The sequence below is a fragment of the Nannobrachium achirus genome (genome assembly GCF_963921795.1).
Source record: "Nannobrachium achirus genome assembly, chromosome: 18".
Lineage (NCBI taxonomy): Eukaryota > Metazoa > Chordata > Actinopteri > Myctophiformes > Myctophidae > Nannobrachium > Nannobrachium achirus.
The window spans coordinates 18,949,902-19,094,080 of record NC_137825.1 but is presented as its reverse complement, the minus strand read 5'-3'; the positions used below and the strand labels follow the sequence as shown (position 1 = coordinate 19,094,080).

Here is a 144,179-nt window from a genome sequence, read left to right as displayed (position 1 = left end):
CGGCTTTCTAGGATCTCCTTTTAGTTGACCTTGTACCAGTGATTTGTACCGTCATGAAACTGTACTTTTTTCTATTGCAAACTTCTAATAAATTCTTCAATCAATCAATCAATATGTTGTTAAATATGGTATGGTACAGCCCGAGTTTGGTGTGTGTGTGTGTGTGTGTGTGTGTGTGTGTGTGTGTGTGTGTGTGTGTGTGTGTGTGTGTGTGTGTGTGTGTGTGTGTGTGTGTGTGTGTGTGTGTGTGTGTGTGTGTGTGTGTGTGTGTGTGTGTGTGTGTGTGTGTGTGTGTGTGTGTGTGTGTGTGTGTGATATTCAGCAAAGATTGTCAGGATCTGGACTTGAACTTGGCTACTTCGGAGCCAGCAGCTATATTCCTATATTCTGATAGCAATCATTGCTACAGGCCAGGTGATCTTTGGGAATAAAACAATACTTAAATACACAAGTGTATTTAAGTAGGCCTGCTACTATGTTCTATCAGTCTGTCTTTCAATGTTATATGAGATACACAAAGTGGTTCCTGTGTAAATAAGCCGTAAGGCTTACTAGGATCTCCTTTTAGTTGACCTTGTACAGTGATTTGTGCTGTCATGAGACTGTACTTTTTTCTATTGCAAACTGCTAATTAACTCTTCCATCAATCAATGTCTGTCCTCATGTTACAATACCACCACCTAGTGGTAAATTGCCACAGCACACCTAAAACAATATACAGAGAGACAGGTCTGGAAACATCAGTGACCCTTTAAAAATGAGAAAGAAATAATAAACCTTTAATTGATCTCATCAGACCCTCATCAACAAGGCAAACGTTGAGCTTATAATACAGTCATGTATTGAAGCACTTACATGTGTACAAACATTGACACAGGGGAGGGTGATCACTGGCACACTGGCATAAGGGTTTCAAATAATGTTTTTTAAATGTAGCCATAGTCAACCAAATTACGCAGCCACAAATCTGTATGCTATGCAAATTACATCCTATTCCTGCACACAATTCTCCATTAATTCAAACTCTGAACTCTGACTGGAGAGGGAGTCTGCAGAGATAGGAGGGTCATTGATCATAACAATGTCCTGATGTGAATGAAAATATTTCAAAAGGTGAAAACAACTTGGAAATTATATTTCGATGTGTTGTCAACATTAAACATAATGTTGATGTGGCACACTGACTATCAATAAAAACATGGCACTTCATGTCAAAAAGGTTGACAACCCCTGCCTTAACCTTTCACTTGTTACAGTACTTTCCCCCACATTCTTACATTTTTGTAAACAACATTGGTACATGCAATACATTTTGACAGTTGAGTCACATTGAACTGTCGTTCTAGAGTAGGAGGTAATATAATAAAGTGAATATACAGTAATGATACTTCAAAAAAAGAAATGGGCTACTAAAGGGTGGCAAGAACAGTTAATACTTAAAGGGCCTACACCATGAATTTTCATTTTTCCAATTTTTATGTATTTTCTTGGTGTCCCACCAGCAACTTCTATCCTCACAAAGTCCTATTTCTGACCATTGTGTCTTTCTCAGTTTATGGGCAGATCTATGTTAGCATATCTCAGAACGGTCCTGATTGTGAAATGTCAGATTTGTGATGTCACAAGGCCTGAGAAGGAGGCAGGAGGAGCTGGGAGAGGGTTGGGGAGGGGTGGGCAGGCCTGAGAAGGAGGCAGGAGGAGCTGGGAGAGGTTTGGGGAGGGGTGGGCAGGCCTGCTGAGCAGGAGGTGGGGAGGAGTGTGGGGCCAAATCTGGCTCAATAGCGCAGTCCTCCCACTCAGGACAAGGTGGTACTGCAGCTGAAAATGCTCTGAAAGCCAGGCAGAAATGACAGGGGCTCTGTATTCAGGAGTGGTAATTTAGCCTCAAACCTTTTCAAAAACGTTTTTGGGACACAAACAGTGTTATATAAATTATTTTTAAATGCATGGTGTAGGACCTTTAAGCTTAAGCCCTATTTATAAAGTACTGAAAATAGCTAATCTACAAGCAAGCAAGATTGTGAGCTTTTTGATCTTGAATAATAATACAAAATATATACATTTTGAAAAGTTTTGAAAATGTTCATCTGTAATATAAAGCAGATATGACTTACTTGACTTGACATACATGAATAACTTGTCCTTTTCTGTGTGACAAAAGTGTGGTACCGAGTTCTGAACCTCATTCGGTACACAATTATGTTTATAGCTGTATGTTTAGAGACAATCATGTTTCTGATTATTACCATATTAACAGTGCAATTCACACATGAAATAGAAGCAAATAAAATATATTTGCTTCTATTTATAATGGGGTTTTAATGCAAACCCCATTATACCTGTTGTCATAGGATCCATTTTGACCATCTGTTTGCGTGTGTTCATTTATGCCCATATATGGAGATATCTGTCTGTCTACGTCCATTTTATGCCCATATATGGAGATCTCTGTAGGACCCGTTTTGACCATCTGTTTGCCTGTGTCCATTTATGCTCATATATGGAGATATCTGTATCTGTCTATCTGCATCCATTTTATGCCAATATATATGGAGATCTCTGTAGGACACGTATTGACCATCTGTTTGCCTGTGTCCATTTATGCTCATATATGGAGATATCTGTATCTGTCTATCTGCATCCATTTTATGCCCATATATGGAGATATCTGTATCTGTCTATCTGCATCCATTTTATGCCCATATATGGAGATCTCTGTATATGTTTGTCTGTGTCCCTTTATTCCCATTATGGAGATCTCTGTGCGTCGGGTCGGGTCGAGGCCCGGCACTGCACTCCGCGGCGGGGAACGCGCGTGCCGAATCTGAAGCCGGTGGGACGAACGGTTCTCGAGATACGCAGATTTCATACAGACATACTCACAGAGATTTGTCGCATTTATAGATAGATAACAGTCAGTAGCACACGTTTTTGCTATGTTTTTAGTTTATTTTTTGGGGTTAATAGTCGTAATAGTCCACATACCATAACAAGCATGCATGGACATATGATTTTCAAGAAGGAAAGTTAAACTGTGCTTCTAAACTGTGTCATCTGTATCACATACATTGTATGTGTGTGAGATGTTGTTTGCATTTGAGATGTTGTTTGCACCTCACATGCTAGTTTCATGTAGTAGATGAAGAGGCAAACCCAGCTGGATGCCATCTTGATCCAGAACACATACAAGTTCCCTTCCCCAACATTCCCTATCCTATAGTTCTCATAGTGGAACCAGTTGGTGATGGTCATCATGCCATAGAGAGATCCCAGGAAGAACATGAAGTGGAAGTAAGAGTAGCTGTAAATGGGATCCCAATTAGGCTCCAACAGATCTGCTAAACTGCTCCTAGAGGAAGAGGACAAACTGGAGTAGAGCACAGAGACGATCAGGATAACAATTTCCACAAGGATCTCAATGTTCTCGTTGATCTCTGAGCTGGAGTTGAACGGAAACGCACACACGTTCACGCTGGTCCCTTCTCCTTTGGGTTTGTTGAAGAAGGCCGAGAAGGTCAGATACATTACATAGACACTGATCACTCCCGCCTGCAACGGACCCAAGGTGGTTTGCCGTTTCTGGATGAGGCGGTAGATGGTGAAGATCCACCCAGCCATGCAGAGGATGGTGTTGAGTCCCAGGAACACTTTGTTCTGGAGACATTGCTCAGGGAGGGTGTAGAACACAGCCATGAACACGACAGCTCCCACGGCAATGTGCAATAACAAAAATGTCACAAACACATAAGCTGCCTTCCACCACTGGGAGCCCCCATCAACTCTAGAACTCCAGTTTGAGTCCCACCCATGAGCGAACTTCACCAGCAATGTGATATGGATGATCAGGAACAAACAGCCACCCACAAATCCAACGTAGCGCCACACTTCCATGAATGTTCCCTCACTGGGGAAGATGAAGCCTTTAGTGCAGCACGACACCAAGAACGCCACCAGGGCAATGACCTTCCAAAGCCAGCAACCATTGTGGAGAGCAGCCTGGCATCCTTCTCTGCTGTTGTTTCCGAGGGTAAAGATGCAGAAGAACAGGAAGAAACAGGCCATCCCAAAACACAGCTTGTACACAGCAGAGTATCCAACCAGAGCCTTACAGTTTTCTTTCTTCGCAGAAAGCTGATCACACATTTCACTGTAGTTGGGAATCTCTTTCATGGCAGGTTGTGCGGTTGGGGACATCATGACCACGCAGACAACGGTGACCACCAGGAAGTAGAGAGCGTACCAGAGACGAATGACTATGGACTGTATCTTTGGAAATTCTGATGGTTTTGTGTAACAAGACCACCAACAAAAAACCATGGCCAAGGAGCAACAAAAATCAACAAAACCCATGTTAGTGTGTTACTTGGTTCCAAACCCGATATCTTGCTTCTTCTTCTGTTTTGGGAAAAGTCTTAAAAAAGAAGAAATAAACCATTACAGAACCAATCCATCTGTCAAATATAAGCATAAAAAATCTGTTTCCTTGAATTTGTCCCCATATTAATTTACCAGCCCTATAATGGAACCAAAACATTATTGATAGTACAATGGGGCAGTCCCCTCTTAAAAGTATCATTTACCAATTATGAGTAATGAATTAATGCAATGCTGTCATGATAATATGTGACGACTGTTCTTTCTGGCACTCCGTACAAAAAGAAAAAGTATTCTAAATGAGGATATAATAATTTTGCAATGTGGGTATTCCTCGACTTAATCTTTAAATTAAGATTTATAAATATGGGAAGATAACACAGGTAGACAGCATTTCTCTTTTAATTATTATTACTACTACATTTTTGCATGTCAGCTCAGAAGCAACAGTTTCAACTTTTATAATGTTCAGCCACTGACTTGCTAGGCTAAGTAATATATCACGCTTTAAAGGTCACGCTTAATTGGTATTGTTACACAGCTTGGTTTTGAATGCTTAATTCTGATTGCTCAATGGCAGCTAAATTAGTCTTCTTAATGCACTTACATCATTTTAAAATCAGTTAAATATTTTTTGTAATATTGTCATAGATGTCATCCTCTCATATAGATTAGTTAAATTAAATTGTATTCATTACAATGAGTTCTGGATGGCAGCATTAACATGCAAATAAATAGGCATAATGCTGAGAATTGACACAAATATCCCATTGATGGGCAGCAATACTGTATGCATTGATTTATAAGATCATACCTGGCAAAGTCCCAGCTTGAAAAACGCTTGTGCATGAATGTGCCAATGTTTTTATCTGCAGTATAGAGTCATGCAAGACCACATCCTGTATCACAGAGCAATCACACCGCAGTTATGATTTCCTACACTTTTGCACTGGTAGAACGTGTGTGAGAGAAGTTAGCACATAATGCATTTTGTAAATAATATTTTTATAGTGATACATTACACAAGTTGGGAAACATGGTTGAAATAAAACCTATGTAGGCCTACGTTCTTAAATATGGTACAATATGATGCAGCCCAAGTTGTGTGTGTGTGTGTGTGTGTGTGTGTGTGTGTGTGTGTGTGTGTGTGTGTGTGTGTGTGTGTGTGTGTGTGTGTGTGTGTGTGTGTGTGTGTGTGTGTGTGTGTGTGTGTGTGTGTGTGTGTGTGTGTGTGTGTGTGTGTGTGTGTGTGTGTGTGTGTGTGTGTGTGTGTGCATATAGTGAGTTGTGTGTACATACATATCCTCCTCTCCATATATGGAGATCCAGGTGATGATAGTCAGCATCACAGTGATGTCAGAGCATCACAGTGATGTCAGAACAGGTCAGCTATAGACATTGAGGCGTTACGGACAGACTGACGGACAGGATATGCCAGTTTTCATTGTAAACTGCGACCTACGGTCACAATAAATACTTGGGCTGTACCATATTTAAGAACATAGGCCTACAAAATATATATTATTTCAACAGTGTTTACTAACATGGGCTAACATGTGCTTGTATTCAAATATATGACTATGAAAATATTATTTCCAAAATGCATAACTTCCTCTCGCTCATTAATGCAGACAATTTATGTGAAACAGTAACCAGAACTGGACACTAGAGATGATCTACATGAGAGAGAGGATGAGACTCAATGACAAATGTAAGATGTGTAATATACTAAAAGCAGATAGGTACAATATACAGTACATGTCTAAGATACAATATCAAATATACACAGACAATAAAAATAAATGTAGGCAAAAATGGTTCTTCTTGTGTAAACATTTGCAGTCACTATGAAAAGCAGCAATTGTACATTCAGTCATTTGTTCAGGTGAGAGAAAACACTTTGGCACTACCAGTGCCAAAGTGTAGGAAATCATAACTGAAAGTGTGAGCGTATTTTCACTAAAACGAAACTTAAATCATGGTGACTGGGCTACTTATAGGTGCCAGCAGTCGATATTCTAATAATAGCAATCATTGCCACATGCCAGGTGATTTGGGGGAATAAAACAATACTTAAATACATAGGTGAAGTTAGTGATTGATAACGTAATGTTAAGTTAACTTTGTTCAGTTGGAAAGCCCATCTAAATCTTGAAAAGCAATGAGTAGTCACCATGATTTTAGTTTCGTTTTAGTGAAAATATGCTCACACTTTCAGATTTCCTACACTTTGGCACTGGTAGAAAGTGTCACTGTCAATACAAAAGACTGAATGTGCATCTGCTGCTATTCATAGAGGCTGCAAATGTTTGTATACACTTGCACAAGATTTTAGTTTCGTTTTAGTGAAAATATGCTCACACTTTCAGATTTCCTACACTTTGGCACTGGTAGAAAGTGTCACTGTCAATACAAAAGACTGAATGTACATCTGCTGCTATTCATAGAGGCTGCAAATGCTTGTATACACTTGCACAAGAACCATTTCCGAGTGCCGTGCTGCGAGCTTCTGCTATTTTTGAAAAATCGCGAAGAGAATATTTCAAATCCAATGTTTCTACATCAGTGGTGCTCAAACTTTTTCATGTGAAGGACCCCCAAAATGATATGTATTTGTCCACGGAGGCACGGACCCCCATCTCAAAATATTTAGTTCCAGGGAAGGACCCCCAGAAGCAAAATTTGTGTTACAAATGTTTGCTTAAAAAGTACACAAGTTCAAAGATTTGCAGTTTGCATTTCAAAAATAGCAGATCTACAAGCTTGCAGCGTGGCACTCGGTGCTGCGCCGTGAGCTTGTAGATCTGCTATTTTTCAATAACTAAAGTATAAAATAATTAAGGCCCCTACACCTTGGGCCCTAGTAACTCAGTCCCACTTGTCCCCCTCCCTTGTGACACCCCTGCTTTCAGTATATCTCAGATACCAGAACCTTATGGGGGTGGTCGGTTGGGTGGTGTCATAGCATGGTACAAGTACCACCACCTGGTGGTGAATTGTCACCATCACACCTAAAACATTTAATTGAGCTCATCAGACCCTCATCAACAGGGCAAACATTGAGCTTAACACAGACATTTATTGAGGCACTTGCAAATGTCATGGAATGTATAACATATTAATATTTAACTTGTTATGGTATTCTTTTCCACATTCTTACATTATGTTGTACATCTTCAGTCCATTCTGATAGTTGATACACAATAGTATATAGCGGTTATACAGTAATTATACTTTTTTTAATACTTTATTGCAGGTTCATACAATACATATCACTCACTCAAGTTTTCTTCACTTTAATTCATCCTGCATTTTTTAAATACACAGACAGAAATTAATACAAAAAATAATAATACAAAATAATACTTCACATCTGTTCAGAGGCTTAAAAATCAAGTTTCTGATTATAACTACTAGCCCTTACCCGTTCAAAGATATGAGCTCCGAAATGATGTGCAGTGTGTGGATTATGGGATGTGCACTGTGCACACAGTATATGAGGGATGGAAAGTAACTTTAACTGGTGCTTGCATGCTAATATGTAGGAGCATCAATGTAAGAAATACCCGTTCCATTGACAACATCTGTAACAGGGCCAGAACCCCCCCCCCCCCCCCCGTTTGTGTGTGTTTGTGTGGGTTTGTGTGTGATTGTGCATGGCCTGAACAACAGCGCCCCTCCCTTAACATGTGTGGTCACAAAAGGTACTGTAGGCTAAATAGATATAGATACACCATAAAAATGCTATTATACAGCATACGATTTGTGAAAGTGACAAACGGGCTTCACAGTTATGTCAGGTGTGTTCATATGCTTATGGTGATGCGATTTCAGATCAATTGCTCCAGCCACTGAGGAGAAACGCTGAGACAGACAGACAGACACTCAGACATTCCGAAAATTATATGTTAGATATACAGTGCAATTCACACACATGAGAAAATAAGCAAATAAACACATCCCGTTTATTCCAATAATAGAGTCGGTAGCAAAGCAACGGTTTTCTTTCTTTTTCTTTCTTTTTTTGTAGAGTCCATATAACAAGGCATGCATGGACATATGATTTTCAAGAATGTAAATTAAAGTGTGCGTGGGGTCATCTCTCTCTCAATTCAATTCAGTTCAAAGCAAGGGCTTTATTGGCATGTGAAAATATGTTTGCTTTTGGCATGCGAAAATATGTTTGCATTGCCAAAGCAGAAGTGTACACAATACAATATACAGAATGAATACCAGTACAGTCGCCGGAATGAAACTCGCCGGGAAACGGGGGGTGCGTTCGGAATTGCACACCGCGTGGGGCAACGGTGCGCTTTTTCAGTCTGAACTCTGAAGGTAAACTTTCTGAAAAGCAGTTGCTAACCTAATGTTGCTATTGATGTTTATAAACTAGGGTAAATTATGGTGATAGTCTTAATCTCACAGTATCACAAATGTTAATGCTAGAAACAACAAACATGTAGGACAAACAATCACAGTATGCCTTCTTCAGTATCAACATGAATTAAAATTCTAATATTCTATTATAATTTACCCTAGTTTATAAACATCAATAGCAACATTAGGTTAGCAACTACTGCTTTTCAGAAAGTTTACCTTCAGAGTTCAGACTGAAAAAACGCACCGTTGCCCCACCGGTGCGCATTTCCGAACGCACCCCCCGTTTCCCGGCGAGCTTCATTCCGGCGACTCTACCAGTTACCTACAGGAATACAGAATTAATACAATCAAAACAAAATGTACAATTAAAGGGAGTAAAACAGTTTTTTAATGTATCAAGGTTAATCAATGCAGACACTGCAGGGATAGACACATTACTAGTATAGTCTTTAAGGTGGTTGTGTTCCATTTCATGTGCTCCTCATGGCGGCTCCACAGGGAGGCATTGGGGGGCAATGCCCACCCAGACTTTGTGCCCCCCCCCCCCCCCCCCCCCTAGTCCAGATTGGCCAGTAGTACCCTACCCCACCATTATTTTAAAGTTAGGTGTTAATTATATATGTTATTTATTTGTTCTTTGTGATTATTATGAGGATACATTTTCAAATTAATTAATAGTTTATTGAAAATGCAATTTGTTTTGATGTCTATTCCTGTGTTGTTGTTGTTGTGCATGCAGCACGGGAAATTCAAATCTTTTCAGTGAGAAAACTTGTAATGGACATTACTAGTTTGGCTCAAAACGCCACAAAAATCGGATTGCTATATGCGCAGGTGTGTTGAAAAATATTAAAGTGCCCCCTTTGGAAAATTGAAGGCCCCCCCGCTGATTATTCCCTGGAGCCGCCACTATTACGGAATCCTGCTAGTAGTTCCATGAAGTAGATGAAGAGGCAACCCCAGCTGGTTGCCATGTTGATCCAGAACACAGACCAGCTCTCTTTATTATGCTTCTCATAGTGGAACCAGTTGGTGATGGTCATCATGGCATGGAGAGATCCCAGGAAGAACGTGAAGTGGAAGTAAGAGTAGTTGTAAATGGGATTGTAATCTTCATCATTGGCATCGTTTTGTGATTCACCATCCGAAGGCCTCTTCAGGAAGCGGCGGAGCTGCTTCAACTTAGTGGAAGAGGATAAACAGGTGTAGAGCAGAGAGCCGAGCAGGATAACAAGTTCCACGCTGCCGCTCTTCCAGGAGTTATTGTTGGTCTCTGAGCTGGTTGGTCTCTGAGCTGGTTGGTCTCCTTCTCCCTTGGGTTTGTTGGAGATGGCTCTGAAGGTCAGATACATGACATACACACTGATCACTCCCACCTGCAACATACAGACAGGGAAGGTTCGCCGTTCCTGGATGAAGGTAATGATACACACAGCCGTGCAGAGAATGGTGTTGAGTCCCAGGAACACTTTGTTTAGGAGATATGGATCAGGGAGTGGCAGAGAGCTTATGGCTGTGTAGAACAGAGCCATGAACACGACAGCTCCCACGGCAATGCAGAATAACAAAAATGTCACAAACACATAAGCTGCCTTCCGACACAGGGATTCCTTAGAACTCCAGTTTGAGTCCCACTCTTGAGCGAACTTCACCAGCAACGTGATCTGGATGATCAGGAACAAACAGCTACCCACGGTTCCAACGTAGCCCCACACTTCCATAAACTTTTCCTCATCGGCGAGGAAGAAGCCTCCAGTGCAGCACGCCCCCAGAGCAATTAACTTCCAAAACCAGAACCCATTGTGGAGAGCAGCTCTGCATCCTTTGCGGCTGTTGTTCCCGAGAGTGACGATGCAGAAGAACAGGAAGAAACAGGCCATCCCAAAACACAGCGCGTACACAACATAGTATTTTTCCATAGTATTTGGGGACCACATGATGACCCCGCAGCCAAAGGTGATCACCAGGAAGTAGGTAGCATAAATTAAACGAATGACTATCGACCATATCTTGGTTGTTGTTGTGCAACAACAACAGTCTCTTTCTTCTGTTGTTCTTGGTGGGCAACAACAACAGCAGCAAAGCAGCCATTTGCACAAACCGCAACACATGATGCTGTGTCACTTGGTTCAACAACAGACTGAATGTTCTTGCTTCTTCTTCTGTTTTGGGCAGAAACATAAGAAATAAAGCATTACAGAACCAATCCAACATCCAGTGTCAAAATATATATTTTTCTTTTTTTTGGTAGCAGCGAGCACGCTTTGCCTCTTCTATTGGTATCCTATTTTTACAACAAGTCATTTTCTATTTGGAAAGAATATATGGTATAATAATGTATTATTGTTTGTATGACTTGATAGTTTTTTGTCCCTGTCAAATAAGCTTAAATAAATATATTTATATGTATTGTAACGTTTAGCAGACTGAGTGGGGCAGATCGCCTCCAGCAGACAAGACAAGCAACCCGCAACGCCAAGAGAGCTTGGCATAGCACGTTACGGTCTCTTGCAGGGTCACTCACTATACTGTATATCGTCGTTGTCGGGTGGAAGCCTTGTATGTCCAAAACCGTTTGTTTTGTATTTATCATTTAAAAATGAACTAAACTAGTGAAAACAGCCGATCTACAACGCCTCGCACCGCGAGGCGTTGTAGATCTACTTTTTGACTAGATCTACTTTTTGACTAGATCTACTTTTTGACTACTTTTGTGCGACGGCCTTGTCTGATGAAGCAGGGCGTTACTTTTGAACATTACACTTTGAAACTTGGAGATAGGAGTTTTCTGCCTGACAGTGACGATATATACATATATATATATATGGACTGTCGCATAACTCACCATTATGTTAATCACAGTTCATTATTTTTTAATTAATTTGTCCTGCCCGTAGTTTAGGACAGTGGTTCTCAACAGTATTGTTATCTCAATTTATTTTGGGAGGTCCCCAGATGATTATCTTAATGTAACATTGTTTTCTCACTCTCACAACAGTAAACAAAGCAACATACCATATAAGTGTATACAGGGTATCTGCACATTTCTAAAGTGACAATTTAATTACTTTTAATTATTCTAAAGTGACAATTTAATTACTTTTAATTATTTTATTAATACCTCTAAAATTATTTTAATCAACAAACTATACTTTATAAAGGGTCAAACATTGGCAACAATATCCCTGGCTGAATTTAGTTTAGTTTTATTTTGTAGAATCCTGTATCCTGTATTTAAGTTAGAGTAAATCATTTTTGTTGACATGCACTAGTAATATTGTCATATAGATATCATCCTCTAGTCTATCATACAGATCAGTTAAAATAACGCCTATATAGCCTATATTCTTTACGAGTTCTGATTTGCAGCATTACCAATAGTGCTCAGAATCGACACAAATATCCCATTGATGGGCAACACATATGCATTTATAAGATCATACCTTGGAAAGGTCCCGGCTCGAAAAACGCTTCAGGATGAATGCGCCGACAGACTGAATGTTCTTGCTTCTTCTTCTGTTTTGGGCAGAAACATAAGAAATAAAGCATTACAGAACCAATCCAACATCCAGTGTCAAAATATAGTTTTTTCTTTTTTTTGGTAGCAGCGAGCACGCTTTGCCTCTTCTATTGGTATCCTATTTTTACAACAAGTCATTTTCTATTTGGAAAGAATATATGGTATAATAATGTATTATTGTTTGTATGACTTGATAGTTTTTTGTCCCTGTCAAATAAGCTTAAATAAATATATTTATATGTATTGTAACGTTTAGCAGACTGAGTGGGGCAGATCGCCTCCAGCAGACAAGACAAGCAACCCGCAACGCCAAGAGAGCTTGGCATAGCACGTTACGGTCTCTTGCAGGGTCACTCACTATACTGTATATCGTCGTTGTCGGGTGGAAGCCTTGTATGTCCAAAACCGTTTGTTTTGTATTTATCATTTAAAAATGAACTAAACTAGTGAAAACAGCCGATCTACAACGCCTCGCACCGCGAGGCGTTGTAGATCTACTTTTTGACTAGATCTACTTTTTGACTAGATCTACTTTTTGACTACTTTTGTGCGACGGCCTTGTCTGATGAAGCAGGGCGTTACTTTTGAACATTACACTTTGAAACTTGGAGATAGGAGTTTTCTGCCTGACAGTGACGATATATACATATATATATATATGGACTGTCGCATAACTCACCATTATGTTAATCACAGTTCATTATTTTTTAATTAATTTGTCCTGCCCGTAGTTTAGGACAGTGGTTCTCAACAGTATTGTTATCTCAATTTATTTTGGGAGGTCCCCAGATGATTATCTTAATGTAACATTGTTTTCTCACTCTCACAACAGTAAACAAAGCAACATACCATATAAGTGTATACAGGGTATCTGCACATTTCTAAAGTGACAATTTAATTACTTTTAATTATTTTATTAATACCTCTAAAATTATTTTAATCAACAAACTATACTTTATAAAGGGTCAAACATTGGCAACAATATCCCTGGCTGAATTTAGTTTAGTTTTATTTTGTAGAATCCTGTATCCTGTATTTAAGTTAGAGTAAATCATTTTTGTTGACATGCACTAGTAATATTGTCATATAGATATCATCCTCTAGTCTATCATACAGATCAGTTAAAATAACGCCTATATAGCCTATATTCTTTACGAGTTCTGATTTGCAGCATTACCAATAGTGCTCAGAATCGACACAAATATCCCATTGATGGGCAACACATATGCATTTATAAGATCATACCTTGGAAAGGTCCCGGCTCGAAAAACGCTTCAGGATGAATGCGCCGATGTTTTTAAGTGCAGAGTAGACGTGTCATGCAAGACCACATCCTGTATAGACGAATCCACAGAGCTCTGCTGTGTAGGCAATCATTGCTGAGGTGTCGACCGGCACCGCTTCACACTGCAGTTATGATTGCTGACACCAGTGGTTCTCAAACCTTTTCATGTCAAGGACCCCAACGGGGCTGCTCACGGGGAATTCCCAGGGACCACCGACTCCTGGTGCTCCAGAACGGATGCCAAAGTCGTGGCGCCCCCAGTGGAGGACCCCCTCCACTGCAGCTCACATAAAATGCCGTAACTCGGGCTAGGAGTGTCCGGGAGAGCCGGGGCCGGTACCTATTCGTCGCGGAGACCCCACCCCTCATTTCTCACATGGCCCTCTTCTAGCGCCACCATGAGGCCGATTCTTGCAAAACACATTTTTGGACACTGCTCCTACAGATTTTGCCCTAACATCACACAAATCGGTACACACTATGTCTACACTCATGTCATCAACATGGATCTGTCCCATATAGCGCCACCATCAGGCCGATTTTTTCAAACACATTTTTGGACACTGCTCTTACAGATTTTGCCCTAAAATCACGCAAATCGGTACACAGTATGTCTACACTCATCTCATCAATATGGATGTCCCATATAGCGCCACCATCAGGCAGATTTTTTGAACCACATTTTTGGACACTGCTCCTACACATTTTGCCCTAAAATCACGCTGCGACCTGACGGTCGCTTATCTCCCGATTAGGGAGTCTTACTGGTAAAATAAATGTTAATTTAACTCTGAATGTACAAATGGAACCAATTTGTATACTCTCTGAGTTAAATGCAGTTCCCAACTGTCATTTAGCTGGGTACCCCCTGGACCCCACTTTGAGAACCAATGGCCTACACGGCAGCGCTCTTTGGATTTGTCTATAGAATGAGCTAGTGGTGATCTGAAAAGCTAATTGCAGAATTAACTCATTGACCATGAAGTCTGAAGCAGTTTTTGTTTACAATCAATTCATTGCTCTCTATTCTAACTTTGAATGATCGTTTTACAGAATTCCATATTGTAAGTAACTGTCTCCATGTACAAAAGTCATATTGAACAGCAACCCTGCCCCCTGGCCCATCATCATGGTTGGCCCCACCCCTCAACTGCACTCACACATCACACCTGAACTCATTGACTAATCAGTGGCCAGGTGTGTATAAATACTGCCTGTGCCCTCACTCTGTTGTCAACAGCCCAAGAGAAAACACCTTCAGAGCCCTGTCTGGCCTAAGCCTGGTCATGCGTCAATGATGTGAGTTTGTTGCTATTGATGTTTTGCCTTGTAATGTAGTTGTTGCTAATGATGTTGCCATAATGACTGTTGCCGTGTAGTTGCCATAATGATTGTTGCCTTGTAGTTGTGCATGTTTCCTATGTCACCTAATTGTTTTATATTAATGTGATACTATTTGTTACTTTACTTTGTACTTATTTCTTACTTTACTTTGTACTTATGTATCCTTTTTCTGTTCTAGAAATAAAACCATGACCATAAAATAACATCCTGGTGGTCCTCCTCCTCTTCACACTCTGACCGGTGTCTCCATGGCAGTGCTTAATCCCTTTAAACCTGATCCTCCTCTTCACTCTTATCGGTGAACCATGGCAGTGTTGAAACCAGTCCCCCAGTTAAAGCTTTCTTTCACTCCATCCATACCCATAGTCCACATATTGCTTGAACTTAGTCCTTCCATATTTCTCAGTCAGGAGATGAATAGATGTATTGTTCCCTTGTGGAAATCAGTAGTCATAGCAGCACTGCAGTAAAGATGAAATAAAAGTAAAGGGTAAAGTACAGCATAAACAGAACACTATAGTACAGTAGGTTAATAATAGAATATAAGACATAATAGTTTATAGTGTGCCCTGGGGGACAACGTTCAACTAACTACAGTATAGGGTTAAATGCTTGTATTAGCCTACCTAATGACCTAATCGTCTGGCTGTCTGCCAGGCCCGATTCTAGGATCAAACTTAGGGGGGGCTCAGCCTCAGCCAATGGTATGGAGAAAAGCCTATATATGCCCCCTCTGTCCATCTCCAGCAAACTTGAAGCACATTCAAGTGCTGAAGTGTCTGGCAGCTTTGCTGGAGAGTAGACAGATGGTCATTAACGCCCTGCTTCCACTTTCCTCCCCAGCCTGCATATGCAGGACAGGTCCGCGAAGGGGAGAAGCTACCAAAGACCTGCACACATGAACCAGAGGATGGACAGCTGGGAGCTGCACGAGACTGGAGGCTAGTTGACCTGGAGGAGAGACTCTTCAATTGGACCCTTATGGGTATGTAACTCAGTGACGGGTCCAATTTCGTTCCACTTGTACTCAAGAGTTAAATTAATATTGATTTTACAATATAAATTTGGGTCTCAGAGATGGAAAAAACATTAAATGTGGGTCTGTAGCCTTAATGCATGTCAAACTGGATGTCCTTGAAATTAAAATACTGAGAATCACTGTAAAAATCTTATGTGGGGGTTCCTGGCATATCTTTTCAAATGGGGGTCTGCGGGCTAATATGTGTCAATTTGGGGGACTTGAGCCACTGCCCTTTTATCCCTCTGTAGAAAGTGCCATCTCCAGACCATGAATGCAGTTACTATGGTGAAATAAATGCAAATAAATGCCCTCTTTCCATGCCACACCTGAAGGCAGCATTCAAGACAATCGTCTTGTCCAAACTCTCCCGAATTTGAGTGCAGCACCTTACACTGTATGTTGAAAGAATAGCCCTCTCTGTGTAGAAATCTCCAGTATTGACTTGATTATGCTTAGTTTACTGTGGTATCAAGCACCGAAAATAGCCTACCTTCAATATTTTTCTCCCCAAAGCCCTTTTAGAAATGTCAGCCCCTGCCTCTCTAACATTCTCTGCACGTCCCTGACAACATAAGTCCAAGACGACCAGGGGTGGACTGGGCATCTGGCATACCATGTGGCATACCATGTATAGTTGGCCCCCAGAAAACGATGGTTTAGTGATGAAAAGTGATGAGTCTTCACTTTTCACAGTTTTGTGGGCGTTTTCTGGGGCCATTTGGAGCCCAAGGAATGTTTTTTTGTGTGTGCAAAACAAATGCTTGCAATGGATTCAGCATCATGACAAACCCCTAGTTATACCCCTCACATCCTACTTAAATACCCAGAAAAAAAAGGTTTTTCTGGGTATTTTCCTCCTGTATAGAAAGTCGATGGGAGCCCAACCTGATTTGGCCGCTGTGGCGACCCCCAAGGTCGCCAACTCGGGCGCCCTAGCTAAATCATTAGAGCATGCCCTGGGCTACATCTGTGCAAAAGTTGGCGCTTTTAGACTGATTAGCACGAAAAAACCCTAAGGCCTCCGACTATAAGCCATTTTTATTTCAAGGTCCCCCAGTTTGACATGCATTAGCCCATTTTATATAGTAAAATCAATGTTAATTTAACTCTGAGAATGCACATAACCATAAGGGTCCATTTGGTCAACTATCATTTAACTGGGAACCCCTGGGGGTCCCCGGACTGTTTATGTTACTTCCCTTTACCGAAAGCTAATGTGCTTACAGTATAGCACCTCCCTTTAGCAGAAGCCAATGTTGACCAAATATGCTTACAGTATAGCACCTCTCTTTAGCAAAAGCTAATGTTGACCAAAAGTGCTTACAGTATAGCACCTCAGAGCGTGCCACAGGGTGTGATCGTGAAAATTATACTTATTAGTGGCCTAGGTGCAAGACAAGCAAAACAGGAAAAGGAATAGAGTCTGCACATTGGTGATGCTGAAAAAGCTCTGCTATGTTTGTATTGCTTTGTCAACGTTTCGGCCTATTCAGACCTTCATCAGGACATATTGGAATGGGCAGACACACATATGTTTATATAGCTTTAAATAGCTCACCCCAGTAGGGTCACAGCAGTCAACTCAACTCATCTATCGGCTGGCTTTGCATAAAGTTATTCTCCCAGAGAGTACAGATAGAAGAGAAAAGCACTCTTCTTTCCTGAGTCTCAGCTTTCCTGCTGAGTCCATAACATCTGACAATTCAGTGCATTTGTTTTCTTTGGCACTGACTCCCCCGTCATTTGTGCAACACATACTAGGGGCATTGCTCAAACACCTGCCCCATTTCCTTTATTGGAGAAATTGGCCCTTTTCAAGCCGAGTATCTAACACTCTTAATAACACAAGAAGGAAGTAGACACATTTATGAGACAAATGTGGTTGTGAAGTCTGGTTTAGAATTGAGGACAAATAAAGAACATTGTTTGTTGTAAATAAATGAAAGGCTACTCAAATACTACTCATCTCTGAGGAGAAAGGTCTGGCGACGCTGTGGAGGTACGAGTTTTCTAGGTTGAAAATCTAGCTGGCCCAATGGGGATGGGGATGATCCAGTATGAACCAATCGAGTTCGAGAAAAATGGCTGCACTGAGAGGACTTTCAGACTGAATAATGGAGTGAAAGTCAGGCTGCGTGACTGTGTCAGGCTGTGGCTATAATAGGCCAGGCACGTTTTGGGGGGAACCGGCTGAGGGGGTCATGCACGTGCACGCCATAGACTGTAGAAAAATATGGACGATGCGAAGCCATTGGTTTCTATGCAGCGCAAATGGCCCTTTTCTACCCCTTGGAATGGGTGTCGCCATATAGAATTGTAAAGGCATCAGAGATCCTATTGGCTGCCAACGGTCACATGCAACCGCAGGGATACATGGGAGAATGTGGTCGGAGCCTCCTGAAATACAGCACACGAAGAAGAACACAGCCGGCTGGTATCAGTTTAGTTGGCCACGCCCCCCCACAACTTTATCATTTATTTTAAAATAAATTGGACCACATTTCGACAAAACAAATATGATGGTGATTGAAAGGCAATTGTTAACTAGCGATAGGAACCATACAGTATTCATGAAAATGTTAATTAAGGTTAGAAAACGAAAGGGGAAAATGAATGTGATCCAATGGAGAACAATTCTTTTTGCGATCGGCCGGGGGGGGAAACAGCGCAACTAGCGGCCAAACATAGGAAGTCATTTTAAATCGGCAGAACTATGCCCCTGGTGCACGCATGCGGTTTATTTTTACTTGCCCAAGCAGAGCGCGCAAGTTCTGCGTTCGGCTGCATATGTACGTAGGTAAGGTAGGAAAGTACTGTAGCTGTGTGTGTTTAAGCCCGTAGCTGCATCGGCAGTGGTGATGCCAGTGGTGAGCGCACCTCATGGCGCGCTCTGCATGGCCTACTTGTGCGCAAGGAGCAAGTTGGCACCTCGACAGAGTGCAGTTCTAGTTTCTATTGAATTAATTCTTATTTTTGCATTCAAAATGTTAAGTCGGGTCTCTTTGGTGATTTCATGTTGGCCACGTTTGCACCTCCAGCCAGTCAGTTCTGTTCATAACTCATCATTTGTTTTGGTCACAGGCAGAGTTTTAGCAGGCAGCTGTTCACAGGCCATTGTGTCTGTCCCTCTACCGTCCGGGGCCAGAGCACACACTCAATGCAGTGGTTCCCGTAGATCATGTGTTAACCCCATATTAAATGGAGCATGGCAACGGGCAATGGCAGAGTGCTCCATTGATAAGGCGCCGGTGTAATAGGCTTGTGAGAACTCTGCAGGCGTGTATGCAATGTGCATAGAGTTGCACATTGCATACAGAGTTACTGGGGGTCCTCCAAATCTTTGTGTGATAGAAACCTTTTTCTCTCTAACCACTTGAACCCTAGTGTCAACTTTAGTCAAAAATAGCAGATCTACAAGCTCACAACGTCTCACACTGCAAGGCGTTGTGAGCTTGTAGATCGGCTATTTTCGGCAAAGAGGTTTGGGAAAAAAGAGAAGACAGAGTGAAAGGTCAAGTTTATAAAGTATTGATGGTTCAAGTGGTTAAATATCTGAAAACACAAATTGACATGAATCCACTGATGATTGTGCTGTTAAAGAATGAAACTATATGGAATCATTAAAAAATTGTGTGTGTGTCCCTTCATCTTCATCTTCTCTCAACTAGGGGTCCTTGGCCTGAAAACATATTAGACCCCTGCACTAAAACATATTTAAAGGAGCATTCAGTGTGTGTGTGTGTGTGTGTGTGTGTGTGTGTGTGTGTGTGTGTGTGTGTGTGTGTGTGTGTGTGTGTGTGTGTGTGTGTGTGTGTGTGTGTGTGTGTGTGTGTGTGTGTGTGTGTGTGTGTGTGTGTGTGTGTGTGTGTGTGTGTGTGTGTGTGTGTGTGTGTGTGTGTGTGTGTGTGTGTGTGTGTGTGTGTGTGTGTGTGTGTGTGTGTGTGTGTGTGTGTGTGTGTGTGTGCACCACTGTTCTACAAAGCAGGCAAATTAAATAAACATAAATGTGACTCACACCGTTGATGTTACCTCACATGCTTTAAATGGTCCTCATGTTAACTCATTCTACAAAAGAACACCCCAGTCCACTGCATGCTGCAGAGATGGCAGATGCAGCGTAGTCATTTGGGGTGCTAGATGATGGCAATTGCCTCCCCCTAGCGTTTGCATAAAAAAAAAAAAAAAAATCAGGCATTTATGAACAGAATATAAGCAAATAAAATGTTGATGACATTCCCGGTTTATTTCAAGAACAGAAATCACTTTCACACTCAGACAGCAACCAATGCGATCACAGAAAGGGAAAACATAGGTACTGTTTTGTGGATGTTGTAACATCAAGTGTGACCTGCATGATACATACCTGACACACACGCATGCACACATGTACTGTACGCATGCACACATGCACGCACGCACGCACGCACACGCACACGCACACACATCAATGTATGTGAAAGCTATTGTGACAGGAATTTTTATGTTTAGAGTATGGATGGAGGTTCAAGGTTCTGCTTGTGTACTGGTAAGAGTAAAACCTCGTTTTGTTCAGCTTCATTCAGAAAATACTGCAGCATAAACAGCAGTTTAGGTAAAGGACAGTTCAGGTATAACATGTGCTATGTTGCTCTACTATATTTCCCTATGTCCTAAATAAAATAGCCTCCACTGAGGCCCACTATCCTCAAGGCGCTTGGGCAAAGGTCTTCAACAGGGGGTCCGGGACCCCTCAGTGTTAATGCAGGGGGTCCTCCAAATCCTTGTGTGGATAGAAACGTATTTTCTCCTTTTTTATATTAACCACTTGAACCCTAGGGTCCAAATTCTGAGAACTTTAGCCAAAAATAGCAGATCTACAAGCTCACAACGCCTTGCGCTGCGAGGCGTTGTGAGCTTGTATATCGGCTATTTTCGGCAAAGAGGTTTGGTGTAGAGGGGGAAAAGAGCAGACTAAGTACAGAGTGAAAGGCAAAGTTATTAAGTATTAACGGTTCAAGTGGTTAAATATCTGAAAACACAAATTTACATGAATCCAAAATACCGGTACACTGATGATTGTGCTGTCACACAAAGAAACTTGGCCTATATGGAATCTATGAAATGGTTGTGGGGGTCCCTGCTTCATCTCTCTCTGAACTAAGGGGTCCTCGGCCTGAAAACGTTAAAGACCCCTGCGTTTGGGTTATTTTCGTGTAGTAGATGAAGAGGCAAACCCAGCAGGATATCATCTTGATCCAGAACACAGACAAGCTCCCTTCCCCAACGTTCTCTATCTTATAGTCCTCATAGTGGAACCAGTTGGTGATGGTCATCATGACATAGAGGGATCCCAGGAAGAACATAAAGTGGAAGTAAGAGTAGCTGTAAATGGGATCGCTGTCTCTCGTCGTCTCTCTGTTAACGTCATCGTTTTCACTGTGGGAAATGTGATCTGTTCCACTGTCCCATGGCCCCATCAGACTTGCTAAACTACTGTTAGTGGAAGATGTCAAACTGGAGTACAACACCGAGCCGATCAGGATGACAATTGCGATGGCGATCACAAAGTTCTTGTTGGTCTGTGAACTGGAGTCTACCTGGAATGCACACACGTTCACGTTGGTCACGTTCACGTTGGTCCCTTGCTCATTGGGTTTGTTGTAGAAGGCTGAGAAGGTCAGATACATGACGTACACACTGATCACTCCCGCCTGCAACAGCCAGACAGGGAAGGTGGTTTGCCGTTTCTGGACGAAGCGGTAGACGGCAAGGATCCACACAGCCACGCAGAGAATGGTGTTGAGTCCCAGGAACACTTTGTTTTGGAGACATGGCTCAGGGAGGGTGTAGAACACAGCCAAGAACACGACAGCTCCCAGGGAAATGCAGAAGAACACAAATGTCACAAACACATAAGCTGCCTTCCACCACAGGGACGTCGGGGAGCCCTCCTCAACTCTAGAACTCCAGTTTGAGTCCCACCCGTGGGCGAACTTCACCAGCAACATGATCTGGATGATCAGGAATAAACAGCTACCCATGGTTCCAACGTAGCGCCACACTTCCATAAAGGTTTTCTCATTGGGGAGGAAGAAGCCTCCAGTGCAGCACAACGCCAGACCAATGAACTTCCAAAACCAGAAACCATTGTGGAGACCAGCTCTGCATCCTTTGCTGCTGTTGTTCCCGAGGGTGACGATGCAGAAGAACAGGAAGAAACAGGCCATCCCAAAACACACCTTGTACACAGCAGAGTATCCAACCAGAGTCTTGCAGCTCTCTCCTGCAGAAAGCTTCTTGCACAAATGAATGTATTCAGGAATCTCTTTCATGGCAGTTTGCGCTGTCGGGGACATCATAGCCACGCAGACGACAGTGACCATCAGGAAGTACAGAGCGTACATGAAACGAATTAAAATAGACTGTGAATTACTATAGATCTTTGTGGGTGGTGTTCTCCAGCAACAACAACAAAGCAGCCACTTGTCACAAGCCATGATGCTGTTACTTGGTTCCAAACCAGACTGAATATTTGTCTTGCTTCTTCTTCTGTTTTGGGGCGAAATCTAAAAAAAAGAAGAAGAAAGAAACCATTGCAGAACCAATCCAACGTCTTTAGGATGTTTCTTCATATTGGGGTGGCCATGATGATTGGCGTAGCTTTCTCAGAAACTGTTCTTGCAACTACCTTGCATTTTGTTGTTGTCGGGTGGAAACCTTATATGTCCTCTTTTTTTTTATTATTACGATTTTAAAATAGTGAAACTAGCTGACCTACAAGCTCAAAACGCATCACATCACATTAATGGGATAAAGACATTTTGATGATGAACATCAACTTGTTATGTCTGTCATTGTTATTTATTGTCCTGTATGTGTGTAACATTTATGCCTCTTGGCAAGTCCACACACATAAAAGAGACTCTAGTCTCAATGTGTTTTTTACTGGTTAAAATAAAGGTTAATCAAAATAAAACTACAGTATATCATGAATTCCAGCAGATCTACAGTACAAGCTCACCATGTGTCACAATACAACACGTTGTGAGCTTGCAGATCAGCCATTATCACTGAAGATATTTTCTGGAGAGCGAAGAAAGGAGGGGCCCTAGTATTGGCCCCTGGGGGAAACCAGTGGACGAAGTAGCCTATCAGTGTTGTAGTGGTTGACAAATGCCATACAACTAGTTAAGGCCTGCAGAGAATTCCACACAGTTCTTCAGTCTGTTCACTAACAATATAGTGGACTGTGTCAAACACAACACAACAGAGCAAAGATCATTGTTTGTATTTAAGTAGATAGATACTGTCATGAGAACAGTCTCAGTACTGCATATCATTTGCATTAATAAGGTGTGTTCTTTTTTTTATCTACTTAAACCATATATACTTAGTTCAAACCATATACTTAATTCATTAATAAGGTGTTTTTATCTACTTGACTACTAAATACGGTGAAAGTGTGGGAACGACTGGTAAAAAAAACCATAAACAAACAGCCAAAATAAGCAACTACACTTCAAGTCAATCAAGCCCAAAGTCACTTATTATAAGCAGTGTGTGTCAGTAAGAGTAAATCAACTATAATTATTTTTCAATATATCTCAATATATATGTATATGAACAGCTCTAGGAGTCTTACCTGTGTTTCTGTTCTGCAGTCAAAGAAGATCTGAAGTCTGAAGTGTGTCAGTGCAGGTATGCAACTGACCAGAGTCAACCTGTCCATAAAAGGAAAGACATCGTCAGAGAAAGCTAGTGATTGGCCAAGACATTGCTACAATGCAGATGCTGTTCATCTTGGTCACTCGTTTTCATGTTTTTGTTACGATTGACGCAAAGTCGTCAAAGTCGTCCACTTGACTCCTTATATATCCAACACACACACACACACACACACACACACACACACACACACACACACACACACACACACACACACACACACACACAGGTGTTAGGCAGTTCAAGGGCTTGTGTTGTGTCTGTCTTTCCCATGTTGCTGGTTCCCTGTGTGTGTATGTGTGTGTGTGTGTGTGCGTGTGTGTGCGCGCGCGTGCGTGCAGACCTTCACATTCTCTGTGTTATGCTGTGCTTGTGTGTGCGTGCGTGCATCAGTCACAGTAAATCCACTATAATTATTTTCAATGTATCTCAATAAACATTGGACAGCAATGGAAGTCTTACCTGTGTGTTTGTGCTTCAGTCTAGAAGAAGTCTCTGAAGTGTCTCTCAGTGCAGGCATGCGACCAGTGTGAACTCATCTTCATAGCTATCACTCACAGGACTTCACTGCTTGGATTAGAACAGGGGCCTGTGTGTCAGTGGACCACAGGCCCCTGTCCACTGTCCACCCAACAGAGACCATATGTATTTTTGTCAATGTAAACCTAAAAATGTCAATCGATTTGAAAGATAATAATATGCCTGTTCATAACTTTTTTAAGATATCGAGGGAAACACAGCTTGGTTGAATGCGCAATAATGATTACTCAATTATGGCTAAATGTGTGGATTTTAGTTTTTGCAGAAGCAATTGAATATTTTTACATGAGAGAGAGAGAGAGAGAGAGAGAGAGATTATGTCAAATTATCTAATTCTTTATTAAGTAACCGTGTAAAGAAGCAGGACATGATCATGAACTGGTCATTATTATTATTATGTATTACAATTCCAATTGCGTTGCTGTACCAATGAAGATTGGCCAATAACTGCTCTGTGCTCATCACCAGTGGCCAAGCAAAGGGGAACCTTTTCATGTTCTTTACATAAATTAAGGACAAGCTACAGGAAGTGCAGGTGATTGTGTAACTGCTTATTTTAACAATCTCTGTGAAATCAATGTTGTCACAGTTCCTCGGACGTACACATGTTGCAAGGTATGACATAGTTTAATGGGTGGATAGAAAATGGGTGGCATTCCCCTTTAAGCCCTATTGTACAGTGTGTGTCGGCCAGAGTAGTACAAGAGAAGAGTAGCGTCACGCGTTGATCTCACCGCATAGCGGAAGTTGCGTCGCTGGAGCCTGCTGACATTCCTAACAAATGTCTGCTGCTCTTAAGTCCTGTCCACCTCCATTGTAACCAAAGCATTTTCACTCGCTGGTAAGTAGACTAAATCACGTCTTTCCCCCCCTTTTAACGCATTCACAGGCCTCTCCAAGTTAGGCAACATTATTATTTCACGTAATCGGCTCTAGTTAATGTTTCTCGTAAGAATATTTACTTTATTGACTTTAAAACAGACTTAAATTAACTTGGAGAGGCCTGTGAATGCGTTAAAAGGGGAAAGAATATGGGATTTAGTCCGGTTACAATGGAGGTGGACGGGGCTGAAGAGCAGCAGACATTTGTTAGGAATATCACCAGACTCCAGTAGGCTAAATAGTGACGTCACATACGCTTTCCACGCTTACAATGGGAGTCGACGTAAGAGTCAGAACTCTCTCTTCTAGGACACTGGTGTCGGCTATTCAACAACCTTGACCTGATCGCGAACTGATGTTCTACTCTTATGAGGGTCACTGGCACAAAATATTTTCAAATGGGGGGAACCTTCTGACTGTCACATACTGCTGTAGACACACTGCTGTATCTCCTTGACTCAAATACATCAGAGAAAGGCCAAGTGTGGACAAGAACGGATGCATGCACACCACACAGACAAACTTAAATTATCTATCAATTATAAATGGTATGGAATTCAGCTCCCGTGGATTCCTCGCGACTCGCGTCAGAGCAACCACACTTGCATTTTCCTAGAATTTCACCTTTCTAGTTGCCTACTGTATGTCCTCAGCACCTGTTTCGAATGATTTCAGTGCATTGAATGAGAAATTATCAAGTGTTTTCAAGTGTTTGAATGGTCTGGTATCTCGGATACTCAATTCTGGGTATCCCGGTATCTCACAGTGGACGGTTGATCAAAACAATGAAACAGTGGCTTGATTAGTAGTGAAATGTCGACATCTAGTGGTCAACCTCAGAGGTACACAATAACAAAAACTGAGCTGAATTCCAGCATCGAACTAGATGCCATGGATTCTCTGTTCCCCGGTGTAACGCTCCACGCCACAGACCCCGACGGAGCGGTGCGGTATTGGGCGCCGATGACCCCCGTGAGTCGCCACCGAACTGAGCTGAATTCCAGCATCGAACTAGATGCCATGGATTCTCTGTTCCCCGGTGTAACGCTCCACGCCACAGACCCCGACGGAGCGGTGCGGTATTGGGCGCCGATGACCCCCGTGAGTCGCCACCGAGGCGAGCGCTAGCGAGCCGAGTTGCCGCGACGAGCGGTGGGAACGGCGACCAATCCCACTCAGCCGTTATGGACAGAATAGTAAATATTCAGTCCCTCACTATCCACGTCTACCCCACTGCACGTCTCCAGCACTATCCACGTCAAAGATAAATGCACAAAAAAGGAGTCACATCATCCGTTCATTAGCTCAGTCAGTAGAGCACGGATGCAACAAACCCACGGCTTGGGTTCGATTCCCGTGAGGGGAATATAATATTCGAGGCGACAGATATCGGCGCATGCGTACATCAAAGTGCACAGAAACAGGATACCCTGTGGATACCCCGTGGATACCCTGTGGATTCAAACGTCTGATAAATGGTGAAAAAGTCCGATTGAATGCGAAGAGAGCAGTCGAAGCTGGTGTCCTCAGTCTGTCAGCATGCGTGTTACCTTCATTAAATAATTTCTGCCGAAGTCAAAAGGTTAGCCTCATAGCACAATTGCCTAAGTCAATGTTTAATGTAACAAGCATTCTGATTGGCTTAAGATGTAGGAAATAAAGCACATTGAAACAGCAGGAGAGTGGAGTTAGGCAGAAATGTCAGTTTGGCCCAAAAGTTAAGTAGACAATTATGAGGCTAACGACAATAAACAATTGCAATAGTGATTTTACATTTTTTATTTGGCATATTGTAGAATAAATTATGTAGGACCTCAAGCTGGTCCTACACCACACAGTGACAGCAGATCTTTGCGTTGATTACATTCAAATGTATAGTTTTTAAATAACTGACATTGCTATGCTGCTGCTGCTATGTCTTGGTGGGGCCTCGACCCATGACGGACTTCTTAGTGTTTTTCTCAGGTCTCAGCAGGATGATATAACACTTTAGTCCAAACAGTGCAACCAATATACCAAAACTAGACGCTAAAATAGCAAACACCTCCACCACGTCTGCATATTTGCCCGGAGAGCTGATATAGGCCGGGACGAAGGCTATCCACACGGCACAGAAGATCAACATGTAATACAGTATCTGGCTTAAAGTCCTGTTCGCAATTTGGTGTTAGGGGAGTTTCTCACCTGAACTGAGTCAGTGGGTCCCTAGACATGAAAAATCACCGAGGTGCTCGTCCGCCATAGTGCCACGAATGGCGCAATGGCCAAATCAAATATGGCTGCCATCGGCTATGATGAAAATCCAACTTTTCTGTTTCTGGGTGTATATGCACATGTAATACCTCTATTTGGACTAATTATGGTGTGGGGAATTCATTTCTGATATTGTTTTGACCATTTTGGGTGATTTGGACCTCAAAAGGTCATGGTCAAGGTCATTTTGCTATTCCGAAGACCGTGGGCCATAACTTGGCCATTGTTAGGAGTAAAAACAGGTGCAGTAGGTCTAAATCAACTAATGCTGACATCTATAATTCATTTCTGACATTGTTTTGACCATTAAGGATCATCTTGTCTTTGAAATATCAAAGTCAATGCCATTTTTCAAAAACGATTTTGTTCATTACTTGCACTTTTATAGTATTTTTTGAAAGTTTGTTACTATTTTATAGTAAGCTTGTTTTGTTTATAACAAAAAACATACTAGTGAGAAATACAACAAGTAAACATCCACATTTAACTTTAAATGGGGGTTTTAAATGGGTGTTTAAATTAGCAAATAAGACTATTTACGAATAAAAGTGACAAATAAAATTACACAACAAAATTAAATAACAATTTCCCTCAAAGTGCACCATATTGTGATTGTGTGCATGCACGTTAGTATGAGGTGTTTTTACAGGATGGATTTGTCATTGTTCCATGGCAAAATATGATGCACAGAACTCCATCAGTGTCGAGTGTCTTGCTCCAGACATGGCAGGAGTGTACTAAAGTCAAAGTGCTCCTTCCATCCATCAGAGCTTGACATTGACTTTTTGAGGCAGTTTCCCATTCACTTGTCCGGGGACAAAAGTCACTTGTCCGGATAAAAATGTCATACATTGAAATAATAACAAAAGGATGGCTAATGACCCCCCTTGCTCTCTCCACTCATGGGCACTTGTCCCGGACAACAGGACAAGCCTTTATGTCATGCCCTGTTCCATGTTCCATTGGTTCTAGTCTTTCCTTGGCTGTTGCAAGCAGGTGGCAAGAAATGCGCTAGAAAGGTGCCTTGTTGGTCTCAGCAGTTGTACTTCTCTGCTACCAATACTGTGTCTTGTTCTGTCAAGGTCTTTGCCTCTCCAAAGTTTGTTAGATATTGTACTACAGGTCAGAAGCCATAACTACATGTTTAATCCTCACCTGGCCCATGCAGTCATCTCCTGTCTCCAAGGCATATGTGCCTTGATCACTGTCTTGGCTAGTGGTGCTCCAAGATGAGACTGCTTGATGCAGTGGAAGTGAGTCTCACCAGTGCCATTACTGCTGCCAGATCTCCTTCATCCCCAGTGGGGATATGGGGTGTAGTATAGCAGTAATGTAAAGGAGACAACAACTCTCTGGGGTCCGCTCATAGTTCCGACATCCCATTATTCTGACCATTAGGTTAGTGAAGGTTAGGGATAGGCTTAGTTATAATGGAGGCTGTACATGCACCAGGTGTCAGCCTCCTCAATCCTATTCAAGATGTCTGGGATCTCTTCTCCACTAGCGACATCATCAACAGAGACAACAGAGCTGATAATGGTAAATGGACTGCACTTAGAGTATATAGCGCTCTTCTCCAAAGCGCTGTACAATGTATTTCACATTCGCCCATTAACGCACACATTCACACATACATTCACACCATGAAACCATGCAAGGTGCTCATCGGGAGCAGTTAGGGGTTCAGTGTCTTGCTTAAGGACACTTAAGCAAAAACAAATAAGCAGGAGGAGCCAGAAATCGACCCTGGAACCTTCAGATTCCAAGGCAGTCATTCTACCTACATCGCCACAAGCTTGAATGGACACCATATTCCGAACACACAGCTGGAGAGCTGTTTGTTCTCCTCAGACACCCAGAATTTGTAAAGTTGATGAGGGATGGGTGCGCCTGTCGACTCTGTTATCTCTGATGATGATGAGTGGCTCCCTGCAAAAGGGGCTGGAGGTGAAGAGATCCCAAAGATTGAACTAGATTGAGGAGGCTGTCACCAAGCTGCTGGTACATGTGGAGTCAACTGGCCCTATTATAACCAAACCTACCCATAACCCTAACCTAATGGAGGGAATAATGGGTCGCCAGGATTATTATGAGTGGACCCCAGAGAGTTGTCGTAGTGATACTTCCAAGCACTGGGGATTAAGTAGATCTGGTAGCAGTATGGCACTAGGTGTGCAGCGGCACATGCTTCTACAGCATCAAGCAGTCTCTCATCTTGGAGCACCACTAGCCAAGACAGTGATCAGGGGACATATGCCTTGGAAACTGGAGATGACTGCATGGGCCAGGTGGGGACTAAGCATGCAGCTATGGCTTCTGACCGAATACAATATCTAACAAACTTTGGAGAGGCAAAGACCTTGACAGAACAAGACACAGCATTGGTAGCAGAGAAGTACAACTGCTGAGGCACAAGCCAACAAGGCACCTTTCTAGTGCATGTCTTGCCACCTGCTTGCAACAGCCAAGGAACCTGAGGAAAGACTAGAACCAATGGAACATGGATGGATGCAAGGAACACTTCGACTCTCGACGATATGGCTGCCTTGCTGATGGATATCGGTGCATCATATTTTGCCATGGAACAATGGCAAATACATCCTGTAAAAACACATCATACTAACTTGGATGCACACAATCACAATATGGTGCACTTTGAGGGAAATTGTTATTTAATTTTGTGTGTGCTTTTGTTGTGTAATTTTATTTGTCGCTTTTATTCGTAAATAGTCTTATTTGCTCATTTAAACACCCATTTAAAACCCCCCTTTAAAGTTAAATGTGGATGTTTACTTGTTGTATTTCTCACTAGTATGTCTTTTGTTATAAAAAAACAAACTTACTATAAAATAGTAACAAACTTACAAAAAATACTATAAAGTGAACAAAATCGTTTTTGAAAAATGGCATTGACATTGATATTTCAAAGACAAGATGATCCTTAATGGTCAAAACAATGTCAGAAATGAATTATACATGTCAGCATTAGTTGATTTAGACCTACTGCACCTGTTTTTACTCCTAACAATGGCCAAGTTATGGCCCACGGTCTTCGGAATAGCAAAATGACCTTGACCATGACCTTTTGAGGTCCAAATCACCCAAAATGGTCAAAACAATATCAGAAATGAATTCCCCACACCACAATTAGTCCAAATAGAGGTATTACATGTGCATATACACTCAGAAACAGAAAAGTTGGATTTTCATCATAGCCGATGGCAGCCATATTTGATTTGGCCATTGCGCCATTCGTGGCACTATGGCGGACGAGCACCTCGGTGATTTTTCATGTCTAGGGACCCACTGACTCAGTTCAGGTGAGAAACTCCCCTAACACCAAATTGCGAACAGGACTTTAAGTCAGATACTGTATTAATGCTGAACGTGATCAACTTGGCTTCGTTGAAGTTGTCCGGAAGATTCCTGGCCATGAAAGCCAGGAAGAAGCTCAGGAGTGCCAGTAAACCGATATAACCCAGCAACACCGCGAAACCAACTCTTGATCCCACCGCACACTCGTAGACTATCTTATCACTGAGGTATTGTGTGTTCTTATGAGGAGTTGGTGAGGCGGACACGAGCCAGGCGACGCAGACGATTGCCTGAATGAAAGTCAGAGCCAGAACCGTTCCTCTCTGCTGCATCGCACCGAACCACTTCATGATGTCTGCACTCCCCGGCTTGGAGGCCTTGAACACGGCCAACACCACCTAGCAAGGGGAACATAAGAAAATCTGCTAAGTAAATCGTTAAGAAGTTTCTTCACCAATGTGTTTCTAAAGGTGTGTAATAATATGTACTAAAAGGTTGAAATTCAACTCCCGGGGGAAACCTCATAAAAGAAATGATTTGTGTTTGTGTCCCATTACTATACAGAAAAAAAAATACAAAAAAATAAATATGCTTTAAGTAGCATGTGAGGGGTCAAACTAGGGTTTTTTCATGATGCTGAATCCATTGCAAGCATTTGTTTTGCACTAAAAAACATTCCGTGGGCTACAAATGGCCCCTACAAAACGGTGAAAAGTGATGATTCATCACTAAACCATCATTTTGTGGGTCTGTTTTTAGCCCACGGAATGTTTTTCATGCAAAACAAATGCTTGCAATGGATTCAGCATCATGGAAAACCCCCTAGTTTGACCCCTCACATGCTACTTAAAGCATATTTATTTTTTGTATTTTTTTCCTGTATAGTAAAGTTAATGGGACACAAACACAAATCAGTTTTTTATGAGGTTTCCCCCGGGAGTTGAATTTCAACCTTTTAGTGCATATTATTACACACCTTTAGAAGCACATTGGTGAAGACATTTCTTGGTAACGAATTACTTCGCAGATTGGTCAAATATAGGGATGGGTATCGTTCACCTTTGAATCGATACGATACCTTGTTCGATACCTGGGAATCGATACGATACCCTTTTCGATACCATGTTCGATACTTTTTAGTTAAGTTTAACTTCAACACGGAAAGAGTGGTGACTCGCTGCAGAGCAGAGGTGATGATGATGATCACAGAGTGTGGCGGAGCAGAGAGTTTAGACGTTGGATAATCATCATAATAATAAACATTATAGGCTATTGTCGGCTATTTTCCACAGTAACGAGTGTCATTAAACTCTCAGTAGCCCAACTGGTACAGATGCGATCGGCCAGGGGTGCGTTCCAGAGTATCAAAACAAGGTATCGTTCATTTTTATGTGAACCGATATCCGATAGTATCGACGTCATGCGATCGATACCATTAAAAGTATCGCAGACGATACCCATCCCTATAGTCAAATATCTTATAAAATCCCCTTACTAACCATAGTCTTTACCAGGATACTGGAAACACACATCACGAAGCTGATGCCAAACGCTGCGTGTCTCAGCTGGCAGGTCCACATCCTGGGACGTCCAATGAACAGAAGAGAACACAAAAAACACATTTTGAGGGACACCAGGATGAGGAAGCTGAGTTCTGAGTTGTTGGCGCGCACCATGGGCGTGTCCCGGTGATAGATGAAGACTCCCAGGACGACGGCACAGGTAAGCGTGCCCAGCAACGAGATGGTCGTCAAGGAGATGCCCAGGGCCTCGTGGTAGGAGAGGAACTCCACGCTCTTAGGGACGCAGCGGTCACGCCGGGGACTGGACCAGAAGTCCTCTGGACAAGTGGTGCACTCTGTCGAGTCTTAACAACAGAGGGCAAGATTAAATGGACAGACAAGCACAGTATCATCCTAAAGAAAACCTACTGTGCGACTTTGTTACCACATAATGTGAACCTACCAGTCTCATTGCTGATCTCTCCCTCAGAGCAAGCAATGCAGTCAAAGCAGCAGACAGGTTCCCCTTTCCTTCTGGCCAGACGGGTTCCAGGGGAACAGCTCTCGCTGCACACTGACCGAGGAGGCTACAGAGGAAAGAAACAATGATCAATTTCAGTCCAAACCAGAGGGAGAAAAAAGCTAATCTCAGAGATAATAGTTTATATTCATCATTGTCTCAACATTAGCTATAGAAAGTCAAAGTGACCTTTGAGGATTCAAAGTTCCAGAAGATTCTGTCTTCATCGAGGATGAGTTCTTCACCTGCGGAGGCAGACTTCTTGACCACGCCTACATTGTGAAGCTTTGTGCTCCCATCTGGGAGCCACTCCCAGTTCATGACATCATAGATTGGTAGCGCATCACCATGCTCATCAAATGACACTTGATCACCGAATGATGTGCTGAAGTTGATTCTTTCCATGTAATACATAAGCTAGAAATGGCGATGCAATGTCAAAAAGAGCAAGATACTTAATAAAAAATAAACGTTAAGGCTTTTCCACACTGTCTGAGTTTTCTGCATGTTTCCTCTTGCATGCTCCGAAATTGCAGATGAGTGGCTGCGATGATAAGTAATTTGTTTTTTAATTGAACCTGGTTGATTCCTGTGTCTTCTGATGTACGTATTAAAAACTGATTGACCAATAGACAAATAGCATTCAGTCTCAGTCAAAGCACACCAAATGCCATAAGGAAAATAGATGATCTCACAACTAATCACAATGCAATGTGAAAGCTTCTGTGTTACTGCCATTAATACATTTATTGCGATATATCACTATAATAAAAGTAATAATACCCTTAAAATCCAATTACAGTATGTACATTTTCATGTTTTTTTAATAACAACATATTTACATTCACTGTCATCCTAAATTATAATAAAAATTAGAAACATTAACACGTAAATTGTGAATTCATATCACACCTGCCATGGCTGTATTCTATGCAAAGTGGCACAGCTGTGTCCAATGAAAGGCCCTCTTCCTGGCACACACTGCAACATGTCATGGATGGCGTGGGCCAGAGCATACACAGCCTTGTATATATTATACTCTATCCTGAGGTCAGACACATCCAGCAGGGTAGTTTCTGCTGTTCCTAGGTCCTCCTGTCCAGTGCACAACCCCCCACCAGCATCCATCCATTCTGACGGAAGGGGAGCAAATTTACACTGAAATGTGTGCTCCCAAAACTGCCTCACCTGAAGAAACACAACAGAGACTGAAGGTCATAAATTGGCCTTTAAGCATGACACAATGCCAAGTGAATTTTTGACCAAAAAAAATGACAATTTGACACATACATACCATGTTATTTTTATGTCTGTAGTCAGGGTTATTGTCAGGATGTATTTTTAACAAGAAATCCTTGAGACCTGGCATTTCTCCACGCCGCACGGCAATGCCCAGGGCTCCTCTCAGGTAGGGCATGAAGCGAGGAATCTGGAGTACCGTGGCGTATGTCCAGTATGCACAGGCAACCCACTGCAGGCTGGTCACATCCTGCTTCACTACCTGTTAAATGTTAAATGTGTTGAGATATTTCAATATGACAATGAGTTATGGCAGTGAGATGTCAATGTCTATGGCTAGTACTGCGATCAAAGGAAAAAGAGAAAAAATAATAGTGTGAAAGATCTAAGCATTTAAATTGATTAACAAATCAATTTTCCAATTAGCATTGGAATTGCATTGGAATTGCTTGCAATTACTGTACATTTCAACCTATTTTTGAGCGGTGCTCCTGGAAGGAGCTAAGCTCCAACATCTGGCTTTGTCCGGGCTCTGAAGCGTGGCCTACATCAGGCCTACAACTGGCCTACATCTTGGCAAAAAGTGCTCAAAGTTCTGAAGCATGGCCTACATCTGGCCTACATCTTGGTGTAGCCCCCACAGTTAGTACCAGCCATGAACCAGCGACAACAGCCCTGCTAATCGGGCTCAGCCCTATTACCACGACTGGTTGTGCGTTGGACTGGCGAGTGGGAGTCCCAGGCTCAATCCCCGCTTCCGCTTATCACTACAATCTGGCGTTGTCGGCAGGATGAGGAGTGTGATATCCTCGCGTGAGGGACAGGTTCACGTCGTGTGCAGCGGTCCGCGGTGTGAAATGTGAAGCCGGAGGGCGCGCTCCAAAGGTCAGGGGGGTGATTGTAGCGGGAGGCTCTCTCCATTCCGACATGTTGCCTCTCTGAAATTGACTTCTTATTGTCGGAGTGGCGATACTCCCATGGGGGTTCGGTTTAGGGTTAGGGTTAGAGATAGGGTTAGTGCCGGAATGGAGACATGTCGGAAAGGAGACATGTGGGAGTGGAGAGATGCACTCGATTGTAGCCCCCACAGTTAGTACCAGCCATGAACCAGCGAAAACAGCCCTGCTAATCGGGCTCAGCCCTATTAGCACGACTGGTTGTGCGTTGGACTGGCGAGTTCAATCCCCGCTTCCGCGTATCACTACATTGGCACAAAGTTTGTTGTACGCCCCGGGTCACATTGGCCAAGCTTCGTGGGACGCTTAATGAAATGAACTATCACCGCTCACTTCGTGTGAGTTTTAGATTTATTTTCACTTCAATATAACTTCAGAATCAGATGTCCTTTCAATTACAAATCCCAAATGAACCTGAATCATCGTGATCCAAACCTCTTCCAGGAGATTAACCATATTGAAGGCATATACGAATACAAGGACCACACGGGCCGTGGACGTCTTCATCACGGTGACGATCCTCCGGATCTCAGCTGGGTCGTTCCTCTCCAGTTCGTACGGCAGAGCCTCGGCGTACGCTAGGCAGCCCAGGCCGGACCGGGCCAGGTCGGACCGGAAGATTTGGGCGGAGTTGCGACCCTCCTCGTTGTCCATGAACAGCAGTCCTGCCCAGGTCCACCCGAACCGCTGCATGATCTGGAGCATCGCTTGCCCCTGATTGGCCGAAAAGAATGGATCCAGGCTCCAGCAGTAATAGACAACATTGGTGGGAAAAGTAGGCTACTCCCGTTTTTTACTTGAATAAAAGTATCAATACTACAATGCAGAAATACTCTGTTACATACAAGTCTGGTATTCAGAATTTACTAAAAAAAATAGTCTTCCAGTTCATGTTTTGAAAAATGTATAAAATAATTTGAAAATAGCAGATCTACAAGCTTCACAGGTCGCATCGTACTTCATACGATTATGTATTAGTTTAAATAATCAGAATGTAATTGAAATGTGTAAAATTTAAAATTATAAGTGCTTAGAAATAAACTTCAAAATCACAACAACTCCAAAACTTAAGTCATGATACAGTAGGTATATCCTATGTACAGTATATCACGTTTAAATAAAACAATACACAAATCTCTGAAGTCTCTCTGGGAGAATGAAACATACAGAATGTGCATTTCATTTAAAGAAAGAAAATGAATCTAAATAAAATATTACTGTAGTTCTAGATAAACAATTTCCACTATCTTTGCACAGCACCATTGTGCGACAAAGGCTTAAGTGGTTAATCAGACTAAATTATTTTATATATATATTAAAAACACACTTATTGGTTATTTAATTATTCAAAAAAGTAATCGATAGAATAGCCTAATCACTAAGAAAACAATCAACAGTTGCAGCTCTACTTGCTGCCAACACATCTAGTCATCTGCCAATACATTTCATTTAGTCACCTGGAAGGCGTCGTTGGGGACTGTTCTGAAGGACGGGAACTGGTCGCGGTTACTCAGACAGTTGCAGGTGGCACCGTAACTGACCTGCCAGATGGCACAAAACATCTGTAATAATACACCACATACTGTAACTGACATGCCAGTGGCACAACACATATATCAGGGTTCCCCAATAGGCGGTCCGCAGGCCATTTGCGGCCCACGGGGGGCTACTGTCTGGCCCACACCAACCCCAGTAATAATGGTGGTATAAGAGCAGCAACAACACTAGTCTATCGTCGTTGTCAGGTGGAAATCTCGTATCTCCAAATTTGTACATTCTTTCGCAAATCATACAAGGCCGTTGCACAAAAGTAGTGAAAACAGCAGATCTACAAGCACACAGCGCCTCGCGGTGCGAGGCGTTGTGTGCTTGTAGATCGGCTGTTTTCACTAGTTTAAATAATTTTTAAAATGATAAATGCAAAACGACATACAAGATTTTCACCCGACAACGACGATATCTGAACTGTCGCAGTCGCTGGAGTAGCGGGAACGCCGCCGTCGCCCCCTGCAATGTTGTGGCACTCGGCTTGGTACCCTAGACATAATTCGGCCCTTGGGGTAATCTAAGTGGGGAACCCTAGCCTGATTTCAGACTCTACGCTGGTGCTTGAGCAGTTCACTCAGAGAGTGGGCGGGTCTATTGGCTGGAGCCAGGCTTGGGGAACCCTGACATATACAAACAAAATATATAAAATAGGTGAGGGTAATGGAGGGCTCAGACTTACCAGGGGCACTCTGTACAAACCTAATATTCTAGAGATGTGAATAGAACTCGACGAGGCTGCTGGGCCCACAATGCCGAGCACTGGAGGTGAGCCGACGCAGTTCTCGTCATTCAGCTGAAAGCTCTCTTCTCTCCCGACCAGGGACATTGCTGCACGCACGCGTCCAAACTGGGCACAGCTGTCATACAGACTGTATCCCAGAGTCACGTTGGGCAGTAGGCTGCTGTCTCTGTTGATCTCAGTGATTGCAAAGGCCATGACCTGGGAGAACCGGAACCATTCAACCCAAAATCTAACACAGAAAACGTTACCGTTTACCTTTGTAGACATAATATCAGTAATGTAACATCAACTAATCACACTATTTTGTCGCTGTTGGGCGGAATCCTGGTACCTCTTCTCTATATTTCAACATTTTATGTTTTTTCTTTCCTTTCTTATTTTAGTAAATGACTGCCCATCTTTATTGTACAACAAGATATACTGAAAAAAGCCAACCTACGAGCTCACATTGATTGGCTTTTTTCACAACATTTGAAAAAGTTTGAAGGTGAAAGTGGTTTAAGTGTGTCTGTGGGTTTTACAAATATTTAACTAATGAAAGGTATAATAAGAAATAAATAATAACTACACTGCATTGGAACATTGTTTTTCCATTTCCTGAAAAATAACTGTTTTGTGCATACAAAGGTTTCCACCCGACAGCATCAGAACAAGGTCCTTGTTCTCGTGCTTGCTGTAGTATTGTGTGACGCTCACCCTTTGCACGGGGGCTCCTGTGGCTTGGAGGTGAAGGTGACCTCGGGGGCGACAGGGATGAGGTGAATGGGAATAATGCCGCCCAGAACAAAGTCCCCGGCCTTGTACATTCTGTTGAGATTAAACTGTGCCTGTAACTCACAAGAAGAGGTAGATGAGGAGGAAGACAAAGGAGGGAAAGAAGAGGACAATATCAAGTACAGGTACACGTACGAGAGCTTGTGTGTGTCTTGAGAAGCCTTCATGACTGACTGTTCCTGTCGGTCTAACCCCCCCTCTTCCCCAAACCCGTTGTCCAGTTGCTACATTTTATATGCAGTGCTGCTGTGTCATCATCCTCTGTGCCACCTTGTTGTGGCATTACGTAATCTGTCACGCCATGCACCCATCTGGGCAGAGGCAGAAGTAAGGGGCAGGGCTTGGCATACGTTCAACAATCCTTTCATATGAAAGTAATGTTGGGTGTGTAACTGTGATGGTGTGTCAATTGCACTAACCTAGGGTTTAACTATCTGACCATGGTTAACTACGGTCTGTGTCTCACCAGTGGTCACTATCACTAGGTCACCAGGTCTATAGTGGCAACGATTTGCAGGTCATGACATGCACACAACATCAGCACAAATGCACATCATGGCATGCACACACACACACACACACACACACACACACACACACACACACACATACACAAACATGTAAAGAAACAGGCATACCGTTACAGGCCTGCACTATATAGTTTGATTCAAGCCACAATATATTTTCATACCAGTGTCCCTGTATGACAGACTCATTTGATTTTTGACTCAATTCTCTGCAAACTTCACTCGTGAGAAAAGAGACTCTGCAAACTTCACTCGTGAGAAAAGAGACATAGGGCCCTATTTTCGTCCATGCCTTACCCATTATTTTTGAGTGTACAAACTGAACCAAATAAGGTCGAGTATAGCTCCATTGTTACCTTCATAAAGATAAGGCTGAATAGCTGAATTATAACCATCAATTAGTTGAGTTGTATAGCTTCTATTTACACGTTTTGTTTGCTATTTTACTTGCTTTGACATTTTTAATACATTCAAAAGCGAATAGGCCTACTCCAGTACTTGGAGTCCAGGAGTAAAAAGTATACAAAATTGGTCACGCCAGTAAATATGGCTGAGGTGTGTAGGAAAACAAGTATGAAGCCTAAGGGATCTTCACCTCACTAGTGAGCCCTGCTCCCATATGACATTCCCTTGGCCGAGCACTGTCACCTGACTGGAAACCCCACAAACACACAAACATGTTTTTAATTAATCCAGGCCCAATTAATTAAGAGACACGTCAACAGGTAATTTAATTGTCACTAGGTTTAAAAAACTGTGCAATAACAATAATTAAATATCACATGGATCAGTGCCTTGGCAAATCAGCCACAATAGTTTTCTTTGCTTTGCTTTTGTCAAAAGTGCAAGATTACTAGTACTACCCTTCTGCAGATGACTGATTCCCTACCATTATCTGAATCAGATTCAGCTTTATTGTCACCTCACAGGTTTACGGGTGTAAAGAAGTTCCCGTGTACCCCTGAATTATATATAATATTACCCCTGTTTGTGCCTACTGCAATCTCACACTCTGACTTTGTCCATCATTTGCATTACCACCAATCTGGTGCCATTCTTGAGAGTGTGTCGGGACCTGCTTGCAGGTTTCCAATCACCTGCTTGCAGGTTTCTAATCAACATGTTACTACTTTCAACTTGAGGTTATGATCAGGGATTACAGAGGGTGTCAGTGATCCCTGATGACATCAGTAGGACTAAGTCTGTGCTAGTCAGTGTGACGTAAATATATGGAGATCTATGTACGTTTGTATATGTCCTTGTCTGTCCTTGAATGTGCATGCACAATTTCACCAAAATTGCACGCTGTGTTCATGATTTGAGGCGTTTTGTTCAAAACAGAGCAATCCTGCAAACTTTGGAAGCCAATCTTGGCCATTCAGGATGGAATATGGAAATCGGACAGATCCATGTTGATCACATGACTGTGGAGATAGGCCTACTGTCTACCAATTTACTGTCAAAGTACTGTCAAAAAATGAGTTTAGCCAAAATCGGCCTCATGGTGCTAGAACAGGCCATGTGAAAAATGTAGGGCAGAGGTTCTGACCGACGGACAGGCCAGGGTGCAAAATATAGGCCTTCGGTCTGGAGGAGAGTGGAGACAATAAAAGTTAGAAACATAAATAGAGGCTTTGCACTTCCTGCTTGGCCCCTAAAAAAGGTGTAGCCTAGGCCTACTTCTTCCACCACTGCTCTAGTAGTGGTTCTTTTCATGCCCTGGCGTGGCCCCCCAAAACCAAAAGAATCACATTTTAACTGGGGACCCCCCTCCCTGATATGCACTTGGAATGTAGGAGTTGAGGTCAGATAACAAACAGAAGACATTTTTTCGTTTGACCCGTTTTTTGTAGTAGGCCTATATTTTCTTGATTACGTTTGATGCAGGCCTAATGGTCATTTTCTTTTCTTTCTTTTAATAGGAACTAAAATGACTTAAAAGTCCTTAAATTGTCACTTCACCCACAGGTTGAGAAAAACTGCTCTAGGTTCCTCCAGCAGAGGGCAGAAGCCAACAGTAGACCACCAAGCCCTGGGCTCTTTGTTGCGCATGCGCGAAACACGTTGACCCGGACGTGTCTCGTCGTGGTGTTGTCATTCTGTTCCTTCAGGATCAAAGATCGCACACTGTCTTCTCAGTGTTAGTACAAAGATGTCTCGTAAACGAGTAAAAACGTGCCAAATAGAGTCCGTCAGGTTGACGGTAACTGAACAACTGACGTCGGTGGGAAAGGAGATATTGTGCGTGTTGGAGAAACAAAGTGGTGGTGATTTGTCGCGGCTGAACGTTGTCAGAGTGTTTGTGTTGGAGCGCCTCACTGCGGCCGCGGAGCTCATCTGCAGCCTCTTCCAGAGAGAGATGGAGGAGCTGCACACACAACTGAAGAAACTACACACTGTCAAACTACACACTGCAGGTTGGTTCAAAACACTGTAGCAAGGGGGCAGACCTCCATTCAGAAACACCCCCACTTAGAAACACTCCCATTCAGAAAGACCCCCACTGAGGTTAGGGTTAAGGTTAGGTTTAGGTGACACCTCCATTTAGAATAGTGGAAGTCAATCTTATGAATGGAATGGAGATGTGTAACTGTAGCAAGTCATCCCTTTTTTGTTAGTAGCAAAAGTGATGACTCCATATGAGGTTATCATGTGAGCTATCAAAGTAATAGCTCTGGTCCATCGCGTCACCACCAGAGCAAGTAGCTGAACAGAGTACAGCATCTTGCAAAGAGCCTGCTGTACAAGATACACTACACCTCCAAGATACCCATGTTATGTACCTGACAAACTACTTCCTAAAGGTCAAGGATGGTCATGTGCACGATCACAACACCAGAGGCAGCTCCACTCCAATCATGTTCAACCTAGATTTAACACTATAAAAGGCTCTAATTCGTTCTCCAGCTATACCACCAACATGTGGAACGCCCTTCCGCAAGCCTTAAAGGAGTGCAAATCCCTAGCCTCCTTCAAAATTGGTATGAAAAGTTAAGTCACCTTCAGTCGGCTGCTACTTGAGACTTGTAAATAGACTAAGCCCCCATGTCCCCCCCCTTTTTTCTCCCCTTTTTCTGCTTTTGTAATTGATGTTATCCTATGTAAAGTTCTAGCCGCAAATTGCAACACTATATTTTTTTATAAAAGGATGAATCTAGGGTTGCAATACCTCCCATAGGGATCCAATGCATCAAAACAGTTTTTTGCTATCTGATTGTATTAAACGACTTCAAACTCACCAATATTGTGGCTCTATGGAAAGCTTGGAATTTACTCTTGCTATCTGCAAAGTGTTTGTTTCTGAAAAATCCACCGTGGAATTGTTATGATTATATTTTCTGTCAAGAAATTCAGTTCGGGTGATTATTTTTTCTAAGTGCTGGAGTTTGGAAGCGCTCGTGGGAAGTCACTCAGCAGTCCTGTGTACCAGCAGTTCTGTCACATAGCCTAATGCAGGAGGCAGCGGGACGTGGTGTTATAGAAGATGAGCGCTTCAAGACTTAGAAAAAAAACATGGCTGCTCGGATTTTATTGACAGAAAATAAATCATAACAATTCCACGGTGGAATTTTCAGAAACAAACACTTTGCAGATAGCAAGAGTAAATTCCAAGCTTTCCATAGAGCCACAATATTGGTGAGTTTGAAGTCGTTTAATACAATCAGATAGCAAAAAACTGTTTTCATGCATTGGATCCCTATGGGAGGTATTGCAACCCTAGATTCATCCGAGTATAAAAAAATCTAGTGTTGCAATTTGCGGCTAGTAAAGTTCTATGTTCTATCCGTCTGCCTTTCAATGTTATATGAGATATATACTGGTTCCTGTGTAAATAAGCCGTAAAGTTTACTAGGATCTCCTTTTAGTTTACCTGGCTTGTACCAGTAATTTGTACTGTTATGAAACTGTACTTTTTTTTCCTATTGTAAACTGCTAATAAACTCTTCAATCAATCAATCACTTTTTCTTGTAAGTAGCAAAAGTGATGACTGCATATGAGGTTATAGGATATACTGCATGTAAAAAAGGAGTCCTGTATTCCAATGCACCCTAACAGGGGGTCTACCAAATCTTTGTGTGACAGGATATAATAGCGTCCTTATTCTGAGGGGAACATAAGACTTAAACAAAACAACGCCTAAATAATGTATGCTGGCAAATTTAGCTGGGGGACCCCTGGGAATCCCCTCATGGACCCCTGGGGGTCCCCAGACCCCACTGAGAGCTTTGCTATGTCTGCTTTAAGTGACGTTGGGCTTGTTTTTCTGTAAAGTTGATTGTAAATTCTGGCAGTTGCGTTCCTTTCCTTCTAAAGTGTAGTTGCTTATTGTAATTATTTAATTTTTAAGCTATTGAAGAATAGCAGATCTACAAGCTCGATTGTATATCTGTTCTTTTTTTATAGTTAAAGCATAAAAGAATGGTTAAAGTGGTTCAAGTCTAACGCGTTCCAGGACGCGTTCTTAATGTTTTTTATTTATTTATTTTTATGTCGTTTAAACCAGTGGTTCTAAAACACTTTCATGGCAAGGACCACAGATTAATGTGTTAAGGATGAAGGGTGTCCACCGTGCCACTAGCCTGGTTTAGGCTGCTCCGGTGCATCTCAGGACTTGTATATGTGGAAGGATGGCACTGGAGCAAACATGGACTATTTAAGCCTTTTTATTCTTTACAGTGTGCAGGCAAGAGTGACAACATTTCGATGTCAATATATCTTCTTCAGGTCATGTAGATGTATTGACATCGAAACGTTGTCACTCTTGCCTGCACCCAGTAAAGCAAGGGTCTTCAACAGGGGGTCCGGAGACCGGGACGCCTAGGGGGACCTCAGAGTTACAGCAGGGGGTCCTCCAAATCTTTGTGTGATAGAAACTTGTTTTCTCCTTTTTTATATTAACCACTTGAACCCTACCCTGAGAACTTTAGACAAAAGTAGCAGATCTATCGGTTATTTTCGGCAAAGAGCTTTGGTGTAGAGGAGGAAAAGAGCAGACTAAGTACAGAGTGAAAGGTCAAGATTATATGTATTGACGGTTCAAGTGGTCAAATATCTGAAAACACACATTAGCATGAATCCACAATACACTGATGATCATGCTGTCAAACAATGGAATCTGTGAACAGGTTGTGGGGAGTCCCTGCTTCATCTCTCTCTCAACTAAGGGGCCCTTGGCCTGAAATCATTGAAGACTCCAGCTGTAAGGAATAAAAAGTTTTAAATAGTCTGTGTTTGCTCCAGTGCCTTCCTTCCCCACAGATTAATAATGTGTATTTGTCTGCGGATTCTCCAAGGCAGCCTTGCTAACCATTCTCTGTGAGTTTCATGTAAAAGCAGTTCATGAGTTATTTAGCCAGCAGTTTCAACATAAGAAGAGATGATGTTAAAAACAAACAAAAAAGGAATATTGGGAGAATCAATTTTATTGAAGTAGAAAACACTGTGCTGATGTAACTCCTCTCTCCTCCTCTAGATGTCCCACTTCTCCCTCTGTGTAAAGAGCAGGCTTCCCCTGAACAGCAGGAGGTCCAGAAGGAACTGAAGGCAGGAAGACATCAAGGTATTACTGTAATAGTTTGGGCTGTAGTGATGCGCGGGCCGACCCAGTGCCCGCGGCACTGGGTGTTTCAGACTCAATAGGCGGGCTGCGGGCGGGCGGGTTATCGCCACTCTCATTTGCAAAAAATAAATAAGAATAATCACCTGTTCTTAATAAGAGTAGGCCTATAAGAATAAGAATACAACGGTTTGAATACGAGCGAGCGAGTTTTAAAATGCGCCAGAGAGGAGCAAGGTTTCTCCTCCGCTCCTTGGTGCGAGGACCGTCCCAATTCCGCTCCTGTTGGGGCTGCGAACCCCATTTTGCCAACATTTGCGCTAGCTGACACTATCAGACACAACGTGAGCACAGCAGAGAAGAATGCACAAACAATTCAGTGCGTGTCGCTGATCAGGATTTCACTTAAATGTCTCTGGCATCCACTCAAGTCCGTTTAATACTTTGTGTCTGCTAAAGCTATATAACCAGCCAGTCAACGGATACAAGACTGATTTTTTGACTGAATGAACCAACAACGCTCACCTCGAGTCGCTCCCATCTCTCCAATCTGGTGATTAATCAATAACCAACAGGTTTTATTATTGTCCGTCTTTTGCTGTCTGTTTAAAGTGCAAGGCGCTGTATAAATATGATTGACATAAAACCTGAAACGCCATTCTTACCCCGACAAATGCCCCCGCGATTTAGAGAGAATGAACGTCTTTGAATGAATGTCTTTTAGGCTAAACCCCAATTTGAACAACACGTTTGTTTATTTAGCCCATGACAATATTGTGCTACTGTAAACCTTTCCGTAAAGTGACTTTAGGTACTTAGAAGAGCCGTATATAAAGATGAGCTAATGTGGAGATGCATCTTTTTTTTAAATGCGGGTTGCGGGGCGGGTGGATTCGTTGATTTGTATATTGTTCTGTGGCGCGGGCGGGCGGGTTACGTTCCGTGCGGGTTGTGGGCCGTGCGGGTTATGAAAAAAACCTGACCCGCGCATCACTACTGGGCTGGTTATCCACTTGAACTAAGAATAGGATGTATTTGTCTGTATATAATCATACAGGGGTGAGATGACGGTGTAGCTATGTGGAGTGGCGCTCCACTACCTTTGAAGGTGCACGCACGGCCGCATCACTAAAGGAATCCACAGCACACCATATATATATCAGCTTTATTTAGGCTGTATGACAGCGGGCGCCCCCTCAAGTGTGTGGGAGCCTTAAGTGTCCTATAAGGAGGGATGGGACGATAATCGTTATTTTATTTTTTATTTTTTTAAATGAAGTGCCATGTTTTCGTTTTCTAGATAGTCAGTTTGCCATGTCAATTTTAATGACACCCCATCATTGTTAGTCTAATGATCATTTCTCCTCAACTCCCTTCCCAGTCAAAGTTCAGAGTTTTAATGAATGTAGAGTTATGTGCAGGATGTAATTTGCTAAGTAGTTTTCTACGTTTACAAAATTGTTTGATTAAAAAAAAGAAAAATCCTCTCTCTCACCATTCTGCCAGTGTTCACCTTCCCCTCTGTGCCAATGTTGCCACCCGTGCCTAAGGTTGCCTACCCCTGGTCTATCGTGATAAAAAACACTCACAATAATCGTATCCTGGAGATTTAAATTCATTGTGAAATTATCCTCTGTCATGCACTGGGATCAATTCACAGTTTATTTGCCAAGCTGCATATCTGGTACCATTTAAACCCTATATAATTGGTAAAACAGACCTAGAAATAAATTACTTGATACAGCCCCAGAATAACGGATGTTGGGGATATTTTGATTACAGCGAATCTTGTAAATCGGATTTGTTTTGTCACAATAATCATGACATGACATTTGAAGTGTTCCAGGGGCTCAATTAGTTACTTATCATCAAAATCCAGTTTAATCACTTAACCTGATACGCATCGGCTATTTGAAAATGGCACATCTACAAGCTCACAGCGTGTCACAATCGTTGTGAGCATGTAGATCCGCTGTTGTCGAATAATAACCCTAACCTCAGCAAACCCTAAACCTAAACCTAACCCTAACCCTTAGTCTGATAAATGGGCTGTAGGAATATTGAACCACTGGATTATGGAACACACATCATGCCATGCCACGTGTCTCCTCGTTTCTCCAGCTCTTTAATACAAATTAAATACATTTTCAGGTGGGTTTCCAATTTTATCCGATCAAGATAGTGAACCAGTTTATCAAATTCTATCTAGAATCTTCCAATCCCAATTATGTTGTTTCATCACTTCCATTTTCAATTCTTTTCTCTCCACTAATCTGTCCTTAATACATTTTCTGTTTACTAAAGAGCTGGAGAGACATGGAGACCCCTGTTACTGAACAACACTCTATACCAATGATTACTATGGGATGCTAGATCAGGGTTTCTCAAAGTGGTTGCCGTGGCAACCTATGGTGCTGTGACGCAAGTCCAAGGGTGACGCAGAATACTTTGATCATATTTGAAATGTATCAATGTCACTTCAGTTTAACCACTTAAACTCTATATACTCAAGGTTCATTCATACTCCAGAGAAGGTGAAGAGCAGTTAACCGCGGTGTAGTTTTCTAAAGTCCGAAAACTACAATATTATGTCATTAGCCACGGTGAAGAGCGCTTCACCGTAAACCCAGAGACATCTCCCTGCTTTTACTTTTGAACTTCACCCCATCACCTAAAAAGTGAGGAGCTACTCATTTCACCCTAGTTCAAATGAGCCTTCAGTAAGATGGACCACCAAGGTTCAAGGTTTGTTTATTTAGTGTCCTCGAAGGGCAAATTGTGTTGCAGCGGCATAGACATCAGTACCTCAAACAATACAATAAAGATAAAAACAGCAAATACAGAACACATGTAGCAGACAGATACCTGAAAGTAAAATAAGTGCATTGACCATAAAGTGCATGCGTTAAAGTGCCATGCAATAAAGTGCACATTGTCCGTGAAAGTGCATCTACTTATAGGAAAGACCAATAAAGTCCACATGAGGAGTAGGTTATCTCCTGGACCTACCCAGAGCAGCATTCAGTGTGCAGATAGACCAAATATTTGTGCCTGTTTGTTGTGGCACAAGCGGCCCGCAAACGATGGCCAGATGGAAGGAGTTCATATTCTTTATTTAATGGGTGAGCAGCATCGTAACGGATCGACAGAGCTTTGTTGAGCACCTGTCTGTTGAAAATCTGTCCTAAGCTGTTCATCTGTGTGCCAGATACTTTAGAGGCAACCTTTACAATCCTCCCAAGGGAATTCTTTGACACAAAGATTACCATACCAACAAATAATCGAAAAAGAAATGACAGACTCGATATATGCATTGTAGAACAGTTTCATCAGAGTTTTGTCAACATTGAATTTAGCCAGTTCCCTCAAACAGTATAGGCGTCGCTGACCTTTTTTATTCCAGAAAGAAAGAATTACCTACGTCATCCCACAAGGGAAATTCTGTTTTTCAGCTTAACCCAGCGCTGCCCAGAAGGAGCGCAAGGGGGAGGGGAGCAGTAATAGCTGGAGCGGGGAATCGTACCTGCGACCTCTGGGACCTCCGGAGTCCTAGGTATGGACACTAACCACTCAGCTATCACTGCTAGCTATCACCAAACCCCCTTAACAAAAATTGCAGATCTACATGCTCACAGCGCGTTACAATGTGAGAATAGGGATGCTGAGGTTCAAGTGGTTAGTGTGAGGTTCCTCACACTATGCCTCAGGTACGTACCGTGTCCCCTCCCGGAGTGACCTTGTAGAACTGGTCCTCACGCCTGAATGGTGTCAATGACGCTCTGAGGCAATCCCTCAGTGCTCCGAGTCGGCCTCTCACAGGCCAAACCCACAGGGCCAAGTGCTCTGGCTGGGGATAGAATATTTGCCCCCATTTTGTGTCTTTTTGTGACGCAAATAGTTCGATTTGGGGTCGGCCAAAATGTTCGCAAATCCGATTCGCTATCCCAGGATACAGGGACCTGTCCCCTGGATAACAAATCCGCCCCCTGCAGTACTGCGATTAGGTCCAAGTAATTTACAAGGAAAGGTTCTCAACGTGGAGTCCAAAAGACCCCTGGCCATCCTGCCGTCGTGGGTGGGTAGCGCCCCAACGGGTCAGGCTGGCATCTGTCCTCTGGACACAATATTGTCCCTATAATCACACCTTCCGACAGGAAAACCGGGTCTATCAATGAGTGTCCTGACTGAACCATCATTTTTCTCCTCCTAGACCTCCACTACCTTTGTGAAGAGATGTCCCCGGAACAGCAGGAGAGAAGCCCCAGTCTGGTCCAGGAGGAACCAGACTCTCCACAGGTTAAAGAGGAACAGGTGGAAGAGCTCCTTCTAAGACCAGAGGAAGCTTATGGGTCAGCGTTGACGTCACCAACAGTGAAAAGTGAAGATGATGATGGTGATGAAAATAAAGAGGAATACCATCCAGCCGGCACCTCCGCTGAGCACATGAAAACACAAGCTTATATAAAGTACTGGGGAGCATCACAACCACCTGGAGATGATGATGAAGACAGTGACGATGAGTGGGAGGAGACCAGGGAAGCTCAGTCAGTCAGCCAGGACCTGGAATCGTCAAAAAAACAAACGCCACCCAAGACTCGTACAGGGGAAAAACCCTTTAGTTGTGAGATTTGTGGCAAAGGCTGTAATTACAGGTGTGAGCTGAAGAAACACATGAGCACGCACACGGGGGAAAAACCCTTTAATTGCACCATTTGCGGCAAAGGTTGCAATTACATGTGTGACTTGAAAAAACACATGAGGACGCATACTGGGGAAAAGGCCTTTATTTGTACAGTTTGTGGCAAAGGCTGTAGTTACATGTGTGACCTGAAAAACCACATGAGGACTCATACAGGGGAAAAACCCTTTAGCTGTACGGTTTGCGGCAATAGCTTTAGTGTAAAAACTAACCTGAGTCAGCATATGAGGATTCATACGGGTGACAAAACCTTCACTTGTTCAATATGTTCCAAAGTTTTCGTTCAAATGTCTAATCTGAAAAGACACATGAGGACTCATACTGGAGAAAACCCCTTTAGTTGCACAGATCCTTTAGTTTACAGTTTATGGCAACAGCTTTAGTGTAAAAAACTAATCTGAGTCACCGTATTGTCACTGTCGGGTGGAAACGGGTGTCCAAAGCTGTTACATTTAACAACTGCCAGGTATTAATTCCAGGGTTTTTCAGGGTTTTTATCTTATTTTCGCCGGCAACAGGAACGCACTATGTAGCCAGGATGTAAACAAAAAAGCACATGGCCAGGCAGACAATCGTCTTTTCTTTAAAAGATAGATAACCAGTAAGACTCCCTAATCGGGAGATAAGCGACCGTTGGTCGCTTATCTCCATATATGTTTGTGTCCAAATATGTTTGTGTCCAAATATGGGGCTTTAGTGAGATTTGTCGGTTATCTCCATATATGGAGATGTGTTGGTTATCTCCATATCTGGAGATTCAACCTTCAACGATTTTGACATCTTGTTACTAATCTGTCGGTAGATAATGCCGGTCTTATATAAGGGTCATTTGTGTACGGTGTGATGTCATACTGATGTCAGCAGTGTGATGTCATACTGATGCGGAGATATGAGCAGGGCAAAGGTGTGACGTGTGGCGTGTGACCGACGGACGGACGGACGGCCGGTGGAGGTTTTGATACTAAACTGCGACCTAACGGTCGCAATAATCATATCTGCAATTATGCGTTCTTTAGTTAGGATGCGTAGAAAACGCAATCTGCGAACTGAATCTGAAATAAATGCATATTTCCAAATCCAATAACCTGGAAGTAAATGGGGCGAAACGTTTTTGGGATGACGTCATTTAAAAATGTAACATTTCCCAAATATGGAGATGACTGACATCATGGATGTCTGACGTCATAGACCACATTAGACTGACACAGTATGTCCATTTATGGACATTTCAAGATATGGGATTAATATTGATGACATCTGGGATGTCCATTTATGGGCATAAAAGACAGTCGGGACAAGGAAAAGGGCATACAGAAATAACATTCTGTTGTTTTTAATTTTTGAAATGCATATGGCAATATGGTACCATACTTAAGGTAAAGGTACAGTAACAGTAACGCAATTGTCTCATCCTTTTCAGGATATTTTGACTGGAATAAAATGTTGCCTCATATTCGTGCCAATACAGTAATTTTCCCCATTGATTTAAATGGGGAAAATTCAAAAGGTTAAAAAGATGACAAACAGTTCAATTTACATATCTGTGTTGTTAGCATGTAGAAGCGTATTTGTGTTACTTCTGCACAAATAAGTATGAAATAGGATATTCATTTATGAAAAACATAAAAGCGTGAAATATGGAGATGCAAGGTTTTCTGCCGGTCAGTGACGATATGTGGATTCATGCCGGTAAATCAACCATTTATTTTTTGTACAGTTTGTGAAGTTTCTGTTCGGTTTTAGCAAATGTTTTGCTAAAATCTAAACATTTTCATTTCAAAGACCCCCAAAATGTGTTTGGCCATGGACCCCCATCTCAAAATATTTTGTTCCACAGACCCCCAGAAGCACGGATTTAAGTTAAAAATGTTCGCTTTAATAGAATATATATTGTATATTCAAACATTTGCACAAATTTCCATGATTTTTTAAAAATAGCAGATCTACAAGCTCGTAGCACGGCACAAAGTGACACGCTATGAGCTTGAATATCAATGGGAATGGAGTGGTTTGCTGCAAAGAAAAAAAACAGCTCTAGTATAATGCTTCATGCCAACGCATTCCCGTTGACATGCATTGGCAGATACGTCCTCATAGGTAAAATGAGGACCTGAATAAAAGTGTGGTGTGACCGTGCCCTAAGTCAGGGGTCTTCAACGTTTTCAGGCCAAGGATCCCTTAGTTGAGAGAGAGAGATGAAGCAGGGACCCCCACAACCTTGTCATAGATATAGATTCCATATAGTTTAATCATTTGACAGCATAAATATTGTTTTTTGGATTCATGTCAGTTTGTGTTTTCAAATATTTAACAACTTGAACCGTCAATACTTAATAAACTTGACCTTTCACTCTGTACTTAGTCTGCTGTTTTTACCCTCTACACCAAACCTCTTTGCCGAAAATAGCCGAGCTACAAGCTCACAACGCGTTGCTCTGCGAGGCGTTGTGAGCTTGTAGATCTGATATTTTTGGCTAAAGTTATCTGAATATGGACACTAGGGTTCAAGTGGTTAATATTAAAAAGGAGAAAAACGTTTCTATCACTCAAAGATTTGGAGGCCCCCCTGTAGTAACTCTGGGGACCCCCTAGGGGTCCTGGACCCCCTGTTGAAGACCCCTGCCCTAAGTGGTTAAAATGTAATGACACAGATGCTTTCCCTGTTTAAATGGGTTAAAACGGCATCAGTCGCTTAGTATTCAGTCACTTTTTGGTGTTGATCAAGTATTATAGATTGTATTCAAAACGAGGAGACGGTCCTCACCAGTTATTAATATAGTTTTAAAATATTATTTAGTATTCGTTTTATTTAGTTTTTCAGTTTGGTGTTTGATTTCCATTTAGTTTTACAGGTGCATAAGTAGCTTTAGTGTAAGGAATTGAGTAGTTTTTAGCTTAGTTTTCATTTAACTTAAATTTAGTTTTAGTTCTTCAGGTATTATTAGGTAAAGCTTGATTCATAGAAGCTGACACAACGTAGGATGAAAATGCATGGCATCACATACTGTATGGTGTGGGAGAACTGAAATATAATATAAATATATTTGACATCCAAATTCTATTTAATTTTAGTTGGTTTCAGTTTGTTTGTTCTGCATTACTTAGTTTGTTTTCATTTAGTATTATATTTTTATTTATTTTGTTCTTTAGATTTCATTTTAGTTCAAATATGATTTTGTTCCACTTTTAGTTTTCGTATTACGTTTTAGTTCATTACACTCCGATGTTGATCATGTTCACCATTATTCGTCCCACAGGGTAACAAGTAAGCTGTCGTTTCAACTGGCCTTCAGTCGTGGAATAAATACTTTCACTTTCCAAGTGAAAGTTGCAGGGCAACCAGACTCTAGTACTCGTCTGACTTTATTCCATCTTCCATTGCCTCCTAAATAAACGTTCTTTTGCCGTGCTACTCCTCCCACATTTTTGGTGGCACGCACTTGCGATCCATGTCAAATCAACCGGCTTCAGCGGGACACGCATGCGTGCATTTTGCTAAGAGATACGTTTTACAGTTTAATTTATATAAATGTATTTGTGAATTAATTTTCTCTATTGACATTAATTAAAAATGAAACTTTTCCCAAATATGGAGATGGCTGACATCATAGATGTCTGACATCATAAACCACATGAGACTGACGCAGTATGGGCTTTCCAAGATATGGGCTTAATATTGATGACATCAGGGATCTCCATATATGAAGTTACATTGGGTTTGTATAGGATGATAAAATGAATACCAAATATCTAAATGTTGAATCAAGCAACTTAAAAGACAATAAAATGTTTGTTTTTTTTGTTTTGTTTTTAAGTGAAATATCCCTTTAATGTGGCAGTAAGAGAGTTAAGTTAAAGTATCAATAATGCAAATGTATAAACACTGTTACAAGTAAAATTCTGTCAATCAAAGTTTACTTGAGTGAAAGAACAAAGGTATAATGTATGAAAATCTTTTGAAAATAGCCAAAGTTTAAATAGGGCTAGAAGTGTTTATTTTAATAATAATCAAAATCTACTAAGCAACTAGTAACAAAGATTTTACTTCTACTCCACTACATCTCAGAGAAAAATAATATTTGTTTCTGAGATGTAGTGGAATACTCCAGTAAAGTAAAAGTATCTCAAAATGGTACTTAAGGACAGTACTTGAGTAAATGTACTGGTTACTTTCCACCACTGCTGGCCTTACTTGAATAAATCTACTTCCCTGTTGTCCCTGTTTTTTAGTCACTGGTCTGTAATTTTTTGAGAGAATGGAAACTTTGACATTTCTTCTACCAATGGTTTTTCCGTGATGACTGTACTCACAATAAAGGTTTTAAAAGGTATGCTGTGTTTATTAAGTAATAATACAATTTGTTTTTTGTTGAAATATACAAAATATGCAGCTCAAAGTGCTTTACGCACTTAAATGATAAAATAAAATAAAAATTTGAAAGTGATCATCCGAGCACAGGTCTCCGCCAGGTCAGGTTGGTTATTGTGAGCCAGTAATATTCGGAATTCACCAATCAGGATGGAATATAAAATCAATTTTGCTTTTTTTATGTTAAAGTTGAGAGCCATGATCTTTGTTTCATGTATTAGCCACACAATGTAGACTGGCCGACACCGCTTGATCAGCTGTTTTTGTATTCTGCCCATTATTGTTGCCATTTGTAGTTTGTATTATCTGTGCTGGCTGACTGCAAGACCCTTGTTACTGACTGCAGTTTCTAGCTCCATTTAATGACTGATGATCTGGTCAGTGAAATGATTAGTTGAATTCACCTTTTAAGTTTGTTTAAAATGTTATTATTCATCCCTAGCTGTTTGACAATTACCTTTACTAATGTCTGTTTTTCTCCCCTCTCTTCCCACAGCACAGCACCACTGCCATGGCTGCTGTTCAATAGCCACTTAATCTGTGTGAAAACGAACAAGCACTCTCATACACCTGCCACCTGCAAGCTCAGACTGAGTGTCTCCTGTTGCAGCTCTATTGGTCTGGTCGTCAGACCTTTGACTGCCGGGCCTCTGTCACAACAAACGGGGTTTGATTTGTAATTCACCCATTTTCAACTTTAATCTTCATATAATTGGTCCTCACTAATGCCTATTATAAGACCTACAATTTATGTCTGTTCAGTCTATTAAGACAGGTCAGAAACATGCCTGCCAATGACATCATCAGTAAGTGTCCTAACTTTCCAGAAAGAGAAAGGCTGTAGTTCCTGATATTTTTGAATCCACATCGATGATGTCAGGTAGGCAGGTTTTTTACACTGTCCACTGCCCCCCTCTGACAGTGTACTCCGAGTATAGAAATGGATGGTACAATTTTATAATGATCATTAGTGAGGAGGGAGGGACCAATATATGAAGATAACCTTGAAATGGGTAAACTGCCTATAAGCCCCACATACAGTAGTCTACAACAAATAGCCCATCTCTAAACTCTGCTTTTTGAGCTTTTGTAGCTATTTACCAGACATCCCCTCACCTCACTCAATTGTGTGTGTTGTTGTCCTATAATTAAATCATTGTACGATTATTAGATTAGTTTCTTTTTAATGTTCCATTTCCTTTCACATGTTTATTGTATTGTTATACTTTTATTAGTTGAATTTCTTCATAGAAAGCACTTGGTAAATGCAGTTCTAAAAAGCACAACATGAGCACATTATTTCCTGTGGAAAAAGTGCTTTGCAACAGACCTTAATTTAATCTGGGTAACTCCGAGGTTTGTAATTGATGTTTCCTTTTGCTTCTGACCCAAATGAACCAAGCTGTGTTGAGTGTTGACATTTCCTCTTGCGAAATGTTGCCAACAACGAGCACGTACACTGCCATTTAATAATAACATTTTTGTTTTAGAAGTGACTGTATCTTGAAATTACATTATGGTTTATTCACCACATACTTTATTTATATTAAATATACCGTAAATATGTTCATGTGAACACAACACACATACACACACACACACACACACACACACACACATGCACGCATGCATGCTTACGTGCATGATTGGACTAATATGCTCCATGAACCACAGAGGATTTGGCTGTGTGTGCCCTATCTCCTTTAGTCTCCAGCAGCCATGTTTAATGCACTACACTTTACTTTAGGATTAAAACCTATTATTTTCTGTTTAATCTCACTATTATGCTACTAAATACTTTTGTTTAATGTTTGCCCTGTGGTGTTCTTTTGTTGCATGGCCATGAGCCAGACAAGTGTGATAAGACAGTATGCACACTATAACGTGCACGTCGTGTGCTGTGCACTACACACCACAGCACCCCACGGCGAACCAATAAATGGGTGTGGTCAAAGCTGTTAAAAGGTGCATGTCATAACCTCATCCACTCACACACTCATTCATTGCTGCCGTCTTTGTACACACATCCATCGTGACAGGTGAGTTAAAACGCCTTAACCTTATTCTCTTTTGGGTTGAAATAGCACAATATACAGTAACACTGGTGTGATTTTATCATTGACCTGAGTTGTTGCGCAGTAACCCTGTGAAATACAGATGGACCGCAAGTGACCTCTACTATAACGGTGACAACACATCTGTACAGAATGTCCTCTGTTTTGTTCTTTGCAGATTTCCTGCAGTCAGAGCACCGTAATCTCCCCGGATATGAGGAAGGAAGTCAAAAGACGAATGACCCCTTGAATTTCCTGAATTGTATCATAGCCTACAGTATAATTAATATGTTTTTCTAAGAGACGTCACAACAAGAAATCAGTCCCTCTTCACTGCTTGGTCAGAATGACTCCAGATCACAGTGATATCTTTAGCAACACCACCAGCACACCGGCCCACAATACTTCTGGGGGCCATGGCGGCTGCCCGCCGGTCGGCATCCAACTCGAGGGCCTGCTCCTGCCTCCCATCCTCAGCATCGACGTCATACTCGGGCTCCTGGGAAACGTTGTGGCCTTCTGGATCTTCTGCTGGAGGCTGAAGGCGTGGAACCCCAACAACCTGTTCCTCTTCCAGCTGGTCATCGCCGACTTCCTGGTCCTGGTCAGCCTGCCACTGAGGATCGATGCCTTGCTCAGGGGCCACTGGGTGTTCGGGGACGTGCTGTGTCGCTTGAACCTGTTCCTGATGTTCACCAACCGCTCGGCCAGCATCGGACTCATGACCGTGGTGGCGGTGTACCGATACTTCAAGGTGGGTTCGAGCACTTGTTCTCAAGTCCAGGACCCCTAGGGTAGAGGAGTTTGGATTGTAGAATTATAACCACGGGTGAATCCTAGCATCCCTATTCTGGGACAAAAGTTTGGTGAAAGAAGAAAATAGTACCTACAAGTTCTTAACGTGTTGTATTGCAACGCAGTGTGAGCTTGTAGATCGGCTATTTGGAGATTTGGTGTCAGGGACGGAGAAATACTGGCAGACCTAGTATAGAGCCCTGGGAGACTCCAGTGAATAGGATTTTTAACCATTTAAATGTTTTTTTTTTTTTTTTTATTAATTTTTATTTGCTTTTATAAAAGACAATACAAGACGAACAAGACAACATACACCAGACTGGAGAGCATAGTAGAAACGAGAGTGGTAACCTATCATACAAAAATAAATACAATGGTATTATTTAAAACACTTGGAACAGTTAGGCATCTATAGTCCTACTTGAAATAGTGAACAATAATATATAACCATATGTAATACAATAATTATATGAATTATACTAATGTATATATAACCATGTATACATATATAATATATACATTGTAAACCATAACAATATGTATTATAGCCCACAGAGATTGTAACACATAATATATATCATAGCCACACAGAGATGTACACCATAACATTATATTAATGTATATACAACCATATATATATATATATTGTAAACTATAATATTATATATCATAGCCCACAGAGCTGTACAACATAACATACGGTATGGCAACTTGGGTATAGGAGATGTACAACCTACAGTATGGCTACTAGATGTCATGGGCAGTCATAATCATAAAGAGTCAAGATGACCCGTAATAGGACCCCAGATATATTCAAATGTTACAAGACTGTCCTGTCTGTGGCATCGCAGCCTCTCCAAATGTATCAATGATACAAACTCATTAAGCCATTTAGAGAAACTTGGAATGACAGCGGTCTTCCACTCGGTTAGAATGATTCGTTTCGCAATAAGTGTACCAAGCATAAGAGTCTGCTGTACCGCATACGGAAGAGCGAGAGAGGCATCGGAGCAACCAAACAGGACAGTCAGTGCGTCAGGTTCGATGTGAGTGCGATATACATTGCTGTACCATGCAAAAATACTTTTCCAGAATGGAACAATCCTTGGGCACGACCAGAACGTGTGTCCCAGCGTGCCCTTGGAAATGTTGCATCTGTCACAAGTGTCAGAGACAGTTGGATACATTTTGTTCATTTTACCATTTAAATGTTAAGTTAAAAGATTGACGATTTACAATCTCACAATGCGTTGAATCACAAAGTGTAAGTTATTTTCAAAAGCTTAATTATTTTGTCCTACAATATACAGTACTGTAATGACATAGGCCCAATCTGAGTTCCCAGAGGTTCTTTTTTTCGCCACTAGGGGGGCGAAAAGAAACATAGGCCTACCCAAAATTGGGACACCAGGATTAAAGTGGTTATGTTCTATTATTCAAATTAAGTGTTCATACTGTCATTGTACTGCACAGAAGAACTGAACAGTGCTTGAAATGAAATATAGACCAGATAAAATTTGTTTATGAAACCATCACTGCAAGGATGATGTTCAAGACATAATAGTTTGCAGCTGTCATGATGAGATTACACATTTATTGCCCATTTGATTAATAAAGTAAATAAAATTGTCTTATTGTTACGAACGGAAGTTAGTCATAATGCAGATTTATGATGGGGCATGATGGACACTTGGACAGGTTAATTATTGTTTTCTGTTGCTGAGAGTGTTGTCTGTCCAAAGTGCTGTAAAACAAACAGCCTAGTAGTGTATCACCGTATGAGCCTGTGTCAGTGAAATGGTGAAATGGCTTCAAATGTAAATTGGTCTCTCATGGCTATGCATGGCTCTGATAAGGTATATAGGATGCTGGCCTGGCATGCAAATATATCTGATCATGCGAATGCTTGAACTGTACACAACACATACTGTAACAGGCACAGCAGCTATTTCACACTTGAGGGTGCAATCACACCAAACTTCAATTCTGCATAATGCTTTCAATGGGAATGGAGCGATTTGTTGGCATTCGCATTGGCAGAATCCGGCGCACATAGGTAGAATTAAAGTTCGGTGTGACAACGTTAACATTCTAAAATGGTTTAGTTTATTTCCTGTTGCTTGTGGCTATGAGTGGCTGACAGGAAATCAACTTGGGCCCAAACTGTTACCTAGCAACGTAAGTCTACTGAAAATGTTAGGTACAGGTAAAATACAGGGGGGAAAAAACATGTACAGTAGAACCTACACATTAGCCATTAGATTATCACATCAAACCTTTGCCCACCACATTACTGCAGTGATTCAGAAACTGAATAACACCATTGAAACTCTTAGTTCCTTGTATTACTCTTGCTTTGACTCCATACAGCCTTTCTCCAAATGGAGCTGTGACACATTCTCCTGCATGCTGATGATTGAACGATCAATCTGACATTGCTTCCATTAAGTAATTCAAGGGGGAGGGATGGAATTTTCCCTAACCAATCACTAGGTTTCAACACACCTAGTTCTCTAGGAAAAGCTGTGCAGCATGATTACATACATTACTGAAATATGAGGCACATTCCAAGTGTGGGACAATGCAAGTACCTGGATCCAGTCAGTGAATGACCATCCTCAGTTCTGCTCAATTAAAAATGATATAGTGAAAGAGGTTGTGTACTGCTAGCCACTGTGTATAGAGTCTAAACAGGGACAGATTAAGACCTGTAGAGGCCCCCGGGGTCAAATTAATGCAAACTTAGTAGTACAGTTGTAGGGCATTTGTGGGTCAAGAAAGCATGTGGATAACTGTTTACAAGATTTACAGTCTAAAATGGCTTTATAGGAGTGCCGAGGTTACTGGCCATATAGGATGGGCTTGTATAGCATAAGCCTTGTATAGCAGGCCAAGGGTTATGTATACTGCAGTAACCTACAGTATACATTTTAGTAAATAATGGCTCAATAGGGCCCCTGGGCATGGGTTAGCTGACCAGCTCTATAATCCGTCCGAATCCAAGATTCTAAACATAAAATGACGATTTTCTACATGTTCCTGTACCTCCAGGTGGTTCACCCTCATCACCGCTTCAACCGTATGACCATGAGGCAGGCTGCGTGGGTCACCGTCGTCGTGTGGCTCCTTGTGATCGGCCCTCGGGTCCCCATGCTGGCCTACAGCCACATCAAGGTCAGAGGCTCCGGGACTCAATGCTTCTTCTTCACATCATACAAAGAAGCCTCCCCCGCCATCCTGTTCCTGGTGGGGATGCACCGCATCCTGTCTGTGTTCGAGTTCTTCATCCCGCTGGCGCTGCTGCTGTTCTGCTCCGCCCGCATCTCCTGCATCCTGCGCCAGAGGACCATGATCAAGGCGCAGAACGTGCGCCGGGCCATGCACATCTGCGCCGTCATCGTGGCCGTGTTCGTCGTCTGCTTCCTGCCGGGGACGGTGACCACGGTGGGGCTGTGGGTCATCAGCGCCCACCGGCCGTGGGACTGTGTGTCGTTCTACACCTTCACCCAGCTCACCATCGCCTCTTTCGGGCTGACCTTCCTCAACTCGGCCCTGGATCCTATCATCTACTGCTTCTCCAGCACCATGTTCCGTAAGGCGCTGGTCGACTCGCTACCCAGGGCGCTGCGCTGCTGGTGCACGAGCGCAGAAGGGGAGAGCAAATCGGGAGGGCAGACGGGGGGAACCGTGTCTGGGAGTCAGAGCAACGCACCGACTGAACTGGCACCCATGAAAGAGGACAGCCAGGGGAAGTGAAGTTTTATACTGTGTCACCCATGCTTATGTTTGAAATACTGCAGTGGCTTCTCAGACATGAAGGGACTCCCAGTTTGGTTTGCATTAGGCCTCGGACCCCAATAACTCTGAGTGTGTTCCATTTATACACTCAGAGTTACAGACCTGTAAGGGTCCATTTGGTTCCTATCCTATCAATAATTGGACGCCCTGGAACCCCTTCTATGACCCCTGAGGGTCCCCAGACCCCACTTAGAGAAGCACTGAAATACTATTTACAGGCTTTCAGTTAGGGTAAGGTAAGTGATTTCATTTAGGCCTAATTCAAATAACAAAATAGGTCTGTTCTGAAACGTCTTTTTTCTCACAGGGGATAGGGTGGAAATCCTTATATGGACCAAACGCTAAAGTAACTAGTACCATCAGAACATACAGACCCATTGTTATTTGAATTAAATGCAATCACTTACCCTACCTTTAAGCTAAGCTTGTCCAAAAATATAACTCAGAAAAAGAAGATAGCGGGGGCGCTACTGTATCCCTCAAACCACCGGTGCTCATGTAAGGGAATACAATGAGCAAAAGAGGACAAAAAGAATATATAACTCATTTTGAACAGTGTAACACAGTGCCTGCAGTTAGAAATAGGTGCTCAGTGCTTACGGTGTAAAGCACGGTACAGGCCTACAGGCTGGATGGATATTTGAAGCCCACGAGTGAACATATCAGCAAGTAGTATGGGATGTAGTCTTCACTAGGACACACATGGCGTTTGTTACAATGTTATAGCTCTATCAGATTTTCTGTCATTGAATTATCAATGTAATCGGCAAAGTGATTGTGAATTGCTTGCTTGTATCCATTGCATTTGTGTCACCAGTAAAACAGATTGCACAGCCCCACATGTATTTATTGAAATGTGCTGGGTAGTGGACAGGCATAAGAACTAAAAGCTCTCCTTGAATGATTGTCAGATAATGGTTTTCTGCATTTGATGAGCACAAGAGTAAGTTACTGACTTAGGCCAAGTGTGAGACTGTCAGTAGTTTTATGTGAGGTTATAGTTGTATCTATCATTATATTGCTCTAAATTGCATTACTGCTTGAGTTTGAAATGGGATCGGATGGCTCACTGTTCTCAATGTTTTGAATCTTACATCATACTACATGATAACATTTAACAATCCAAAGAGCTTGTAAATCATGAGAATTCAACGACCTCCTGCTTCCAAAGGCATAATATAAAATAGGTTGCAATACTGTCTGTCAAAAGCACACAGTTGTTAAAATGACAAGAAATGTTAAAGTCAATGAATCCACTTAACGTTTTGCCAACACAAAATGATTGTTTATTCATGCAGTAAAGTAGAATAAAATACATGGGCCTACTGTACAGTCATGTTTTGCAATAGAGTAGAATAAAATAAATAGGCCTACTGTATATGCAATAGGGTAGAATAAAACATAGGCCTACAGTACAGTTATGCAATAGAGTAGAATAAAATACATAGGCCTACTGTACAGTATATGCAATAGAGTAGAATAAAATAAAGGCCTACTATACAGTATATGAGTAGAACACAATTCATAGGCCTACTGTACAGTATGTTTGTATACCCATGTAACCTGCTTTGACAACAGGGACCAATGCCTGAAACATGCTCGATGCAAGTAACGGCTCAAACTACACAATATCGGTTTCAAGCGTTGTTGCGTTCTGGAATGAGTCACCTTGAAATCATAATGTGCGACACTAGCATGTTGTGAAACAGGGAACAGAATTCGTTTGTCTTATTGGGGTTGTGTCATTTTCTGCATTGCTTTTATAAAGTTGCACAGTGGCTCTCAAAGTGGGGTCAATGGGTCGACATGAAAATGTTTGAGAGCCTCTGATATAGCACCGACTATTGGGTGTCAAATGTAATTCTGTGCGTTTTCTCAGCATGTTCACCCGTTTGTGCCGACTGGCCGAGGCATTGTCAGTGTCACCAGCTTTTACATAATTGCCGCCGAGTATGTATGCATCTATGTACCAGGCTTAATATAAAGAACAGACACCACTATACTGCATGGAAGCTCTCAAATGTGTTAACAGAGGCATCAATACTAAGCAATTGTGGGGGCCATTTCTCACCTAAAATAATAACATAAATAGTACAACAAAAATGTTTAAGTTAATATTTTCCCCCACTGCATGGTAGTTTCCAAATAATGTCAACCATTTCAAATTATATACAAAAATGAAAAAGAGGTAGGATTCTCAGTTCTTGGGGAAATAAATAAAATAAAATAGGGTGCTGGAACACAAAACTCAAAATATAGAAACATAATGTCCGCACAAAGTATATAACAATCTCCCATGCTTTACTGAACAAACAAATTCACCCATCCAGGGCTTCATTGTGTTCAAACATGAAATGGAAATATTACTAATATTACTTTTCCTTTACAAACCCCACAAAGTTGCAAATTGAGCCTCTCCCCCCTTCAAATAAATTCATATTGGCCAGCCCTACCACAAAGTCAGTGTTTAGTGCGAGTGCAGGGCTACAGGTAGAAGAGGTAGTCATCCAGGTGGAAGCTAGGCTGCCTGTGGATGCTCTGACCCACCAGGAAAGCCAGCTTGTGAGCATATTGGCAGGGAGCCGGAACTCTGATGATCCCCTGAAAAAAAAGAAAGCACAAAGTAGGGAAAAATTACATGTTAGTAACATTATCCCAATTTTCTTTTCATTGTCCAAGTGAGATATTTTCCCCACAGACCATAATTTCTTGTCATCTGTCAGGAATGAAGAATACTTTTCCAGAAATTAATTAATTTCCATACTCCATTACCTATATGCGTGAACTACTACTGTAATTACCAGGGTATAGATATTGGGAAATGTTAGAAAAAGTATGTGCCGACCATTATAGTCAGGCCCGGCTTTAGAGGCACCAAATGCCTGGCCCGACTTAGTGCAAGTAGTGGCAATACTATACATGGGATGCTAAAAAGGGTGCTGAAATGTGTGCAGCACCCCTTACCCCACAAAAAGCTTCCTCAGCACCCCACAGCCAAAGATGTCTGTAAACATTGTGGTCCAATTTAAAAAAAAATATATAGAACTTTGAGCATTTTACTGGCACTTACCTGCCAGTTGTAGTACATGTGGCAGAGTTTGTAGGTCAGTCGCTGCACGTGGTCAGGCTTCAGTCCGCTGGTGTCGTACACCACGTTGTAGTGGGTAGGGGAGACACTTCCCAGGCGAACGGACTGGCTCACAATGTAGAAGTCGTACCTGGAGTAAAAAAGTATTGTTTAAGGCAGGGGTTTTGGGGCTGTGACCCCCAAAATAAACATTTGAATTGGGGACCCCCACCCTGACAAGCACCTGAAATTGTAGGCATTACATTTAATGTGACTCGGTTCCACAGATAAATATTTTGAAAATAGCAGATCTACATGCTCACAACGCCTCGCAACGCAAGGCGTTGTGAGCATGCAGATCGGCTATTTTCACAATGTTCGCCTCTGGCTTACTTAATATTTGACAGTTTGGCCAGTTTGGTATTAAAACGGTCTTCAAAGTCCTTAAATTGTCACTTTATGAATGTGCAGATACCCTGTATTCACTTATACTGTGTGTTGGTTTGTTTACCACCAGTGAGAAAATAAATTACATTAAGCTAATCTGGGGACCCCACTTGGGGTCCTGACCCCAATTTTGAGAACCACTGGTTTAAGGTTTTGAGATGGAGGAGATACAACTAGACAATGGTATTATGTTGATGTCTTAACATTAAAGACTTACCACTCGGGCCTGGTTACATCGGTATCAACAACAGTTCCAGGGGGAGGGTTGGTCAACTTGCCATTCATGTAGGTAAAGAACCTCGAGCATATACGCTTCTTTACCACGACCACAGTGAACTTGGGCCTAGAACAGATGACATGGTAGATGGAAACCAGTAACGTATAGTGTAAAAGCGATAGGCTTATGTACTCCACTCTATGCTATGAGGGCTGCTGGGTTCTGATTAAAGTATTCTGCGGCACCCCTGGACTTGCGTCCTGGCACCCTAGGGTGCAATGGGTCCCACTTAGAGAACCAATGCCCTAGGGTGCCACGGCACCACTTTGGGAACCACTGGAATAGAGGCAAAACAAACAATAATCTTCTAGAAAACACTTGATCTGAAAAATGTATGTTAGGTTCTTACATGTAGTCGATCCCCATGGACTTGATCGATTCAATCATCTGGGGAACCTCAAAATCAACCACAGTGGACAGCATGCCATCTCCCACTCCATCTCTGTACACTACGATGCGGGCAGGCAGCTGGTTATTGAACTTGTAGTAGTCTTTTAGTGCACCTGAAAAACACATTCCATTTAAGAGATGCTAGTCTGAATTGAATGGATGCACATGAAGTGAGACTTCAATGTGAACACTTAAATTAACTGAACTTACCAACAAAGGCCATTTTCAATCCATCCATGAGTTCCTGTCCTCGGTCCTGCAGAACACACTTGGAATACCACCTATTAAAGCACAGACAATTGAACATTTTAGGACAAGAACACCAACAGGTTGTTTATTCATACTGTAGGTAAACAGAACATGCATACATGGGAGCCAACATTTAACATACTTTGACCGCAACTAGTAAAATGATGGGCTCACATTATAAAAAACTGAACTAGATGTCAATATTGAACAACTGCACAGCCCTAAATTGTTATCGCTTCACTTCAGTTTTCTCAAACTACATTAGCTCCACCCGCAAGTTGGCTTCTGTGACAGTGATTTGTCAACACATACTGACAAGGTCACCGCCTCTGTGAGTCCAGGGGAAGAAGACTGAGGGGCAAACTCAACTACCAGTTGAAACAGGTGTTCAGACTACACATACATGGCTTACTAACCTGGTCATGCCCTGGTTCAGACTGGCCACCAGAGCACCGATGGACCTCTTTCCAGCAGTGGTGTCATGGTAGCAGTCGATTCCCAAAACCATCAGCTGTTTGAGCTGCAAAAACGGGGAGGAATTGTCAAGTCATGTCAACATTTTAAGAATGCAAAAACAGGGAGGAGTTGTCAAGTCGTGTCAAGTCAATTTTAAGAATGTAACTTGTGAACTTTAACAATCCCAAGATGTACAGGTGTAGAAAAGCTTTGAGTTAAATTATTCAAGAAACCTACAAATATGCATTTGAAAATCAAGGAATGCAACCATTTAATTTTGCCATATTTTGTTATGCAGAATGTCATTGTAGAAAGAATATCAAACTTGGCTTCTCATTTTCTGGTCATGAAGTACTTTTACCATTTCAAGGCTTGACCACCAAAACATGCAGAACTGTGGTACTTTGGATTGTGTGATGGGGGACTAACCGGGATGTCGACCGTCCACAGCTCCCCTCCCATCTTGCAGGCCATCTGCAGCACAATCTTAGTGGCAATGGTCACAAGGGCTTGTTGCCGGCCAAGGGTGCGGGACAACACACACTGACTGGGGGTAGGGCAGTCCACACAGAGGTACTTCTTCACACTGTCGTATTTGTCCTTCTTAATGCTGGGGAGAACCACAACCACCTATGAGAATAGACCAAATAACAGTTCCATGAGTATTGGGTGTGCATCATTCCTTTACGATGCAAACAGTATCAGCTGGCGGGGACCTATAACTTGAGTGATTTTGATCAGTCATAATCTGCCATCGTCTACTGGAATGCAACTTTCAGAATGAATCACGTACTAACTTTCAGGAAACTCAGAGGTCCTCTGGTAATATACATGGTAATACTCGTCCCATTTTTTCTTGTGTCCTAATAAATATATGCATCGGCAGCAACAAGTTTTCGGCTATACTCTTTTTTAATTATAATACTCGTCCAATGTCAGACATCACAGTAAATTACTAGTTTTCTTTTGATGCACATCTGCAGTGCATCATACATTTCTGCAGTGGGGGCAAAATAATTCCAGTCCATTTTTTCTTTTGGTCACTTACCATCTGGGTGTCCTGCATAACATTGTTCTGCAGGGCTCTGAGGAGACACTCCTGCCGGTCCTCATAAGCCACCCTTTATAAAAAGGAAACATTACGGTTTAAACAAATAAATAGCTTTTACTGTTTTTACGTAGGTTTTACTATGCTTGCCCATGTGCCAAGTGTGTATTTAATGTGTTTATTCCAAAAGCATTTTAGAAGCATTCAAATGTCTGCTTAAAGACACTAAGGGATCTAAGTTTGTGGAGATCAAAGCTCTCAGCATTTGCTTCAACCCATTATCCTCATGGCTTAAATCTTTTATGACTGCATTGAAGTCTTCACACCACAAGGTGTCAGTAATACTGTACATTGCCATTTAAGTGAATGTTACTCGGGCGAATCAAGCTGGTAAAGCCACTACGAATAAGATAATGATGATGATTGAGATGAAGCCCTCACAAGTTAATTTTTTTTACACTTCAGAGTTATATACAGATTTAGTACAAGTAATAGAATATAAATGCATTTATTTTACACCTTTGATTCTGCAAATAAGTACTGAATTCATTTTATAAAAAATGATTAATACTTAGATATTCCTCTGTTAAATGTGTTCGTCCATTAAAGGGCTTTTTTTTGCACTCTGGGATTAGCATTTCTCCAAAATGATAGTCACTATATTGGAGCCCATCCTAATATGTAGTATCTACTATAAGTACACATTTGACAAATAAAAATGTGTCCCAAATAGTTTTTACTTTTCCCATGTTTATTGCAGGATCCATTTAGCCTAGTGAGCCCAATCTACAGTATCTGTATTAAAAATAACCCAAAACACAGTAAGTCTTTTAAACCATGTTGTTTTAACATGTGATACATTACTTATTGGTTGATATGAATTATGCATTTATTTAGAGGAATGTATCGTTTGGAATCGATTGGAATGCCAGTTTTCAGGACAGATACCACCAGTGTTAAGTAATAAACTTCAACATCAGTAACTCACACGGTGGGCCTGTCGACCTTGATGCCTAAAGGACCAGAGACCATGTTGATGGTCTGTACAAGGGACTGGGCTTCCTGGATGTTGCGACTCGTGTAGAACACTATCCACTTCTGCAGTGGAGGCGCTTTGATGATGGGCATGCCTTTCATCTCCCTGGACCAGTCAGCTGCCATGGGGTTGTAATCATACTAAAATAAAGAAAAAGGAAGCAAGTTTGACCCAACTGCATCAACACCATTCTGCACAGAGTTCTAACAGGTACTACAAAAGAGGACCTCGTTTGAGTTCCAGGTTCTATACAAGAGGACCTCTTGATTGATTACTGTCGCTCAACACTTATGGCTCCAGATTAATAAATATAATTTCCAGCTGGGGAAACTATTATTTTCCCAAAAGTACCTTTTCCCCCCAAATTATTATCTGTATTCTTTCAGACTTGCACACACATTAACTGACCAAAACTGGGAGCAATTTTAGTTCCTTCCTTACCGACCGGGAACCCTGGAAAATCCTCTCGGATTGAAGAACTCTGCCCTTCAAGCTCAGGAGCTCCTTATCGAAGCAGAGACCCCAGGTGCTTAGCTCTGCCTGGACCTCAGGGTTCCTAAAAAGCAGGATTTGTTTGCAAGATCAAAACTCAGCCCACAGTTCTGTCAAATCTTTGGTTCTATGTTCTATGAAGAGTAAATTTGTAATTCATTTGGAATTTAATTTCCCACATAACGGCACCATCTTTGTCCTACATGCACGCTTGTTCCAGGATTGCACACCAACAAGCTTTGTACACATCTGCCTACTGCCATAGTTTAAGAAACACAGGATAAGTTGTTGATTTCCTTTGTGCAGGTACATACTCATTAATTTGGTTGACAAACTGGTTGAGGCGACACTCTCTCTGCTCAGGGTTCAGTCGGGTCTTACTGGACAAGTCCTTCATTATGCTGAAGTCCGCACGCATTTTGTCAGTCAGACCTGTGGGTATGTAATAGCATTTTTTTTATGTATATATATTTTTGAGTACTTCCATCTCTACAGGATACTAGAAAATGGGGGCCTGGGCGGTTCACATAGGCTCTGATGCCTGACAAATGTGTCGCGGGTTCGACTTCCGAACCCGACGACCTTTGCTGCGTGTTACTCCCCATCTCTCTATACCCATTTCCTGGAGTGTAACGGAGTGTAAAGTAAAGAAAAAGTCGTTTCCTAAAAGCAATGAAGGAGCCCGTACCTGTGAGGTAGCAGAGTTCTGGGACCAGCATGGCTGGCCCAGGGGGAGGCGCCCCAGCAGGACCCCTCTTCTTCAGATTACTGACCAGCAGTGCCTGGTCAGCACAGAGGATGTCCAGGCCATATTGCTAAAGAAATATATAAATGATTAGTAAACTGTAGACCTATAGTTTGGGGCATTTCATTATAGGTGAAACTTTCTTTCAAAAGATTTGATGAAATTACATCATTCCCCATTAAGATCTTTTGATCGAAGACATTCAAGGTTTATTTCACCAACGTGCAGATATATTCTTTTCCTTTTAATAGCTTTCTGTCCATTTTAATATCAAGTATTTCCACTTCCCTGTACAACTAAAGCAATACATGCGTTCCCAGCAGGAAAACCTACAGTCTTGTAGTAGTCCTTGAAGGAGACGTCAGTATCTGCCCTGGTGAACGTGTTGGTTGGACAGTGATCCCAGGCAATGTCATCGATCTTATACGTTTTGTTGTTATATCTGAGGAAAGCATCAAAAAGGAAAAGTTTGGGGGGGTTCTGGCAAAATACACACCTTACAATGCAAGCTTCAGATTTAATCTCCCAAACGTCTCTCTCGCACTCCCCTGTAGGGCTGTGCAATTAACTGAAAATACACATCTTTTGAATAATGGTTCATTAATTGGAATCGCCCAGCCCTACTCCACTGTAATGTCAAATCTTTCTGCACCTCAAGTCATAGCACTTCTGACCTTGCAGGCTTATGCAAAGGCTAAAATGTAATTAGATTGCATGTTATGTAAACAGATGCCAGGTTCATTTGTAGCCCTGGCATCCTATAGTGTGTATAGTATGTACAGATTAAAGATTTGTGATTATTCAACTGTTAAACTGATGATGGGTTCTTGGTTTACCAACAACATAATATGACCCTTTCTATACATTCGATATATGCCCCGTGCCGTCCTTGCTTCTTGTACTGTAAATCAATCTGGATAAAGAGCGTCTGCTAAATGCCTAAATTATAAATTCAATCTTCTTTACAGTATTACTTCGTTAGGACGATGAGGCCGATCAACTCCTTCGTGCAGGCCTCTCGGAAGTACTGCACTGGACACTGCTGCCTCAGGTTGGTCATGAAGTCGAGCACCGTCTCGCTCCTCAGCACCTTATGACTCACATCAGCACACATCATAATGCCAGACTCGTACTGCAGGATGGTGGATTGGTAGCCTGGCCAGATCGTCAATCTTTGGAGAGAAAGACAGTCTATTAACTTGGGTATTGCCTACAACTTCAGGACATGTATTGTGATGCAGGTTGATTTTGAAAAATGACCATGTCCTACTACACTTTAATTTCAAGTCCATAGAGATCTCTAAAGTAAAATGCAATATTAGGTTTCTAATCCCAGGGTTCTTCTTAATAAATCCCAATTATGTTTAAACTCAAAATGGCCTTTTCTCTGGCCTTTAGTATTTTGTTACAATGTGGCAACAAGCTCATGTCAGAGTCTCAGACATGTCACTATATGTGATGTTTATTTTTCAAAACTGCATCACAGCATTTCCTACCGTATTGTTACAGAAGCATCCATCGATAGATTTATTTTTAGCATAGGTCTACCATTAACAGCATTGCACCTCCTCATCTTATCTTATAGTAAGTTACTTTGTTTGCCATTTGTGAAAGCAGTTGCACAAAATGTGATGCTAATCAACAAGGCAATCTTTTCTTTTGGGGAGGATCTATTCTACAGGTACTAGTGAGCAGCAGGGGTCATGCCATGCTGGCTTGTGGTAGACATTATTTTGTCAAATTTAAAATTTTGCTATGGATGGATACAAAATGAGTGGACAATGTTATGCCAAATAGCTGCGTTAGATATTTCAATTTTTTTACTTGAACGTTAATGGAGTTTCAATTTGTGCTGGCTTGGCAACGGACGAGGCCTCACTCCCAGGCAGCTCAACAGTCTTGGAACCTGTCAGGTGAGCGAGATGCATGCCATACATACCTGTGTTGTGGGATGCTGAGTGGATCATTGGGATTGTAATAGTGCCGTCCAATCTGCTGCATGTTCAGCATTCTCAGGATCCTAACAAATTGAAGAATCATCAAGTTCAATTTGGAAAAGGAGACTGAAGTAATAATTTGAATGTTTGAAGGTTATAATAGTAAAGCACAGTTTTGTCGACATTCGGTTCACAGATGTTTCACCAAACACCCTGCTTCACATTGATACTCACATTTTACACTAGAAATACTGTTCCTTCGAAACAGTGTGGGCTCGCTTCCACCCAAAAAAATAATAGTAAAAGGTGTCAAGGTCCCAGGCAATGCTCTCTTTCATTTTACTGACGGGCCGGCCTGTTCGAAGTGGAGCGGTGAATCTGAGCAGCTATACCCTGTGTGTATGTACTGTACTGTACCTTACTGTACCTTACTGTACTGTACTGTACCCTACCTTACTGTACTTTACCTTACTGTACTGTACCTTACTGTGCTGTACAGTACTGTACCTTACTGTACTTCGCTGTACTCTACTGTACCTTACTGTACTGTACCTTACTGTACTGTACTCTACTGCACTTTACTGCACTTTACTGTACTTTACTGTACACTACTGTACCTTACTGTACTGTACTGAGCCCACAATAATATACAATGAACAGTTAGGGGTTAAGTGTCTTGCTCAAGGGCACTTAACTCTTTGAGTGCCAGCGCCCTCTAGGGGCCAAAGAATGCCAGCGCATCTCTCATAGGCGAGCGCTTTAGCTTCCAGGACTTCACCTTCCAGGACCTGACGTGCTCACGTTCATGCACGGCATGGAAATGTCCCGGATGAAGATGCTAACAGAATGGCTATTCCCATTTTGTCATCTAAAAGATCATTTTTGGGCGATTTCGCCGTAAATAAACCTTGCGCCGCTTTCCTAAAACACAAAAAAGAGATATAAGCCTTTAAAGATGCGGTCTTTCATTTCATTGCGTTCGCAAATTACGGCCGGCCGGGAGGTTGTTAGCTTTCGGCTAGTAGCTAGAAAAATCAGGCCAGGCTTCAGAAGGCCTCTTATCATTTTATTCATTTAATTAAATAAAGCCGAACTACTTCGGGATCGGCACACTCGTGTACTCATCGGAAGCGGCGCCGAACATCGGGTGAACATTGGGGAGCTCAAAAATGTATTTTAAACCATTTTTAATGGAATATATCGTCGGACAGAGTAGAACGGCTAGCTGGCTAGCGGCTAGCGAGCCAGGACCACCCACGACTCTACAAGCAGCTCGGGGTAAGTGAATTAATAAAAAAAAGATTGTATTGGATTGAAATAAAGCCGAACTAGTTCGGGATCGGCACCAGATGAGTTAAAGTGTATTGAGTGAGCCAGACTGACTGGAGAATTGAACCTTCCAGACACAAGCATGTTCCTTTAAACTTTAGGCCTGTGATCTTGTTCTTTGTGCTCAGTTCAGTTAAGATTTATTTTTCAGCACTTTTGGACATGATTACAAGTACATGTCTGTGTTATCAGTGCATCTAGAGCAAGGCATGATTTCAAAGTAAAGAGAAAAGTCCAAGGCACAGGTTGTTAAGTCCAAATTTGGCATAAAGTGACCATTTTGTGTTAAAAATATGATGTCCTGTTTTAACTTATTATGCTAACAAGTGTGTTGTCTTATGTGCTCTGCAGCATAAAGAACAGTAGCCTATATTATGAAGTGTGGAAGTCAAACCACCTCTCCAAACTGTATCAAACCCAGCATATATGTAATACATTTTATTCTTCGTCATGAGGCAAATCTAAATACCCATTGTGACATTGCCCTGCATTTGAACTTTGAAGTGTAGGACAAACCTTTTAAATATGATGTTGTAAAACTGCAGGCACGCTGGTGAGGTTGGCGGCAGCTCATTTGTCAGTGTAACCGTTATTTGGACCTTCTCTCCATGCCGGGTTTCACTGTACAGCATCGTCTCCTAAACACCAGCGAAGACATAAGCAGGGCTACATGATCGATGGGATTCCATTCCATAATCTAAAAAACTGCAAGTTTGTTTTGAAAAGAAGTACCTTGTTGTGAAGTCTACGAGGCAGGAAGAGGATGGCCCCATCGAAGCAGCGTGCCTTGCCTAGTGTCTCATTATGCTGAAAGAGAAGGGCAGTACGCAGGCGTCTTGACTCCATCGGAGGCTTGTAGTCCACATGGTACTGATAGAGCGCCCACTGGGGGCGGGATATGATCCGCAAGAAGTTGGCTTTCAATATAATGTTGGGGCCAGTAGAACCTGGGAAAGTAGGTGGTAGATACAAATGGGGAAAAAAAATGTTTGCATCAAGGCATATTTTGTCCGTTTGCAGTGTGGACTGTATTGGACGTCTCATACTGTGAAGACACAGCAAACAATGGGAAGGTCTGATCTTTTCAAATGTCCACAAAATAGAACAAATATAAAGCCTTCGAGTCACCCTTAACCACATGAAGCCTTGCATAATCTATTCCTGGCATGTCATAATAGGCCACCAGCTTGTTTATTAGAATATACATTTGTACATGTCATAGTAAACATTGTCATAATATACAGACCAGACTTTGACTCTCTGACATGCACCATGGCCTGTCTGGTGTTTATTCCTGTGTCGGAATAATCACGCCGGCGTCCTCTTTCACCAATCTTCATGTTCTGGAAGCCGCCTGAGATCTGCAGTATGTCCTCTACAGGGATAAACCGAAAAGAAAAAAAAAAGAAAAAAAAAATAGAAGTTCCAAATGACTTGCACATTACAACTAGGATACAATCATCACAATCTACTGCTGGTAGGATATGGGGGTCAGTAAACCTGACAATATTAATTCTGTTACGGTAGGCTTTTAAGTGGCCTTTTGTTGGTTAAAATTAAGTGTTGAATGGCTATATATTATATAACTCAATCTGCCTGATGACATTTAAGAATCACAAAAGCTGTGACAAGCAGCTGAAACACCACATGAATAGCAAGTCTAGAAGCATATTGTTGCTGTTTGGCAATACCTTGTATCAGTCTTCATATTTGAAAGGTAAAGTGTTTTGCACCTTGTGGAGATACAGCTCCTGGGGAAGATCTTTGCCTTCCTCTGCCAACCAGGTCATTCCCAACAGCTGGATGACTAGCTGCTGTTACAGCTTCCTGAGCCACGGGCAGGGGGCATGGCTTCAAAAAACAAAGTGCAAACAATTTTACAATTTGGTCTGCTTAGCCACAAAGTGCAACTCTAGATTTTTTTCAAACAAATCTGTGAATGCACTGATAACACAAATCTAGATGTTGAATCTAGATCTGCCATGTTATGAGCTACCTTCTGTCAATAGGATCCATGCAGGTGATTATTTTTGTTGTATTCAAATTTGGAAGCACTCATTGGAAATCACTCGGTCCTGCGTACCACCCGTTTCTAAATTGCACATGTTGGAGGCAGCAGGACGTTGTGGTGCGAAAACGAGCGATTCCAAACTATGACTATGAGAAAAATAACCACCTGCACAGAATTTGACAGAGATAGCTTAAGTTAACATGTCTACGGTGGATTTTTATTTGACACTTTGCAGACAGAAAGGATTATTCAAGCTTTCAGTACAGCTGCAAAGGTGTGTCAAGCAATGAGGTTGCAACTGAACATATTAAAAAAGTTGCAGCATTCGAATACTTTGTGCCAGCATTTCAAAAATAGCAGATCTACAAGCGCACAACACATTACATGTTGTGAGCTTGAATCTGCCATTATCCAAATAGCCCACTGCCCAAAACTAAAATAGGACTTATGTGTGTAAACTTATCAAACTTTTGCAGGAACCCAAACAGGTGAACCTGACAAATGTCTGGGGACATCTCTGGTTATAATTCAAGCAATCTGGTAACTCAACTGAGATGGTGTGTTAAACTGCAATGACCTTACCAGTCCAGGACATGCAGGCTCCAACCCACGTAGTGAGCGTCCTCTTGCCAACGCTCTTGCACGTCCACACATTTTCACGATTTAATTCTGCACACACACACACACACACACACACACACACACACACACACACACACACACACACACACACACACACACACACACACACACACACACACACACACACACACACACACACACACACACACACACACACACACACACACACACACACACACACACACACACACACACACACACACACACACACACACACACACACACACACACACACACACCTTCATTTATGACTAATAAAATATTCAATCAATGTATCTTTGGGTCTGCACCCAACTACACCCGAATTTATATTTGTCAGCAAAATCTAACAATTACACTTCCTGAATTGAGGTGCAAGGTCTATGCACTTAACTTTACTAGTGACAAATGATAGTCATTCTTGAAAAGAAAAAGAAGATACTTACATTTAATTATGACTAAAACTAAGTAAAGTTATCTGTCCATGTGTTCCATTTAAAAGGCACCTAGGAGACAGCTTGGAGGTCACTCCAAGGTGAAACCAAATGGCTTAATTAATGGATAAAACACATCATGCCTACCATGAAATATTATATATAGGCCTATATACACATTAACAAGACATTATGTAATAAGACATTATGTAAGACATGTGTAATAATAAGACATTATTAAACTTGAGCATATCATTTTCTTTAGGCCCACGCCCACCTTTTCACATTATGGAGAGAGAGAGAGAGAGAAAAAAAAAAGGAAATTTAACAATTAGGTGCCCACTGGGCCACTGCCCACACTTCTCAAAGTGAGTCATCTTGGCATGGAATTTTAAGATCCATACAGATACAGCTTGGATATGTACTTACCAGACTTTATTTGCAGTTTGCAGGTAGAGTGCAAGTTACACTTGGTGGCACACAGCCGCACTGTCACCAGAGTGACCAAACTTTCCACTTTGGAGGAAAGGTGTGAATGAATGGCACGCCTCTTTATCATTGCAGCTGCATTCAATTCAATTCAAAGGAGCTTTATTGGCATGAGAAAACGTATACATACATTGCCAAAGCATGCGTCAAAAATAAAATAAAAACAGTTGAAAAGGGGCCAGTTGGAGGGGGTACGTACATCATTGTGCAAACAGAGCTATGTACTACTTATTATAACTTTAATATAGCTATATGTCGCATTGTGTCATATAAGCTATAAAGTATAAAGCTTTTGGAACAAATAGCAACATTGTTTTTCCTCAATACAATTTAGATACCGGTAGTACAGTAGGCCTATAAGAAAAAATAAATAAAGACTCAGATGTAAAATGCATTTTAAAGTAGCAGCTCTGTTTCATACTGTATGTGCATTCATTGCCAGTGGTGTAAAGTAGGCATATATTTGAGTAATTTGTACTACTTGAGTACCTATTTCCAATATGATTCCACTACACCTCAGAGGGAAATATTGTAGACCTACTTTTACTCCACTGTTACATTTGTTTGAAAACCTTTTATTATTATTACAACACGTAACAACTTCAGCCCTACTAACTCTTGTAGAGTTCTTTTTATTTTTTTCCCTAACGTCTTCAAAATAAAAGACCTCTACAAGAGTTATGATTTATGGCTAGCCAAATGGGCGGGGTTTGTATGTGCGAGGTTGTTGCTCGACGTTACGTCATATCGCAGCGACTCATTGTATATTAACGGCCATAACTGCAGAGTGGCGGGTTGAAAACATTTTCTGTCATTTTTCCTCTTTCTTTTCTTCACCATAACTTATGAAAACGTTTCAAACCGACTTCAGACGAGTCAATAGTACTACCATTACCACCTACTTCTACACAGAACATGGACGAGGAGGATTCTGTCGACATTCCATCGACTTCTAAATCTAACGAGAGCGCGGAAGAGGATGATGATCCTGTCAACATTCCATCTACTTATGAATCTAAAGAGACAATGGAAGAAGAAGGGGATTCTGACAGCAACATTCCATCTACTCCTATGCAAGAAGTGGACACGGAGGCGTCCATTGCCGACCCGCAGCAGCAGTGCAGCAACTGCAGAGCGGAGCTGAAATACGACGAGGTCCACGGAAACGTCAACAGGGTGAAAATATCGACGCTCGTCGACGCGGCGACAGCGAAGATACTGTTCCCGCTCCTGTCGCCGTCGGACTTCATATGCGTGGAGTGCGTTCAGATGGTCAGGGAGAAAACCACGCTGAAAGACCGCGGGCCGCGTACGTTGCCAGGTCTGCCAGGTCTGTACCCCCTCCAAATGTATTATGTTGTTGTTGTTGGATGTATGTCAAAAACCAGGGGTGTCGCACCAAATTCTGGGCCCTGCCTGGGTACAAGGATTCACTCACTGCGGGCCCCCCATGAATGTTCTTCTCATAGTGGGGGAGCCAATCAAGTGATTCTGCTGGTTGTAATTTTGGAATGATAATTGTTGAAGACATGTATATCTTCATTCTTGGGGTTCTCACAATGCCAAAAAAACATGTCTTCATTTTTTATTTTTGGGTTTAGCATGTGTAATTAGCATAATTAGCCAATTAATTGCCAAAACGGGAAATGGCAATAACTTTGCTTCTAGGTAACTTATAAAGGTGATCTAAAAGTCTAAGTCCATGTTTGTGAGGTCCAGAAATTCATATGTTACCATTGTGAAGTCATACAACCTTTCATAATTAGCATAATCATCTTAAATTATGCAAAAACGAGTTGAAAATCAGGAAATCGTTTAATTTTTCACATTTAGCTGACTTTGGAGAGATAGTCTGAGACTCTTATTGACTAATTGAGTATGTTTAATCCAGAAATTCCTATCCTGATGTAAGTAAATGCAACCTTTTGTCATTAGTACCTTTTGTCATTAGTATAATCTGCATACATGATTTATTAATTAGTCTGAAAGTAAGAAATTACCTGTTTCTTTTTCTGTTAGGATATCCATAGATTAATTCTTGTCATAATTAGTCAAGCAACTGTGCTTCAGCTGTGAGGGATCACAGCTGATAAAGCTAATCATAGTTATTGAAAACACCTGAATGATGCTGCTTGGACACATCACAATCGCATCATGAAGGTCACTGGAGGCTTTGTGGGCATTACTCAGAATGCTAGTGCTAGGGAAAGGTTCTTCTCTGGTCGCACCAGAGCTGAGTAGACTTGCTGAAGAAGCATGCCAGATGGCTGGCACACAAACAGCTACACAAAAGGAGCACCATGACTTGTCCATTGCTGTCTGGACAAGGCAGGAAAAGAATGTACTTCGATTGAAGCATGTGATCAAGTCATCTTTGAATCCTCTAACATGGCAAAGACCTACCCAATATCATCACAAAAGTTGTGATGCCACCCCACGTGGAGAAGATGTATGCAGCCAAGACGAAATTGGCCAGCAGAACTATGTTGCTTTTGTGAAAGCGCGCATTAACAAAAATGAAGTCAGTGTCTGGGCCAGAATGAAAAAGGTTCAACTGAAGATGTGGAAGAGTGCAGGAAAAGTTGTGAAACACAAGCTCGCTGACCAGGTGGTGGAATTGAAGGATGACAGGTCATTGTTTGCTCGAATGCTGATTGTTGCTCGATCACGGTTAGAGATCAACCTCAAAGAAGCCATTGGCCAGCACAAGTTCACTGCCAAACCACATGCTCTCTTCACAGTGACTGGTGAGCTTCGGCCCTGCACAGACAAGAGCAAGCTCATGACCATTCTCGAGAACCACATTGCCCACGTGGTTCACGCATGGGCTACATGTGGGATAACTGGGCATGGGATGGAAGTGGGATTGCCCACGTAGTTCCCGCAAGGGCTACATGTGGGAATGCAGAATGAGAAGAGGACTGGTGACGTTGGTGTTGATCAGCAACCACAGAGTGCTGCCACTGACAGTTGTCCCCTGCCATCTAAGTGTCATAGATGGAATGGCATTGGTAGAGGCAATGGGAAAGCCATCATGGATCAAGATATGTTCCCAGTGGGCTGACCACTTCATAGCCATACTGGACAGGAAGACCAAAGAACATAGTGAGACCCATGTAGTATTTGACCGCTATGATATTGCATCTTCACTGAAGGAGGCCACGTGTATGCGCGCCAGGGTGGCAAGCCCCCTACCACTTATCATGTGGAAGACAACACACCGATAGGGAAGGTGTCTGAAAAACAGTTCTTGTCAGGTATCCACACCAAAGATGAGCTGACTATCTTGCTAAGAAAGCCCTCCAACACTTCCAGGGGAAACCCAACATTTTCATAATCACGTCAAGGCAAGATGTCCACTCAAACTATATCGATGTAAAACATCTCCACAGCTCACAGGAAGAGGCTGACACAAGGATAATCCTGCACAGCCTGGATGCTGTCCAAAGAGGGGCAACACAGCTCTACATTGAGTCCCCAGACACTGATGTCTTTGTTCTTGCAATCCAACGGTACAATCAGCTGTGCAAGGACACCTATTTCATCTCCGGTGTGGGAAACAAAAAACGTATCATCTCACTGGAGCCAGTAGTGCAGGCACTGGGTGAAACGAAGACTTCAGTCTTACCAGGGTTCCATGCCTTCACTGGAGCTGACCAGACAGGCCATTTTGCTGGAAAAGGAAAGTTAACCTGTTGGCAAGCCCTAAACCAGTGTCATGTGGAGGTGGTATCTGCATTTGCTACTCTAGGTACTTCAAAAAAGCTCAGTTCTGACACAGAAAAAAAGATTGAAGCATTTGTTTGCCAGCTGTACGAGCCCGGTACAAATCTTGTGGATGTTGGTGAACTCAGGTGGAGGTTATTCACAAAGAAACAATTATAAGCAGAGAAGCTGCCACCTACACAAAGAGCATTACATCAAGCCATTGCCTGTGCCCATTACCAGGCAATGGTATGGTATCAGGACCACGTACCTAACCCACAGATGCCACCAGCAACTGAATATGGATGGGAGGCTGAGGGAGATCATCTGGTGCCAGTCACAACACGGGATCCCCCAGCTCCAGCCACCATTACTCAACTGATCAAATGTGGCTGCAAGAAATCCCAGTGCATGTCACATTGTTCTTGTCGATCTCAAAATTTGAACTGCTCCGAGATGTGCATGTGTGGGGAAGATGAAGAGGTGTGTTGTAATGTAAGCAAGGCACAACTGTTGGGGATTGACGATGACGTCGACGACGAAGATGGAGACCCTTCTATTTAAATGTGTTTACAGAACTTTCTGTACATATTAGTATAAACGATCTGATAATTCTGTGACCATTTCTCATATTGTTCTTTATTTTATATGGGGGATATATAAAGAAATATAGCTTTCTGGTTTCGGTGTGATTATTACATAATTATTACACAGACAAAAGGTTGCATGATTCATGTATAGGATAATAATAATTCCTGGACTTGTAAACATACATCTTAGAGTCTGTGAGAAGCTTTCAAAGTTGACTAAAATAAAGAAATGCAGAAATTTGCTCATTTTCACCTCGTTTTGCGTAATGTATGCTAATTATGCTAATTAGGAAAGGTTGTATGACTTCACAATGGTAACAGATGAGTTTCAGGACCTCACAAACATGGACTTAGACTCTAAGATCACTTATAAGTTACCTAGAAGCAAAGTTATTGCCATTTACTGTTTTTGGCAATTAATTGGCTAATTATGCTAATTACACACGCTAAACCCAAAAAGAAAAATTGAAGACATGTTTTTTTGGCATTGTGAGAACCCCAAGAATGAAGATATACATGTCTCCAACAATTATCATTCCAAAATTACAAAAATTGATAGGCTCCTCTACTATCAGGGGGACGGAGGGCTGAGGGGGTTTAACCCTTTAGACTGGGAAGTGGGAACCCATTCTTTTGTGCTATAACTATTGAAAAATAGCAGATATACAAGCTCACGGCTGCGAGCTTGTAGATCTGTTATTTTTGAAAAATCGTAGAAAAAGTCTTTGAATATTTAAAATCTTTTTTTGAAAAACCTATGTTTCTATGTCAGTGGTGCTCACATCTTTTCATGATGTGAAGGACCCCCAAAATGATATGTATTTGGCCACGGACCCCCATCTCAAAATATTTAGTTCCAGGGCAGGGACCCTCCCCCAGAAGCCAAATTTAAGCTACAAATGTTCGCTTAAAAATACATAGGCTATATTCAAAGATTTGCACACATTTTCACGACTTTTCAAAAATAGCAGATCTACAAGCTCGCAGCCGCGCTGTGAGCTTGTAAATCTGCTATTTTTCAATAGTTAAAGTATGAAATAATTAAGCCCCCTCCACCTTGGGCCCTAGTAGTAACTCAGTCCCCCCTTGTGACGCCCCTGTCGAAAACCGTTGGTTTTGTATTTATCATTTTTAAAATGATTTAAAATACTATTAAATAAAGTTTTGTGGGACACTTTTGTATGATGAAGTAGGGCTTTAATTAAAAAAAAAACATACACATTTGAAACTTGGAGATATGAGGTTTCTGCCTGAGAAAGGATGACATGTTCCCCATTTTCAACAGTTTTTAATGTAAATGTATGTTTTCTCATTCCAATAATACTTCTTTGAATTACATTGACAGATCCAGCAGAGCCTGCTCCTAAAGTGAACGTGGAGGGTTCTGCCGACTCGCCATCTCCTAAACAGAACGTGGGTTCTGCCAACATATCAGAGGCTAAACGATGGGGCGGTGCTGCCAACATTCCACTTCTTAAAAATGCTTCCACGCAGGGCACTGTGCGCTACGTGATTATTCCTAATCCGAAGCTGCCTTCTGTACCTGTTTCTGCGAAGAATGTGCGGGGTTCTGTCAGCACACCACCAAACACGAAGGGGCCTGTACGGTATGTTCTTGTTCCAAGACAGCTTGCTTCTGCGACTACTTCCAGTCAGAAGAGCACCTCATCTACTTCTGCAAAGAACAAGCACTACGTTGTTCTTCGGGGGCTGCCTTCTACTTCTGCCGAGAAAAGCACACATGTGTGTGTGACCGTCAATGCACCACCTCCTTCTGCACAGAAGAGCACGGCTGGAACAGCACCTACTACTTCTAAAGAGGATGTGGAAGAGGGTTCTGTCGAGATGTCACCTGCTACTCCTGAGCAGGGCACGGAGGAGGGCACTGCCAACACGCCACCTGCTCCTGAACAGGAGTTGGTGGAGGGTTCTGCGGGACGCTGCAGTAACTGCAACGCGGTGATCCGAGCAGACAAGACAAAGAAACACCTCAACAGAAGATCCATAAAATCGTTCTGTTACGATAAGAATACTGCGGAAAAGGTGTTCCCTCATCTGTCGCCGTCAGACTTCATATGCATGGCGTGCGTTCTGATGTTGAAATCAAGAACGAAGAGAAGAGGTGGAAAGCGCATATGGTTTGATCCTGACTCTGATGCACCTGCGTCCAAACGGAAAAGCATAGGGACAGATGAGTCAACTGATGACAATACCAACATGATCTCAGGTTGTTATTATTGTTTGTTCATATTGTTGTTGTTATTGAATGCAAAATAATGTAGGTGATTATTTTTTAGTTTTCAATTATTTAAAAAACAAATGAAAATAGTAGATCCACAAGCTCACACCTGTGATTTGGTATGAGCTTGCATGGATTGGCTTTTATTTTAATTACTACTAAATATATTTGAGCTGAAGTGTTTTTTTAAACTTTGATCATTAGACCAGATCTGCAGTAAAACAGCCATTTCTTCCATACATCACAGGGTGTCCGTCCACATCAAGTGTGCAACATCCACAATTCTATGTACAAGTAGTACAAGAACCACCTCCAGAAGAAGTGCAACCACCACAAGCTCCGGCCTCACCTCCACCGCCTTCGAAGAGGGAGAGCGTAGCTTCACAACTACAAAATGCGATCAAGTATTTGCAACATCGAAGCTATCGACAGGCACTGAGACAGCTGGTGCAAATCGCATCTGTTAAAAATGCTTTCATGCAAGTTGCTCATGAACTCATTGAAAGAGAGGTAAGGCAAACTACTCTCATCACCTTAGATATGGGAGGAATTTGAGCTTGCCTCTGATTGTGACATTGTCTTTTGGCCTTTTCAAACCAAGAGTTTATAAGAGTATCAACTTTACAGGGCAGCCTACTTACTGACCATCTCTCAGGCTCCCACTAATGCTTTGTATGTTCTTATAATCTTAAAATAATAAAAGTCTAACTTTATATAAGGCATTATGGCTTTGATTTCCTGAGCGCCTCCCTGTGGAACACGTCGCCATTACTGTGGTTTTAACTAGGGATGTCCCGATACCACTTTTTTACTGACCAAGTACGAGTACTTCATTTTGAGTACTTGCCGATACCGAGTACCGATACGAGTACAATTAATAATACAAAATGTCTTTAAATTACGTTTTTTTTTATCAGATGTTCCTCACTTTCTGGCTGTATATAACACATTAAATTGCATTGCTTTCCCAGAACATGGCACAACTGCCACACATTTCACTTTTTTTACAGGTTTAGCCCATGGAAATTCCTGTACTGTGCATGATCTTCTAGATCTGCTATGCTCAAACATTTTGTATTTTTACTTTTGATACTTTAAGAGAGAGAGAGAAAGGCGAAGTGGCAGAACACACAGGGTACTCGGGCGCTTTGTGAGCAGTATCTGACGAGTACCGATACCGCAAAATAGGCCGGTATCGGGGCGAGTACCGATACCACGAGTACCGATACCGCATCCCTAGTTTTAACAACCCTACGTACAACCAGGAAACCAATACAAAACACACATGACTTCCAGAGGCTGTATGCTAACATTAGGAGTGAGTAGCTAACTAAAAGTTTCCAAAACCCATGCTCAAATGGTAATGCTAACTGTGTGACCTAGAGACCAAGAAATGCCAAATCCTTTTCATGATGGATTTAAAAGCAAAAAAAAAAAGAAGTCAAGTTTTAGCAGCCATGCAAATGTAAAAATTCAAAATGTCATATTAAGCTGTATGAATATTAAAGATGTGTTGATGGAGCCGGAACTGGTCTGGAGGTACCTACTCTAGTACTCAAGGCTCATAACATAAGCTGCCTGACAGCATCTGCGAGTTTGAGTCCCTTTCCCGACAGTCTGCTGCATGTGAATGTGATTTTCTTTCTTCTTTCTTTTTTTTCCTTCTTTTTACAGCGTAGAATCTTGGTCAGAGACCAGGAGGGACCCTACACGAAGCAAGTCACTCCTGAAAACATGTCCACGTTTTGTTGGGAGGAGGCAAATGCATGGGTCGAGGAAAAAGCCCCTGTTACCATGAAGTGCCTGCGATCAATGTTCCCATTGGCACAGAACATCCATTCAAAACATCTAGTCCGAAATCGTTCAAAAGAAGAGCAGAGGTGTGTAACGCTCTTAATATTCATTCAGACAGGCAATATTCATTTGACAGTCATCTACCTATTTAGTTTGATCCATTAGATTTAAAGGGGGATGAAAGCCAAGGCTGATGTTGTAGTTTGATTTCCAGTTCAGGTGGCAGGCTGCATAATAATGTTTTAGTATGTGTAAGTAACAACGCTGCTGATTATTAAATTAATAATGGATGTGTTAGATTTTGGTTTGTCAATGAGCATTGACAATGCTGTTGACTACTGTCTATTATTAATTATAACTTTTATCAGCTGTAACAACGTTGCCTATTAGCCATGTTTTTAATCTACTGTAATGTTTTACCTGAACTATTTGAGAGCTGATATGCTACTTGAAAGTTATTTGCCAGGCTGTGACAATTCTCTATAAACTATTTTTCTCAGAGTTTTCATTAGAATTGGCATTTATTTACAGAAATGTTTCTCTAATGGCAATTGGTTCCAGGAGTCTGTGCAGTGATTGTAGCGTTGTGAATTTGTTTACAGTAATAGAAATTGTGTGCTTTGATATAGGTAACTGGTCAATATCATGTTATTTATTCCTCTGCTGTTGTTGTAATCATTGTTGTGTAATATATTCCAGTCATAATAGTTAATAAAATGCTGCCTTAATGCACTTGCCAGAAAAGCAGTAGTAACATCACCAGCAAGGTTTAATCGTGGTTGCTCCCTAGTGGCGGAGATAGGAATTTATTTCACAGTTTGCTACAAAGCAAGGACTATGACCATGCATGTTACTGTATTATATTATAAAGCAAAAGGTCAATTGTGTTTCACTTCCACTGTAAAAGTAGTTCTAATAGCATCAGTGCCGATGAAAAGAACTTGAAGCTATCTATATATTTTAATATTGTCGTTTAGGTCAATGACTGAAGAGGAAGCTCAACGGCTGGTGGATAAGAGGGTTGCAATGGTCATGTCTATTGCGTTACACACTAACCTCAAAAGACATGCATTTGTCCAGTCTGCAATTGGTGTTGAGATGTGGAGGGAAGGTTGTCCTCCCAAGATGTTCACCATCATGAATACCCTCGGCATCTCCCAAAGCAGAATGATTGCAAAGGGAAATGTAGAGAGAATCCAAGTCGACCACGATAAAGAGGTTAAGCTGTGGAAAGGAGAGATTGAGGTGAGCATGATGGACCATAGAGATTACTTGCTTTGTGTTTTACTTATATTGTCATGTTATGTATTCAGTGTGTTGGGTATTGTTTTCATTCAACACATGTCCATTCCTCTTTGTTGCTTCTTAGAAAGAACTACAGCTACGAAAGAAGTGTAATGCTGTTAAGACAAAAAATGCTAACCCATCATATTCTCTCACTTGGGACTGTGTTAAGGTATTACCAAAAAGACAAACATATTCGTTTTTTGTTTATTAGAATACATTTGGTTAATACACAACGGTTTCCCCCTAGCAATCAAACCTCATGTCTTCTTATAACAGATAACAGCCCATGCAAAGCAGGAACGTATAGAACAAGGAAAAAAGCCAGCGATTTGGGCATTTCGCTTTGCCCATCTGAACCGCATAAATTTCCCCCTACGGGGGCCTCGGATAAAGGCAGTTGAGGTGTCACCAGCCAGGATCCTCCCATCCAAACAGGTACACACATCCTTTTGTAGATAACTATAAATCAACATGTTTGTACACAGACAAATGTGTCCGTGGAAAAGACTTGGCCTTGTACGTGGCAAATATTAGATTGATTATAAGAATGTGTACAGTATGACACTGATTTACTATGACACTATGACACATTAGGAGTCCACTAATACTAGTAGTTCTCAAACGTGTTCAAATCGACCCTACCTTTCCATTTGTACACTTGTGAGACCTGTTAAGGTCATTCTAGCTCTTTTTGTTTCTGGTAATTGTGGGCTCGCCTGGAAGGCGAGCACACGTATGTTATCTTCATTATTTATAGTCAGTCAGTCAGTATCTCCTCAAAACTTTGGCGCGATTCATCTCTTAAACGCTTACACCTTTCAACACCATTCAAATTTTTATGTGTTCAGCTTACTGAGGACACGTGTGCTTGTACTTTTGGTTTTGAAATGTTTTGTAGTATAAATATAAAAAAATAAAAATGTTTAACTTTAAGCACCCAATGCATTTCCAATGGGTTTAGTAGAGTGGAGAGAAGGATAATAGACCCATGTTTATGTTAAGGCGCTGTGGCTGCAGTGTTCACACTTCAGATATGCTATCTATATCATTGCGTTCACACAGGTCTGCTCTCTGATTTGATCCAAATGTCTAAGCTGTGTGATGTATAAAACTATAGTTATAGTTAAAACTATAAATAAATGTCCCTCTCCACTCTACTGATTACACAGCTGTGATCAAGAATCAAGTCCGGGCGATGGGATGTAAATCCCATAGCCATATATCCTAGAGCCCGCAGGGACAGTCAGCCATATTAGTGGTTGTTGTTGGTTGTCAGGGAGATATCAAAACCAATGCATTTCCAAGTCAGATCCACAAACACAATAAAAGCCATGCTCCACTCCTCAGTCTGGAGTGGCCACATAGAAGAACGCCTTGGTTATAGACATAGTGGAGGACAGATGTGATCTGGGATTGTTAGCCTACAGTATATGCACTCAATATACTCCACTACAGTTGGAGTCCATTTGACAGTTGCTGGTTCCCAAACACAGAATCAAAAATGTAGATCTAGAACACATAGAATATGTACAGTACAGTAAGGTTCAGTAGAGTACAGTAAAAGTACAGTAAGGTTCAGTAGAGTACAGTAAAGTACAGTAAGGTACAGAAAGGTACAGTACAGAAAGGTACAGTAGAGTACAGTACAGTAAGGTACAGTAAAGTACAATACAGTACAGTAAGGTACAGTAGAGTACAGTAAAGTACAATAAAGTACAGTAAAGTAGAATAAAGTACAGTAAGGTACAGTGGAGTACAGTAAAGTACAGTAGAGTACAGTAAAGTACAGTATAGTAAGGTACAGTAGAGTACAGTACAGTAAGGTACAGTACGGTACAGTAGAGTACAGTATAGTATAGTACAGTAAGGTACAGTACAGTAAGGTACAGTAGAGTACAGTAAGGTACAGTAGAGTACAGTAAAGTACAGTAAGTTACAGTAGAATACAGTAAAGTACAGTACAGTACAGTAGAGTACAGTAAAGTACAGTAAGTTACAGTACAGTACAGTACAGTACAGTAAGGTGCAGTACAGTATAGTAAGGTACAGTACAATACTGTAAGGTACTGTACCTTACAGTACCTTAAAGTATCCTATTTGTTGGGTTGGAATCGAGCCCACACTGTTTCGAAGGAACAGTATTTCTAGTTTAAAATTGAACTTTGACAAAAAAATATATATATTTAAAAAAGAAATGACGATGATCTCTGACATGACCACCAGCACATGGTGACAATAAAACAGCTCAATATATATTTATTTTCTTTTTTGTTCTAGACATACGAGGCACTGCGGCAACAGATGAAGATAATTGTGATGCGCATAATCGTTGACAACCTCACAGCGCTCAAAGGACTGAGAAGAGAAGTTGTAAGGCACATTCCCCATATATACTCCCAGCAGATGAAGAAGAAGAGCACTGTTGTAAGTCGGCACGTACAACTGTAAAACAACCTAACTTAATCAGAAACACTATATATGAGCCACCCTCAAGCACAGAATTTCGATGGCAATCCAGTCTGTATTTTTGGTTTTGGTTTGAAATATGGGTTTACATTTGTGTGGAGACAGTGTTGTTATATATATTAATAATAGATTTGTATCCTCAAAAATCATTATTCGGTTATTCTGGCCCATCCCTATAAGAGCCCCACCACTATCGAGGCTAAAGATAGTGACATTCCACTGATTAAGAACTATGCCTTAAATGTCCTTTATGCCCCTGTTGTTCTTTTACAGGTCAATCTCGGTGCAATCCCTGTGAACTCGAGCACAACAGAAGCAGTTGCTGACATAATGGGCGGCTTCAGTGAATATGTGCCAACACACTTGGGGAAACCCCACCAAGTGTTGTACTGTGGAGATGGCCTCAACACCGACAAAGTGGAGCCCAGCCGTAGAGCCGCGCCCGATGGCTCAACAGCTGAAGAACAGACGCTGGAAGGGCTTGTGGAAGCCCCGTCAGAGTTTCACAAGGAATCCCTGTGTTACCAGGTGACTTACTAAGGGTGTGCTGTAAACGCAAGTTCACGCAACCCTAACCCACACATACATGTTTCAGTTGTATAAATGTTAGAAGATGTACCGACAACATTTTTTCCTTCCCAATACCTACAGACCTCCAGAGCGCTGCCGTGTAGCACATAGGTGGCCCTTGACTCCAAACACATCCTAACAATCTGTAACTTAAAAAAAGATCTTAGACAGTGGTTCTCAAAGTGGCGTCCAGGGACTCACAGGGCTTATTGTGTCTAAAAATACATATTTAGCCACTTTGCCCCTGTGCGTACGCATGCCCCACATTTTAGCACGGTGAATGCAATAAAACAATAGAACGAAGCAAATGAAAACATTTTAACACTCACTTTTTCTTTTCTCTAATTACAAGAAAAAATATGATCCCTTGTTGTAAAAAAAACAAAGTTGTCCTTTAATTGGCAAAAAACTACTAAATTGGGAACAAAGAAAGGGTCTACTACTACTCTGAGAAAACAAAACTAAAAGTCTAATGTTCTGCTATGTTTGTCACAGGACTTGATGAAAATGCTGTTCAGTCAGGAGAGTGTGACGGCACGAGGGTCTCTGTCCCACATCAGAAAGCTGTTTTCATTTAAGAGATTTCTCAACCCCATCAAACTAAAATTCCAGCATGTCTGGGATTTGGATTTCATCACGGTAATATCTTGAGTTGTTGTGCATTGCTTTAATTTTCCTCAAATTCATATTATGTTTCAATGCCTGTTCTGTAATACACATCACCTGAGCCAAAAACAAATGTAATTTTTTTTTTGTTTCCTGCAAAGTTTGCCACTACTGCTTTCATCACATTATACGCGGCTACCGAGTGGAACCTTGACACTGTTGATCAGCAGCCTTCAGACTTCCCCACAGACACTGAGGCCCAAATTGAGTGGGTAAGTGGACTCTCACAGAGACTGGTGGACTTGGTTTGGATGCCACCAGCTCAAGAAGACATCGATACTGCTGCTGCCACTGCAAGTCGGTCTGAAGTAAAGAAGAATGAAGTCTGTTTCTGTGGAAAAGGTATGCAAATATATGAGCATGCTTTTAGTTATTAAGACCGTCTTCCTTCATTGACCTGTGTCCACGAAACGTTTGATGCTGATCTGGCCAGTGGTTTGAGAGATTAGTCATGCAAAACATTAACAAACTCACACACACACACACACACACACACACTTACAGTAGCTCAGTCTTTGTTGTCTTTGAACACCTTTTTATGCCTTATTTATAGTACCTTAAATTGCTTTTGTGAATGTAATTTGCTACATAAATAACTCTGCCTTGCCATATATTTCATGAAGTGTAAAATATTTGAGGGATTTTATATTCAAATTAAATCTGTGTCTACTTTATTATTCTAGAAACGGAGGCAGGTGAACCATTAGTCCAGTGCTGCAGCAACCTGTGTGAAGGTGTGTGGTTCCATGAAGGTTGTGCACCGATGGACACAACAACCGAAGAGAACGTCACTCAGGATTGGTTCTGCAGCCCAGCTTGTCAAGGAGATGGCACCTACATATACTGTTACTGTAAAGAGCAACGAGGTGGACAGATGGTGCAGTGTGCACTCATGGACCAGTGCAGAAGACATGAGTGGTACCACAAGGACTGCCTGAGTCCGTCAGAACGAGGCAATGCTGAGCAATGTAAGAATTCACCCATGAACACACCAACATCATCCATCTATTACCTATGTCAGGGGTCTTCAACTTTTTCAGGCCAAGGACCCCTTAGTTGAGAGAGATGAAGCAGGGACCCCCACAACCTTTTCATAGTTTCCATAATAGTTTCATTGTTTGACAGCACAATCATCAGTGTATTTTGGATTCATGTCAATTTGTGTTTTCACTTTTCAGAAACGTATTTAACCACTTGAACCGTTAATACTTAATAAACTTGACATTCTTTTTCCCCTCTACACCAAACCTCTTTGCGGAAAATAGCCGGCTAAAGGATTGAAGTGGTTAATATAAAAAAGGAGAAGATAGTTTCTATCACACAAAGATTTGGAGGACCCTGTGTAGTAACTCTGGTGACCCCCTGTTGAAGACCCCTGACCTATGTTGTATAGTCTTGTTTTACTAGACTCTAGTTTTACTAATCTGTGATTACTTGAACATCTGTGACCTCATTTGTTTTACAGTTTTTATGACTTTCATGAATTAAAAAGTTATAGAAAATATAATGAATTAAATAAAATAAAATATTAAAGTAATATTAAAGTTGAAACCTTTGGATTATAAGATGGGCACTCTACCTACTGAGCCGCTGCTGCCCCATATAGTATATGAAGTGTACTAAACCTAGGCTGCAACTCGAATTACCTGACGCAAATGATCTGATTATGAACATCAGTGGAGGGAAAAGGTGTGAATTAAGAGTTGCATCGTTTAATTTAGCACTTTACAGCATAAGCTACTATGTCATAAACAAGAGGTTGCACTGGTGACTGAGGCACTTGAACTTGGTAACTTCTGGAGACTGAGTTGAACATGTAGTTAAATTACTTGACCACAAAAATGATAACCAGTTAAATCTAACAAATACAGTATATAACTGGAAATATAATACAATGTGACTAATGTTAAATCTTGTTTCTTTCCCCATTACAGCTACATGGTACTGCTCAGAGATGTGCTTCATTGCATCCGATGCACACGACCATGTACTCAACTACACCAAGGCTCTTGTGTGGGAGGGGCTTTATAACATGGCAAGACGAGATGCTGTCAGAGAGGGTGATGGAGAAGCCATGACAGACTTCTGGAAAATGGACATGGTTCTGTTCTGGGCTAGAAAACACCTCAAGGATTTCACCACCTGCCATCGATTGCTGACCGGTAGGATTTTTGCTACGGGCATTCTGTCACTGGTTATCAAGTCCAACTTGCGCGTATATTGAAATATACAAATCATCATGGTATCACCACAGCCAAAAATGTATTTACGGGTAGATAACCTTGGCTGCATTGGAGCAGTATTATTTATTAACCTTATTTCTGGAAAACAGCACACTTATGATATTGTTATTGACCATTAGAAATATATTTGTTTGTTCTAGTTATCCACAGTTAGACAAACTAGACATAGCTTATGTGCTGGACACTGTTTTTTTGTGTAGATATCCATAGCCCAGAAATACAGCTGAAAACGATTGTTTACAAACATTCTGATCTGGTCTATAGGGATTGAAGGATTCTACCCAGAGTACCTAAGACAAGACATGAAGTGGAACCGTGTGGCAAACCTTGAAGGAAAGCCCGGAGGCAACATTGGCTTGGACTTAGTCAGTGAATTCATGAATCATGAAACCAAAGGTCTGTTACTGAACTCATATTTTACTTAATTATTTCAGTTTTGTAATGTATTGGGTGACAACATAGTTCATATCTGAGGAGGTTTCTATTGTTAGAAAACATCTAGTCCAGAATGAAAATAAAGAGTAAATAGAAGCAATAAAAGTAGAATACATTTTCTTAATTTCACGGGGGCCACCCTTAAGACCAGCTTGACAGCCCTTTGACCTTTATTTGACAACATCTGTTATAAGCTGTAATTCTGTATTTGTAGATTCCTTGGGACATGTGAAAGGCATGTACCACAATGGCAAAATGGAGCTCTGTACCAAGATGGCAGGGATGCTTGGAAATGACGTGGATCGGCTTTTCATCACCGGAACTGGCCGCACCCTCTGGCCCACAGTTACTCTGTCATCGCAGTCCTGCATGAAGAAAAGAGTAAAAGCTGACATCGCTAAGTTTGTGGTCGAGTACAAGAAGGACCATCTCTTCAGGTACATTCCTGGGAGAGCACATGAGGGCTTTGAGAAGTTCACTTACCAGCCGAAAATCAAAACTCCCAAGAAGATGGGGAAGATGATGAGGAAACTGGCTCAGGACATGGACCTAGAATCATGAGAGATCGTCCCATCCAAACACAAATAAGTGCCGCTATTCACCTTGCATTTAGCGTTGGGGAGTGTATTAATACTTATGTTAAGTCAAGTTTATTTGTATAGCACAATTTCATACAATGTAAGCTCAATTTGCTTCATATTAAAAGACGGAAAAAGAAAATGATTGCGTGTATTTGACTCATATAAAGTGCTTCAGCTCCACTAGCAGCTCTATGGATGGCTACTGTAGGTCCCTCTGTCCATGTCCATTCACCACTTTCTTCCCCCAAAATAACATAGCTGGGGGGAAAACATGTCCCCTGTGGTATTTCCTCTAGTACCGCCCTTTTGGAAAGTAAAACGTTATGCACACATTGCCTTGCAATATCCCTGGAACATATTAGTGAATGAGTCTGAAAGTGTTCTTTAATGAGGCCCACTTAGAGCATCAGTATAATAATTATGCATTTTGCCTTTAGATTTAGGAGGTTAAGCCATCTTTGAAACTGTTGACAGTGTGGGCAATATGAAATCCATAATTTCCTGTGATTTCCAGTAAAGGTGGCTGCTGGTCTTGAAAGCACTTGGGGGAACAGCTGCTAAATATTTAGCTATTTCTCACTTAACTACCGTAGGCCTACCTGCAGTTATTATTTATTGTCAATAGATCAATAAAAACATGGATGCACTGTCCTGATCAGCAAAACGAGTACAGTGGTTCTCAAAACCTTTGATGTCAAGGACCCGCAAATAATAAAAATAATAATAAAAAAACATTTGGCCTACATTTGCCTATTTGAAAATATTTTGATCCAGGGACCCCATACAAGATTTGTGTTGTTCAAATGTTTCACAAATATTAAAAAGAAAATGTATGTTTTGAATCAAATAGCCTATGAATATAGGCTTAAACTAGTTAAATTGATTTAATGCTATATTGAGTAATTTAGCAGGCTGGAGCTGGACCATTTGCTGAGTCATGTAAAGTCACTGTTTTATTTGTCAAAGGGACCTCAATTTAAACATGCCCAAAAGCTCTCTTCTGGTCTTTATCCTAGTTGACCGTTGTATCATGTGAATTGCACTGTCCTGTACCATTTCCTATGCAAACTTCAAATAAAGTATTCACTCAATCCATGAATAGTCTGTTAGATGGGTGCTCCGTTGTATGTAGTAATGGTGCCACCTTGTGGGTAAAATAAGACAAACTCAACTTGCATTTACTTGATTGTTCATTGAAAGGTCTCTGACCTGGAGATTCTTCACGTTGTCTTATTTTATTTACCTGAAACTTTTATTTTACATTGGGCTTGCTTGACATAATTATGCATTTCAACAATATTTGGGCTCCAGGTTGCTTCCCTGTAGTCCAGGCAAACTAGCTCATTTTGGACCCAAAACAGAAAGTAATTGTAAAAGTTTTTTTTTCTTCACAGACCTTTTCTATAAGGTCTCCAGAACAACATACTAAAAGTCCTAAGAAATCCCAGTTGCGGAAATATGTTTAATTGACATTAATCCAAGACTTACTATACACTACACTATAAAGGCAAAAATGACTCCCAAAAAATCTGCTTTAAGTGGGATGTGAGGGGTCAAACTAGGGGTTATTAATTATTCTGAATCCATTGCAAGCATTTGTTTTGCATGAAAAACATTCCTTGGGCCAAAAACGGACCCCAAAAGGCTGTGAAAATTGATGACTCATCACTAAACCATCGTATTGTGGGGTCATTTCTTGCCCAATGAATGTTTTTCATGCCAAACAAATGCTTGCAATGGATTCAGAATAATTAATAACCCCTAGTTTGACCCCTCACATCCCACTTAAAGCAGATTTTTTGGGAGTCATTTTTGCCTTTATAGTGTAGTGTATAGTAAGTCTTGGATTAATGTCAATTAAACATATTTCCGCAACTGGGATTTCTTAGGACTTTTAGTATGTTGTTCTGGAGACCTTATAGAAAAGGTCTGTGAAGAAAAAAAATCTTTTACAATTACTTTCTCGTAAAACGCTAGTTTGCCTGGACTACTGTGCTTGGAACGCTCCTTGCGTTGCTGTAGGGTGGAAACCTCGTATGTCCAAAACCGTTACTTTTTATTACGTTTGTTTTGAAATGAAATAGTGAAAACAGGCCAAACTCGCATCGCGTCACGAGCTTGTAGATTGGCTCTTTTCACGTCCTTTTGGGACACACACTTGTGTGACAAAAATAAGGCATAATGAATTTACGAAAAAAAACACAAAAAGTTAAAATACCGAGATACGAGGTTTTTGCCCAACCTGTTGGGTTGTTACAACATGACATCACATGGAAGCGACGCGCAGTCGTAACAGCCAGGACCCCGGAGGAAAGTTGGCGGCAGCTGTTATGGATTGCGTTTGAACTTATTGCAGTAAAAACGTCGTTTTTCTCCTGATTAAGCTGCAAACATACCGTGCAGACCGTTTCAATATTAACACCAGCTACTAAATACACGGAACTTGTTGTGGCAACATTCCACCTGCCGAAGAGAGCACGGAGGGTTTTCTGCCAACGACATGGCGTCTTCCTCTGAACAGGACATGGAGGTTTCTGACAACAACACAGCATCTACTTCTGAGCAGAACACGGAGGAGGATGGTGTCAACAACACAGCACCTGCAGCTAGCATGGTATGCTTATTGCTTCCCTGCGTGTTCTCTTGCACTGTTACTCATCTCTTGCACTATTCTAGCTAGCTGCTTAGGGTGTATTATAGTGTTGTAATAGTTGTAATAATTTAGAACCTCTCCCTGCGCTATTAGCTCCGAGTAGACGTGGGACGTTCGCGAACGAGTCTTTTGAACGGCTCTTTGAAATGAACATGTTTCTAATGAACATGTGGTGGGAAAGGTACTCAAATTATTTTCTCAAGTAAAAGTATCTATGCTCTAATGTAGAAATACTCTGCCACAAGTGTAGAAGCTCGGAATTAAAATGCACTTGAGTAAAAGTACAATGCCTCGCAACACACAATAATCGGAACCACAACCGAGTCAAACAAAATGTAATGCCTCAACTCTTAGAATTCCCCAGGTCAAATATGATTATGTTGGGGGGGCCGCAGCCTGAAAAGATTGCGAACCACTGTTGTAACACCCCAGTGAGTCCCCCGCACATCATGATATATAATATGGAAAGCTTGTCCTCTGTAACGAACATCAGGACTCAATAGAGTCACATGTATATTGTATAGCAGAGTAATTAAGCACAAATTGATGTGCACGACAGTGCACAAAAACAATAACTGGATGTTCTTTTTGCCACCTTACTGATGTGGTTGCCTTGACTTTGATGTCTCTCCTACTGTCACGATTATGACATTTTACATGACGATTATTTGTCACTCAAATAATTGCGATTAACGATTTAATTGTGTTACATTTCTGTTTGGCTTTTAGGATTTGAAGTTGCACATGGCAGATATGACACATAACCTAAATATACAAAGAAATTACTGACATATTTGACAACTTAAAAAAAACATCGACAGTGGAAATAGCCGATCTACAAGCTCACGACGCGTTGTGAGCTTGTAGATCTGCTATTTCCACTATTTTTGACTTTTCAACATGGAAACGATTATGGCGATTATGAAAAATAATCATGATTATTTAAAAAAAATCACGATTAGACGATTATGTAATAATTGTGACAGCCCTAGTCTCTCCATCATGCTGCACCTATGGTACTTTTTCCCAGTGGGATCAATACATCTTATCTTATCTTGTCTGAACAGGAGGAGGATTGTGGAAACAACGCGCCATCTACGTCTGAACAGAAGATCGAGGAGGATTGTGAAAACAACGTGCCATCTGCGTCTGAACAGAAGATGGAGAAGGATTTTGGCAAGACTGGCAACATATCGGAAGGGTCCGGTAACTCCGGTTCTGACACTGTGAAACACTGCAGTCTCTGCAAAAGAGAACTGAAAAGTGGCAACCAGGGCTATGCGAGAACAAGAATATCTAAGCTGGTTGAGTTGAAGACTGCGCAAGTACTCTTTCCCCATCTTTCACCGGATGAGTTCATATGTAAACATCCGTGTGTCCAATGGGTACATTCAAAAACAAGATTAGAAAAATACAAAAAGAGGCGCACCTTGAAACCTGTGGAAGAAGACCCTCTGCCTGTGGCAGAAATGAGGATGGATCATGACACAACCACGATGCCATCTACGTCTGAACAGAAGATGGAGGAGGATTGTGGAAACGACATGCCATCTACTTCTGAACAGAAGATGGAGGAGGACACAACCACGATGCCATCTACGTCCAAACAGAGTGCGGAGCGGTCCAGTTCTAAGATTTTTAACTGCAGTCACTGCAAAAAAGAGCTCAAACTCGGACCACATGGCTATGCGAGAGTAAAAATATCAACTCTGGTTGATTTGAAGACTGCGCAAGTACTGTTTCCCCATCTTTCACCGGATGAGTTTATATGTAAAGCTGCCTGCGGCAATTGGGTATATTCAAAAACAAAGACAGGCCTTTTTAAAGGCAAGAGTACCAAAAATAAGCGCACCTTGAGAGCTGGTTTTGCTTCTGATGCTGACCCGGAACGCTGCAGCAACTGCAAAGTGGGGTTCACCTACAACGAGAACGATGATTACATGAACAGAGTGAGAATATCAACGTTCATCGACGAGGTGACTGCGAAAATACTTTTCCCTCATCTTCAGACGTCGGACTTTATATGCATGTGGTGTGCCGAGGTGGTCAAACCGAAGACAAAGTTTGTGAGCAACAACAGAAGGCGCACATGGGCCGGGAGTGATTCTTCTTCTGTCGACAGTGGATCACCTCCATCTAAACAAGATAAGAAGAAGGGTACTGTGGGTGGTGGTGGGTTTACATTACTGCCGCTAGCACCTATAGCAAGTGTTAGCGGTGTTCCATCACTCCCTCTTACACCTATAGCAAGTGTTAACGGTGTTCCATTACTGCCTCTTGCACCTACATCTACGCAGAACACGGTGGGTTCCGTACGCTACGTTGTCGTTCCAAGAAGTGGACTTTCGGTAGCTGCACCTAAACAGAACCAAAATGTTGTCAATGTTCTACTACCATGTAGTCCGAACACAAACGTTGTTACTGTCGCCGGATCATCTTCTATGCTGGGCATGGCAGGTTCTGTCAATAAACCATCCCAGCAGAACATAGGAAGTTCTGTCAAGGTACCAGTTGTCGACACGAAGGGTTCTGTACACTATGTTGTCGTTCCCAGGACTGTGCTACCTACCAGCATGGCTGGTTCTGTCAATATCCCATCCAAGCAGAACATAGTAAGTTCTGTCAAGGAACCATCTACTTCTGAACAGAACACGGAAGGGACTGTCAAGGTACCAGTTGTCGACACGAAGGGTTCTGTACAATATGTTGTCGTTCCCAGGACTGTGCTACCTACCAATTGGAATGTGAAAAATCCGGCCATCAACAGCGACATGCCATCTACGCCCGAACAGAGCGCAGAGGGGTCGGGTGCTGGGGCTGTGCCACGCTGCAGTCTCTGCAAAAAAGAACTTGTACGACGACGAAAAGGCTGGGCCAGGATAAGAATATCTAAGCTGGTTGATTTGAGGACTGCGAAAGTACTGATGCCCCATCTCTCCCCGGATGAGTTTATATGTATGGATGTGTGCTGGAAGTGGGTATATTCAAAAACAAAGAAATGCCCCCCCCACAAACATAAGCGCACCTTAAAGACAAAATGCCCTCTGCCTGCAGTGCCTCGCAAAAAAATTGACTCTACAAACACAAACTCAGGTTATTTTTATTATAATTATTATTAGGTGTGTGTGTGTGTGTGTGTGTGTGTATACACATACATACATGTATAATACATATATATATATATATATATATATACACCCACATACATAATTCTGTATACACACATACACATAAAGTATATACACACTGTTAGGATTTAGAAGACATTTGTACTGTAGAACCGACCTCAGGTCTTGCGTTCTTGCCATTTATATTGTCTGTCCTGTGTCCACATCAGCTGGTCCAGCTCCAGTTCCAAAGAAAGTGGGGAAACGCCAACAAGCGATGAATTGTATAAAAAATAGCGATTACGTGGGCGCATTCAGACGACTGCTAGAATTGCCAACTGCTAAAGCCGCTTTCGACAAAGTATGCAAAGAAAACATACGCAAAGAGGTATTGTTTCCACGATCATGACATTTATGTTGTTGACAATTAATTGCCATACAAATAATTGTGATTAACGATTTAATTGTGTTTTCTTTTGCTATTGAACATAAATTGACAAAATTGTATTAATTGTTATTATGAAAATGTGGTGCTGAGCTGCATGAGCTGTGTGTAAAATCCATGTCCCTGTTAAACCGTGTAGATACTGGTCCCCACAATATTAATCTTAACTTTGAAATAATGTCTTTATCTTTAAAGAAAGCTGTATGAATGTATTGATGATTGTTTTTAAACATTGTTTACAGCATATTAAGTTAGTGAGAGACAAGGAGGGACCTTTCAGGAAGCAACTCACACCTGAAAACCTGTCCTCATTTTGTTGGAAGAAGACAAATGAATGGATTGAGGAAAAGGCACCTTTTACTCTTACGTGTCTACGATCGATGTTCCCACAGCCAGAGAAAATGATTACAAAATCAAGGTCTGTAACCCCCCCCCCCCCCCCCCCCCCCCTTATTACATGATGAGGAACTTTTAAGATGCTCCAACTTTATTCCATTACAAACTTACCAACGTTTCGACCTTGCTGTCTTTTTCAGATTAAAGTTTATACTTGAAAACTGAATACTTATGCCCCCACTAAGGCAAAGCTGTGATGACACATAACCCTGCTGCCGTAGCCTTGGAGTGAACTACTTCAAGTTATAGATAGAATAGTTCTAGTTATTATACCACAGTCAGTTCACCTTGCATTGTGATTGGCCGAGTGCCAGTACTGCATCTCCCTATAACTACACTCTGAACACATACCTACTCGTAACCTAACAACTGCCAGCCTTTAGTAACTAAAACTACTTTTTGTTTTCTTCAACTTCAGAAGTAGATCTTGGTGCTGAATCTGGACATAGGAATTTATTTCACAATTTTGCTATACATTTTAATTGTATTTGAAGAACCCATTTAGGCCTGACCTAAGTTTTCTGAAAAACTATTATTATTATTATTACAAAAACGAATTTGCTACATACTGTAATACACTAAATAGTGTTCCCCACCGGAACCCCTTCGTGTTTTAACCCTTCTGGACAGGAACACATTTATTTGCTCTTTTTGCTATTTACAGCATATAGCAACATATTTGGTTTTGTAATTTTTTAATAATATAGTGTTCAGAAAACAGGATTTAGAAGGCGTTTTTAGAATCCCCCTCAGGCCTAAACTAGAAGCAGTGCTCTTCCGAGCACAGGTCTCCACCAGGCTGTGCGTCCTGGTGGTGCTACTGTATAATAGGCCAATGTAAAAAGGGTGGCATATGTTCTTCACCTTAGAGCTTTCATGGCAATCGGACGCTGCACGTATGATTTGAAGCATTGTGTTCCAACAATGTGTTTTGCTAAAGTCTACCTGCTGGTGGCACTATAACAGGCCAATGTGAAAAAGGTAGCATTTGTTCCTTGACCTAGTAGGAATATGTGTGGCAAATTTCACGGTAATCGCAAGCTGCGTTGATGATTTGAGGCATTTTGTTAAAAAACAGAGCAATCCTGCAAACTTTGGAAGCCAATATTAGCCAATCAGGATGGAATATGAAATATCAGACGGATCGGACTTGATCACAAGACTATAGAGATACTGACTGTGTACCGATTTGCGTGATTTTTGGAGAAAATCTGAAGGAGTAATATCCAAAAATGTGTTTTACATAAGTCGGCCCAAAGGTGGAGCTATAAAAGGCTGATGTGAAAAATGCAGGGCAAAGGTTTATCCTTAGCCTCTAGGGAGTGCGCTTACAAAGTTTGAAACTGATCGGTGGAGTTATAGGTAAAACCACAAATCAGCCTGTTATAGCGCCACCATGAGGCTGATTCAAAAATAATTAAGTGGCATTTCTTCCTCGGCCTAGTGGGAACGTGTGTGTGCGATTTCATGATAATTGCACTTTGCGTTTGTGATTTGAGGCATTTTGTTCAAAACGGCTTAATCCTACAAACTTTGGAAGCCAATCTTAGCCAATCAGGATGGAATATGCAAAATCGGACAGATCCGTGTCGATCATATGACTGTCGAGATACTGCCTACCGATTTGTAGGATCTTTGGACAAAATCTGTAAGAGTAGTGCACAGAAATGTGTTTTGCAAACATCGGCCACTAGGTGGCGCTAGAAAAGGCCCATTTGAAAAATTTAGGGCAGAGGTTCTAGATTGGCACCCAGGGAATGTGTGTGCTCACTTTGGCAGCGACCGGGCCAACGGCGACTGAGATTAGGTGCACACAAACTGCGAGGACACACAAACTGCGAGGACACACGCACGCACGGACGGACGGACACACGGACGGACGAAGGGGAAAACATACTCTTCCCCCATGCCTTCGGCTGGTGGAGACAATGAGTTAAAGTGCTCTATTCTATTTTGACAGCGTTAAAAAAAGCAGTTCTTAGGGAGATTCCGCCTTGCGAATAACGAGATGGAGGCGTGAATAATTGCCATCTATGAGCGTGGTATTCTGCTCACAACGGGAAGGCGATGTGCGCAAAAGGCCCTGACTAAGTCATGGCCGTGTTTGGCCGTTAATTTAATCCAGCCAATCAGTTTTTTAACAAACAGCCTCCCCAAATATCAAATGCGCATACGGTGGAGCCGTTATCACTTTATTAACGAATATGAACTCGGTCAAATTAGGGCCCAAAGAGTCCAATAGTATTTCACTTCCACTGGAAAAAAGGAAGAAAAGTTCTGATTATCACTTCGGTAGTACTGTTTAAAATAATGTAGCACTAACTTCAGAGAGTGATGTCTTTCTAATAATCACCGGCTAGTACTTTATTAAAGGAACATGGAGCTAACTATGTATTTCTAATGTTGGAGTGTAGGGTGGTGATGACTGAAGAGGAAGCTCAACAGATGGTGGATAAGAGGATTGGAATGGCCATGTCTATCGCTCTATTCACCGGCAACTGCAAACATACATTTGTCCAGTCTGTTATTGGTGCTGAGATGTGGAGGGAAGGTTGTCCTCGAAAGATGTTCCATATCATGAATGGCCTTGGCATCTCCCTGTCCAGTCCCAGTTCAAGGGGGCACATAGTCAGACTCGGAAATGACCACGATAAAGAGGTTAAGCTGTGGAAAGGAGAGGTTGAGGTGAGTATATAAGGGAGCAATATGACCATGACACTATATAAAAATGTATACCAAAAAAAGATTATATATATATATATATATATATATATAAAATAAAATAAATGTTGTTCTTTTTTCTTTTTTTAAGTTGTAACCATAAAAGTTTGATAATTGTTTTCATTAAACACATTTCCATTCATCTCCATTACTTTTAGCAAGCAGCAAAGATACCACCGAAAGGAAAGTTGACAATTCGAAAAATTCAAACAAGTCTAGCCAAACGAGTTCCAGCCTACTCTCTCACTTGGGACAGAGTCAAGGTAGTACTACTTTAATTATTATTATTTTTTTTAAACATGTTTATTTTTATTTTTACATTTATACATTCAAAACAATTAACACATCACAATAAAAGCGAAAAATAAACAAACAAAAAAGACCACAAACACAAAACCCCAAATAATACAGCGTAATTATAACACAAAGAGCACGTACGTCACATCAACATCACAACAGGCCAGACAAATGAATGAACATAGAGGGAAAACAAAACAAAGAAACAGTTACCCCACTCCTGGTACCTCCATCAGGTAGGAAAGGTCATTACCCTTGGCATATTGAATAAAACTTCCCCATATTTTTTCAAATAACTCTTGTTTATTTTTGAGAGTGTAAGTAATTCTTTCTAAAGGCAGGCATAAAGACACTACTGTAACTTTTACTTCATATTGGTTTATTACCAGTTTTGTTGAATGAATTCTTCCCTAACAATCAAATTTCATGTCTTCCCATAACAGATAGTATCCCATGAAAAGCATAAACGCCTAGGAGGAAACAAGCCCACGGTTTTTGCATTTCGCTTTGCCCATAGAAACCGCATCCCTTTCAGCTATCTAAGGGGGCCTCCGAAAAAGGCAGTTGAGGTGTCACCAGACAAAATCCTCCCATCCAAACAGGTACCCATCCTTTAAAGAAAACGTACACAACCACCAGCCCGCTATCAAACAACTAAAATTATGATATCATGTTTTTTCTTTATGTTTAAGACATATGAGGCACTGCGGCAGCGCATGAAGACCATTGTGATGCGCATAATTGTTGACAACCTCACAGCCCTGGAAGGATTGAGAAGCAAGGTTGTAAGGCACATTCCCCATTTATACTCCAAGCAGATGAATCAGAAGAGCAATGTAGTAAGTCAGCACGTACAAATGTACGATCACTCGCATTACTAACACAAAATAAAAGCCTGGGTTTCCGAGGCTACTAACACGTTAAATCCCATGGAAATCCCAGTTAGTAAGGGAAAGTTAGCCTCATGCTGGACCAATCTGGGAACTAAATAATTTCCAATGTCTTTCTTCACAAATGTATTCATAAAGGTGTCTACTATCACCTCTGAACTTTCTCAATCGCAACTCCCTCTGGAAACTTTGTGGGAGCCAATCAAAGTTGGGGGTATCCCAAGGGCCTGGGATTAAAGGGGGAAAATTTTAAATATTGTCAATATGAGCGTATGAGGTGTGTAATTAAGGTGTTTTGGGGCAGCTGAATCCATTCCAACCATTAGTTATCAGTAAAAATGACTCCTTGGTCATAAAATAGGCCACACTTACTTTTGTATGTCCATGAGACATACCGGTATAATATTTGCAATAAAGAAATGGTTGGAGTAGGGTTTGAATTCATGAAAACTATTCAAGATCAGGCGAGTAAGCGCACATCATGACACACAGGATAACATGATACAATCTGACAAGGAACACTCAAACAGGGTTTAAAACATAGGGACTAACAGGACACGGGTGAACTCGAATGACTTGATTGGCTAAGCCAATTAGGTCTATTTTATGGCCAAGGAGTCATTTTAACTGAAAACGAATGGTTGGAATGGATTCAGCAGCCCCTTACACACCTCATACGCTCATATTGGCCATTTAAACATTTTCCCCCTTTAATCCCAGGCTCAGGGTATCCCGATACCCCCAACTTTGATTGGATCCCACAACGTTTCCAGAGGGAGATGTGATTGAGAAAGTTCAGAGGTGACAGTAGACACCTTTATGAACACATTTGTGAAGAACAATATTGGAAATGATTTAGTTCCCAGTTCCCATGATGCTAACTTTGTGTCGTGTCAAACCTGCTTTCAGAGCCCACTGTCTGTGAAAGCCGGTTTTGACACTCAAAATCTACTATTTGCTTTAGAGAAGAGCAGAGTGCTAAAAAATGTCATAAACTTCAAAAACAAGTTAAAAACGCTCACTAACACTAATGTAAGCTGGGCACATAGAACCTGGGGAACATAGGTATGCAGGCCTAAAGATAGTGATTCTTTTTTTTACTTTAATCTTTTACAGGTCAATCTTGGTGCAGTCCCTGTGGATGTGGACTTGAGCAGAAAAGAAGGAAATACTAAGATAATGGACGGGCTTATCGATTATGTTCCAACATTGTCGATGGAACCCTACAAACAGTACAAAGTACTGTGCTGTTCAGATGGCCTAAACGTTGACACAACAGAGGGCGAGCCCAGTGAGCCCAGTGAATCCACAGCCGAACAGAGATTTGAAGGGCTTGTGGACGCACCACCAGAATTTCACAAGGCATCCCTGTGTTACCAGGTGACGTATAAATGTATGAATGACTGAACTACTACATAGCTTATCTACCGTGCATCCCGCTTGGACAAGTGTGTATGTGTATGTGTATATATATATATACACACACACACACACACACACACACACACACACACACACACACACACACACACACACACACACACACACACACATACATACATACATACATACATACATTGTGTATATATATATATGTTACAGTTAGTTTGGGTAACTCAGTTAGATTGGGGTAGGAGCGCTTGTTTTTGTTCACCTGGATGTGGAAGAAGCTCATGTCCCAGTGGAAGAGCATTTGACTGCATTAGTCTCACGCTGGTTAATGCTACTATGCCTAACCCTAAACCTAACCCCAATCCTAAACCTAAACGTAACCCTAACCCCAAACCTAATTCTAACCTCAGTAAAACTATGCCTAAACCTAACCCTAACCTAACCTCAGAAAAACTATGCCTAAACCTAACCCTTATCCTAACCTCAGTCAAATTATTCCTAGTTCCCCGAAGGAGGTGGCGCCTGCTCCACCTTTTGCACAAAAACGAGCGCTCCTGTTCTCAGTCTAACCGAATCTCAAACTAACTGACCAGGTTCAAGGAAGCAGTGCAAGTGATGTTTGCCACTGTGCCAGTGGCTACTATGGGCTGGGCTGATGCCTGTCAGAGGTGCTACTTCCTCCCGGTGGCGACACAGCAGTCTTAAAGGATTCATTTGAAGAAAAAGAGTATATAAAAAATAAATGGGTATACAAGAAAAAAAAGTCTAGTTTTGGCAATTATATTTATTATTTCTGCAACCACAGGACATTATGAAAATGCTGTTGAGTGAGGAGAGTCTAGAGGCTCGAGGATCTCTGTCCCAGCTGAAATCAGTGTTTGCAGTGAGAGGTCTGTGTATTGAAGGAAAGATTAAGGAAACACTCCAACATGTCTGGGATATGGATTTCATGACGGTAATATTGAGAAAATGTGCATTGCTTTAATTCTCCTCAAATTCATGTTTCCATGCATGTTCTGCAATACACATCACCTAAACCAAAAACAAATGTTTTTTATTTATTTTTTGTGTCCTACAAAGTTTGTCACTTCCGCCTACATCACTTTATACGCGGCTACCGAGTGGAACCTTGACACTGTTGATCAGCAGCCTTCAGACTTCCCCACTGATGCTGAGGCCCAAATGGAGTGGCTTAGTGGACTCTCACACAGACTGGTGGACTTGGTGTGGATGCCACCACCACAAGAAGACATCGATACTGCTGCTGCTGCTGCAAGTCTCTCTGAAGTAAAGAGGAAGGACTCCTGTTTCTGTGGAGAGGGTAAGCAAATAAAAGTAGGACAAAAGTAGGCAAATTAAAAAGAAAATGTATAATTTAGTTGCTACAGACCTACAGTACATTAAACCTCAGTGAAAGCGTTTTCTTCTAACGGCTTAGTAACCCACAGTTACTTTGCTACAGTTAGTCTGGATTTTTGCCACTCCACAGAACAGAAAGAAAATAAATTGACAAAAGCAGCTTTCAGTCACAACCCAGCCATTGTGTGAATATCTTGCTATGGGTGATGCAATGAAGGCCACTAGAGAGAACTGAATAATTTTTAAAAACATTAACGAACCATGAGTCTGTAAAACATTGTAATTTGCAATCTCCTTGGGATATGCAGATTTCATTTTTAATTTTAATTTTCTTCCCAAAAAATGGAATGGACAAGAGGAAAATCTTACGTAAATTGAACGTAAAAATGTGCAGCGCTGTGATCAATTTGTCCTACAGAGGTGACAGTTGGTCTGGAATGTACTGATTCTGGAAATCTTATTTTCGTCATTCTGCCTCGTATAGTACCTTTAACTGCCTTTTTGAGTGCTATACAAATACACTTGCTTTGCCTTTTATGTCGATAGTTGAGGAACTGTATTTCAAAATGTAATCTGTGTCTACTTCATTTCAGAAAAAACAGGTCACCCATTAGTGCAGTGCTGCAGCAACCTTTGTAAAAGTGTGTGGTTCCATGAAGGTTGTGCGCCGATGGACACAACAACTGATCCGACCGTCACTCAGGATTGGTACTGCAGCCCAGCTTGTGAAGGAGATGGCACCTACATATACTGTTACTGTAAAGAGCAACGAGGGGGAGAGATGGTGCAGTGTGCACTCATGGACCAGTGCAGAAGACATGAGTGGTACCACAAGGACTGCCTGAGTCCGTCAGAACAAGGCAATGCTGATTCTGAGGAGTGTAAGACATTACTTGTCGTCCTTTCCAATGTCCTGTAGTGTTGTCCTCCTAGACTAGAACCAGTAAGAATCCCTAATCGGGAGATAAGCGACTGTCAGGTCTCATACACAAACTTGAAAAGGCAATGGTAGGCAATCAGGAGGGAATATGGGAAATGGGACAGATCCATGTTTATGACATGACTTAAAAGATACTGTGTACCGCTTTGCATAATGTTAGGGCAAAATCTGTAGGAGCAGTGTACAAAAATGTGTTTTGCAAGAATCTGTCTCATGGTGGCACTAGAAGAGGGCCATGCGAGAAATGAGGGGTGGAGGTTGTGGCATGGAGCAGGGAAAACGTTGGCAGAGATATGAGTGGGAGGGGAAAAGTGTGATGTGACGCACTGACTGACAGACTGACACAGAATAATCTGTGACTCGTAACATGATTTTGACTATCACTTCAGAACTGGTGGTTTTATGATTGGAACTTGAGCTTTGAACTTTTTCTTCTATGAATTAAAAAGTAATATACATGCATTAGAATTAAGCTTATGTGTACTAAAAATATACTAAAACTAGAATTACCTGAAGTTAATGATCTGATAATGATCACCAGTAGAAGGGACAAAGTGAGAATTAAGAGTTGCATGATATATTTTCACCCTAGCATAAGCTACTCTGTCGTAAACCGGAGTTTGGACTGGTGATTGAGGGACTTGGACTTAACATTCTGGAGACTTGAGTTGTACTTGACTTCAATACAAAACTGCTAACCAGATAAATCCAACACATACAGTATATTGGTGATATTGGGCAAACACTGTTACCTTTCAAGAAATGGAACAAAAATTGTCAGCAACAGTGAAATTAGAAGGTCTTCTACATGCTCATGTTGTGAGCTTGTACAGTATATCCCTGCTATTTTCTATACATACTTTTGCTTGAAACTCTTGTATGTTGAAGTAGGGAAAATGATGTGTTGAAAATATAAGTTTAAAAAGGAAGTTTAAATATGGGGATACAAGTTTTCTGTGACAATATATTCCTAAGTGCCTTTGAAATGTGTGCTTTGCAAAATGCTTAATATTGTTTCTTTCCTTATTACAGCTCCATGGTACTGCTCAGAGATGTGCTTCATTGCGTCCGATGCAGACGACCATGTGCTCAACTACACCAAGGCTCTTGTGTGGGAGGGGCTTTATAATCTGGCGAGACGAGATGCCGTCAGAGAGGGTGATGGAGAAGCCATGACAGACTTCTGGAAAATGGACATGGTTCTGTTCTGGGCTAGAAAACACCTCAAGGATTTCACCACCTGCCATCGATTGCTCACTGGTAGGACTTAGAAAATGTAATGTGTTGCTCTATGGGCATTCTGTACACTGTAATAACATTGTCATTAATCAAGTCCATCTTGTTTAAATAGGGATTGAAGGATTCTACCCAGAGCACATTAGACAAGACCTGAAGTGGAACCGTGTGGCAAACCTTGAAGGAAAACCTGGATGCAACATCAGCTTGGATTTAGTCAATGAATTCATGAATGTCGAATTCAAAGGTATGTTACTGAACTTATATTTGCTAAATAATTTCACAGTTATGTAATTCGTTGAGTGACACGTTTTGACATAGTTCTCATCCTGATTATTTCAAGGCTTTGCATTAATACAGTTTACTAAGACATTGGTTGTCTTTTTGCAACGCATTGTGAAATTGGACATTAAAGACTACTTATGGTACTTAAAGTACATTTTGATGCAGATACTTTTGTTTTTTACTCAAGTGAATTTTGAATAACAGACTTTTACTTGTAGCAGAGTATTTGTTTTGTAGTATGTTTTATTCATAATTTTACTTAAAGGAAAACATTTGAGTACTTTTTCTGCCACTGCTGAACTATAATTCTGTATTTTGTAGAGTCCTTGGGACGTGTGAGAGACCACTACACCAATGACATGATGAAGGAGTGTGGTATGATTGCAGGAGTACTTGGAGGTGAGCCAAATCGGTTTCTCGTCACGCAAGGATTCCTTGGCCCACTGCCACGGAATGGCGGTGGGCTCTCAACATCCCTGCCATCAACGCACAGTTACAAGATCAGAAGACAAGTTCACATTGACAAATTTGTGGCCGAGTACAAGAAGGACCATCTCTTCAGGTACATTCCTGGAAGAGCACACCAGGGCTTTGAGAGGTTTACTTACGAGCGGAAAATCCAAACCCCCAAGAAGATGGGGAACACGATGAGGAAACTCGCACAGGACATGGACCTACAATCATGAGAGATCATCCAATACAGATGAACATACTCATGGGGGGGGGGGGGGGGGGAGTGTGCTATGGTAGTTATTATGTAAAGCCTGCTGTAAAGTGTATTTGTACAGACCAATTTAATACAATGTAAGCTCAGACAATTTGCTTCATATTAAAAGACAAAAAGTAAGTGATGGAGTGCATTTTACTAATACCGTTTTTTAGCCCCACAAGCTCTAGAGGTCACTGTTTCCAAACAGTGGGTCAAGACACATTTTATTGGTGCTTTAATTTTTGGTTTCCTACATTTTGTATTTAATTATTATTTCAAACCATTAAAAAAAACATGACCAAAAAGCTAAGATTTTCATGAATAAGAAAAGGATGCAATGACTTTTCTAAGTAATTTCATTAATATATAAAAGATAAATGGAAGAAATTCCATAAATTAGACAACAAATGTTTAAGAAGTAGTGAAAATAGCTGATGTAGAAGTTTTCCTTAGTTTCGGTCCCGGGCAAACACTTTATTTCTGTTTTGGGTCACGAGCCACAAGCTAAAAAGTTTGGGAACAACTGTTATAGGTGGCTAGGTTGTCCCTCTCTGCCCATTCATCACTTTTACACATTTTAACACCACACTTTTGGAAAGACAGCGTAACACTTGTAAACACACGTTATCGAATGAGCATGTTGCCATGACATCTGGCAAGCTAATTCATGTTCCCTGGAACATATATTTAATGAATGAGGCTGAATGTGTGGAGCATATCCACGTATACTGATGCTTTTGGCCTTCATATTTAGCTTAATGGTTCATCACTGTAGCCAACTTTGAAACTAAATTGACAAGTGTGGTCCAAGTGAAATCCATAATTTTCTGTTTCGGCTGGTATCCTTTAAAGCACAGGGGGGACAACTGCTGCTTATCACCTGCTTATTTTGTTAAAAAATAATAATTTATACTACCGTATTTAGAAGTAGGACCTATGCACCTTCAAGCAGCTCAACATGAGGTTTAACAGAAGCACAGTATTTAGCTATTTCTATCTTTATTATCTGTTGCTATTCTTAATTGTTGTTGTGCTACAATGCTGAACCAAATCTTAAAAATGTTTTGCTCCTGTATACTTGTAGAGATGAATATAATACAATATGTGGTATCCCAATAGCCAAGTGCTTAGGGCACATGCGACATGGGTGCACTGAACCAGAGGTGCTCAAACCTTTTCATGTCAAGGAACCCCAAATGTTTTTGAAGAGGGCCGGTGCACACCTCAAAGGTTGGTAACGGGTGTGTAGGACAACTGTGCAAATGTTCAAAAGGGGATCTCCGATAATAAAATCAAAGAAAGAGGTCCTACACACTGTCTGGAACTTGCGAAAATGTTGCTCTTTATTATGTTAACTATTTGGACATTAGACCTTCATCAGCAGACAGGACACAACACCCACCAAACATTTAAACTAAAGACTACACCCAGGAGGAGTGTAAGTCATCAGACATTCATTCAGCCCTTTGGCTGTACAAGCAATCACGACCCCAAACACACTCCCATCAACCGTTATATTAGACCCACCCCAATGGTCAAAAGAGTGTTTGCAATCACATAATAGGCTACATGTATTTTGTACAACATGTAACATCTTTATGGGTCATGGCATACAATAAAATGAAAAGAAAATGTTTGCATCCAGGGACCTAATAAGATTTGTCGTTAATAGTTTCACAACTATTATAAAATGTATGAGTTTTTTGAAGGAGGCTGATCTACAAGCGTGTTACTTTTGAATAGCCTATGTATACGCCTATATAATATATGCCTAGTGTGAAAAGAATAAAGCAGTTACATTTTAATGCTATATCAAGTAATTGTCCTTGCATGAAGACAACTTGAGGCCCCCACAAGGACCCCTGGGTTTCCTGGGACCCTATTTAAAGCACAAATTAGTTAGTCCACGGTTTGATTCTTGGGACCCTATTTAAAGCACAAATGAGTTAGTCCACGGTTTGATTCTTGGCAGGCTGGACCATTTGAGTCAACCCTTCTCCACATTCCTTTTGTTTTTCCTTTAAAATGTCCCAAAAATAAAACTGGCTTGAACAAACGTAATTACATATATATGCTAACTGTAGGGCTTTAAATCCTACCATAGGGATGTAGTTTAATGTGTTGTCTTACCTGAACCAAGGTTACAATTTAGCCATTTACAAATGCCTGAATTGTAATTATGTCATTGTAATATATTGTTTCTCGATTGGACAGATAATAGGCTAACATGTAAAAGCCACAAGTGATGAAATCAGGGATTTCACTATGCTTGACATTCCAGACCTCAGCTGTTGTCCTGTTAGATGGGTGATCCGTTTTACATAGCAATGGCGCCATCTTGTGGATAAAATACGACTTCGAAATACTTTCTTGTTTTACATACGTTCTTGTTTTGACCTATGGTTTTGACCGATTAGTCTTCTTTTATTCACCTGAACATTTTATTTGACAAGGTGCTTGTGTGATGTGATATAAATGCATTTCAACATCGTTCTTTGGGCTCCAGCTTGCCTCCGGTTAACGGTTAACTTGGATTGTTTTGTTTTGTTTTCATAACGTCATAGCCATAAATTATAACTCCTGTAGAGAACTTTTATTTTGAAGACTTTTGTCTCCACAAGAGTTATAACGGCGAGAGGGGAGGCCTGTTGGGTGATGCCGTTTGGTCCTGTAATTGCTCGAAACATGCACAAATCCAACATATAAGGCGCTTCCTCTCTTGGTCCAAGTGTTCTCTATCGATTCGCAACCTCCCCATGATGTGTCAGTCCATATGTTTCAATATAAAGAAGTGTTTTACTCCAGCTTCGCGCAGTAGCGCTCATTTGGGGAAACGAGGAAATGCGGTGAGATTCCGAGACAAGCTGGAGTAAAACAATTCTTTATTGAAAAATATGGACAGACACATCCAGAGGAGGTTGCGAATAGATAGAGAACACTTGGAGCAAGAAGGGAAGCACCTTATATTTTGTATGTGTGCATATTTCAAGCAGTTACATAACCAAACGGCCTCACCGACCGTCCTCCCCCTCTCGCCTTATTAACTCTTGTAGAGATATACGTCTTCAAAATAAAAGTGTTCTACAGGAGTTAACATTTATGGCTAAGTAATAACGTCATATGGAAGCGACGCGTGGTCTAACAGGACCCCCGAAAAAAGTTGACAGTTTTGCTTGGCGGCGGCGCTGCTGAACGTCTTCTTGCTAGTCTACTAAATACACGGAACTTGTGATAACATTCCACCCCTGCCGAAGAGAACACGGAGGGTTCTGCCAACGACATGGCGTCTTCCTCTGAACAGGACATGGAGGTTTCTGACAACAACACAGCATCTACTTCTGAGCAGAACACGGAGGAGGATGGTGTCAACAACACAGCATCTGCAGCTAGCATGGCGGAGGGAGAGGTTCCGAAAGGAGCTAGTATGGTATGCGTATGTTATGTGTGTTCTCTTGCACTGTCTGTCACTCATCTTTTACTTTTGAATTTGAATTTTGATCCGAACGCTGGCAATTTCCTCATCACATAGCGTATCAGAGTGCAATACACCTAACAACCGATAGGGTTGCGCAGTTAAAAGCACTGAGGAAATGGCGGGCGGTCGGATTAAAATTGTTTTATATTGAACAATATGGAATCTACGACTTCTGAGGTGCCGTGCATAATTATATCATCCGTGGCCATGGGGTAAAGCACTTTATATTTGAAATCTGAACGTTTAAGTAGATTTGCGGACCAAAAGGGTGGAAAGTGCAAGTCAAGACGGTCATATCAATATGACCGACGATGATCATCCAACCAAGACTAAAGTGTTCCTCTTGAGACCCAGCATTTTTGTGTTCACTGTAGTACATCAGTTTTAGCTTATTTTCCCCAACACTGACTGTATGTGACTTTGATGAATAGTGTAGTTGTTGGACACCAAGGGAAACAAGCAATAGGCTTACTTGGGTGTTTTTCTTATTCTTCTTGCAAACTGCTAATAGTATTCAATCAATCAATGTTCCCTACAACTGTAGCTTTCTAATGATATGTCCCGGGGTCATCGGGCTCCGTTTGGTTCCATTTGAACACTCAGAGTTATAGGGGTCTTGCAAATGGGTTGGACTCCTAATATGTCATAATGGCGTATTAAATAATTGTCTTATACATATTCATCTAAGGAAAACCTTGAGACTTGACATTAGGTTGGGTCTTGTGACCAAAATAAGAACACTTTGGTGTGTAAAAAAAAAAAAAAAAAATATATATATATATATATATATATAAAACTTGTCACAGACAAGACCAAGTCTTTGCCACAGACACATTTGTCTGTGTACGGACATAAGTGTTGCCATGCCATTGCCTACTAGCCTTTATACCTGTCTTTTGAAAAATGTGCACTACAGTGCACATGTTGTAAAACCCAGGTCCTCAACACATGATGTATCATTTTCTTCTTCTTCTTCTTCTTCTTTATTAGGATCCCCATTAGCTTCCACAAGTGGTCGCTAGTCTTCCTGGGGTCCACACAATAATTCATACAGTAAAAACAGACAATAGTAAAAATGTTGCTATCTAAAATAGACACAAATCGAGTTAATAGCAAAAACAGTGACATCTCTCTGCATAAAAAACAGAGAACAATAACCAATAATCACAAATACAGTGTTTACACGAAATACATAAATAAAAATAAGGTACAAAAGTAGAGAAAAACACAAACATCTATGAAGGACTCGTCAATTTATGTTTGAGTAACCTTTTAAAAGAAAATCTGCTTCTGGTATGTCTTAAATCTATAGGGAGCATTATTCCAAGCTGAAAAAGCTCTGTGAAGAACAGTTCTCACCATACTATTCTGGTTGTGACTTGGCACAACCAGATGACCTGAGCTCACTTGACGGGTATAATGTTCATGACAGAAACCTGAAAATAATATCTGTTCATGAAAGAAGTGTGGTGTGTTGTTCCACATAGCATTATGCATGAACATCAAAAGGCTATATTTTAATTTCACCTCTACGGTTAACCATGATAATTGCTTATGCATCTCACATACATTGGTACGGAAAGAACAATTTAGAACCAATCGAGCTGCTCTATTCTGAGCAATTTGAAGTTTCTTCATGTGTTTCTCAGCAGCATTAGACCAAATAACATAATAATTTTACGGAAAGCCTGTCCTTTGTAAGGAACTTCAGTATAATATATGGGGAATTAAGCAAAAACTGATGTGCACTGACTACATAGCACAAACGGAACAGCTGGGTCCATATACATACAGTATATACACACATACTTTCTTAACTGCTGTCTTTGGTGCCTGAAATTCCCCAGTGGGATCAATAAAGGTCTTATCTTCTCTTCTCTAAACAGAACTTGGAGGATGGTGGCAACAACATGCCATCTACTTCTGACCAAAACATAGAGGAGGGTTGTGGCAACATAGCATCTACTTCTGAACAGAAGAGAGTGGATGATTGTGTTAACAAGCCATCTACTTCGGATCAAAACATGAAGGAGGATTGTGCCAAAAGCACAGCATCTACTTCTGAGCAGAACCTGGACTTGGGCTCTGGTTCTGAACTGGAACGCTGCAGCAACTGCAAAGCGAGGCTCAACGCCGAAGTCCTGAACAAAGTGAGAATATCAACGCTCATCGACATGAAGACTGCGAAAATACTGTTCCCTCATCTTCCGGTGTCGGACTTCATATGCATGGAGTGTGTCGAGATGGTCAAGTCGAAGACAAAGTTGTTGAACAACAACGAAAAGCGCACATGGATCGGGAGGGGTTCTTCTGCCGACAGTACACCACCTCCATCTAAACAAGATCAGAAGAAGGGTACTGTGGGTGGTGGGGTTACATTACTGCCTCTCGCACCTATAGCAAGTGTTACCGGGATTCCATCACTGCCTCTTGCACCTACAGCAAGTGTTATCGGTGTTCCATTAATACCCTTTGCACCTACATCTACGCAGAATACGGGGAGTTCCGTCCGCTACGTTGTCTTTCCAAAAACGACACCGTACAACATTCTAATACCCTGTAGACCGAACATGAACATGGTTACCTTCGTCGGATCATCTGCTTCTATGCTGAACAGGGCAGGTTCTGTCAATAAACCACCAAAGCAGAACATGGGAGCTTTTGTCCAGACACCCTCTACTTCTAAACCGATTGTGTTAGAGACTGTCAAGGCGCCACCCACTTTTACACCAAACACAAAGGATTCTCCCAGGTTGCCTACTGTGCTACCTACCGATTTGAACCTAAAGAAAACTGCCAAGGTGAAAAAATCTGCCAACAACAGCGCCATGTCATCTACGTCCAAACAGAGCGTGGAGGGGTCCGAATCTAAGATTCCAAAGACGAAGGGTTCTCTAGAACATGTTGATGTTCCCAGGCTGCCTACTGTGCCGCCTGCCAAAAGGAACATGAAAAAATCTGCCAACAACAGCGCCATGTCATCTACGTCCGAACCGAGCACGGAGAGGTCAGATTCTAAGATTGTTAACTGCAGTCTCTGCAAAAAAGAAATGATAAAAGGCCAGAAAAGTCATGGCAGAGTAAGTATATCTGCGCTGGTTGATTTGGAGACTGCGCGAGTACTGTTGCCCCATCTTTCACCGAAGGAGTTAATATGTTATGATCCGTGCGCCAAATGGATAAATTCAAAAACAAGAAGAGTAGATAACAAAAAGAGGCGCACCTTGACCGGTTTTCCTGTGAAAGAAGACCCTCTGCCTTGCAAAGTAATGAGGATGGATCACGACTACACAACCACAACGCCATCTACGTCCGAACAGAGCTCGGAGGGGTCTGGTTCTAAGACTCCAAACACAAAGGGTTCTCCAGAACATGTTGACGTTCCCAGGCTGCCTACTGTGTTACCTACCAATTGGAACATGAAAAAATCAGCCAACAACGGCGCCATGTCATCTACGTCCGAACAGAGTGCGGAGGGGTCTGGTTCTAAGATTCCAAACACAAAGGGTTCTCCAGAACATGTTGATGTTCCCAGGCTGCCTACTGTGCTACCTACCAATTGGAACATGAAAGAATCTGCCAACAACGGCGCCATGACATCTACGTCCGAACAGAGCGCGGAGGGGTCAGATTCTAAGATTTCTAAATGCTGTCTCTGCAAAAAAGAACTGATAAAAGGCCCAAAAGGCTATAAAAGATTAAAACTATCTAAGAAGGTTGATTTGGAGACTGCGCAAGTGCTGTTGCCACATCTTTCACCGGAGGGGTTTATGGAGGCGTTTATATGTTATGATCCGTGCATCAAATGGGTAAATTCAAAAACAAGAAAAATACGCAAAGGTTCAACATTTCGCACCTGGACCGGTTTTTCTATGACAGAAAACCCTATGCCTTGCAAAAAAAGGGCTAGGAGGATTACGATGGATCAGATCTCAACAACCTTGAACTCAGGTTATTATTATTATTAGCAATTTTGTGTGTGTGTGTGTGTGTGTGTGTGTGTGTGTGTGTGTGTGTGTGTGTGTGTGTGTGTGTGTGTGTGTGTGTGTGTGTGTGTGTGTGTGTGTGCTTGTGCGTGCGCGCGTAGTGTGTAATACATTTCTATACCAATAATTTTTTACTTATAGTCAAGTGAATTTAGAATGCTTGACGTTACTTGTAAAAGAGTATTTCTACACTGTAGTATTGATACTTCTACTTGTCTGTCCAGAGCCCACATCAGATGGTCCATCTTCAGTGCCCAAGAGGAGGACGAGGGTCCAACGATCGATTTACTACTTAAGAAACAATGAATATTTTCGTGCATTGAGAGTTCTGATGGAACACCCAACTGCTAAAGTCGCATTCAGCAAAGTGTGCGAACGATACATACGTCAAGAGGTAGGGTTTGTCACAATCATGACATCATAGTTGACGATTAATTGTCATTCAGCGATTGTTTTTTCTTCCTTCTTTTTTATTCATATTTAGTAACTTTATATGACAAAAACATAATACTGTGAATAGCCCATTTACAAGCCCACAATGCATTCTGAGCTTGTAGATCTGCTATTTCCACTTTGTTTAGATAATTCAAATTAGAGAAACTGTTCCAGGCCTGGAAATAGGTGGGGAAATCGCGCTCTTTCGAACGACCATCATTTCGACCGGAGGGTTAGCGACTCACTCCACGGAGGTTAGGGTTAGGGGGAGGGTTAGAGTCGGGTGTCGAAAAGATGACATGTAGTAACAGCGACACGCTCCCAAATAGGTTTGGAATGAATCAAATGTTTTGAAAAATCTCTGGACATGCACTTGTTTATGACTCTTGATTTTTGTTGTCTAACATACATGAAATAATTATGTAACATGTTATAATGTGTTGCATGTATCAAATGATTGAAGTGTGTGTGTGTGTGTGTGTGTGTGTGTGTGTGTGTGCGTGTGCGTGCATATATGTTATATTACAGTGTATCAAGTTGGTCAGAGAGAAGGAGGGACCTTTCAGGAAGCAACTCACACCTGAAAATCTGTCCTCATTTAGTTGGAAGAAGGCAAATACATGGGTTGAGGAAAATGCACCTCTTACTCTTAGTTGCCTACGAGGGATGTTCCCGTTGCCCCAGAAACTCGCAGGACAGTTAACATCCATCGGAAATGTTAAAGAAGAAGCACGGAGGTGTGTGTAACCCTCTTAATGATATGATGATTTATAGATTTGTGTATTTTAAAAGATGGAAGAGCTTTTAAGATCCTCCCAACTTTATTCCAAATGTACTTATTAATTATATTACATACAGGTACTTAACGTTTCCACCTTGCAGTCTTTTTCAGGTTAAAGTGTTATCTTTATACTTTTAAAGCTGAATACAAGGCCAAGCCATGACGCATAACCATGCTGCCCTGTTCTTGGAGTGAACTACTTCAAGTTATGAACATTGATTGGATAATTCTAATTTTTATATCACAGTCAATTAAATTTCAGATGTTGCCGAAGCAAGTGTCAAAATATAATCAAAAACAGTTTTAAAAAAAGAAATACAGTTGAAAGGGTTAGATCGTTGTGTTAACAGAGCTTGTCACGTTGCGTCATTATATATATGTTGTGTAAACCGGGTATAAAGCTTTTTGATACAAATGTATTTCTTTAATACAATCTTTTGCAGTCAACTTGGGACAAATACCTGTATTGTTTCTCACTGTCAGTTCAACGTTGCTTTGTGATTGCCCGAGTGCCAGTATTGTATCTCCCTATGAATGCACTCTGAATACATACCTACTCGTAACCCAATCTGGCTAGCCACCGTCAAAGAAAAGGGAACATCCACTCGGGTTGTCCCTCTTCTTTTGAAGAGGAGCTCAGAAGCGTAAGCTATCACGACTCTTTCTCGAGAGAATGCTCGTAACTGCCAGCCATAATATTACCTGAAGGGAAGGATATGATTTTTTGTGGATTTCTTTTTTGTAAAACCAATTCGTAACCAAAAGGAATGGAATTTGAAAAATGTATTATGTAAAAAGAAAAATGGCATTTCACTTCCACAGTAACATTTCTTTTCTAGTTAGATCAGTACTGTTTAATAGAACTTTTGACATTGATGTCTTTTTAATAATCACCAGTTTGTACTTTATAAAAGGAACATGGAGCTAACTATGTATTTTAATGTTGGAGTGTAGGGCGATGACAGAAGAGGAAGCTCAACGGCTGGTGGATAAGAGGATTGGAATGGCCATGTCTATCGCTCTATTCACCGGCTGCCCAAAAAGACATTCATTTGTCCAGTCTGTTATTACTGCTGAGATGTGGAGGGAAGGTTGTTCTGAAAAGGCGTTCAAGATCATGAATGGCATCGGTGTCTCCCACATCAGAAGGAATGCAAGGGAAGTCGTAGCCAGACTCGAAGATGACCACGATAAAGAGGTTAAGCTGTGGAAAGGACAGGTTGAGGTGAGTAAATAAATGGGGGAGCAATATGACCATAATACTATATACAAATGTATACATATTGTAAAAAAAAAAAAAAAAGTAAAACTATATTATATACTACTTTGTAAAACTAGTAAGACACCTCAGGCGGACAAGCGACCCTTTAGGGCAAAGTCACACCATGTCTTGGCCGTCTGGCCAGTGATGTATATCGGACCAGTTACCCATATATGGAGACTCCTTGTATCCATATATGGAGATCCATGTTTTGTATATGGACTATGGAGATAAGCTGTGAGACCCCAAACATGCTTACGCAGTTATTTGTTATGTGAAAGTCCTATGACATCTATCACATCTGTGCATTCCCATATGAAGTCCTGTTAGATATGGGCTTAATATTGATGACATCAGGGTTCAACATATATGGGCATGAAAGGGATTTTGTTAAAGTGGTCCCATGATATCACAATTAACATACAATCCCTTTTATGCCCATACATGTCCAGATGAAGCCGGTCGATTTAACAGACAGTATGGCCCATGTGTGCCATCAAAACTGTGGGACGAGTAGCGCGGAAAAATAGAGTTTATCCGGAAAGAAAGAAAGTCAGTAAAGTAGGCCTCTAGTCTGTTATGTTTGCACCGTTAGGGCAACCACACTAATTAGGTTCTTTATATGTTACAAGAAGCCCTTCCATTCGTCTGACACTATGGAGAGCCCTGCTCTGAGTATCTGACATCACTGTGATGTCACAGTGATGTGTCAAGGGAACCACTGTGTCAGGCGTGACAGAGATGCGGTCAAGCGGTGACTGTTCACATACTAAACTGCAACATATGGTCGCAACTAACTCTCGTGTGTGTCTGTGTTTGTATGTAACACCTGTTCATTCACCCCCATTATGTTTAGAATAAAATAAAGATACCAACGATACCAGGGAAGGGAAAGACAGCTGGTCAAGTTCTAACCTACTCTCTCAATTGGGACCGAGTCCAGGTAGTACTTTAACTTTTACATGCTACTGATTTATTACCATTTTGTTGAAAGCATTTTTCCTCAGCAATCAAACCTCATATCTTCCCATAATATCTTCCCATAACAGATTATCTCTAATGCCAAGAATGAACGTCAAGGAGGAAAAAAAACCATGATTTGGGCATTTCGCTTTGCCCATAGAAACCGCGTTTCTGTCAAGCACCTACAGGGGCCTCCGAAAAAGGCAGTTGAGGTGTCACCAGACAGCATCCTCCCATCCAAACAGGTACACATGATTTAAAGAAAACATACACGACCACCAGCCCGCTGTCAACAAGCTAAAATTATGATAATATCTTTCTTTATGTTTAAGACATATGAGGCACTGCGGCAGCGCATGAAGACAATTGTGATGCGCATAATTGTTGACAACCTCACAGCCCTGGAAGGATTGAGAAGCAAGGTTGTAAGGCACATTCCCCATTTATACTCCAAGCAGATGAACGGGAAGAGCACTGTTGTAAGTCAGCACGTACAAATGTACAATCACTCATTACTAATTATTCATTCCAACTTGTATTCCTTTATGCTGTATGTTCTGTGGGACCAAATTGTTGGACTGGTATCATTCCTTTTGGGTTCTAAGCTCACCGTTTACAACCCAACTCTATAACCTCTAATTGCTCCCAGAACGCTGTAGAAGCCAATGGCAGCTCACTGCTCCTAATTGTTCTATTCTAACCCAAATGTAAGTGGGGAAACTGAACCCCAGGAACATGTGGATGGACTGATGCAACCCATCAGCTGACAGACTGGGCCTTCTATAGAGTAGTGAGGCTAAAGATATTGAAATTCCCAAAAAAACGAATCTAATGGGAGGTTTTCTTATTTTCTCTACAGGTCAATCTTGGTGCAATCCCTGTGGACTCGAGCACAACAGAAGGAGATACTGAGATAATGAACGGCCTTAATGCGTATGTTCCAATAGTGTCGGAGAAACCCCAGAAAGTATTGTGCTGTTCAGATGGCCTAAACGTTGACACGGCAGAGGAGGAGCCCTGTGAATCTGCAGCTGAACAGAGATTTGAAGGACTAGTGGACGCGCCACCAGAATTTCACAAGGAATCCATGGGTTACCAGGTGACAAACTAAGTGTTGTATAAATGTAGGAATGAACGTAATAATAATAATTATGAGGGCTCTTAGGCGGTGCAGGGTTAAAGTACCTGTGCACCACTGACCATATAGGTCTATGGGTTCGAATCCGCCACAGTGCAAGCATCCCACTTGGCCAATGTCACAGTCGGCTGGGAAAAGAAATGCTTTCGTTTTCACTGACGGAGGCATGCCTTATGCCGTAAGGTGACTTCACTTGAGCCAATAGAGGCACCACCGAGTGAGATCAGGCAAGCGAGTCACCTTGCCGAGCGATGCGAAGTCACCTTCAGCCGACTCGAGTTATGTCCCGAATAGGGACCGAATCGTAAATCATTTCCCCTCCTAGTCTCGGTACCTCTGAGACGTCATTTATTTTTTTGGACTTGAAGAAAACAAGCACTCTTTTTTTTTCAATCTGACTGGTTTCCCAATCATAATGTCACATATATGCAAATACAAAATGTGCCATGTTCATGGGTGGGGGCGGGGAGGGTGATGTTTGTCGCCGTGCTAGTGGTTGCTTTGGGCTGCTCATGTCAGAGGTGCGACGGTGTCCCGGTGGGGTCTCTTCTCTGGCAGGTGAGCCAGAAGGTTAAAGGCAGTGACGACACAGAAGGGGATGATCATTGTCCACACTGTACAGTCATAACGGATTAATTTGCAGGAGAAAAGAATAGTCTAAAAATAAAATAACTGGGTACACCCAAGTTGTCCAGTTTTGGCATTTTATATTCATCATCATCTCTTGATCCCCAGGACATGGTGAAAATGCTGTTCAGTGAGAAGAGCCTAGAAGCTCGAGGATCTCTGTCCCAGCTGAAATCGGTGTTTTCTGTGAGAGGCCACTGTATTGACGGAAAGTGCAGGGAAGCAATCCAACGTGTTTGGGATGTGGATTTCATCACGGTAATATTGGAGAAAAGAAATTGCTTTGCATTACTTTAACTTTCCTCAAATACATATGTTTAAATGCATGTTCTGCAATACACATCACCTAAACCAAGTCTTATTTTTTTGTGTCCTACAAAGTTTGTCACTTCCGCCTACATCACGTTATACGCGGCTACCGAGTGCAACCTTGACACTGTTGATCAGCAGCCTTCAGACTTCCCCACTGATGCTGAGGCCCAAATGGAGTGGCTTAGTGGACTCTCACACAGACTGGTGGACTTGGTGTGGATGCCACCACCACAAGAAGACATCGATACTGCTGCTGCTGCTGCAAGTCTCTCTGAAGTAAAGAGGAAGGACTCCTGTTTCTGTGGAGAGGGTAGGCAAAAATAAGACCATGCTTTAAGTTATACAAAAGAAAGAAGTCTGATCTTAGATGCTACAGACCTACAGTATACTAGTAGTGATAACTTAGTTAGTTAGTTCCATTAGTTCCACTCAGGATTCTGCTTGATACTTGGTCTGGAATGTACAACTGATTCTGGACATATCAACAATGAAGCCTCCAGGATGAAAAAAAAAATGTTCACTTGTCATTCTGTGGAACTAGATTATTTGTATTGTTTTCCTTCTGTATATCATGCATACCTTGTATTGCCTTTGTGAATGTAAAATACTATACTAAAAAACTTGCCTTCTTATACTGTATGTCTGATAGATTTCATTTTGATATACACTAAACTGTGTCTATTTCATTTTAGAAAAACCAGGTCACCCATTAGTTCAGTGCTGCAGCAACCTGTGTAAAGGTGTGTGGTTCCATGAAAGTTGTGCGCCGATGGACACAACAACCGATCCGACCATCACTCAGGATTGTTACTGCAGCCCAGCTTGTGAAGGAGATGGCACCTACATATACTGTTACTGTAAAGAGCAACGAGAGGGAGAGATGGTGCAGTGTGCACTCATGGACCAGTGCAGAAGACATGAGTGGTACCACAAGGACTGCCTGAGTCCGTCAGAACAAGGAAATGTTGACTCTGAAGAGTGTAAGAAATGTCCTGTAGTGTTGTTCGCCTAGACTCCTAGACTAGAATAATCTGTGACTTGTAATTGACTTTGACTCAACCAACTATGACTTCAGACCTGAAGCTTAGCTTTGACTTTCATGATTTAAAAAGTAAATGTATGTAAATATTAAGCTATTGTGTTTTTAAAATGAGTCACATGGTGTATCACACTATACAGCAGGGTTCCCCAATTAGTTTTCCCCAAGGGCCGAATTATGTCTAGGGTACCAAGCCGAGGGCCACCACATTGCAGGGGGCGACGGTGGCGTTCCCGGTACTTCAGTGACGGTTCAGATATCGTCTTTGTCGGGTGAAAATCGTCTATGTCCAAATCCATTCGTTTTGCATTTATTAAACTAGTGAAAACAGCTGATCTACAAGCACACAACGCCTCGCGGTTGCTTGTAGATCTGCTGTTTTCACTACTTTTGTGCGACGGCCTTGTTTGATGAAGCAGAGCTTTACTTTGCGAAAGAACGTACACATTTTGAGATACAGGTTTTCCACCCGACAATGATGATATACTAGTGTTGTTGCTGCTCGTATACCACCATTATTACTGGGGTTGGTGGGGGCCTGATATTAGCCCCCCGCGGGCCGCCTATTGGGGAACCCTGCTATAATACAGCATAAGCTTGGACTGGTGGTTGAGGGACTTGGACTTGAGTTCTGGAGACTTGAGTTTGACTTGTGGTTAATTGACTTCACTATAAAACTGCTAACCAGTTGAATTTAACAAATATCGTCACTATTGGGCAGAAACCATGGAAATACATTCTCAAACAGTGGCAATAGAAGGTCTACATGCCCAAAATTGCCCATGTTGTGTATATCATCTTTTTTAGTTTTGCTTTAAACTAAATAAAAAGATTGAAATATGGATATACAAGGTTTCTGCTCAACAGCAACGTTATACTCCATTCCATCAAGTACATTTGAAAAGTAATGTGCTATACAAAATCCTTGATACTGTTTCTTTCCTTATTACAGCCGATTGGTACTGCTCAGAGATGTGCTTCATTGCGTCCGATGCAGATGACCATGTGCTCAACTACACCAAGGCTCTTGTGTGGGAGGGCCTTTATAACCTGGCAAGACGAGATGCCGTCAGAGAGGGTGATGGAGAAGCCATGACAGACTTCTGGAAAATGGACATGGTTCTGTTCTGGGCTAGAAAACACTTCAAGGATTTCAACACTTGCCATCGATTTCTCACTGGTAGGACTTAGAAAATGTAATGTGTTGCTCAATGGGCATTCTGTACACTGTAATAACAATGACATTAATCACGTGCATCTTGTATAAATAGGGATTGAAGGATTCTACCCATATCACATTAGACAAGACCTGAAGTGGAACCGTGTGGCAAACCTTGAAGGAAAACCTGGATGCAACATCAGCTTGGATTTAGTCAATGAATTCATGAATTTCGAATTCAAAGGTATATTACCGAACTTACATTGCTTACAAATTTCTGTTATGGAATTTAACATAGTCTTCATCTTGATAGCATTATGACAGAAGCCCTTGCTTACTAAGACATTGGTTCTGTCCGATTTCAGTCACTCATATGCTACTCCCTATATAGGGAGTCAGATATAGACGTCTATATATAGTGAACTCATCGATGATAAAATATGACTATATATATATATATGACAATTTTGCAAGAAGAATCTTACATTTTATGTAATAATTGTGACGGGCCTAAGCCTGATATGACACACTGACCTGTCATTCTGTTTTGTAGAGTCCATGGGACGTGTGAGCGACCACTACACCAATGAAAATCTGGAGCTTGCTGGTATGATGGCAGGAGCACTGGGAACCGAGGCGGATCGGCTTCTCATCACGCTAGGAGGCAACAGCGGCAGCCTGTTATCATCCCTGCCGTCGACACACGTCCTCAAGATAAGAAGACAAGCCGAAATCGCAGAGTTTGTGGCCGAGTACAAGAAGGACCATCTCTTCAGGTAAAGTGGTGTAAAGTAACTTCATACATTTACTTAAGTACTGTACTATTTTGAGGTGTTTGTACTTTACTTGAGTACTTCCAATTTTCACTGCATTTGATGTCAACACTTTCGTACTTTTATCCAAGTACATTTTGAATTCCGGACTTTTACTTGCAACAGAGTATTTCTATATTGCAGTATTGATACTTTTACTTGAGTAAAATATGTGTTTTACCTTTTCCACCACTGCTTCAGGTACATTCCTGGGAGAGCACATGAGGGCTTTGAGAAGTTCACTTACCAGCAGAAAATCAAAACCCCCAAGAAGATGGGGAACACGATGAGGAAACTGGCTCAGGACATGGATGGACCAACAGTGATAGATGGAATATTAGTGAGTGCCACAGTTCACATTGCATTTACGGTTGGGAAGAGTAGCCAATAGCCATATAATAATGTAGAACGTTTCATACATTAAGTGCAGTTCAATGTGTTTCTTAAAAAAACTTACATTAAAAGTGCATTAAAATAAAAAATGTAAAGCATAGACCTAAGTATGTCTTATTATTATTTGATAATGTCAATGTTGTCACATTATTATTCAGTATTATGGTTATACATAGAGGACAAAGTACATGATTTATGGACTGTTTCTGACTCATACCGCCACGAAACCTGGGTAGCCAATTCATGCTCCCTGGATCGTGAAAACTAATTATTATTAAATTACATTTTGTGATTATGGGGAAGAAACCCTAGGCTGACTTTGGTCAACTATAGCAGGGTAGAAACATGGCAAGCTGCATAAGGCTGACCATATAGTACATTGTGATGTAAGCAACAGTGCAGCCTATCATTTAACAATAGAGCACCGAAGTCTGGTGTAACCTCCCAGGTAGGAGGTTACACCTCCTACCTGGGTCACGTTTTTTCTCCATTATGAATTCCCATAGGATTCCAGACTTTCTGTATGGAGTATTTCTGTATAGCAGTATTGATCATTTTACTTACAGGTAAGTAAAACATTTGACTACTTTTTCTGCCACAGCGAACTGTAATTCTGTATTTTGTAGAGTCCTTGGGACGAGTGAGGGACCACTACACCAATGAAACGATGGAGGAGTGTGGAATGATGCAGGAGTACTTGGAAGTGAGGAGAATTGGTTTCTCATCACGCAAGGAGAAGGACCACGGAATGGCAGTGGCCTCACAACATCCCTGCCATCAACACACAAGGACAAGACCAGAAGACAAGTTCAGAAGACAATTTCAGAGTTCAGTGTGCTACGGTAGTTCTTATGTAAAGTCTATTGTGAAGTTTATTTGTACAGCCCAATCTTTATATTCGGGCCGCAAACTTCTAGTTTAATACAATGTAAGCTCAATTTGCTTTCTATTAAAAGACAACAAAAAGTAAGTGATGGAGTACATTTGACTCATACCGTGTTTTAGCCCCACAAGCAATATACATGTAGCTCACTGTTTCCCAAACAGCGGGTCTGGACCATTTGTGGTCGCAGACATATTTTTATGGGTCCTTTAATTTTTGGTTTCCTACATTTGTTTTTGAGCGGTGGTCACAACGCTCCTATACGTGGCCGTGTGTGTGGGTATCATATGTATGTATGTGTGTGTGGGTATGTATGTGTCCATGTCTGTATGTAGCCTGCAGTACCTTTTCTGACCACACATGTTAAGGGAGGGACGCTGTTGTTCAGACTCACATTCACACACACACACGCACACATGCACGCACACACACACAAACGCAGCCTCCACTGCTCAGTTCACACAAGTGTGATTTTTTTTTAATATTATTTCAAAGCATTTTCAAAAAACATTCCCAAAAACCTAAGATTTCCATGATTAAAAAAGGATGCAATGATTTTTCCATGTAACTTAATTAATACATCAAATAAAAATCAAAGAAATTCCATAAATTAGAAAACAAATGTTTAAGAAGTAGTGAAAATAGCTGATGTACAAGTTTTCACTAGTTTGGGTCCCGGGCAAACGCTTTATTTCTGTTTTGGGCCACGAGGCACAAGCTAAAAAAGTTCGGAAACAACTGCTATAGGTGGCTAGGTCGTCCCTCTCTGCCCATTCATCACTTTTACACATTTTGTGTCCCCCACCTTTCCTTCAACACCACGCTTTTGGAAAGTCAAACGTAACACTTGCACACACGTTATCTCATCATAGTCGAATGCGCATATTGCCCTGATATCTGGGGCAAGGGACCGTACCTATGTTCCCCAGGTTCTATGTTCCCCACTTACCACCTAAACCTAAACCTCAGTAAAACTAACGCTGGTGAATTCTAACCAGGGGAAATGCTAACCTGCCGATGGCTGGTGAATGCATAATTTTGCTTAATTCTGCTGGTAACCTTTAAAGTGCTGGGGGAACAACTGTGCTTATCACCTGCTTATTATTAAAATAAATAATGTAAACATAGGTATGTAAACTATGTATATACTTCATACTATTTAGAAGTAGGACCTAAGCACCTTCAAGCAGCTCAACATGAGGATTAATGTACATAGGACTACAGTATTTGTAGTATTTCTCACTTGACTTATCTTAATTATTATTTTGTTGTTATGCTACAATGCTGAACCAAATATAAAAATGTTTTGGTTTTGTATATTCGTAGAGATGAATATAATACAATATATATTGTGTTTTCCAAAAAAGCCAATTGCTAAGGGAACGTACCACTCTCCTGTCCTGTCCTTTCCTGAGCAACAAAACCAGTGGTTCTCAAACCTTTTCATGTCAAGGAAGAAGTGTGCGTGGGACAAAGGTGCAAATGTTCAAAAGAGGATCTCCGATAATAAAATCAAATATGGACGTTTTTGAAAGAGGCTACAATCATGTTACTTTCAAATAGCCTATATATAGGCCTAGTGTGAAAAGAATAAAGTAGTAAAATTGTAATGTTATATCAAGTAATTTACCTTGCATGGGGACAACTTGAGGCCCCCACAAGGACCCCTGGGCATCCTTGGACCATATATTTTTTTTTAAATGGTCCAGCCTTGGCGCATTTGCATTTCCCTAATCCACATGTATTCTTCTTTTGTATTTTCTATTGAGGCTTAAAAATAACTGACTTTTGAACAAACTTACTTGCATAATAGGCTAATTGTAGGGCTTTAAATCCTACAATAAAGCCTACAATAGGGATGTAGTTTAATGCGTTGTCTTACCAGAACCAAGGTTACTGTAAGAGCCAGCAACCTTTGCCTTGACCACTCCCTATATTTATATATATATATATATATATATATATATATATATATATATATATATACATACATACACACACACACAACATCTGTGACAGATACATCTTTTTTTAAATCTGTATCTTATCATCCACTTGAATGGAGAAAGATTTTTTTTTTTATCTGGAGAAAGATTTTTTTTTAATCAGTTATCTGGCCCAGAGGGAATGGGCCTTTACAGTTACAAATACAATTTAGCCATTTATAAATGCCTGAATTGTAATTATGTCATTGTAATATATTGTTTCTCTATCGGACAGATAATATGCTAACATGTAAAAGCCACAAACACCGTCTGTACCTATAACTCTATGGTCTGTACTCTGTACAAGTGATGAAATCATTAGGCTATGCTTGACCTCAGCTGTTGTCCTGTTAGATGGGTGCTCCCTTCTTATTAGCCTTACATTATTAGGCCCTGTCCAGACGACAACGGATTTTTAATCCCCGGGGAAACCTCTACGCCTCCACACGGGCCCGTGTAAAAAAAAATGTGTGTCCACACGGTATTATCAAAACGCTATAAATCCCTGTCTGTGCGTCACCGAAGCCGGTGGCCGCGTCCCTCTGCTCCCATCATTGCAGCAGCTATCTATCTATAGGGGGTGCATCTCTCCACTCCGACCCTCTAGGGGCTATGCATCGTCCAAGTTTCACAATCTTCACACTTTAACATGCACAATTGCTATTTAAACTTTCATTTAATATAAATTCGCTAACTATTTCTAGAGCACGGGAGAGGAATCGTCGAGAGTGGTGCGCTCTCTCTCTCTCAGCATTAAACGAATGTAACTCTATCAATCAGAGAGAGAGAGAGAGAGAGAGAGAGAGAGAGAGAGAGAGAGAGCGAGCTTGTGCTGATCGTGGAAATAATTTAAAAGGCAGCACATGCCGTGAATAACCAACATATTCTCACCTTCAAAGCGTCAGACAACTGGTGACTGTGCTGGAATAATCCCTGCATGCGTGCGTATGTCTCCATTATGCTTGAAATCATTTAATATTGGCATTTGATATCCAAACTTTGACAAAGAGAAGAGGCAGGCGCGTCGCGTCAGCGTTAACAAGACTAGGGCAGTAGGGCTGTATCTCGTTATTGATAATGAGCACCTTATCGATCCGGCTTATTGAGCCGATGGAAAGCTATGTGAGACATTCAGAACATAACTGGTATCTTTTGCAACTGTGAGTTCGTGGCTGACCAGTGAGTGACCACCATCTATGAAGATGACACTTGACAAGAGTAACAAATATCATTAAAACAATCATTCATTAGGGCTCCATGTCGTGAATGTGCTCATAAATATGGACATTCTACAGAGACCACCACGCCACGGGATTCTCTCATAGCAAGGAGGAGGAGGCGAGCAGCACAAGGTGACGTAAGCAAGCAAAGAACTTCTCCGTTTACGGTGTCCACAAGGCAAAAGAAATACGCCCGGGTAACAAAAATGCACTGCAGCCGGAGTTTTGGAAACTATTCGGCTAGTCCTCCGTTTGCATGCGTCTGCATGTGGACACCCATGGGCGTTCGTGGCTTTACCTCCCCGGGGATTAAAAATACGTTGTCGTCTGGACAGGGCCTTAGTCGCACCGGTAGTTGCTTCTGCTTTGCTGACGTCTATGGCTACCGGAGCGTCTTACCGTCTTTGAATACACTACCACTGCAGGCTCCACTAAATCTCATCTAGTTGCTCGACACATGCACTAATGAAAAATATAAGACTACGCCAGAGTTCTCATATCGCTTACCGACTCTGGCGGAAACTGTTCACAATGTAATAGTCCGTTGTTTTCAATAAAAATGCTTTTTACCAAGTCTATGTCCGAGTGCCGCTCTGTTTTTCCTGCATTTCTTCTTTTGCGCATGCGCAACAGCGCCAGTTTGATGGCCGGGAGGTACTATTGCTCATTTGAATTGAGCAATAGTACCTCCCGGCCACCAAAGGGGCGCTGTTGCGCAGCTGCAACAGCATTGTTTTCAAAGAAGAAATGCAGGAAGCCATGATGAAAAACAGAGCGGAGAGAAAAGGCACTCGGACATAGACTTGGTAAAAAGCATTTTTATTGAAAACAACGGACTATTACATTGTGAACAGTTTCCGCCAGAGTCGGTAAGCGATATGAGAACTCTGGCGTAGTCTTATATTTTTCATTAGTGCATGTGTCGAGCAACTAGATGAGATTTAGTGGAGCCTGCAGTGGTAGTGTATTCAAAGACGGTAAGACGCTCCGGTAGCCATAGACGTCAGCAAAGCAGAAGCAACTACCGGTGCGTCTTAATGTAAGGCTACCTTCTTATTATAACTCTATGGGTGCTCCGTTTTACGTAGCAATGGCGCCATCTTGTGGATAAAATAAGACAGAAATACTAATTGAAAGCATTCTTGTTTTGACTAGTCTTCTTTTATTTATCTGAGGCGAGCCTTTTATTTGACAAGGTGCTTGGTTGATAAAATAATGCATGTCAACGTTTGGGCTCCAGCTCGCCTCCTCCCAGCGCTTTTTTTGCCCGACTAGACATAGAAGTTGACGGTTGGGTTGTTTTAGTTGACGGTTGGGTTTTGTTTAGGTTTTTTACGCAACGTCATATTGAAGCGACGCCTTGTCAAACAGGACGGTGGACCCCCGGAAAGTTGGCGGCTGCTGGCTTTATCAGTTTCTCTTGGCGCGGATAAACGTCTTGTTGAAAAACATTGTTTTTTTTTCTCCTAATGAAGCTACAAACATACCGTGCAGACAGTTTCAATATTAAAACCAGCTACTAAATACACGGAACTTGTTGTGACAACATTCCACCAGCTGACGAGAACACGGAGGGTTTTCTGCCAACGACATGGCGTCTTCCTCTGAACAGGACATGGAGGTTTCTGACAACAACACAGCATCTACTTCTGAGCAGAACACGGAGGAGGATGGTGTCAACAACACAGCATCTACATCTAGCATGGCGGATGGAGAAGTTCTGAAAGGAGCTAGTATGGTATGCTTATGTGTGTTCTCTTGCGCTTTGAATTTTAATCCGAACGGGGGCCATTTCCTCATAGCGTATCAGAGTGCAATACACCTAACAACCGATAGGGTCGCGCGGTTAAAAGCATAGGGAGAAAATGGCGGACAAATTGGATTAAAATTGTTTTTATAAATAATACGGAATATACTGGTACTTCTGAGAGGCCGTGCATAATTGTATCATCCGTGGCCATGGGGCAAAGCCTTTTATATTTGAAATCTGAACGTTCATGTAGATGTACGGACCAAAAGGGTGGAAAGTGCAAGGCGGTCATATCGTGATCCAAGGCTAAAGTGTTGTCCTCTTGACAGTGAGACCCAGCATTTTATTTTGTGTGCACTGTAGACTAGAGTACATCAGTTTTAGCTTATTTCCTCTAACACTATTAATACTCTACTGTATGTGACTTTGATGAATAGTGTAGTACTGTAGGACACCAAGGGAAACAAGCAATAGGCCTTTTTGGGTGTGTTTAAAAGCCTTTGTCTTGGAAGACCTTTTATTGAATTTGAACTGTACTTTTATGTGTTTTTCTTTCTTATTGCGTAGCTTTCCAAATTGTAATGACATGTATCTGACAGGTCATCTGCTTCATTTGGTTCCATTTGAACACTCAGTCAGAGTTATCGGTGTCTTGCAAATAAAACATTTAAGTAGTACCTATTTGGTCAATGTGTCGTAGTAAATAAGTGTCATATATACATATTCATCTGAAGAAAACCTGGAGACTTGATATTACGTAATTGGGATCAAAACAAGAAAACATTTTTAACCTCTGTGCTGTCTTTCGTGCCCGAATTAAACCAGTGGAATTTAATAAAGGTCTCATCTTATTTTCTCTTATCTAAACAGAACATGGAGGATGGTGACAACAACATGCCATCATCTACTTCTGACCAAAACATGGAGGAGGATTGTGGCAACATGGCATCTACTTCTGAGCAGAAGATGGAGGAGGATTGTGCCAAAAGCACAGCATCTACTTCTGAGCAGAAGATGGAGGAGGATTGTGCCAAAAGCACAGCATCTACTTCTGAGCAGAACCTGGACTTGGGCTCTGGTTCTGAACTGGAACACTGCAGCAACTGCAAAGCGAGGTTCAACGCCGAAGTCCAGAACAAAGTGAGAATATCGACGCTCATCGACGCCAAGACTGCGAAAATACTGTTCCCTCATCTTCCGGCGTCGGGCTTCATATGCATGGAGTGTGTCGAGATCGTCAAATCAACAAAGTTGTTTAACGACATCATAAAGCGCACATTGGCCGGGAGTGGTTCTTCTTCTGTCGACAGTACACCACCTCCATCTAAACAAGATAAGAAGAAGGGTACTGTGGGTGGTGGTGTGGTTCCATCACTCCCTCCTGCTCCATCTCAGTCCCTATTACTGCCTCTTGCACCTACATCTACACAAAATACAGCGAGTTCCGTCCGCTACGTTGTTGTTCCAATAGTTGGCGTCGTCGGACCATCTACTTCTAAACCGATTGTGAAAGGGACCATCAAGGCGCCACCTACATTTAAACTAAACACTAAGGTTTCTCCCAGGCTGCCTACTGTGCTACCTACCAATTGGAACGTGAAAAAAACTGCCAACAACAGCGACATGCCAGCTATGTCCAAACAGAGTGCGGAGGGGTCCGGTTCTGACACAGTGCATCGCTGCGGTCTCTGCAAAAAAGAACTGAAAAAAGGCCCAATGCCCTATGACAGAGTAAGAATATCTAAGCTGGTTGATTTGCAGACTGCGAAAGTACTGATGCCCCATCTTTCACCGGAGGAGTTTATATGTAGAGATCCGTGCCTCCTTTGGGTAAATTCAAAAACAAGATTAGACAAACCCAAAACGACGCGCACCTGGACCGGTTTTCCTGTGGGAAAAGACTCTCTGCCTGTTGAAGAAATGAGGATGGATCATGACTCCACAACCACGAAGGGTTCTCTAGAAAATGTTGACGTTCCCAGGCTTTCTACTGTGCTACCTACCAATTGGAACGTGAAAAAATCTTCCAACAACAGCACCACGTCATCTACGTCCGAACAGAAATCTTCCAACAACAGCACCATGTCGTCTACGTCCGAACAGAGCGCGGAGGGGTCCGGTTCTAAGATTGTTAACTGCAGTCTCTGCAAAAAAGATCTAATATATAGCTGTAGGGGCTACGATAGAATAAGAATATCTAAGCTTGTTGATAAGAAGACTGCGCAAGTACTGTTGCCCCATCTTTCACCGGACGAGTTTATATGTAGACATCCGTGCGCCGATTGGGTAAAATCAAAAACAAAATCAAAAATCGCAAATGGTACGAAAAGAATTCGCACCTGGACCGGTTTTTCTATGACAAACCCTCTGCCTTGCAAAAAAGGGAAGATGGATCACGTCTCTACAAACATGAACTCAGGTTATTGTTATTATCCTCCTCCTCTCCTCCATATGACAGACAGAGAGAGACACACACACACACACACAAATCCATATATTTTTAAAGCGAACATTTTTTAAATCACTTTGCTTCTGGTGCTCCCTAGAACAAAATATTTTGAGATCCGCGGGCAAGAACATTTAATTTCAGGGGTCCTTGACATGAAAACATTTGAGCACCACTGAAACAGCAACATACGTTTTTCAGAAAACTGTTAGGATTTAGAAGACATTTTTAGGATCGGCCTCAGGCAGTGGTGTAAACTAAAGTAACCAAGTACATTTAATCAAATACTATACTAGTATTGTACAGTCTCGACTCTCGAGGTACTTTTACTTTATTGGAATATTTTCCAGGCCTATCTACATTTCGGCCAATCTACGCGATGCATTGTGATCTTGTAGATCTGCTATTTTCTTAAGATTTGTATTAATTTTTACCTTCGATGTGAAATGGGACATTCTGTCTTACTTAAAGTACATTTTGATACCAATACTTTTCTACTTTTACTCAAGTAAATGTTGAATGTTCGACTTGTAAAAGAGTACTAGTGGTATTTCAACCTTGCCGTATTGATACTTTTACTTTAGTAAAAAATGTGAGTACTTTAACCACAGGTCTTAAGGGTTAACACCATTAATTTTGTCTGTCCAGGGTCCACATCAGATGGTGCATCTTCAGCGCCCAAGAAGAGATCGAGGGTCCAAAAAGCGCTTACCTATTTAACGAATCGTCATTATTATCACGCATTAAAATGTCTGCTGGAACACCCACCTGCTAAAAAAGCTTTCAACAAAGTGTGCGAACAACACATACGCAGAGAGGTATGGTTGTCACTTATCAGGATCATGACATTTTAGTTGACGATTAATTGCATACAAATAATTGTGATTGAAGGGCCACTTCACCTCTGGGACAACCCGATCTTATTTTATTGTTGTTTGGGACACGATCAACACAATCCTGAGTTATTTTTTGTGTTCAATCTGTTTTTTTTTTTAGATATTTTAGTAATTCAGCATGTACACGCTGAATTAATAAAATAGATAAAATAAGATCGGGTTGTCCCAGAGGTGAAGTGGTCCTTTAATCATTAATAGTGTAAATAGCCCTTCGAATATTTCCACTTTGTTTAGAAAATTCTAATTGGAGAAACTGTTTTTCAGGCCTGAAAAAAAGGTTTAGAATGAATCAAAAGTTTTATATATATATAATTTTATATTGTTTACAGCGTATGAAGTTGGTCAGAGACAAGGAGGGACCTTTCAGGAAGCAACTCACACCTGAAAATCTGTCCTCGTTTTCTTGGAAGAAGACCAATGCATGGGTTGAGGAAAAGGCACCTCTTACTCTTAGTAGCCTCCGAGGAATGTTTCCGCTGCCCCAGAAACTCGCAGGACAGCATGCATATATCGGAAATGTTAAAGAAGAACCACGGAGGTGTGTAACCCTCTAAATGACATGTTGATTTATAGATTTGTGTATTTTAGAAGAAGGAAGACTTCTCAAATCACAGATGCTCCAACTTCATTCCAAACGTACTTAATAATTATATTACAAACTTAAGTGTTGAATCTCCCTATTAGTGCACTCTGAACTTGTTCCTGCCAGCCTTTAGCAACAAACAACTATTTAGTTTCTTCACATTCTAATCATAAATATTTGTGACAATATGTGCAAAACGAATTTGTAGCAAAACAGAAAGGAATTTGAAAAATGTATTGTTTTACGTTTAAAAACTCATAGTATTTCACTAAACTTTATTTTTCTAGTTAAGTCAGTACTGTTTAAATGTAAAAGCATATAGCATTAACATTTGAGATTGATTCATTTCTAATAATCTAATAAGAAACATTTAGCTAACAATGTATTTTAATTTTGGAGTGTAGGGCGATGACTGAAGAGGACGCTCAACGGCTGGTGGACAAGAGGATTGGAATGGCCATGTCTATCGCTCTAAACACCGGCAGCCAAAGACATCTATTTGTCCAGTCTGTTATTGGTGCCGAGTTGTGGAGGGAGGGTTGTTCTGAAAAGACCTTCAAGATCATGAATGGCATTGGCATCTCCCACACCAAAAAGAATTCAAGGGTAATCGTAACCAGACTCGAAGATGACCACGATAAAGAGGTTAAGCTGTGGAAAGGAGAGGTTGAGGTGAGTAAATAGGGGAGAAATATGACCATAAAACTACAAAAATAAATTGATATATCGTAAAAAGAAAAGAAAAAAAGTTGTAAAACTATATAATATACTACTATATTCACGTTATTCCTGGCCCCCTCTATGGAGGCTGCCATTTTCTTTTACAGAGGGCAAAACATCTTTTCACTTCCTCCCAAGTAAGGAAGTGACAGGGAAATGTCTGTTGCCAGATTTTGCCAAAGAAATAAGCCCAACAGAAGCAACTAGGCTATACTGTCACATTGCGACATATTGTGAGCTATTTAAAAACTATTGAGGCGGGGGGGGGGGATGAATATTTTTGAAACATTTTAAAACATAAATCTGTGTGGCGGTCCTTGGCACCACATATATTCAGATGGGGGTCTGCGACTGTGGACAAATATGTTAATCTGGGGTCCTTGATATGAAAAGATTTGGGAACCACTGGTTTAAAAAAAAATATTAGAAAGTAAGCCCAATGAGCAACTATACTATTTTGCTTTACACTAATTGCTTATTATAAGCAGACATGGCAACCCAGGTACATACAGAGCCCAGATCCCAAACGCCAGCTACTGACACTTTAATGCAAGGACAACAGGAAACCAAATGATGTTTTTCAGGCCAGCTTTTTCAGCCTCCGCCTCTTTCAGGATATGAACAGGAAGCCGGGGGCGGGGCCAGGAATAACGTGAATAAAACTCTCTTATATGTGTGTCTGTATGTAACACCTCACCTGCTCATTGATTCTTATGTTTAGAATAAAATAAAGAAACCAAAGATTCCAGAGAAGAGAAAGACATCCGGACTAACCATTCAAGTTCCAACCTACTCTCTCAATTGGGACCGAGTCCAGGTAATAACTTTGACGTCATATTGATGTATTAACCTTTTGTTGAAAGGATTTCCCCCCAGCAATCAAACCTCGTGTTTTCCCATAACAGGTCATCCCTAATCGCAAGAATGAACGTCTAGGTGGAAACAGACCCACGATTTGGGCATTTCGCTTTGCCCATAGAAACCGCATACCTTTCAATCGCCTATGGGGGCCTCCGAAAAAGGCAGTTGAGGTGTCACCAGACAGCATCCTCCCATCCAAACAGGTACCCAGCCTTAAAAGAAAACGTACACGACCACCAGCTTGCTGTCCACAAGCTAAAATTATGATATTTTCCTCCTTTATGTTTAAGACATACAAGGCACTGCGGCAGCGCATGAAGACCATTGTGATGCGCATAATTGTTGACAACCTCACAGCCCTGGAAGGATTGAGAAGCAAGGTTGAAAGGCACATTCCCCATTTATACTCCAAGCAGATGAACGAGAAGAGCACTGTTGTAAGTCGGCACGTACAATCACTCATCACCCATTACTAACTGGAAATCCCATGGAAATCCAGCCTGTAATTCTTTAGATGCTGTATGTTGTGTGGGACCAAATTGTTGGACTGGAAGTATCAATCCTTCTTGGGGTCTATGCTTATAGAGCATCGCAGCAGAAGTGGATTCCTGGGGTCATTCCCCATTCATTTTCGCCATAGACTTTTACAAAAATATTTATAACAATTATGTTAAGCCTCGAACCAAGCCATCCAGGATGGAGGTGAATCATGATCATATAACCTTTGATCCTATGTGAAAAATTATTTTATTATTACATTATTTTATATACTACATTTAATAACTACCCATTGTTTAGCGATTTTCAAAATGTTCTTTTCATAGAAAAAAAGGTTATATGGTCATGATTCACCTCCATCCTGGATGGCTTGGTTCGAGGCTTAACATAATTGTTATAAATATTTTTGTAAAAGTCTATGGCAAAAATGAATGGGGAATATTAAGTGACCCCAGGAATCCACTTCCGCTGCGATGCTCTATAACCCAACTCTATAACCTCTAATTGCTGCCAGAGCGCTGTAGAATCAAACAGCTGCTCACTGCTACTAGTTGTTATCAGATGGGTAAATGCTGAGGACGAATTTCACCTATGTGTATACAGTATATATAGTATATACATATATAATGTAGCAAAAAACACCCCAAGGAGTGGGGACTATTCTATTTCTAACCCAAACTTAAGTGGGGAAACTGAAACCCAGGGAACATAGGAAAGGACTGATTTCACCCATCAGCGGACAGGCTGGGATTTTTTTCTTTTTTAGACTAGTGAGGCTAAAGATGGTGAAATTCTCCCAAAAGAACTATGCTTTTACATTTTTTTCTTTTTTTTTTCTTCTTTTACAGGTCAATCTTGGTGCAATCCCTGTGAACTCGAGCACGACAGAAGGAGATACTGAGATAATGAAGGGCCTTAAAGCGTATGTTCCAATAGTGTCGGAGAAACCCCACAAAGTATTGTGCTGTTCAGACGGCCTAAATGTTGACACGACAGAGGAGGAGCCCGGTGAATCTGCAGCTGAACAGAGATTTGAAGGACTAGTGGACGCGCCACCAGAATTTCACAAGGAATCCGTGGGTTACCAGGTGACAAACTCAGTGTTGTATAAATGTAGGAATGAACGTGACGGTGCAACCGCCTGGTCGAGTCACAGTGCGATTGGAAATAAAGCATTCAATTTCACTGACGGAGGCATGCCGTATGAAGGTGACTTGAGCCAATAGAGGCACCAGAGCGAGCTCAGGTGAGCAAGTCACCGTGCCGAGCGTTGCAAACCTTAGGGACCGAATCATCGTCCCTCCCAGTCTCGCTACCTCTGAGAAAACAAGCACTCCTCTTTCAATCCCTCTGGTTTTCAAATCATACCGTATATACAAAAATTGCCATTTTCATGGGTGGGGAGGGTGATGTTTGTAGCTGACTGCTAGTGGTTGCTATGGGCTGCGGTTCAACGTTGTCCCGGTGGGGGCTTCTTATCTGGCAGGTGTCCCAGTAGGTTGAAACGGCAGTGACAACACAGAAGGCGATAATCAATTGTCTACACTACTCTTAACGGATTCGTTTGAAAAAGAAAAGAATTGCAATTATATTTATCATCATCTCTTGATCCACAGGACATTATGAAAATGCTGTTCAGTGAGAAGAGCCTAGACGCTCGAGGATCTCTGTCCCAGGTGAAATCGGTGTTTCATGTGAGAGGCCAGTGTGTTGAAGGAAAGTGCAAGGAAGCTATCCAACGTGTTTGGGATGTGGATTTCATCACGGTAATATTGAAAGAATGTGCTTAACTTTCCTCAAATTAATATTTTTTCATGCATGTTCTGCAATACACATCACCTAAACCATATCTTTATTTTTTGTGTCCTATAAAGTTTGTCACTTCCGCCTACATCACTTTATACGCGGCTACCGAGTGCAACCTTGACACTGTTGATCAGCAGCCTTCAGACTTCCCCACTGATGCTGAGGCCCAAATGGAGTGGCTTAGTGGACTCTCACACAGACTGGTGGACTTGGTGTGGATGCCACCACCACAAGAAGACATCGATACTGCTGCTGCCGCTGCAAGACTCTCCGAAGTAGAGAGGAAGGATTCCTGTTTCTGTGGAGAAGGTAGGCAAATAAGAGCATGCTTTAAGTTATTAAAAAACCTTTCCCGACCTCCTTAGATGCTACAGACCTACAGTATACTAATTGTTTCTTTTTTAATGCCTTGCATAGTATATATTGCCTTTGTGAATGTAGAAAAACCTGCCTAACCTTATGTCTAATAGATTTAATTTTGATATACAATCACTCAACTGTGTCTACTTCCTTTTAGAAAAACCAGGTCACCCATTAGTCCAGTGCTGCAGCAACCTGTGCAAAGGTGTGTGGTTCCATGAAAGTTGTGCACCGATGGACACAACAACCGATCCGACCGTCACTCAGGATTGGTACTGCAGCCCAGCTTGTGAAGGAGATGGCACCTACATATACTGTTACTGTAAAGAGCAACGAGGGGGAGAGATGGTGCAGTGTGCACTCATGGACCAGTGCAGAAGACATGAGTGGTACCACAAGGACTGTCTGAGTCCGTCAGAACAAGGCAATGCTGACTCTGAGGAGTGTAAGAAATGACTTGTCATCCTTTCCAATGTCCTGTAGTGTTGTTTGCCCAGACTGCTAGACTAGAATAATCTGTGACTTGTAATTGACTTTGACCTCAGACCTGGAGGTTAGCTTTGACTTTTATTCAAAAGTAATGAAATGTTTGTAAATATTAAGCTATTGTGTTCTAAAAATAGACTAAAACTAGAATTGCCTGAAGTTAATGATCACTGGTAGAGGGGACAATGGTTGGGTAGAGGGGACAAAACCAACTAACAATAGTTTTGACTGGTGATTGAGGGACTTGGACTTGAGTTCTGGAGACTTGAATTTGACTTTGACTTTGAGTTTTGACTGCTAACCAGTTAAATCTAACAAATATTGTATTTGTTGCTATTGGGCAGAAATCTTGGAAATGGAAATACATTCTCAAACAGGCAATAGGAGGTCTACGTGCTCACGTTGTGTATATTGTCTATTTTCACTTAATTTCCTTTAAACTCAGATGAAACATTAAAAGTTGAAATATGGAGGACGATATACAAGATTTCTGCCTGACAGTGACTCCATTCCATCAAGTACGTTTGAAATATAATGTGCTTTACAAAATAATGCTTTATTCTGTTTCTTTCCTTATTACAGCCCAATGGTACTGCTCAGAGATGTGCTTCATTGCGTCCGATGCAGACGACCATGTGCTCAACTACACCAAGGCTCTTGTGTGGGAGGGGCTTTATAACCTGGCAAGACGAGATGCTGTCAGAGAGGGTGATGGAGAAGCCATGACAGACTTCTGGAAAATGGACATGGTTCTGTTCTGGGCTAGAAAACACCTCAAGGATTTTAACAAATGCCATCAATTGCTCACCGGTAGGACTTAGAAAATGTAATGTGTTGCTTTATGGGCATTCTGTACACTGTAATAACAATGTCATTAATTAAGTGCTTTTTTTATTATAATTTTTTATAGGGATTGAAGGATTCTACCCAGAGCACATTAGACAAGACCTGAAGTGGAACCGTGTGGCAAACCTTGAAGGAAAACCTGGATGCAACATCAGCTTGGATTTAGTCAATGAATTCATGAATTTCGAATTCAAAGGTACCGGTATATTATTGAACTTACATTGCTTACAAATTTCACTGTTATGGAACTTTCATCCTGATAGCATTATGACACAAGCCGTTGTTTACTATGACATTGGTTATGTCCGATTTCAGTCACTCATACATATATGAAAGGCACATATGACTTAAATGACAGATAAATTACTGACAGTTTGTGTAATAATTGTGACGGGCCTAAACCTGATGACACACTGACTTGTCATTCCGTGTTTTGTAGAATCCTTGGCACGTGTGAGCGACCACTACAGCAATGAAAGGATGGAGCTCATTGGAATGATGGCAGGAGCACTGGGAACAGAGGCGGATCGGCTTCTCATCACGCTAGGAGGCAACAGCGGCAGCCTGGCGACATCCCTGTTGTCGACACACCATATCAAGATGAGAAGACAAGCCGAAATCGCAGAGTTTGTGGCCGAGTACAAGAAGGACCATCTCTTCAGGTTGGTATAGTGGTGTAAAGTAAACTAAGTCCATTTACTTAATAAGTACTGAAACTGTATTTTGAGGTGTTTGTACCAAATATTGTACTTTTATTCCACTACATTTATTTGAAAACTTTAATTACTATTTACTTTGCAGATATAAATTATAATATAAAACAACAACTTTAGCCCTATTTTATACATTGGCCATTTAAAAATAGCTTTTACTGAAGTACATTTTGAATTCCGGACTTTTACTTGTATTTCTATATTGCAGTATTGATACTTTTAATTGAGTAAAACATGCGAGTACCTTTTCCACCACTGCTTCAGGTACATTCCTGGGAGAGCACATGAGGGCTTTGAGGAGTTCACTTACCAGCAGAAAATCAAAACCCCCAAGAAGATGGGGAACACGATGAGGAAACTGGCTCAGGACATGGATGGACCAACAGTGATGGATGGAATATAAGTGAGTGCCACAGTTCACATTTGCATTTAGGGTTGGGAAGTCAATCCATACACTAACATTTTATACATCAAGTGCAGTTCAATGCTTAAAACAGGGTTCCCACGGTCATGAAATTCCTGGAAATATTTTGAAATTAGAACAATATCTTTCCAGTACTGGAAAAGTTTTGGAATTGATCAAGGGTCCTGGAAGGTCCTGGAAAAAATAGCTATGCATTGTCTTTGGTTATTGATTTTGTTAATACCTCTGAAATGACAAGTTAAACATTGGCCAAATTGTCAAATATTAGAGGCAGAAATTGTGAAAATAGCCGATCTACGCGTTGTGAGGCGTTGTGAGCATGTAGATCTGCTATTTTCAAAATTTCTGAATAGAAACGTGTTATACAAAATTCCTCGACTCTTAGTGCTCGTCAGGGTGCCGGGTCCCCAGTTAAATTATGATTATTTCGGGGGTCACAGCCTGAAAAGGTTGAGAACCACTGACACTTCCTGTCTTTGGGCATTGCGCATAGGAGCAAGCGACTTGTTATTGAGCTGAATTATTGTTATATAGTCCTGGAAATTGGGTTAAATATTCTGGAAAGGTTTTGGAAAAGTTTTGGAAATTAATTGGTAAAAATCCGTGGGAACCCTGTTAAAATAAAGGAGAATTAAAAACCAATAAACAAGTACATGGAGACATTTTTAAATTACACAAAGTACATTAAAATAAAAAGTAATGCATAGACATACATACGTACGTAAGTATGTCTTACAAGTTTATTTTATTTCAAGTATATATAAAAAGTAAGTAAATCAGGAAAACATAACCCTTTACCTTGAGATGGGGCAGATGGCAGGCGAAATTCATTGTGCTGTCAGGTGCTGAAAAATAAACTTTTTTAAAGTTTTTATTGTACCACAAAGGTACTCAAACATTTTCCTGACTTCCAACTTGACTTTTGAACTTGAACCTGACTTTATTTAGAAATATTTTGTGCCAGGGACCCCAATAAGAGAACATTTGTGTTCAAAATTTCAAATGTATTCCAAAAGAGTTTTAGGGGGGGCCTCTGGGTGTCCCCAATCCCCACTTTTAGAACCGTTGTTGTACTGCATGAAATCCTATACTTGAAACAAGCCATGTTTAAACACAATGGACTTCATCTAAAAGGCTTCTTTTGCACTTTCTCTTTTTCTTTTAAACCAGAACCACCATTGATAAATCAAGAGACTCTCCAGGCACAAAGACGTGTGTGATCTCTCCTGCAAGGATGCCTGTTTCCATCCATGACCGTTGATTTTCTTATTTTATTATTTCATCTTTATATTTAAAGTATTCAGGGTTCCCGCAGGTACTTAAAGTCTTAATTTCTACTGGAAAAACTGCAAGAACCTTGTAGTAAAAAACCCCTGTAGTAAAAAAGGAATGTCTTTGGTGCATTATACCTGGGAATGAAGTTGTTGTTTTTTTCCCCCCTCCAAACTGGATATTTGTTATATATTTCTTTGCAAACTCAGCATAATCAACCAGAAAGAGGCGGTGGTTGGTAAGTCAGGGACCAATCAGAAGACATTTAGGCCTATTAGGAAGTTAGCCTATGTTACATTGTGTGATTAGGGGGAAGAAAGAAACCCCTACAAGCTTACTTGGGAGTTTGTTTTTCTGGGTCAGGGTCAACTACAGCAGGGTAGAAACATGGCAAGCTGCATAAGGCTGACCATATGCAATAGTGCAGCCAATCAAATTAACAATAGTCTGACGTAATTTACACATCCTACCTGGGTCACGTTGTTTCCCCATTCTAAATTCCCATCCTCTTTTTATGTTGCGTCATATAAGAACTCTTCCAAAAATAAACAAATGGGCCCGGCAGTTTGACTCGATGGATGTGAAGCATCAACTGATGGCAAGAAAACGCTGATATTACTGCTGCCGAATTAGTAAAACCTTTGCCAGAAACCCACTGTATTAAATATGAGTGATTGACTATTTAAACAATACAAAGCCACGGGATGAACGAGCCATGTTTTTAATCTGCTGTAGTTTTTAACCTGAATTGTGGGAAATGTGCCTCTGGTTTCATTCCAAGATTCATACATTTTTCTTCTTCATTGTGATATATTTTTGCATTCAGATTGTGAAACAAATCAACGATAGAAGTTCAGTTGAAATCTGTTATGTATATTTTTGTCAAACACAAAATGTGATCAGATCTGATTGCATAACAAAATGTACAAAAATAAAAATGTTTGAGTCAAATATGCTGTATACATTACCTTAAAGTGTATCACGCACTTACAGCATTGAATATTTTGTCTTAGCATACAGAATAGATCGTTAATTTTCACTTGGGTCAGCCCTGAAGGTTAATAGTTGTCTAAAGCTGCAATCCATAACTAAAATGTTGTATTTCCCACATGAAATACACTTTCAAGATAGATGCTTGGACTTTATGGAGAGATTATGACATTCAGACAGTACCTCTAGTCAACCACTAGGTGTCCTACCTGACACATACTATATAATTAAACAGTATCCTGTCTAAATGGAAGAGTAATATAGGGAGGCTATCTCCCACCACTGCACTGCATGGATGTACTAGTCATATTGTATAATAACATACTCTACCATACAAAATTACATTTTATTCATTAAAATAAGTTCTGGATTGCAGCTTTTACTACCTGGGTGATGTGGTTTATTCTTGGAGGTAAACCGACTGGCTTGCCAAAAAGACAGTAGTTCACCCCCAAAATGACTTATTTTCTATTGATTACTCATGCCATGAAGACCTGAGTTCAATAATATTTTTTTGTATTTGTCACACTCCGAAGACAAACAATGTATTATTGTAAATTTACCCCCATTGATTCCGCATGGGGACCCGAAGGGTCCCCATCCGGAATCAATTGGGGTACATTTATTGTAATCAAATTACTGTCTTTGGAATTCGACAAAAAAAATGTATATATTCTTGAACTCAAGTCTCCATGGCGTGAGTAATCAATAGAAAGAAAGTCATTTTGGAGGTTAACTACTCCTTTAAGCCAAATCATTGCAATACTCTTGTCTGCCTCCTCCTGCTCTGTCCTCCAGCATGGAAGTTGAAATTGTGAAATTGGTGACCTGCCGAAACACGTGACCAACTTTTGGACAAACAGCAGTGTTGTACGTTCAGACACTGTTATGTGATGTCCACAATATGAGCACATATTTCAGCAGGTCACCAATTTCATAGTAACACAGCCATGCTGGAGAATGGAGGAGGCATGACATCTTAGTAGCCTACTGGCTATAGACATGAGTGTTGAGATCCTTTTCATAAAGACTATTGTGCTTTTTTTATGAATAAACCTTGTATTTGTTGTAATGACGTCTGGGTGGCTCTATTAACTTTTTAAATGTTTTAAAAAGGTTTACATTTACTAGTAAGACGCCTTAGGGCGACATGCAACCTCACCCGGCCATCTGGCCAGTGATGTACGTATATCGGACCAGTTACGCATATATGGAGACCCCTGGTACCCATATATGGAGATCCTTGTACTGTATATAGAGATATGCTGTGAGAGCCCAAACATGCTTTCTCAGTTATTCGTTATGTGGAAATCCTATGACGTCTAT

The 144,179-nt window shown here is 41.3% G+C and overlaps 10 protein-coding genes across 12 annotated transcripts; 5 read left to right on the top strand and 5 right to left on the bottom strand.

The window, feature by feature from the left end:
* Positions 1-990: 990 nt before the first annotated feature.
* Positions 991-4,317, bottom strand: LOC308302941 (serine incorporator 5-like; the record flags this gene model as incomplete). Its single annotated transcript, XM_080747260.1, has 2 exons — positions 991-1,049; positions 3,120-4,317. The coding sequence occupies 2 exons, from the start codon at positions 4,315-4,317 to the stop codon at positions 991-993; spliced, it is 1,257 nt and encodes a 418-aa protein (XP_080603386.1).
* Positions 4,318-9,644: 5,327 nt separating this feature from the next.
* LOC308302940 (serine incorporator 5-like) lies at positions 9,645-10,634 on the bottom strand (the record flags this gene model as incomplete). Its single annotated transcript, XM_080747259.1, has 1 exon — positions 9,645-10,634. One exon carries the CDS (start codon positions 10,632-10,634, stop codon positions 9,645-9,647), a length of 990 nt encoding a protein of 329 aa, XP_080603385.1.
* Positions 10,635-15,666: 5,032 nt separating this feature from the next.
* Positions 15,667-22,307, bottom strand: LOC308302939 (serine incorporator 5-like; the record flags this gene model as incomplete). The annotated part of the gene is made up of 2 exons (XM_080747258.1): positions 15,667-15,747; positions 21,138-22,307. 2 exons carry the CDS (start codon positions 22,305-22,307, stop codon positions 15,667-15,669), a joined length of 1,251 nt encoding a protein of 416 aa, XP_080603384.1.
* Positions 22,308-26,962: 4,655 nt separating this feature from the next.
* LOC308302938 (extracellular calcium-sensing receptor-like) lies at positions 26,963-37,931 on the bottom strand (the record flags this gene model as incomplete). Its single annotated transcript, XM_080747257.1, has 11 exons — positions 26,963-27,175; positions 30,684-31,016; positions 32,118-32,485; positions 32,584-32,707; positions 32,830-33,057; positions 33,553-33,773; positions 34,003-34,141; positions 35,271-35,549; positions 36,293-36,376; positions 37,063-37,354; positions 37,822-37,931. The coding sequence occupies 11 exons, from the start codon at positions 37,929-37,931 to the stop codon at positions 26,963-26,965; spliced, it is 2,391 nt and encodes a 796-aa protein (XP_080603383.1).
* Positions 37,932-55,452: 17,521 nt separating this feature from the next.
* On the top strand, positions 55,453-59,657 carry LOC308302937 (hydroxycarboxylic acid receptor 1-like; the record flags this gene model as incomplete). Its single annotated transcript, XM_080747256.1, has 2 exons — positions 55,453-55,860; positions 58,953-59,657. 2 exons carry the CDS (start codon positions 55,453-55,455, stop codon positions 59,655-59,657), a joined length of 1,113 nt encoding a protein of 370 aa, XP_080603382.1.
* A 2,526-nt stretch (positions 59,658-62,183) lies between these two features.
* Positions 62,184-74,797, bottom strand: LOC308302936 (piwi-like protein 1; the record flags this gene model as incomplete). The annotated part of the gene is made up of 19 exons (XM_080747255.1): positions 62,184-62,300; positions 62,770-62,917; positions 63,431-63,556; positions 63,840-63,993; positions 64,091-64,161; positions 64,546-64,649; positions 65,015-65,215; positions 65,634-65,706; positions 66,622-66,809; positions 67,111-67,225; positions 67,476-67,593; positions 67,850-67,976; positions 68,240-68,348; positions 68,881-69,078; positions 69,846-69,926; positions 71,689-71,810; positions 71,905-72,119; positions 72,419-72,547; positions 74,668-74,797. 19 exons carry the CDS (start codon positions 74,795-74,797, stop codon positions 62,184-62,186), a joined length of 2,526 nt encoding a protein of 841 aa, XP_080603381.1.
* Positions 74,798-75,513: 716 nt separating this feature from the next.
* Positions 75,514-91,283, top strand: LOC308302935 (uncharacterized protein; the record flags this gene model as incomplete). Its single annotated transcript, XM_080747254.1, has 15 exons — positions 75,514-76,057; positions 80,368-81,249; positions 81,509-81,771; positions 82,936-83,141; positions 84,033-84,300; positions 84,425-84,511; positions 84,619-84,777; positions 86,620-86,766; positions 87,082-87,336; positions 87,874-88,017; positions 88,146-88,386; positions 88,728-89,012; positions 89,979-90,206; positions 90,552-90,683; positions 90,937-91,283. Exons 1-15 carry the CDS (start codon positions 75,643-75,645, stop codon positions 91,281-91,283), a joined length of 4,059 nt encoding a protein of 1,352 aa, XP_080603380.1. The 5' UTR covers positions 75,514-75,642.
* A 2,335-nt stretch (positions 91,284-93,618) lies between these two features.
* Positions 93,619-107,721, top strand: LOC308303469 (uncharacterized protein). The gene is made up of 15 exons (XM_080747848.1): positions 93,619-93,917; positions 95,024-97,049; positions 97,294-97,451; positions 97,751-97,926; positions 100,319-100,589; positions 100,784-100,888; positions 101,366-101,524; positions 101,615-101,761; positions 102,929-103,192; positions 104,010-104,159; positions 104,285-104,525; positions 105,157-105,444; positions 106,536-106,763; positions 106,855-106,986; positions 107,346-107,721. The coding sequence occupies exons 1-15, from the start codon at positions 93,804-93,806 to the stop codon at positions 107,708-107,710; spliced, it is 4,824 nt and encodes a 1,607-aa protein (XP_080603974.1). The 5' UTR covers positions 93,619-93,803; the 3' UTR covers positions 107,711-107,721.
* Positions 107,722-113,913: 6,192 nt separating this feature from the next.
* LOC308303506 (uncharacterized protein) lies at positions 113,914-124,951 on the top strand. 2 transcript variants are annotated; one of them, XM_080747889.1, is made up of 16 exons: positions 113,914-115,159; positions 115,419-115,588; positions 116,158-116,366; positions 117,365-117,635; positions 118,528-118,614; positions 118,721-118,879; positions 118,967-119,113; positions 119,494-119,733; positions 120,508-120,657; positions 120,781-121,021; positions 121,404-121,691; positions 122,703-122,930; positions 123,022-123,153; positions 123,463-123,685; positions 123,923-124,061; positions 124,741-124,951. In XM_080747889.1, exons 1-16 carry the CDS (start codon positions 114,037-114,039, stop codon positions 124,756-124,758), a joined length of 3,825 nt encoding a protein of 1,274 aa, XP_080604015.1. In that variant the 5' UTR covers positions 113,914-114,036; the 3' UTR covers positions 124,759-124,951. The 2 variants fall into 2 exon arrangements, with proteins under 2 accessions (XP_080604015.1, XP_080604014.1); XM_080747888.1 differs by lacking the exon at positions 124,741-124,951 and having other exon boundaries at positions 123,923-124,165.
* Positions 124,952-131,529: 6,578 nt separating this feature from the next.
* LOC308303507 (uncharacterized protein) lies at positions 131,530-142,589 on the top strand. 2 transcript variants are annotated; one of them, XM_080747891.1, is made up of 16 exons: positions 131,530-131,683; positions 133,047-133,216; positions 133,624-133,832; positions 134,282-134,549; positions 135,319-135,414; positions 135,503-135,661; positions 135,749-135,895; positions 136,805-137,044; positions 137,573-137,722; positions 137,831-138,071; positions 138,280-138,567; positions 139,191-139,418; positions 139,519-139,650; positions 139,894-140,116; positions 140,432-140,570; positions 141,762-142,589. In XM_080747891.1, the coding sequence occupies exons 3-15, from the start codon at positions 133,627-133,629 to the stop codon at positions 140,568-140,570; spliced, it is 2,517 nt and encodes an 838-aa protein (XP_080604017.1). In that variant the 5' UTR covers positions 131,530-131,683; positions 133,047-133,216; positions 133,624-133,626; the 3' UTR covers positions 141,762-142,589. The 2 variants fall into 2 exon arrangements, with proteins under 2 accessions (XP_080604017.1, XP_080604016.1); XM_080747890.1 differs by lacking the exon at positions 131,530-131,683 and adding an exon at positions 132,245-132,371.
* Positions 142,590-144,179: the final 1,590 nt, after the last annotated feature.

Coding starts and splice junctions, on each gene's coding strand:
- LOC308303469 (XM_080747848.1), top strand. CDS start 93,804: ATGGCGTCTTCCTCTGAACAGGACATGGAGGTTTCTGACAACAACACA. Junction 97,452..97,750: donor AAGAAAACATACGCAAAGAG/GTATTGTTTCCA, acceptor CATTGTTTACAG/CATATTAAGTTAGTGAGAGA. Junction 103,193..104,009: donor AGGCATCCCTGTGTTACCAG/GTGACGTATAAA, acceptor CTGCAACCACAG/GACATTATGAAAATGCTGTT.
- LOC308303506 (XM_080747888.1), top strand. CDS start 114,037: ATGTCATCTACGTCCAAACAGAGCGTGGAGGGGTCCGAATCTAAGATT. Junction 116,367..117,364: donor GTTAAAGAAGAAGCACGGAG/GTGTGTGTAACC, acceptor GTTGGAGTGTAG/GGCGATGACAGAAGAGGAAG. Junction 121,022..121,403: donor CTCCTGTTTCTGTGGAGAGG/GTAGGCAAAAAT, acceptor ATTTCATTTTAG/AAAAACCAGGTCACCCATTA.
- LOC308303507 (XM_080747890.1), top strand. CDS start 132,308: ATGACAAACCCTCTGCCTTGCAAAAAAGGGAAGATGGATCACGTCTCT. Junction 135,415..135,502: donor TCAATTGGGACCGAGTCCAG/GTAATAACTTTG, acceptor TTCCCATAACAG/GTCATCCCTAATCGCAAGAA. Junction 139,419..139,518: donor ATGCCATCAATTGCTCACCG/GTAGGACTTAGA, acceptor AATTTTTTATAG/GGATTGAAGGATTCTACCCA.